Raw genomic sequence first — 142,949 nt, forward strand, 5'->3', positions numbered from 1 at the left:
CTCGATGGCACAGGTGTGAAAAAAGTGACTACAGGATAAGGGAGATTTTGAATTTCTGCAGACACTTGTGGACACTGGACACTTGGATTGTGTGAGGCCCACTGAATATCACAGTGCTATGTCACAGGCTCGATGGCACAGGTGTGAAAAAAGTGACTACAGGATAAGGGAGATTTTGAATTTCTGCAGACATTTGTGGACACTGGACACTTGGATTGTGTGAGGCCCACTGAATATCACAGTGCTATGTCACAGGCTCGATGGCACAGGTGTGAAAAAAGTGACTACAGGATAAGGGAGATTTTGAATTTCTGGGAGATTTTGAATTTCTGCAGACACTTGTGGACACTGGACACTTGGATTGTGTGAGGCCCACTGAATATCACAGCGCTATGTCACAGGCTCGATGGCACAGGTGTGAAAAAAGTGACTACAGGATAAGGGAGATTTTGAATTTCTGGGAGATTTTGAATTTCTGCAGACACTTGTGGACACTGGACACTTGGATTGTGTGAGGCCCACTGAATATCAAAGTGCTATGTCACAGGCTTGATGGCACAGGTGTGAAAAAAGTGACTACAGGATAAGGGAGATTTTGAATTTCTGCAGACACTTGTGGACACTGGACACTTGGATTGTGTGAGGCCCACTGAATATCACAGTGCTATGTCACAGGCTCGATGGCACAGGTGTGAAAAAAGTGACTACAGGATAAGGGAGATTTTGAATTTCTGCAGACACTTGTGGACACTGGACACTTGGATTGTGTGAGGCCCACTGAATATCACAGTGCTATGTCACAGGCTCGATGGCACAGGTGTGAAAAAAGTGACTACAGGATAAGGGAGATTTTGAATTTCTGCAGACACTTGTGGACACTGGACACTTGGATTGTGTGAGGCCCACTGAATATCACAGTGCTATGTCACAGGCTCGATGGCACAGGTGTGAAAAAAGTGACTACAGGATAAGGGAGATTTTGAATTTCTGGGAGATTTTGAATTTCTGCAGACACTTGTGGACACTGGACACTTGGATTGTGTGAGGCCCACTGAATATCACAGCGCTATGTCACAGGCTCGATGGCACAGGTGTGAAAAAAGTGACTACAGGATAAGGGAGATTTTGAATTTCTGGGAGATTTTGAATTTCTGCAGACACTTGTGGACACTGGACACTTGGATTGTGTGAGGCCCACTGAATATCACAGCGCTATGTCACAGGCTCGATGGCACAGGTATGAAAAAAGTGACTACAGGATAAGGGAGATTTTGAATTTCTGGGAGATTTTGAATTTCTGCAGACACTTGTGGACACTGGACACTTGGATTGTGTGAGGCCCACTGAATATCACAGTGCTATGTCACAGGCTCGATGGCACAGGTGTGAAAAAAGTGACTACAGGATAAGGGAGATTTTGAATTTCTGCAGACACTTGTGGACACTGGACACTTGGATTGTGTGAGGCCCACTGAATATCACAGTGCTATGTCACAGGCTCGATGGCACAGGTGTGAAAAAAGTGACTACAGGATAAGGGAGATTTTGAATTTCTGCAGACACTTGTGGACACTGGACACTTGGATTGTGTGAGGCCCACTGAATATCACAGTGCTATGTCACAGGCTCGATGGCACAGGTGTGAAAAAAGTGACTACAGGATAAGGGAGATTTTGAATTTCTGGGAGATTTTGAATTTCTGCAGACACTTGTGGACACTGGACACTTGGATTGTGTGAGGCCCACTGAATATCACAGCGCTATGTCACAGGCTCGATGGCACAGGTGTGAAAAAAGTGACTACAGGATAAGGGAGATTTTGAATTTCTGGGAGATTTTGAATTTCTGCAGACACTTGTGGACACTGGACACTTGGATTGTGTGAGGCCCACTGAATATCACAGTGCTATGTCACAGGCTCGATGGCACAGGTGTGAAAAAAGTGACTACAGGATAAGGGAGATTTTGAATTTCTGGGAGATTTTGAATTTCTGCAGACAATTGTGGACACTGGACACTTGGATTGTGTGAGGCCCACTGAATATCACAGTGCTATGTCACAGGCTCGATGGCACAGGTGTGAAAAAAGTGACTACAGGATAAGGGAGATTTTGAATTTCTGGGAGATTTTGAATTTCTGCAGACACTTGTGGACACTGGACACTTGGATTGTGTGAGGCCCACTGAATATCACAGCGCTATGTCACAGGCTCGATGGCACAGGTGTGAAAAAAGTGACTACAGGATAAGGGAGATTTTAAATTTCTGCAGGCACTTGTGGACACTGGACACTTGGATTGTGTGAGGCCCACTGAATATCACAGCGCTATGTCACAGGCTCGATGGCACAGGTGTGAAAAAAGTGACTACAGGATAAGGGAGATTTTGAATTTCTGCAGACACTTGTGGACACTGGACACTTTTGGATTGTGTGAGGCCCACTGAATATCAGAGCGCTATGTCACAGGCTCGATGGCACAGGTGTGAAAAAAGTGACTACAGGATAAGGGAGATTTTGAATTTCTGCAGACACTGGACACTTTTGGATTGTGTGAGGCCCAATGAATATCAGAGCGCTATGTCACAGGCTCGATGCATCAGGTGTGAAAAAAGTGACTACAGGATAAGGGAGATTTTGAATTTCTGCAGACACTTGAGGACACTGGACACTTTTGGATTGTGTGAGGCCCACTGAATATCAGAGCGCTATGTCACAGGCTCGATGGCACAGGTGTGAAAAAAGTGAATTGTAGAATTGGGCAGAATAGGAATCTCCCTAGAGTGTAGGTCTGTAAGAACGGAACAAGTCCTCCACTTATCCTTCCACAGTGACACACAGATAGCTTCACTGTGGCTGTGATAACAGCCGTTACACGGTACTGTGTGAGGAGCGTACACCGCTGTATGGTGTGAATAAATGCATGCTCAGTACCTTAGCAGGACAAAAAAAAAATTGGGATTGCTTTTAAAAAAGCAGTTTGCAGAGCAGTGGGCAAACAGCAATGCAGCTGTCAGGAAGCCTTAGAAGGCAGCCTAACAACCAACACCGCTGATCCACCACAATATAGCCTCCCCTTGCACTGCACACACAGTGACTGGTGTGTTGCACAGGCAAAATCGCTAGCAGCAGAAGCAGTTTTTTTGTCTTCTTCCCTGCCTAACGCTCTCCCTACAGAATCAGCAACCTCTCCCTATGCTAAGATCGGCAGAAGTAAGATGGCGGTCGGCGTGCACGCCCTTTTATAACCCCTGTGACGCCCATCAAAGCAAGCCAATCACTTGCATGCCCTTCTGAAAGATGGTGGCGACCCCTGCCTATGTCATCACGTTGCCCACAGTGTCCGTGGATCCTGATTGGCTGAAAAAGAGCGCTAAACAAACTTTTGAAACGCGACTTTGGCACATAAGTCGCCGACCTCGTGGCCGACCTCATCCTAGGGTCGGGTTTCGTTTCATGAAACCCGACTTTGCCAAAAGTCGGCGACTTTTGAAATTGTTCGACCCGTTTCGCTCAACTCTAGTCACCACCATCTTTGGGAAGGGAATGCAAGTGATTGGCTTGCTTTGTGTGGCATCACAGGGGCTATAAAAGGGCGTGCACGCCGACCGCCATCTTACTTCTGCCAATCTTAGCATAGGGAGAGGTTGTTGCTGCTGATTCTGAATAAGGGAGAGCGTTAGGCAGGGAAGAAGGAAAAAAAAACTGCTTCTGCTGGTAGCGATTTCCACTGTACAACACAACAGTTTGTGTGCAGTGACAGGGGAGGATATATTTGTGTGCATCAGCTCTGTTGGTTGTTAGGCTGCCTTATAAGGCTCCCTGATAGCTGCATTGCTGTTTGCACACTGCTGTGCAAACTGCTTTTTTAAAAGCAAAAATACTTTTCTTCCTCTTTTCTGCAGTTACCAAGCGTTCATTTTTCCACACTTTTGTGTGCAGCAGTCCTGCTTATTAGGCTGCCTGTTGCCATACTTGGGCTGAGAGCATCATTGTCAGCCTCCTAAAATCTCTAGGGAGATTCAAATTCTCCCCAATACTATATACACCTGGTACCTTTTCATACACCAGCCAATTTCAGCCTGTTAAATTGAGGTGTAATCTATAGTGGGCCTGAGATAATAGTTCAGCCTCCTAAAATCTCTAGGGAGATTCAAATTCTCCCCAATACTATATACACCTTGTACCTTGTCATACACCAGCCTATATCAGCCTGTTAAATTGAGGTGTAATCTATAGTGGGCCTGAGATAATAGTTCAGCCTCCTAAAATCTCTAGGGAGGTTCCAATTCTCCCCAATACTATATACACCTTGTACCTGGTCATACACCTGCCTATATCAGCCTGTTAAATTGAGGTGTAATCTATAGTGGGCCTGAGATAATAGTTCAGCCTCCTAAAATCTCTAGGGAGATTCAAATTCTCCCCAATACTATATACACCTTGTACCTTGTCATACACCAGCCAATTTCACCCTGTTAAATTGAGGTGTAATCTATAGTGGGCCTGAGATAATAGTTCAGCCTCCTAAAATCTCAAGGGAGATTCAAATTCTCCCCAATACTATTTAAACCTTGTACCTTGTCATACACCAGCCAATTTCAGCCTGTTAAATTGAGGTGTCATCTATAGTGGGCCTGAGATAATTGTTCAGCCTCCTAAAATCTCTTGGGAGATTCAAATTCTCCCCCATACTATATACACCTTGTACCTTGTTTTATAGTACCATATAGCTGGTGGTATTTTGGGTACATTTTCCCAAAAAATGAGGAAGTATGATGGAAGAGACCATGGACGTGGGCGGGGTTTGCCAGCTGGTACTGATGGTGGTGGTGGTGCATCTGCTGGTAGTGGCAAAAGCACAATAGCACCTAAGGCAGGAGGTGTTGAGCCTGCGTTATTGTCTGGCTCCACAAGGCCTCGAAGGCTCCCTTTTCTGGGAGTAGGTAAACCGCTTTTAAAGACGGAGCTTCAGGAACAAGTTTTGGCTTACATTGCTGACACAGCCTCCAGCTCTATCGCCTCCTCTGCTGAAGTTTCAAAAAATAAAAGCACTGAGTCGTCAGTGGAGGCTCCTGGTCAGGAACAACACCTTTGCTTGTGTCCTTCACCCCTACCAAAAGTGAAGGATGCTGCAGGCCACACTACAGATTACTCCATGGAGCTCTTTTCACATACCATGCCTGGGTTATCAAGTCAAATCGTGAATTCCCCAGTCCAAGATGAATCTGACATGGAGTGCATTGATGCACAGCCACTGCTAGATTTTTCTGCTGGTACATTCACTCAGAGCACTACATTGTCCTCGCAGTGTACTGAGCCAGAATCTGACCCTGATGAAACTCAGGTGCCCCTTCTCGCATACTATACCACCTTACACGGTGACACAGAGGAAGGTGCACATGAAATTGAAGAGGAGGTGATGAATGACACAGTTGTTGACCCATATTGGCATCCATTGGGGGAAGAGGGTGCCGCTGCCAATAGCTCAGAAGAGGAGGAGGAGGATCCGCAGCAGGCATCGACATCACAACAGCTGTTATCTGGCAGGCCCGTAGCAGTCCAAAAACAGATTACAAAAACCAAAAGAGTTGCAAGACAGCTTGGCCAGACGGTCAAATTAGCACAGCGTGCAAGGCCTCAAAATGTCTTCCATAGTAGGAAGAGTGCAGTGTGGCACTTTTTTGAACAAAATCCTAATGATCAGGCAAAGGTTATCTGTAAGAAGTGCGCAAAGACCTTTAGCCGAGGGAAAAATTTGAGAAATTTGAATACCAGTTGCATGCTTAGACATTTAACCACCATGCACTTGCAAGTGTGGACGGACTACCAAACCTCACGTACCACATGTGCACCTGCTCTGAATGAAGGTAGTCAGCAATGCTACATCACTTCCCCCACTGTAAGCCCACCGGTTAGCACACCACCACCAGCAAATGTTGAGGTGTCGTCGCAAGGCCAAAGCAGTCAGGGAATCACAATGTTATTGCTCCAAAAGACTGAATCTAGGCCATCAGCAAGACCACCAACACCATCACCAACCCTCTCTCAGTCCGCCATGTCCACCGCTAGTTCCATCATATGCAGCTCTCAAGTCCAGCTCACCCTACCAGAGACTCTGAGTAGGACAAGAAAGTACTCATTCTCTCGTCCACGTACACTGTGTTTGAACGCCCACATTGCCAATCTAATCTCGTTAGAGATGATGCCCTACCGGTTGGTTGAAAGCGAAGCTTTCTGCGAGATCATGGCCTACGCAGTACCACGCTATAACCTACCCAGTCGGCACTTCTTTTCTCAAAAAGCCATCCCAGCCCTCCACCTGCATGTGAAAGACCGCATTGTCCATGCAATCAAGCAATCAGTGAGTGGAAAGGTGTACCTCACAACAGATGCATGGACCAGTAGGCATGGCCAGGGCCGTTACGTGTCCATCACGGCACACTGGGTTAATGTGGTGGATGCAGGGTCCACAGGGGACAGCGGCGGTGGGACAGTGCTACCTAGCCCGCGGTATAGGAAACAGTTGGCTGTAGGCGTTCGACCCTCCTCCTCCAGAAGCGAAAGCTCATCCACAGAGCGCAGTCACACGAGCACTCCATACGCAGCTGCCAGTGTTGCACATGAGGTGTCCCACTATCGAACAGCTAGTGGTAAGCGTCAGCAGGCTGTGTTGAAGATGATGTGTTTGGGCGACAACAGACACACCGCGGAGGTACTGGCCGACTACTTGCAGCGACAAACTGAGTCAAGGCTGGGCAATCTACATCTTGAGGCAGGCAAGGTAGTTAGTGACAATGGCCGGAATTTTGTGTCAGCCATAGCTGTTATGAATGGAAACCGAGGAGAAAAAAAAGACAACAAGCTGAGACTCAGAAAACCAGAGAAGTTGGTAACTATATGCAGATTGCAGATCTCTGAACTTACCCGCACAACTAGCAGCAGTCGTGGAGCGTTCCTACGTTGGTCCTATATGCCTCGTCACAACCGGAGAACTACATAAGCCTAAAGCAGGAAAAGAGGAAAACTAACTGCCCCAGAGCAGACCCCAAAGGAAAGACAGCCCCCCACATGTATTGACGGTGAAACAAGATGAAAATACAAACAAAGGCAGGAAAATAGGCTGAGCAAACGATGGGGCCCGGCTAACTAAAAAGGACAGAAAAGGAAAGACACTGTCTGCAATCTGCCAAAAAAACCTACAAAAATATTGTCCAAGACTTCTGATAGCAAAATTAACCCTGAAGTCACTAGACATCTAAACCTATATCAGCACTCTGAAATATTCTGAGACAGAGCAAAAAAGAGGCCAATCTAATAAGGAACAAAGATCAGATTGGCAAATACTGATTAATAGGAGTGGAATTTCAGCATAGCCCCAGCAGGGGCAGGCTGATTACACAAAAAACTGAATTGACCAACAAGCGCAAGTGTGAACATTAGCAAAAAACAAACTTAACTTGAGAAGACTGGAAGAGAGCTGAAGTCCAGGACCTGAGAAGCAGACTGAATCACCAGCACCCGGCTAGGGCATCGGCTGTCTTATATCCAGTCTGATACTCCAGAGATCCAATCGTTATCTTCCTCATCAGGTGGCAGATTACTACCACTTAAACCAACCGCACTACCTCCTGTCACCACCAGAGGGAGAACAGAAGGGGAACTCAACTGGTGGAGCAGAAAATGAGTTCATGACAGTACCCCCCCCCTTGAGGAGGGGTCACCGAACCCTCATCCATGCCACCACGCCGATCAGGATGGGCCCGGTGAAAAGCACAAACCAATTTATTGGCATGAATATCAGAGGCAGAGACCCAAGAATTATCCTCCTGGCCATAACCCTTCCATTTGACCAAATACTGGAGTCTCCGTCTAACCAAACGAGAATCCAATATTTTCTCTACCTCATATTCCACATTGCCTTTAACCAATACAGGATCAGGAGGTGCCACCACAGGAACTACTGGTTCAACAAACCTCTTCAACAGTGACTTGTGAAATACGTTATGGATTTTGAACGTAACTGGAAGAGCCAATCGAAAAGAAACAGGATTAAGAATTTCCAAAATCTTATAAGGTCCAATAAATCTTGGCTTAAATTTTGGAGATGCAACCTTCATAGGAATATTCTTAGACGACAGCCAAACCATATCACCCACTTTAAACCGGGGACCAATGGTCCTACGCCGGTTGGAAAAACGCTGGGCCTTTTCCTGAGAGAGTGACAACTTATCCACCACTTGGTCCCATATCTGCTGCATTCTCACAACCACAGTGTCCACACCTGGGCAGGATGAAGATTCCACTTGCCCTGAAGAGAATCGAGGATGAAACCCAAAATTACAGAAAAAGGGTGACATCAGAGTGGCAGAACTAGCTCTATTGTTCAGTGCAAATTCAACCAAGGGCAAAAATGAGACCCAATCATCTTGATCAGCAGATATAAAACATCTTAAATAAGACTCCAGGGTCTGGTTTGTTCTCTTAGTCTGCCCATTGGTCTGGGGATAAAACGCGGAGGAGAAGGATAACTGAATTCCCAGATTGGAACAAAAGGCTTTCCAGAATCTGGAAACAAACTGGACCCCTCTATCGGACACAATGTTCTCAGGAATCCCGTGTAACCGAACCACCTGTTGTAAAAACAAGGGCACCAACTCAGCGGAAGATGGCAACTTTGGGAGTGGTACAAGATGGATCATCTTAGAAAATCTATCACAAATCTCCCAGATAACAGTCATTCTCTGAGAGACAGGAAGATCAGAAATAAAATCCATTGAGATATGGTTCCATGGCCTCTTGGGCACCAGCAGGGGCATCAGCAACCCACTAGAACGAGAACAGGGTTTAGACCGAGAACAAGTCCCACAGGACTGTACAAAATTCCTGACATCACGAGATAAGGCAGGCCACCAAAACGACCGACTCACCAAATCTCTGGTATCAAAAATACTCGGATGACCAGCCAATGCAGAGCAATGGACTTCAGACATCACTCTCTTTCTCCACTAGTCAGGAACATACAATCTTCCCATAGGGCAACGCTCAGGTTTATCCTCCTGAAATTCCTCCAGGGCGCGTCTCAAATCGGGCGAAATGGCAGAAAGAACTACCCCCTCACCTAGGATAGTAGAAAGAAAGAAACTCCTAGAAAGGGCGTCTGCCTTAACATTCTTAGTGCCCGGAAGAAAAGAGACCACAAAATTAAAACGCGTGAAAAACAAGGCCCATCTAGCCTGTCTAGGATTCAAGTGTTTGGCCGACTCCAGATAAATCAGATTCTTGTGATCGGTGAGGACCACAAATTGATGTCTAGCTCCCTCCAACCAATGTCTCCACTCCTCAAATGCCCATTTCATGGCCAACAATTCCCGATTCCCCACGTCATAGTTGCGTTCAGATGGGGAAAACTTTCGAGAAAAGAAGGCACAGGGATTCATCTTAGAAGTCACAGGGTCTTTTTGGGACAACACAGCTCCTGCACCAATCTCAGAAGCGTCCACCTCCACTTGAAATGGAAGTGAGACATCATGTTGCGGTAAAACTGGAGCTGAAGTAAATCTCCGCTTAAGCTCTTGAAATGCTGAGACAGCCTCAGGAGACCAATTCAGCACATCAGCTCCCTTCTAGGTCAGATCAGTCAGTGGTTTGACAATACTAGAAAAATTGCCTATAAATTTACGATAGAAATTAGAAAAAAACAAAAACTTCTGGAGAGCCTTCAAAGAAGTAGGCTGAACCCAATCATAAATGGCCTGTACCTTGGCCGGGTCCATTTCAATAGTCGATGGAGACAAGATAAATCCCAAAAATGAAATCCTCTGTACACCACAGAGGCACTTCGATCCCTTAACAAACAGGGAATTCTCCCTCAAAATCCGGAACACAGTCTGGACATGTTCCACATGGGAATCCCAATCACTAGAAAAGATCAAAATATCTTCCAGATAGATGATCAAAAACGTATCCACAAAGTCTCGGAAAATATCATTCATAAAGGATTGGAAGACAGAAGGGGCATTAAAGAGCCCAAAAGGCATCACCAGGTACTCAAAATGTCCCTCCGGAGTATTAAACGCCGTCTTCCATTCATCCCCGTGCTTGATGCGAATAAGATTATTCACCCCCCTGAGGTCAAGCTTAGTAAACCAGCAGGCACTCTTAACTTGGGAGAATATATCAGACATCAGAGGTAATGGGTACTGATATTTAACCGTCATCTTGTTAAGGGAACGATAATCAATACACGGTCTTAATGAACAATCTTTCTTGGCCACAAAAAAAAACCAGCGCCTAACGGTGACGAGGATGGTCTAATATGACCCTTCTCCAACGACTCCTTAATATAGGATCGCATAGCATCATGTTCGGGTACAGATAAGTTGAAAAGCCGACCCTTGGGAAATTTACACCAGGCATCAACTCAATTGCACAGTCATAACTCCTATGAGGAGGCAAAGACGCAGACTTACTCTCACTAAAAACATCAGAGAAATCAGCCAGATAATCAGGAATATCATGAGACTGAGGAGAGGTGGAGAAAACAGGAGCGTCCCTAAGAACACACTGACAACCCCAACTCACCACAGACACAGATTTCCAATCCAAAACTGGGTTATGAGTTTGCAACCAGGGGAACCCCAGAACAATAGTATCATGCAAATTATGCAGCACCAAAAATTTACAATTTTCTTGGTGGTCTGGGGCAACTCGCATTATCACCTGGGTCCAAAACTGAGGTTTATTCTCCGCCAAAGGAGTGGCATCAATACCCCTCAAAGGAATGGGCATCTGCAGAGGCGTCATGGACAAACCACAACGTTTAGCAAAGTCTAAATCCACAAATCCATCAGATTCAGAGCTGCTCCTGAATCCACAAAAGCCTTAGTGGAAAATGCGGACAAGGAGCAGGTCAGAGTAATTGCCAAAAGGAACTTAGGTTGTATACTGCCCACAGCAAATGTGTGTGAAAAACGTTTTTCTCGTTTAAGGCAGACAGAAATAGTATGAGAGGCGTCTCCACAGAAAAAACACAGCTTATTACGCCTTCTAAACTCCCGACGTTGCGCCCCATTTTGAAAAAACCCCATCACATCGCATAGGTTCAGACATTTGTTCAAAAGGTGGCAGCGCCTTCCGTGTAGTTTTACGTTCATTTAAATGCCGATCAACTTGAATGGCTAATAACATAGAGCCATCCAGACCAGAGGGAACAGGAAATCCCACCATAACATCTTTTACGGTCTCTGACATACCTTTCCGAAAGAGAGCTGCCAATGCACTATCATTCCATGTAGTAAGGACTGCCCACTTTCGGAATTTTTGACAGTACAACTCTGCAGGATCCTGACCCTGGTTTAATGCCAACAGTGTTCTCTCAGCTTGATCAACGGCATTAAGTTCATCATACAACAACCCCAAGGCCTGACAAAATGCATCCACATTAGTCAGAATAGGATTTTCAGGTGTCAGAGAAAAAGCCCAATCCTGGGGATCGACGCGTAGCAAGGAGATGACAATTTTAACCTGCTGCACAGAGCTCCCCAATGAGTTAGGCTTCAAAGCAAGAAATAATGTACAATTATTCTTAAAAATCAGAAATTTAGACCAATCCCCAGAAAACACATCAGGAGTAGGAACCTTGGGTTCAGCAGCATGTGACTGAATAAGGTAGGTGGAAATTCCCTGTACTTCAGCAGCAAGCTGCTCCACACGATCAGACAGTTGCTTAATCTCCATTAGGAAAAAAATTATCCTACGGCCCCAGAGAAAAAGAGGAAAACATATATAATAAAAAAAAAAATTCTGACCCTTTTTTTTCTTTTTTCTTTCTCTAACAATTCTTTCCTGCTTTTGAGTACCCTAGAATCTGCGGTATGGCTGGTGATTCTGTTATGAATGGAAACCGAGGAGGAAAAAAAGACAACAAGCTAAGTCTCAGAAAACCAGAGAAGTTGGTAACTAAGCAGATTGCAGATCCCTGAACTTACCCGCACAACTAGCAGCAGTCGTGGAGCGCTCCTACGTTGGTCCTAGACGCCTCGTCACAACCGGAGAACTACATAAGCCTAAAGCAGGAAAAGAGGAAAGCTAACTGCCCCAGAGCAGACCCCAAAGGAAAGACAGCCCCCCACATGTATTGACAGTGAAACAAGATGAAAATACAAACAAAGGCAGGAAAATAGGCTGAGCAAATGATGGGGCCCGGCTAACTAAAAAGGACAGAAAAGGAAGGACACTGTCTGCAATCTGCCAAAAAAACCTACAAAAATATTGTCCAACACTTCTCATAGCAAAATTAACCCTGAAGTCACTAGACTTCTAAACCTATATCAGCACTCTGAAATATTCTGAGACAGAGCAAAAAAGAGGCCAATCTAATAAGGAACAAAAAGCAGATTGGCAAATACTGATTAATAGGAGTGGAATTTCAGCATAGCCCCAGCAGGGGCAGGCTGATTACACAAAAAACTGAATTGACCAACAAGCACAAGTGTGAACATTAGCAAAAAACAAACTTAACTTGAGAAGACTGGAAGAGAGCTGAAGTCCAGGACCTGAGAAGCAGACTGAATCACCAGCACCCGGATAGGGCGTCGGCTGTCTTATATCCAGTCTGATACTCCAGAGATCCAATTGTTATCTTCCTCATCAGGTGGCAGATCACTACCACTTAAACCAACCGCACTACCTCCGGTCACCACCAGAGGGAGAACGGAAGGGGAACTCTCAACTGGTGGAGCAGAAAATGAGTTCATGACACATAGCCCTTTCAAAACTCAGTCACATAGCTTGCCTGGCTCACACCTTGAACCTGGTGAAGCAGTGCTTCCTCAATAATTATCCGGAGTTAACAGCCCTGCTCCATAAGGTGCGAAGACTGTGCTCGCACATCCGCCGGTCGCCCGTACACTCCAGTCGTATGCAGAAGCTAAATATTAAATAGAAGATGTCCTTATAAATGCTAACCCAAGAGCTGGCACTTTTGCTAATCAAGATGGTTCCAGAATATTTAAAATAAGGAAACATATTAACTGCTCCTCACAAGGCGTAATCTATCACGCGCAATGTCCATGTGGTAAGATCTATATAGGTCTTACCACACGTGAACTTAAAGTTAGAACTAGGGAACACGTGAGGGACATCGAGAAGGCCAAAACTAGTAAAGATGACACCATGCTTAAAACCCTACCAAGACATTTTAAACAATATCATGATTGTAATGCCAAAGGTTTGAAGATAAAGGGGATTGACTTGATTTCTTTGGGCATTAGGGGCAGGGATCTTAGTAGAGCCCTTGCCCAAAAAGAAAGTCAATGGATTTATCGTCTGGGTACTATGAGCCCGCAAGGCCTAAACGAAAGTTTAGGCTTTGCTTCTTTTTTGTAGTTTAATATTGATCTGAGTAGCATCCTTTTTTAGGGGTGGGTGGGTTATATATACTGTATATATATTTTTATTTTTTAATGTTTGATTTTAATTACAATTCTGTTATTGCATTTCATTTAGGTATAGCACCTTTTGATCTTCAGGATCTGTTTGACTGCCAACGAGATGTTTTGTTGAATCTTTAGAAGATTACCTTCAAGCATCCTTAGAAAATTGTTAATAAGATCTTTGGACAATTATGAGGATTTGGTTCTGTCTTTAAATAAATGGGGAATGGCTTATATAATGTTTATGTATACCAGTCTGTACTTAGCATAGCACCCTTGCACTTTATATTTATATTGTGAATATGATATATATTTATTATGGTGGTTTTTCTTTTTTATTTTATTTTTTCATAAATAAATCTATTATGGGTAATATATATATTTTTTTTTCTATGTATAATATATGTGGTTCATATACACTATTGACTTTATTATTATTGTATGGTCACTTTAGAACCTTAAAAATTAGTATTACTTAAGGGATATTCCTATTAATATATATTATTAATTCTCTTTCCATAATATCCACTTTGTTATTATCGATTTACTTGCACAATATTGGCCACCTGTTATTTCTAGATTATGCGCCTGTGTGGAGACTGGTAGCACTGTTTACTTCGGTGAGCGCTCTTATATTGTATCGTTTAGCCTCGGCTTGCGATTCAATGTGAGCGCATCACAAGAAGTATTTTTCCATCCAGTTGCCCAGATCTGCTCATGCGCTGCCTGATCTAAGGATTAACATGCGATGAGTCAGACACCCTTGTGACGTGTATGATCCTGATTGGTGCTATGGGGTATTTAACATTCACTGCCCACTGCCTGGACACGCCCCCGGAAGAAGCCCGTGCGAAACGCGCGTAGGGGTGAGGGAGGTCACGCCACACTGCGCCACCAATGTTCTACCTACTTTAAGGTAACTTTACAATTGTCCCATGTCTAATACTTACATTGGAATTACCCAGGCTATTTTTACAAGCGCTTTTCAACTTCATGGCCGTGATTTTTTGATATATATTCCTATGGGTATAGTGATTGCTTTTTTATTATAATGGGTATTGCCTTGATAGTGATACATTTATCACCTTACATTGGGGAACATGTGGCATATGAATTAAGTTTTTTACAGACATTGTTCTCTAATAATTATATTTATATAAGTTATAAAACTTCTATCTTGCATAAATTGGTATATTTATATGCTATAGATTAGAGTGGCGATATCAGTGCTTTGTTGTGTCTTCCACTGGGTATTGCTGTTTATCATGTATTAAAATATTGTAATAATAAAATTAATATTTTTTGTAATATTGCTGGATCTCTTAATTCTCGGGTACCTTTTTGGTGTTATTCCGAATAAGGGTTTGATGTATGCAGAAGCTGCAGCGATTGCTCCACCTTCCCAAGCACCGCCTAATTATCGACGTTGCAACAAGGTAGAACTCCACCCTGCACATGGTTGAGAGGCTGTGCGAACAGAGGCAGGCTGTAATGCATTTGTGGGAGGATACACAGGCAGGCAGTTTGAGGGCAGACATGGAGTTGTCGGGTGTGCAGTGGTCGAAGCTGAAAGACCTCTAAAGTCCTTCAGTGTTTTGAAGAATGCACACGGCTGGTAAGCGCAGACGACGCCATCATAAGCATGAGCATCCCACTTATGCATCTGCTCATGCAAACTTTGACGCACATTAAGGAGCAGGCGTCTGCAGCTGAGGAGGAAGAGGAAGAGGAGGAGGGAAGCCTTGATGACAGTCAGCCATTGTCTGCTCAGGGAACTCTCCTGGATGAGGTGGAGGAAGAAGAGGAAGATGAGGAGGAGGAGGATGATGGGGATGATTATTTAGGGGAGGAGGATGCTTCTCAGGGGGCAAGAGAAAATGTTGGCGGGGCAACATCAGGTACAGGGTTTGTGCGTGACTGGAGGGATGTGGATTTGCCAGAAAGTGCTCCTAAACCCAGTACTCGCAGTGCATCATTGACACCTGGAACATTGGCCCATATGTGTGATTATGCCTTGCAGATCCTAAAAAGGGACCCCCGCATTGCCAAAATGATGAACAATGACGACTACTGGTTGGCCAGCATCCTGGATCCATGCTATAAAGGCAAATTCCAAAACATCATGCCACAGGAGAACCTAGAGCTAATGTTGGCTAACAAACAAGCAACTCTGGTAAACCATTTGTTTGAGGCATTCCCAGCACACAGCAGGGGTGATGGTTCTCCCACGAGCCGTTGGGGGTCAATATGGAAGAGGTGTTCATGGTGCACACATCCGAAGTGGCGTTGGAGATAGGGGTTTCATGACCATGCTGTGGACTGATTTTTCAAGTACCGCTCACACAACTGGTAATACAGCATCGATGGAAAGTGACAGGAGACAGCAGTTGTCAACTATGGTTACAAACTACTTCTCCTCCCATATCGATGTTCTCCCTCACAGGTCATTCCCCTTTGACTATTGGACCTGTAAACTGGACACCTGGCCTGAATTGGCACAATATGCCTTACAGGAGCTTGCTTGCCTTGCTGCTAGTGTGCTATCCGAAAGAGTCTTCAGTGCTGCTGGATGAATCAAAGGACCCGTCTGTCGACCAAAAATTTTGATGATCTAACCTTCATTAAAATGAACCATGCATGGGTTTCAAAGGATTTTGTCCCACCTTCCCCTGCTGACACATAGGTTGCCAGAAAAATGGCTCGCTTTTGTCCTCCTCTTCCTCTGACTTCTCCAATTCCTCCTTTTGCAGCTGCTGAATGTCCAACATCAACATATGCCATTTTTCAACCTCCCTAACTGGGCTGCCTTCCCCCCCAGGGCCAGGTCACCACCTGGTGCACGCACCTGTGCGAGTGCCGTTGCCCTGGACAAGTGGGTGGGCCCACTCTTGGGCGACGGTACTGGCACAGGGTCCCTCATAGTACAATCAAGTGTCTCCGACGGTGGGGGTGCACACCTGCCATCAGACACACCGGCGTACTATGAGGGGCCCTGTGCCAGTACCGCCGCCCACGAGTGAGCCCCCTGCTTGCTCAGGGCCCCAGCACTTGCAATACTTACCTCTCCCTGCTCCACCGCTGTGTAGTCTGGGCTGTTAAATCCTTCACTGGGACTGCCACTACAAATTTGGTGAACTGATAGATGATGGTTAAGACGTAGCTATGCCCTGTCCTGCTGGGCTCTATCTTCAGATGATCAATGGCTTCCATTTGTTATGGACGTCGACTCACAATGAGATGCAGTGGTGGTTTATCATCAGTTTTCACAGTTTTCCTACTTACAGACGTGTGACATTCCTGCCCACATTTTTAAATGTGTCCTCTCATGCCAATCCAATAGAATCGCCTGTGGCTTCTGTCTTTTGCACTCCAAAGTTACCTGACAGATCATGATAGGCAGTGAGGACCATGTCTACATCTCTCCCTGTGATCACAATTTGATGGAGATGAGTAACGGTGATGGGATCCACGGTACTGCGATGCAACCCTTTCTTCACAAAGAACTGTTTTCGCTGTCTCCACAAAGTAATTGAGGGTCAGCATCGCCTCTGAAAATTCTCCTGGGAGTTTTTCCTGTGATTAGTAATTCCAAAATTTCTGCAATCACTCGACTTTCCGTCTGTACTTGTATCCATCTCGTTTCCTCTTGCAGAGAGTCTGGACTGTCTTACTGAGACTGAAATATATATGAAGATTTAAAAATACCCCAACAGTGTATACTGGTGTATGCTTCGAATGCATTACCCTTTTTCTACTTTTTAGATTCTTGTCTAATCCATACTGAGGCTTTGAGTGTCTTTGTCGGACTCCGGAAATATACACGGAGATTTTTAATGTTTAAACTATGCTATATATACCTGTTATCCGGTGATACTGTACCCTTTCTCAACTTTCTACAATCTTGTCGAATCCATACCGGGCCTGAGACCGTCTGAGTCTGCCTCCTGATTAGAGATGAGCAGTGTTCGAGTCGAACTGTTCGCCAAGTTCAAATTCGAGCTGTTTTGGGCGGTGTTCGAGCCGTTTGTCAAACTCGAACACTTTGCTTAAAATTCGGTTGTTCGAGGTTCTGTTCGAGAACGGTTCGTTCACCAAATGCGTAACTTTATTTTCACATTAATAATGGTTTTCAATGTTAATAGACAGTTTCATGGCATAGTAGCGGTGTCTGGTAGCCAGCGGTGTAGTACACCTGTCAAGGAGCTACACCGTGTGTGTTTCTAATAATTTTTTAATGCATCTTGTCCAGAAAATCCTTTTGGGCCTTGTAGCACTGTCTGCTACTCAGCAGAGGAGCCCACCCTTGAACCTAGCTATGCCGCCTGTTTATGAAAGAACCAGTTTTTGACTGCATTTAGCCCAGAAAATACTTTGGGCCTAGTAACTGTGTCTGCTACTCAGCAGAGGAGCCCACCCGTGAACCAAGCTGTGCCGCCTGTTAATGTAAGAACCATTTTTTAACTCCATTTAGCCCAGTGAATACTTAGGGCCTAGTACCTGTGTCTACTGCTCAGCAGAGGAGCCCACCCGTAAACCTAGCTATGCCGCCTGTTTATGTAAGCACTGTCTGCTACTCAGCAGAGTTGCCCACCCATAAACCAAGCTATGCCGCCTGTTTATGTAAGAACTGTGTGCTACTCAGCAGAGGAGCCCAGCTGTTAAGCAAGCTACAGCACCTGTGGTATGGACACTTAATTTTTTCACATTCTTTCTGGAATGCCGGTTAGGCCTAATTCCGGAATTTCAGTTGACCTGCACTTACTGGGAAATCCTCGTTCGTGGGGAAGAATTGGAATCCCAGATCCCCATCACTAACAGGGTTCAGCGGGTTATCCGCACCTGTAAGCGACACACGCTGGTCCTTTCAGTGTAGCGCGCGTGCAGCCCCGGACATGTAAGGGCATGACAGACCTGTTATTGCTCGATCTCACGTGCCAGAGCATCGCGTGTCCCTCTAGTAAGCTGGACACGGACCGCGGGGGCATGCCGGAGTCTCGTTCATTAACGGAATTAAGCTGACAAATCGCTAGCACAACTAAAAACGGCCATGCACCACCAACCACAGAATCGAGAAAGCTTGCAATCTGTCCATCCATCCCGTGGCTGGCATGGTTGAGGCTGCCCGTGTTGAGTCCAATTAAGCCGCAGGCTACACTCCTGGTGGTGCCCTTCTGGACATTCCTTTAAGGTTCAGCTTTGCAACCATACTGCCCCCGGAAACCAAAAACTTTCCCTTCATGGACGCTGTTCGGAGGGTCGTGGGAATAACTCCACCCGATCGGCAGTTGGCATAATTTATGGTGGGAAGTCCGACGGTATATGATCGTCTTCGATTTTAGAATTTTTTTATTTTAGATTTTTATTCCTGCCTTTCTTGACTTTATAAGAGCATGACACGCCTATATCTGTGTCTCCTCCTCCTCCTCCTTTTACTCCTCCACCTCTTTTTTATATGTATTTGCCCTTTTCCGTATGTTATTTGTGTCTTCTGAGCATTTTGTCTGGTTTGGGACACCTTTTAAGGTTTTTTGTATGTGTTTTCTATGTGTTTGTATGTGTTTGTGTTTGCCTGCCATTGTTTTCAATGGGGTTCGACGAACATTCGATGAACTTGACTCCTGTTCGACTAACCGAACTCGAACACTATCGGGGTGGCTCAACACTACTCCTGATATATAGACGTACATTTTTAATGTTTAAACTATGCTATATATACCTGGTATCTGGTGATACTGTACCCTTTCTGCAAGAAAGTCCTCCTCCACCCACCACTCTAAGTGTATCATTGACACCTGGAACATTGGCCCACATGTGTGATTATTTCTTGCGGATCTTCTTTTTATATTGTGGTGTGATCCACCCTGAGCATGTGAGAGTCTGTGGGTTACTCCTGCAATTTATATGTAGATTTAAAAATTACCCCAACACTGTATACAGCTCTACGCTTGTGATATATTACCCAATTACTGCTTTTTATATTCTGGTCTAATACAAACTGACCAAGTGAGAGTCTGTTTCTGACTCTGGAAATAAATACTGAGATTGACAATGACCCCTACACTGTATACAGCTGTACGCTTCAGATCCATTACCGTTTTATGGCTTTTTATATTGTGTTGTAATCCATACTGAGTCTGAGAGCGTCTGTCTGCCTCCTGAAATATATACGGAGATTTAGAATGTTTAAACTATACTATATATACCTGCTATCTGATGATACTGTACCCTTTTCTACTTTTTATATTCTTGTCTAATCCATACTGAGCCTGTGAGCGTCTCTGTGTGACTCATGAAATATATACGGAGATTTACAATTATCCATTGACTGTATACAGCTGTGCGCTTCTGATACAGTACCATATATCTGATGTTATTTTGGGTACATTTTCTCCAAAATTTGGAAGTATGGTGGAAGAGGCCGCGGACGTGGGCGTTGGGGGGCCAGCTGGTACTGATGGTGGTGGTGCATCTGCTGGTAGTGGCAAAAGCACAATAGCAGCTAAGGCAGGAGGTGTTGAGCCTGCGTCATGGTCTGGCTCCGGAAGGCCTGGAAGGCTACCTTTTCTGGGAGTAGGTTAACCGCTTTTAAAGCCGGAGCATCAGGAACTGGTTTTGGCTTACATTGCCGAAACAGACTCCAGCTAATATGCCCTCCTCTTCTGAAGTTTCAAAAAATGCAAGCACTGAGTCGTCAAGTGCTGGCTCCTGGTCAGGAAGAACCCCTTTCCTTGTGTCCTTCACCCCCACCAAAAGTGAATGATGCAGCAGGCCACACTTCACATTAGTCCATGTAGCTCTTTCTCACATAACATGCCTGGGTTATCAAGTCAAATCGTGAATTCCACAGTCCAAGATGAATCTGACATGGAGTGTGGGTCACCAGCCAGGGCAGTGGGGTTAATTGGTACCGGGCCGGTGTCTCAAAGGGATGTGTCATGGTGGTGGTGACCCGGTCCGTGGCCCTGGGCGTCCATGCAAAGGGGTGAATAATGTCTATAGGTGAATGATACGTGACGCCACCTGTGGTTTCTGATCAGATTGACCAGCGCTGCAGTGTCGCTTCTCTGGGACAGATGTTGTGGTGCAGCTAAGATGTAGAAGCCCTGCACAGGTAGGGCTGTAGTCGCAGGGCAGATGAAAGAGTTGGTAGATGGTGTTCAGTGCAGGATGTAGCAGAGCCGTGCGCCAGGCACAGGAGAAAGATGACAGACACAGTCGTGCAGTTCCTTTACCTGTACTTGGTAAGTGCCGTCCAGGACCCAGAGTACAGATGGAGAAAGAGTTGGTCAGCCTGGAAGCAAATTAGGAATTCTCTCTGCAGATAGGTAGTGTGGCCTCCGTTCTAGCGCTTATCTGAGGTACTCGCAGTACTGAGTTCACTGAAGTTCCCCCTGTTGACTCTCTTTTGGAACTTTCTTGTATGGCAGGCAGCCATAGCCTTTTCCTTCTGGCTCACACACGTCGCTGCTGGGGCCTCCGAGCCTTAGTTGGGAACAGAGCATTTTCAGCTGCTACTTCCTCCGGTTTCTGCTGCAGGACAGTCAGTGTCCCTACAAACTCGAAGACCGGAATCCGGACCATGCGCTCCAGCTAGGAGTGAGCCTTAACTCTGCTCATCCTCCAGCTCCCCTTCTGACGTCCACACACTTCCCCTTCCCTTCACAGACTGGCCTAACTTCCGTCCTCCTGACAACAGAGAGCAGCTCTTCAGCAGTCAGGTTCAGAGCTCTCCCTGCTGGCCTGGAGTGGGAACTGTGTTGTGTGTTGGTTTAACTGCTAGAGAGATCCTTCGTTGCTCCCAAACATGACATCACACTCCCTAGGAGGAAGGTAATGCCACTGTGGCGACCTTACTCCTGGGGGCGCCACAAGTGCACTGATGCCCAGCCACTGCTAGATGATTCTGCTGGTACATTGACCCAGACCACTACATTCCCCTCACACTCTACACAGCCAGAATCTGACCCTGATGAAACTCAGGTTCCCCTTCCCGCATACTATACCACCTTACACGGTGACAAAGAGGAAGGTGCAGATGAAAGTGCAGGTTCCTTGAGCAGGTGGGGGGGGCATACTCATGGGCGACGGCACTGGCACAGGGCTCCTTATAGCACGCAAAAGTGTCTCTGCCGGTGAGAGGGCCCACCCGCCGTCAGACACACCGCCGTACTATGAGGGGCCCTGTGCCAGTGCCGTCGCCAACGAGTGGGCCCCCCCCGCTTGCTCAGGATCACAGCACTTGCAAAGTTGAAATACTTACCTCTCCCTGCTCCACCGCCGTGACGTCTTCCACATTTCCTGACAGTGACATGCTGGTCAGAGAGCACGATGACATTACATCTGTACGCCCTCTGCCTAAACAGTCCAAGTGTAGAGAGATGGAAGATGGGGACGACGAGGAGTCCAGAGTACAGGGATTCCGTAGCGAGGAGACGTATTTAATTGTTTTAAAGGTTGGGAGCAATTTTTGGGGAGAACTATACTCTGGAGAATGATATATGGGGCCCACCATACATTGGAGCATTCCAAAGGTGGACATCAGACACTGGAGCAGCATTTACAGGGCCCATTATACACTGGAGCATTAGAAATGGGGCCCATTATATATGGAGCATTATTTGGGCCCATAAGACACTGGAGCATCATCCATGGGGCCCATCATATACTGGAGCATTGTAAATGGGGCAGATTATATATGAAACATTATTTGGACCAATCGTACACTAGAGCATCATCCGTGACACCCATCATATGCTGGAGCTTTCCAAATGGGGGACATCAGACACTGGAGCAGCACAAATGGGGCCCATTATATATGGAGCATTATTAGGGCCCTTAAGACAGTGGAGCTTCATCCATGGGGACCAACACATACTGTATCGAACATTATATGGGACCAATGATTCTGTATGGAGAAATATATGGGCTTCATTACTCTGTATGGCACACTATGCAGTGGCCATTGTTAGGCATCGGATTTCTGTCGCTGCACAGTGAGAATCCCAAGCCTTACTTCCAGTGGTCTCCCATTCCTCTCCAGCCGCAGAGGAGGTTGCTCAGCAAACTTGTCGGTCCAGGCACTCTGCCCAGCCCAGCTCCATGGGTTTGCTTGCTGCTGCCACCTCTGGTGCAGCTATGACAATACATGCTGCTCAGCAGCGAGATTCTCCAGGGACTAAGTCCCCAGGTCGGGCCACTGAGCAAGCCCGTGGAGTGATCTCCCATTGGAAATCGAAGGTCACGTGCTCAGGTCCTGCTCCTGTTCGGATTGGCCCATCCGAGAAGCCAGGAAGGTCCCGGACACCGCTCGGCCATGCGCTAGGATAAGACTGTATTTACAGACTATGTGGAGTGAGTGATGTATGCACGCATGAATATCTCTGGTGAATGACTCATTAAGAAACCCCTACCCCTTGGTACGCATGTGTTGTGCAGCCTAGCCTGCTAGCGCCCAGGCTTAGGCGTAGGTAGGACAGAGGTTGAGTCAGGCATCAGTCCTCACCAGGGACTCGGCACGCCTCAGTGCGCGTGCTCCATAGCCAGCGTCTATATTGGCGTTCGCAGCAGCGACGGCGCGCGTTCAGTGGGCCAAGAAGGACTCTAACCCCGTGTCCTTGGGGTAGAGTTCTGTGGCCGTGCACTGTGCGCTCTTTTGGCCGGGCTCTGTGAGCTTATCAGTCTCCGGCATTTACGTTCAGCGGTTGTGCGGCTCTGTGCATTAACAGAGTTCGCCCCTGTTCACATTGGGTGACGTAACCCACGTGTGACTGGTTTCACGTCGCTTAAGTCTTCCGCCATTACTTAGCAGCAGTGTACCACCTCTGCACGGTGGACCCCAGGCTGCGAACGCACCTACTATTATTTTATAATTTGGTGCGTTCTGCCAGCCCTAACATTATCCTAGTGCCAGGGTCTGGCTAGTAATGGCGGATGAACAGCGACTGCTGCAGTACATCCGGCAGCTGCAGGGCAGGTTGGCGGCTCTCGAGCGTTCAGCCTCAGCTGCGGATGTTACTGCGGTCGCTGTCCAGGCAGCCACAGAAGCTGTCTCCCATGTGACCACAGCCATCCCTGCCCCGACTTTGTCCCGCCTCCCGCTACCCGAGAAGTTCTCGGGTGATAGTGCTTCTTGTAGCGGTTTCGTAAGCCAGTGCTCTATACAGCTGGAGCTGCTGGCCGCACGATTCCCCTCTGAGCGGGCTAAAGTGTGATTTATTATTTCCCTCTTGTCGGGCAGGGCTTTGGAGTGGGCCACACCGCTGTGGGAGCGTGATGATCATGTGGTGCAGAGTGTCTTGCAGTTCTTGGGCACTCTGAGGCAGGTCTTCCTGGGACGACGAGTCACCCATGACACCGCGCTCCGGCTGCTGGCATTGTCACAGGGCTCATCCATGGTCAGCCACTTTGCCATCCAATTCCGGATGCTGGCCTCAGAGTTAGAGTGGCCAGATAAGGTCCTCATTCCGGTATTCTGGAGAGTTTTGGCTGGCCATGTGAAGGACGCTCTGGCCACCAGGGAGATTCCCGCTACACTGGAGGAGCTTATCACTGTCTCCACCCGTATAGATCTTTGCTTCGCCGAGCGAAGGTTGGAGCAGGACCAGTGTAGGCAGAGGTTTAGGTTGGCAACTAGTTTTACTAAATCGCTGGAATCTTCCAATCGGGTGTCCGAGCATCAGGGGGCTTCCCGTGAGGGATCCAGGCCCTGGTCCGCTCGAGCACCTGTGAGCTGTCATGTTTGCCGGCAGTCCGGTCACCTTGCCAACCGGTGCCCACAGCAGCTGGGAGAACGCTCGTGCCTACTGGCCGTAGGAGGCGGCGCACTAGAATCAGCGACGTTTTCCTCCAAGCTGTCCTTTAAGGGGACACTTGAGTTTGATTCTTCCACTCTGGCGGTGGAGGTTTGCGTGGATTCCGGGGCAGAGGGCAATTTTTTGTCGTCAGCCTTCGCTCAACGGCACGCTATACCCCTAGTTATGATGTCTACACCAGTCACCGTCAGAGTGGTGAACGGCGCCACTCTACCGTCACAGATAACCCACCAGACTGTCCCCTTGTTACTCTCAGTGGCACCATCTCATCAGGAGACAATATCCCTCCTCGTCATGCCCGAGGGTATTGACCAGGTACTTCTAGGGGTCCCCTGGCTGCGGTTCCACTCCCCCCATATAGCGTGGTCCTCAGGGAGGATTATTGGGTGGAGTAAATCATGTGAGGGTAGATGTCTGAGGAAGTGCGTTCAGGTTGCCTCCACCGAGGTTCCCGCTGATCTCTCCTCGCTCCCCAAACACTATCGACAGTATGTGGACGTGTTCTCCAAAAAGGCGGCGGAGACCCTTCCACCGCATCGCCCCCATGACTGTCCTATTGACCTCTTGCCTGGTGCTGAGCCTCCCCAAGGTCGAGTCTATCCCCTATCTCTCCCGGAGACAGAGGTCATGACTCAATACATCAGGGAGAATCTGGCAAGAGGATTCATTAGGAAGTCAGTGTCACCAGCTGGGGCGGAATTCTTCTTCGTCCAGAAGAAGAGTGGGGAACTACGTCCTTGCATTGATTACAGGGGTCTTAACGCCATCACCGTTAAGAATAAGTATCCTCTGCCCCTGATATCAGAGCTGTTTGATAGGCTATAGGGAGCGAGGGTGTTCTCCAAACTTGATCTGCGGGGAGCTTACAACCTGATTCGCATCCGTGATGGGGACAAATGGAAGACGGCATTTAACACCAGGGATGGGCACTATGAATACCTGGTGATGCCCTTCGGCCTCTGTAATGCCCCGGCCGTCTTCCAAAACTTTGTGAACGATATCTTCCGGGATATGCTTACCACCTCGGTTGTAGTCTATCTGAATGATATTCTCATCTACTCTCCAGATATTGATTCCCACTGGAGAGATGTTTGCAGAGTTTTCGATCGCCTGCGGGCAAACTCCCTCTATGCCAAGTTGGAGAAGTGTGTGTTTGAGCAGGAGTCCTTGCCTTTCCTGGGCTATATCATCTCCGCCCGGGGATTGGCCATGGATCCTGCCAAGCTACAGGCGGTGATGGATTGGCAGGAAAATAATTCTTTCAAAGCGGTGGAGCGCTTTATGAGGTTCATAAATTATTATCGCCAATTCATCCCCCACTTCTCGACTTTGGTAGCACCCTTGGTAGCCCTCACCAAGAAGGGTGCAAATCCCAAGTTGTGATCGGAACCGGTCTCCAAGGCCTTCTCCTCCATTAAGTCCCATTTCGCTAGCGCTCCCATTCTACATCGCCCCGATGTAGATAAGCCCTTCATTCTGGAAGTGGATGCCTCTTCCGTCGGTGCTGGAGCGGTCCTGTTTCAAAAGGATACGCAAGGTCGGAAGCACCCATGCTTCTTTTTCTCCAAGCCCTTCACACCGGCGGAGAGGAATTATGCCATCAGGGACAGGGAGCTGCTAGCGATGAAGTTGGCCTTCTCGGAGTGGAGACACCTCCTGGAGGGGGCTCGCCACCCTTTCCAGGTGTTCACCGACCACAAAAACTTGGTCTATTTGCAAACAGCCCAGCGGCTAAACTCTCGCTGGGCCAGATGGTCTTTGTTCTTTTCCCGGTTCCACTTCACCCTCCATTTTCTCTCCGGGGAGAAGAACGTCCGAGCCGATGCTCTCTCCCGCTCCGTGGTGCCATCAGAGGAAGAGGAGGAGGAGCCTCGGCTGATCGTCCCATCCGAGAGCCTGAGGACTGTGGCTCCGGTTGCCCTTGAGTCAGTACCTCCGGGCAAGACATTTGTCCCTGCCCGTCTGCGACTGGAGATCCTCTCTTGGGCTCATTCGTCCAGGGTGGGTGGACTTTTCGGGACAAAACGGACCTCTGAGCTTTTAGCAAGGACATACTGGTGGCCGCATATGGCCCGTGACGTCAGGGATTATATTCAGGCATGCATCTCTTGCGCCCAGAATAGGTCATCTCGGCAGCGGCCCACTGGGCTTCTTTTTCCTCTGCCGGTAGCGGACAGGCCCTGGGAGATGGTCGGTATAGACTTTGTGGTGGGGCTACCCAAGTCCAGTGGCAGCACGGTCATTTGGGTTGTCACCGACCATTTCTCTAAGATGGTGCACTTGGTACCTCTCTCCCGGTTACCTTCTGCGCGGGGCCTGGCAGTGTTGTTCATTAAGCACGTTTTCCGCCTGCATGGCATGCCGGACAAGATTGTCAGTGACCGGGGTCCTCAGTTTGCGTCACGGTTTTGGAGAGAGCTTTGTTCCCTGCTCAGCATTGAGCTGAATCTCTCCTCGGCCTATAATCCCGAGATGAACGGGTTGGTAGAGAGAGCCAACCAGACCCTGATCACATATCTTCGACATTTTGTCTCGGCCAGGCAGGACGACTGGGCATCCTTGCTGCCGTGGGCAGAGTTCGCTTTGAACAATGCTGTGGCCGACCCCACCGGTCAGACCCCATTCCTCCTAAATTACGGTCAGCATCCGCGCATCCCGGTGCCCATGCCCGTGTCATCCACCGACTCCAGGGTGGCAGACTGGGCGGTGGAGGCACGCAACATTTGGGATCGCACCCAGGATGCTATCCGTGCTTCCAAGAGTGAGGACCTCCGCTGACGCACACCGGCGCCCTGCTCCGACTTTTGCCCCTGGCGACTTGGTGTGGCTCTCCGCCTGAAACATCAGGCTGCGGGTAGAGTCCGCTAAGTTCGCAACATGCTACATTGGCCCCTTCAAGGTCCTCGAGCAGATCAGCTCTGTGGTCTACCGTCTGGCCCTTCCACCACACTTGGCTATCTCTGATACATTCCACGTGTCCCTCCTTAAGCCTGTTCACTTGTCCCGGTTCTCCGAGTCATCTGCCAGGACATCAGACTTGTCTTCGGACGAGTTTGAGGTCAATGCCATCGTGGGATGCAAGGTGATGCGGGGCAAAAAGTTTTATTTGGTGGATTGGAAGGGTCATGGTTCAGAGGCTTGGACCTGGGAGCCAGTGGAGAAAATCCACACTCCTCTTCTCATTGCGAAGTTTGAGCGCAGCGAGGCTCAGAGGAAAGGGGGCCCTAGGAGGGGGGGTAATGTTAGGCGTCGGATTTCTGTCGCTGCACAGCGAGAATCCCGAGCCTTACTTCCAGCGGTCTCCCATTCCTCTCCAGCCACAGAGGAGGTTGCTCAGCTCTGCCCAGACCAGCTCCGTGGGCACCTCTGGCGCAGCTATGACAATACAGTACATGCTGCTCAGCAGCGAGATTCTCCAGGGACTTAGTCCCCAGGTCGGGCCACTGAGCATGCCCGTGGAGTGATCTCCCATTGGAGATCGAAGGTCACGTGCTCAGGTCCTGCTCCTGTTCTGATTGGCCCATCCGAGAAGCCAGGAAGGTCCCGGACGCTCGCGGCTATAAAAGGTCTGAATGGCCGCTCAGCCATGCGCTAGGATAAGACTGTATTTACAGACTATGTGGAGTGAGTGATGTATGCACGCATGAATGTCTCTGGTGAATGACTCATTAAGAAACCCCTACCCTTGGTACGCATGTGTTGTGCAGCCTAGCCTGCTAGCGCCCAGGCTTAGGCGTAGGTAGGACAGAGGTTGAGTCAGGCATCAGTCCTCACCAGGGACTCGGCACGCCTCAGTGCATGTGCTCCATAGCCAGTGTCTATAGCGGCGTTTGCGGCAGCGACGTCACGCGTTCAGTGGGCCTAGAAGGACTCTAACCCCGTGTCCTTGGGGTAGAGTTCTGTGGCCGTACACTGTGCGCTCTTTTGGCCGGGCTCTGTGAGCTTAACAGGCTCCGGCATTTACGTTCAGCGGTTGTGCGGCTCTGTGCATTAACAGAGTTCGCCCCTGTTCACATTGGGTTACGCAACCCACGTGTGACTGGTTTCACACCGCTTAAGTCTTCCACCATTACTTAGCAGCAGTGTACCACCTCTGCACGGTGGACCCCGGGCTGCGAACGCACCTACTATTATTTTATAATTTGGTGCGTTCCGCCAGCCCTAACAGCCACAATACTGTCTGGAGTAATATACTGTCCATTTTTGGAGCTATTGGAGAATTTAAAATGGATATCAGTCATATGATGTAAGAAGTGAAGTATTTTTCATTGTACTATACAGCTATTTCTCTGCCGTATCAGAGGATCATGAATTGTGGCATGTGTTAAAGGAGCCCAGTGACACTCTTTGGCCCTGGGCCCACGAAAATCTGGAGCCAGCCCTACCGCCCCCCTACAACTTTAGCCAAATAACCCCCAGTTTTCAATGCCTAACTATTATTATAAAGTAAATTAAGGTTGACAAGCTTAAGTAATAAGAATTGATGTTTTTGGCATTAAAATGGGCACTGTAGGTGTGTTTCCTGTCCTCTACTCACTGCCGACTTTTCTTCCCCATTGACTTGCATTGGGTTTCGTGTTTCAGTCGGCCTTCGACTTTTCACGATAATCGGCCGATTGCGTTCGACTCAACTTTTGCGAAAGTCGGGTGTTCCGAACCCGACTCGACCCGAAAAAAGGGAAAGTCGCTCATCTCTAGTCTTGACCATATTTGACTACATGTCGACCTGATTATGCCAGAAATGGTAGATCTTCCAATGAGAAACTCATGGTGGAGGGCGGCATAAGACAGGCCAGTGGAAAGGAAGCTGAAGAACAACAGAAATGGAACATTTTAGAATGCACAAATTAACAAAATACCAGGAACATACATACCAAACTTATTAGTGATTCATATCTACTAACACACATATATTTGGTCGCACAATCACTACGTGATATTCAGTACATATTACATATAACATTCTGGTCTGTAAGTTTAAAAATATCTGGAATAAGATATATCCTGGTGCGTAAGCCGCCGAACTCTGGCTCCCAATTCTTCAATTATAAACAATACTTTTCTGTTGTATTGTTGGCTCTGGCCGACCCTCAATACAAGTTTATAATTGTTGACATTGGGGCCTATAGAAGGGGGGGAGACTCTAGAGTCTTCAATACTTCCATTATGTCTCGGCGGCTACGCACCAACCAGTTGGATCTACCACCACCACGCCAGCTACCAGGCTCAACTCAAGAATCAGTCCCTTATGCCCTTGTCGCAGATGAGGCGTTTCAGTTACCGCGCAATGTCATGAGGCCATATCCCCGACGCAACCTGGACCACCGGGGCAGAATTTTTAACTTGCGCCTATCACGTGCTCGGCGACTGGTGGAGTGTTCCTTTGGCATTCTTTGTGCCAAATGGCGGGTACTCCAGTCTGCCAGTCAGCTGAGTGAACAAAATGTAAATGAAGTAATTAAAGCATGTGGCGTTGGCCATAACTTCACCAGGATACCTGATTGTTCCTTCTCTGCTGGTGTTGTGCGTGGGTCAGACAATGTACGTAGGGCGAGACCACCTATCAACCCTCAACGTAGACCGCTCTCTGGGCTCAAAGTGCGTGATATTTTCACAAATTACTTTACGTCACCTGAGGGGGAAACTTCTTGGCAAGAGCATGCTGTGTCTATGTTATAATTTTTTGGTTTATGTCTGTCTAAATATATATATATATTTAAACCCCTTCTGATTCTATGACTGTTGAATTGCATTGGTAAGCGTATGTTAGCATGCTGACACCTTTTTTTATAATTGAGACAGAGACGTAAAATGTAGTAGACAAAAGATTACTTTTGCCTTATTTTTTTTTTTTTTTTTTGAAAAACACATTATTGCCGTATGATAAATGTGGCAATGGGCCAAATTGGCCTTTGTGCAGATGCGAAAAATGGGAACAGAAAACATTTTCTGACAAACAAAACAACCACAAAACCATTAGGCAATACCAAAATGGCAACATTATAAATTTTGGTAGGTCGGGGGAGGAGAAGGCGGAAGACCAGCCTGTGTTTGCTGCTGGCTACTTTGCCCAGCTTGGCCATCGCCCTGTGTGGGGGCATACTGTTGCCCATGATGTGGGTAGTGTACTGCCTCCTGTGATTGTGGTTGGTACTGGGCAGACTGATACTGGAGAGGGGCCTCTTGTTGGGGCTGGTAGGCCAGTGGCTCATAACCACCAAAATAGCCATGTCATCCCCAACCAGGTTGGGACCCGCCTCCAACACTGGGTGGGAACAAGTGGCCATATTGGTGAGGTTGGCTAGAGCCAGACATAGGTGGCTGGTGTTGGAAAGGTTGGGTAGGGGGAGGAAGGGGGTGAGGTGTAGGCCCACGTATTTGAGGATCCTCAGAGCCTGCTTGAGCAAGCATGTGTGTGGGGTGTCTAAGGCGCATCAGATTCCTGGAGGAAATCTGCCACCTCTCCAGATATTCAAATAACTCATATGGGGTATTGGCGTGTGTGCTTGCATCAAGCAGGATCTGAAAACATCCTCGAATACGTAGCCTCACCTCACGGGAAAGGGCCCGAAGATAACGGGCCAGGCTGCGTGAGTATGCCTCCTCGCCATCATCATTATAGACTCTAGCCAGATAGTTCAGTACCCCTGTGTCAACATTGGTACGGGTATCTTGGGCAGGGATCTGGCGCCTTCTCCTTCCTCGCCGGGATGGTCCAGCAGGCTGTGGGGAGCCCTGGATCTGGCCAGTTGGGCTGCTGCTGATGTTGCCCTGCTCCTCCTGTATGGATGATGGTGCAGCAGCAGACGGTCCTGCTTGTGGATGTGGTCCTGGTGGTGGGGTTTGTGGTACAGGCACTGGGTTTTACCGAGAGGAATCTTCACCCATGCTTCTTGGAGGGGGAGAATATGGGCCAAACACCTCTTCCCCTACAGACCCAGGATCTATGATGGGCTCTGTATCTGAGCCAGTTCCTCTCTCCGTAAGGTTAGACTGAGTTCTGTAATGAAATAGAACAGAGCCAAAAAGAAATCAATTTTTTTGGCCCGGTAAAGTATCGGTGTAATGTGGTGTGAGGTATTTACTTACGGTCTCAGATCCAGAATTGGAGCGAGGAAGGAGAGGCGGTCATAATAGATATATTTCCTCTTTATGTAGCTCGCATCACCACTCCTGGCACGCTGCTGACGTTCCCGCCTGTATTGGTCGCGGATACTGCGCCACCGTCTCATCACATCTTCCACTGCAATGTGACAGGAAATATTCTCAATTTTACATTTTTGCTAGGTCAAATTTGTTACCAGTAGTCTAGGCATGTGGCCTTCTGGGGTGTGCTTTCTACCCAGGGTGGCATATCTAATTGGGGCATCCAGGCCAGATACACAGGGTCACAATAGTTCAGGTATCAAGTAACTACACTTAATAACTTGGTTGGCTAGGAGGATGAGGAGCTTGTGGCCTGGGCAAAATTATTGCAGTGTCAAACCATGTGTCACATAAAAATCTACCCGCCTCATGAGGCAAAAAGTCCAAGCACAGGAAGGGGAGGGGGGGCTGATTCTAAATGCCTTTTTTGATGTGAGGTAATTTTAAACAGTTTTTGGGTTGTACTTACTCAGTTGCTGCTGCTCCTCACGTGGCCGATCACCAAAATCATGGAACATCTGGCGACATATGCGGCCCATGGCGCCTCCTTTCTTGCCCGGTTGGCATAATGGGCATCACGTTGGTCCCAGATTTCCGGGCGCTGCTGCACTAATACAATAAGCATCTCCACATTGAGGAAATATGGCGCCATGACGCTGCTGTACTCCGTGGAGGCGTACTTCCTGGATGTCTGGAGCGCTTTTTGAACTCATTTGCATGTCTAAGCTTCCTGATGATGGATTGGCCCATTTCCTGTTACCAGCCAAAAGACCTGCGTAATTCTCGCAAGTCACATGTGTGGTCCGTGTGTAATCCGTATTTTTTGTGCACCCATAGACTTGCATTGGCGTACTACGGCATGCTGCGATTGGCACGGACCGTAGAATACAGACGAGAAATATACGGCTGGTGCGAGGTACCCCATAGAGAATCATTGGTCCATGTGTAATGCGTGCTTTTAACGCCTCTCACTCGTCCGTATTCCTCTCTAGTGTGACCCCGGCCTTAGGGGAACAATAGCGTTTACTGCTGAGATCTTTTATTTATGGTGTGATTCATTAGGCATTGTGGTATGAAACTTGTAGATACCTTCGTGGCTATAATAGTGTCCATCAGAAATACTCTCTGGTTGCCGGTTCACATGGGTAGGCATTACTGATGAGCGAGCGTGCTCGGACAAGGTGTCATCTCAGCATGTGTTAACTGAGTGTCTCTTTAGCATGCTCGAATAATATGTTTGAGTCCCCGCGCCTCCATGTCTCGCGGATGTTACACAGCCGAAACACATGGAGGGATTACCTAACGGTGGTAGACATGCAGGGATTACCTAAGGCCAGTTTCACATTTGCGCTTCAGGGCGCAGCGACGGCCTGCGCACGGCCGCCACTAAGCCCCGCCCCCTGCCGCGCCTCTGCCGGTAGCTCCGCCTCTGGGCGCATGACGCTGCATGCGTCCCCTATGTTTATCACTGAGGACGCATGCCGTGCGCAGTATGCGTTTGGCGGCGCCTGCGTCCTTTTGACTGTGCGCCGAGCGCAACCAAATTGCAACAGGTTGCATTTGGCGCTGGTCGGCGCACTGTCAAAAGGATGCAGGCACCGCAAAAACGCATACTGCGCACTGCCTGCGTCCTCAGTGATAGATAGGGGACGCATGACGCATGTAGCGTCATGCGCCCGGAGGCGCGGCTTAGCAGCGGCCGTGCGCAGGCCGTCACTGCGCCCTGAAGCGCAAATGTGAAATCAGCCTGTCAGCAGTGAGACATGCAGGGATGGCATAACAGCCGCGAGACAAGCTGGGATTGCCTAACAGCTGCGAGACATGCAGGGACTGCCTAACAGTTGCGAGACATGCAGGGATTGCCTAACAGCTGCGAGACATGCAGGGATTGCCTAACAGCTGCGAGACATGCAGGGATTGCCTAACAGCTGCGAGATATGCAGGGATTACCTAACAGCTGTGAGACATGCAGGGATTGCCTAACAGCTGCGAGACATGCAGGGATTGCCTAACAGCTGCGAGACAAGCAGGGATTGCCTAACAGCTGCGAGACAAGCAGGGATTGCCTAACAGCTGCGAGACATGCAGGGATTGCCTAACAGCTGCGAGACATGCAGGGATTGCCTAACAGCTGCGAGATATGCAGGGATTACCTAACAGCTGTGAGATATGCAGGGATTACCTAACAGCTGCGAGACATGCAGGGATTGCCTAACAGCTGCGAGACATGCAGGGATTACCTAACAGCTGCGAGACAAGCAGGGATTGCCTAACAGCTGCGAGACAAGCAGGGATTGCCTAACAGCTGCGAGACATGCAGGGATTGCCTAACAGCTGCGAGACATGCAGGGATTGCCTAACAGCTGCGAGACATGCAGGGATTGCCTAACAGCTGCGAGACATGCAGGGATTGCCTAACAGCTGCGAGACATGCAGGGATTGCCTAACAGCTGCGAGACATGCAGGGATTGCCTAACAGCTGCGAGACATGCAGGGATTGCCTAACAGCTGCGAGACATGCAGGGATTGCCAAAGGCTATGTGCAAACGTAGCAGAAAATTTCTGCTTAAAAACCTGACTCCCTTCCCAGAAACCGCGGGGTTTTTTCTGCGTTTTTTCCCGTGCAGTTCCTGACACATAGAACTAGCCAGAAATGCCGAAAAATCTTGCCAATAAATCCCCTATAAAAAACGCTAAAAACAAGCTTCCCATTCATTTTTATGCATTTTGCACTTTTTGTGCATATAAAAAAACGCTTTGCGGTAAAAAACGCAGCATGTTCTTTAATTTTGCGGATTTTTCCACATTTCTTGCTATTTCTATTTGTCAGGAACCGTGTGGAAAAAAACGCATAAAAACTGTGCATTTTTTGTGCAGAAAAAAATCTGCGGTTTCTGGGAAGGGAGTCAGGTTTTTAAGCAGAAATTTTCTGCTATGTGTGCACATAGCCTAACAGCCGGGAGACATGCAGCAGTGGGGATTCGAACATACAACATATTCTTCAAGCATGCCGGAGACATTTGGCTAGCACACGAGCATGCTCATATAACACTTTATCTGAGCACACTCGCTCATCATTAGTGGTGAGGTGTTACTATTCTACTTTTCCTCTGACTGCTCCGCTCCTGGTTTTGTCTTACAAATACTGAGGTAAAAAACTGACCAAATCCTGACCGTGTGACCGCGGCCTACATGGCCACACTAGGCACCAACTTCAGGGAATGGGCTTTGCTCAAGCAGCTTTTTCAGTGTAAAGTTTGGCAGAAATATTCCTATTAGGTTGGTAAAGGTGGTCCTGAGCATGGTGCCCCCCATTCCTGCCCCTTAGTAATCCTCCCCTTTTTTTACCTCAGTGTTTTGCATGTGAAATTGTAATAAGAAAAGAAAGAAATGTGGATTGTAGAGGAGGAGGAGGGAGATGTGAGGAGGAGGAGGAGGAGGAATGTCACTTCCTGCGCTGCTGCTCATTCTCCCGGGTTTTAGCTAGGAGTCGCACTTCTCCATCTGTACAGATCGCTGAGGAGACTGAGGGAGGAACAGACGGAAGGGGGGAGAGGAGCGCACGGAGCCGGAGCCTCACTCTGCAGCCGCACAGTCCGGGGGAGAGCGGGAGAAGTGCGCTGTGATATCCGAGTCCTGTCACCGGCGGCGGTGCGCTGTGCTCTGCTGCAGCGCCCGGGCACACAGGAGGCAGACATTGCCGGGGAGTCCTACAGCAACAAGTGAGGAGAGCGGCACAACTTTCCCCTGTGTCTCTGGAGTCACCCGCAGCCGGGAATCATGAGGAATATGTGGCTACTACTAAGCTTCGCCGCGCTGGTGTCTGCGGAGACGGTGAGCTGCTGCGTGGGCTTCATACCCAATAGTGTACATAGTAACAGTGTCGGGTCTGCACACTACAAGTCCCAGGATGCAGGCTGTCAGGGCGTGCTGGGAGTTGTAGTTCCTTAGATGAAGTCTCGGTGGGCTAATGTGTAGCCGAGAAGCAGATGCTGCGGGAAGCTTCTGCTGCTTTTCTCTACAATTCTTGAAGCATTTTGTAGACTCCTTATTACAAAAAAAGTTGTTTTTCTGGGTCCCATAGAAAAGGGGGGAAAGTGCAAAACCTTAAAGAGTCATTCACAACATTGATGATGTCTGTAGAGGGCTTAATGGCGGAGTCTAATAACGAGGTGTCTGGGGTCAGGCAGCAGAGTTCTGGCTGCTTGTATCTGGTCACTTTAGGATCATGTCATAGGATTTCAATTTCTGATATTTTGGTTTTTTAATTAATAGGATTTTACTTTTTCCCCACATCAAATCATTTTAATAGGGTTTTGATTGCACGTTTTTATTAGTTTTTAGGTTTGTTTTACTGAATTTCACTTACATCCAATCTGTTTAGGATTATTAGGCTTGTCCCTGGACGTGTCTGATCGGTGTGGGATTTTTAGGCTATCTCCTGCTTGGGTTCAATTGGTATAAAATTATTAGGGCTGCTCCCGGTCGGATACGATTGGTTTGGATTATTAGGATTGCTCCTGGTTTTATGCAATTGGTTGGAATCATATTGTGTTTTTTTTTTTTTTTTTTTTTTTTTGGTTTTTCTTTTCAGTTTGTATCTAATCATTTGGGGATCATATACGTAGCAGGGATTAATTTGATCCCATCAGTAAAATCTCACCGATCAGAGTCCGAAATGCAACAAACGTCATCTTGGCTCGTTACGTGTGACGGGTAATAACCCAACCCTAATGATGGATGAAAGTGGTTATGTGACACCATCAGATTCCAAACGGCGGATTGGATCTCGTCTGCGTGGCTGTGGGATTGGATCTCGTCTGCGTGGCTGTGGGATTGGATCTCGTCTGCGTGGCTGTGGGATTGGATCTCGTCTGCGTGGCTGTGGGATTGGATCTCGTCTGCGTGGCTGTGGGATTGGATCTCGTCTGCGTGGCTGTGGGATTGGATCTCGTCTGCGGGATTGGATCTCGTCTGCGGGATTGGATCTCGTCTGCGGGATTGGATCTCGTCTGCGGGATTGGATCTCGTCTGCGGGATTGGATCTCGTCTGCGTGGCTGTGGGATTGGATCTCGTCTGCGGGATTGGATCTCGTCTGCGTGTCTGTGGGATTGTCTTCTGATCGTAGGAGATGGATTCTCCTATCCATTCCCCAACCGAAGTGATCGGTATTAATGTAAAGTACATGGTGTGGACTGGAGACCCCGGTGCCCCCTGTGGCGTACGTACCCCAGAAGGGTGCACCCCATGTCTCTAGGGGCTCTGCGGCACATTGTATGGTCGTAGCACTGAGTCGGGGGCACTTGATATGTTACATTTAGCGACTGTCATTCTGTTGTGATCTATAACCTGCGTCCATATAAAAAGTTGTTTCTTGCGGAGTTGATCGTTTCCATGGAACGCCATCATCAGTCATGGAATTGTAAAAGACTGATGTTACAAAATGCCATTAGGCTGAAAATATTCTGGACTGGGCTGATGACTGATCCTGTACACAAGCTTTTTGTGGTATTTGAGGGGGGGGGGGGGGGGGGTCCCTTTAAGAGCTGCTTAAGTTTCAGTAACTTATTAATTGATGGCTGGAAGAATTAAGCCCCCCTAGTGCTTCAGCTGTGTTTAGGATATCCAGCGCCCCTCCCCCGCTTCCTACCCTCCAGATTCCCCCCTTTTGTTGACAGAGCCTGCAGACCAGCGCTCTCTGGAAACTTGTTTGGAGAGTCCCAGTTTGTAATGGGAGGGGGCATTGGCTGCAGCTTTTTGTGCTGTTTTGGGTGTTTTTTTTTGTTTTTTTTTGTTTTTTTTTATTCATGCAGATTTGGTTATAGATGCCCTGGATAGCCTGACATTGCGTGTGCTTACCAGTAGGAAATCAGATTAATTTTATTTATTTTATTTTTTTTGCTGTTTTTAGTGAATGTCATCCAAGACCTCAGGGCAGTTGTGAAAATTTTCCGACATCTCGTGGTGTTCGTTTTTTTTTTTTTGTTTTTTTTTTTCTCGTTTAAACCCATTAGTTTATAGGAAAGAACAACACAGATTGCAATCAGAATGTTGACTGCAGGGTCCTGCCCTGGAGTGCAGACTGTCTAGACTGCCGAGAGCTTGTGAAATCCCGACAAACTGCAGCTCTGGAGGAAAGTGCGCCTATTCCATGCTTATTCTCCTAATCTGTCCTATAGAACATACTGGATCCTGGACTATGTTCTTATATGGCTGCACCGCTGCTCCCGGGTTACTGCAGCAACGTATTCTGCAGTGTCGTTCCTGTTCCCAGTTGGACCTGATATAAAGGTCCCGTACGTATTAGATTAGTAGCGTTCCATGACAGCCGTTTGTGTATGGGGCAGTGACTGGGGGAGCATTACATTCAACCCTTTTAATCCTGTGGGAAATGATCCTCAATCAGAGGTCCCTGGCAGCTGCTTGCACCCCTTTCGATATTGGAAGCACGTGCACAATCATCCAAACTGAGCGTTCATGTGTTCTCAGCAAGGACAGCTACCTGTCCGTTTTGGCTGGACTGGGTGATGTAAAGTGTATTAGGGACCTGGGACCTCACGACTCTCCAGGTGGATCATGTTGGAGATGAGAAGGGTTGGACATATTGGATTTCAACTCCAAATCATTGGGAATTTCCTCTTGGGAGAGAAGCCACAGCCGGTCAGGTGTGACCATTATTTCCCTCCCCCACCCCTATGCAGACCACATATGCCAAGCATGCATGTCTATGTGGTATCAGAAGAAGTTGTCGTGAGATGTTGGTGTCGACAGCCACCTGCCAGATATCGACAGGTCTCGCGCATGTCCGGTGTGTTCTTTCACCAGTTCTGCTACCTAGTCTGCCAGATGGGCACAAGACCTGGCAAGTTGCCATTGGAACCAGATCAGGAGATGCCAATGCGCAAGTGAGAGGTGCTGCATAATTCCTTTAATTTCAGAGTATTGTAGTAGAAATCATGGAATAAACCAACTCCTTTTTGTGTAGATCCTTATCTTCTCCTGTTGCCCAGCCACAAATATTGGTATTTTACACTACAGCAGGCCTGGACAAATCGTGGGAAATTCTCTGAGACAGCCGCACACTTTAGAAGCCAACGCCTGATTGTGCTCCTCTAACCTAAGACCTCTTTCAGACACCGGTGATTTTTGTCTTGTCACTTTTCACCATTAGTAATTTAAAGGTATGGGAAGAAGACCTTAGACGCGCACTCTGCTCTTTAGGCCACAACAACAAATACAGTATAATTCTAGAAGACCATATAGCTGGGAAGAACTAGGGTCCCATGCCCCCCTGTCTGTAAAAATGGCGACGCGTGATTGTTTGGACCCCCAGAGATCACATTATTTCCAGGACTGGTGATTAGTGTTTTATAAATTACTTTTGTCCATAACTTCATAAAAGTAGATAGCTGTCAAGGTTTAATTTTCTTGATTAAAGAAAACCAGAAAGAGAAAAAAAAAAAATCTGACAACCCCCCCCGAAACTGTAGTGATAAACCCTATAGGGTCTGACAGTCTTTCAGTCGAAATTAATTTTTCTGCTAGCGATGGTTCATGTGAAACTTCTTTTGTAGCTTCTCACTGTATCCGCTTTCAGGCCTTTAATCATGGGGTATCGATGTTGGACTCTTAGGGGGGCTTTTACACTTTGCATGAGACTCGCCCATAGAATTCAATGGATCCGGTCAAAAAACCCCATATACTTTATAAACTGCATTTTTTTTTTTGGGTGGTTGTGGAGTGAACGCCTCCTTACTATGCGTAGAACAGAAATTCAGCTCAACGTCTGTGGAATTTTAGTAAATGTTAGATATTTTTCAATCTATAAGAGAAATTATGTAGAAAATCAATCTGATTAACAAGTCTCCATGTTCAACAATATGAAGGGGGGGTTGCGTTTTGTTTTTGTTTGTTTTTTTAATTCATATTTTGTTTTAACAAAGGTTCTGGAAGCAATTGAGGGAAAATGAGATTCCTGAACAAAACCAGCTGCGCTCTTGGCTCCCATTGCTAAAACCGTCTATTGTATCATCCACTGTGGAGACTTTTGGCTTCTCATATAGTATGAAGCTGTGGTTGGGGTACTGCCAAAGCTCTGCCCACCGTGATGGCCAATTCCCAAGCAACTTTGTTTCACAATCTTGTGGCCATTGGCCCCCATCGCTGGTGGGCGGGGATTCTGTTGTACTCTTGTTTACCTATCTTGCCTAAAATTCTCAATTTCACCTAAAGGTGTTGTGAGCTCATTTTCGGGTTTGCTTCTGGTGAGGGTTATGGAGCTGGCTGTGCTGACAAAGGAGTAGTGAGTTCTCTATGTGAACTCCCTCTGTTGGTGAAGGGAGGTAATGAAGCTGATCTAAATGGCAGAGACCGGCCATCTGAGGAAGAGGACTGCGATTGGACATCAGGAGTTTCTGATTGGATTTAAGGCAGCCGACTCCCTAGTTTCTTGCTGGTGATTTTTCCTGACTGTGGCTCCTGGTTTCCAGTTTGGTTCCTGCCTTCCTAAAGCTAAGTTTTCTCTGCTATTGTTCATATGAGTTTTTGACTGGTTTACTTAGTTTTTGTGTTCAGCCAGCCCTGGCTGGGACTGGGCTGAATCCCCATTTTTGTCTCTGATCAGTTGATCTCTTTTGCTCTGTCTTCAGAATATACCTGAGTGCTGATATAGTGATTTGAAGTCTAGCGACTTCAGGGCCTTTTTCTATCAGACGTGTTGGACATTTTTTTTTCCTGTCCTTTCTAGTTAGCGAGGGCTCCATCGTTTGCTCAGCCTATCTTTCTACCTGTGTCTGTGTTTTCATCTTGTTTCACCGACAATGCATGTTGGGGGCTGTCTATTGCTTTGGGGTCTGCTCTGGGGCAGTTTAGATTTTCCCTTTCTTTCTTTAGGCTTATTTAGTTCTCTGGCTGTGACGAGGCGTCTAGGACCACCGTAGGCACGCTCCACGGCTACTGCTAGTTGTTGTGGATAGGATCAGGGGTCTGCAATCCGCTAGTTACGTCTCCGGTTTTCAGGGCTTAGCTTGCTTTTTTTTTTTTTTTTTTTCCTTCTTGGTGACTCATTCATAACATAAAGGTCTCCATACACAATGGACTAAAGTTGGCTCAACCGGCCGATTCCGTCAGGTTATGCCAACCATCTGATATGTGAACTGTTCCCTAGCGGAGGATGATGGGGAGAGACAAATCGGACAGTTTATATTTAACCTAATTTGTGCTCAGGCAGGATAAGCCGATGTCGTCATGGGCCAATGGAGGGGTCATGAGAACTTTCATTCCTGATCGTTGACCTGTGTAACCGTGGCAGCAATCGGATCACATGGGGGAGTTCGTGGTGTGTGTATATGTAGATGTCAGTGGTTTATCTGCTCAAAAACTACTCCACCCTTGTACACGATCTATATCTAGAATTGAAGTCCATCCCTGTTCAAGTGAGCAGAATTGTGCTCTGTGGAACGGACCGTGAATTCCCAGAATGACCACGGGTCTCCTGACTCCACAGCCGCTGCCGGTCTGGGAACTCGCCCAGGGTGTGATACTCGGATGTCTGAACTCGGCACAAGGCTTCACTTACGTGGTTATATTAGAGATTGATGGGAAACTGGAGATTTTTCTTGATTTTTAAAAAGGGATCCGATCCTACTAGAGAATTGCCTTTAACCTTTTCAAAACTGGCGCATTTTTGGTACTATGTCTTATGGTGCTATACTCTGGTATAGTCGTTTATATCTCCACCGCACGGTGTAATGGGACCAACTATTCCAGCTTGGGACAAGCGTCAAGTGGGATAAATACAGCCAGGAACTCCACAAAGTACGGTATGTCTCCTCCCGCCAGCATCATCCGTTTGTGGGTAGCTACAAAATGCCGATGACACCGCGCAGTTTTATTTTTCCAGCTACAGCCAAGAATTAATTCTAAAAATAGGCGGTTTAGGCTAGGAAAGAAAAACTGCACCGAAGTGTCCGTGTGAACCAGGCCATCTACCTTTGTGTGAATGACATTAGTGGATCTTTGGATAAGCTGCTTTTTGTTTTTTTTTCTAATCTGTAGAGTTTAGGATTAATGGCCTTTTAAGGTTAGTGCTACTGTCTGACTTCTTTTTTTTTTTTTTTTTTCTTTATATTGATTTTTAAAGCACTTGACTTCTATTTTCAGTTTTTCTTGTGGTTTTAATATTTTACAATTTTTAATACTTCTGATGAATGAAGAAACAATGCTCCCATTATTATTGGCTTCAGCTTGTAAAATTCCGGGGACTTTGACATCTGTTCAGTCGCAGTGCAGTCGTCCCAGGCCAGATAAGTATAACCGGTCCTCTCGGTCAACATTGCCTGACAGTTTCCATGATGTGCAGTTTGTTTTGCGGCAGTAGTTGCCTGTGACCAGTCTGAGGAAGCAGTGATGGTGGCGATCGCAATGTATCCTTCATGACCAAAACCTAAATCTTTAATGCCTAATCGTGGTGGGCCCTGAAGAAGTAGTGAAAAGTATGTCAGTCTGGAACATGTGGATATTTTCCCATCATGGTAGTCTTTTAAGGTGGTGTACATGTGTGGTAGCTCCAGGCATAGCAGCTTGGTCAGGTCACTTGGTTCCATGCCTCCAAGACAAGGGCCTCTCAACAGGACGCCAGCACAGACTCTCTACACCCGTGCCGTAGTAGTTCATTGGCAAAATCGCCTTTTGGGGGCAAATCTACAAAACAGAGCAGAGAGAGCGCGGACCACTGGAGTTCGGGGAGTTTAGTTTTCGTCAAAAAATTGAAAGGATCAACACGCCCTGTTGAGACCAGGGATAATCAACAAGTAGGAGGAGTCAAAGGCGCGCCAGCCACAGGGAGTAATCGGCAGCCAGGCTACTAAGTAGGGAGTTTCATCTTGCTTGGTCAGCTATTTTTAACATGTTTGCGGGTAAGGAGATGAAATGGGACAACCCCTATTAATGTTAACGTGATATTCTTTTCTAAATAGAAGTTTTAGACCAGGCTATGGGAACACGGGAATAGTTTTCAGGGAGGTAATGCCACCATCTCTCTCGCCCTGCCATTCTCTGTGCAGACATCTGCAGTGTGGTCCCATTCGAGTGAATGAGGCGGCCTACAGGCTAAAACTCTACTGTGCCTGGTAAACCAGCATTGTGGACCTTTGCCGATCCCTCGGGAATCATTGCGGCAACTAGAGGACAGACCACCACTGATCTTGGGCCGTTACTTTACAAAATGTGATATCCTGTAGTCAGTTTATCAGGGACCCCTTATAGCAAAAGATTAATGGACAACCACTTTTGAGGGTCCCCCCCTCAAAATAACCTCATTGCACCTTAAGCCGTGAGTACAGGACACCATCCTTTGTGGAATCATTTCTCGCTTTGCACCCTACAATTTCTTTTGTGTCCCGTTCACACGGCCTTAATCCCCGAGATTTGCCCTATGATTGCGTGTCCGTCCTTTTCCCTATTTTGTCCTTCAGGGCTTCAAAGCGTCCCTGGTCCTCCAGGTCTCCACGTAATCCAGATGTCAGTGATCTCGCTGGGGAGGGATGGGTGGCCTAATGTCTTTCTGTAAGTCACAGAATGAATCCAGTAAAAAAAAAAAAAAAGCGGAGTCTTATTTTCTTAGGTGTCTGCCTAATGGGAGGTGGTAAATTCCAGCTTACTATAAAGCCATGATGGATGGAAAGAAAACTCCTGCAGGCGATGGGGGGCTGTTTATGAGACGCGATTACCTCAATTTAGGTCTCCCGTATGTTTTGGAACCTTTCTTTGCCTGCCTCTCCCTTCTCCACTTTGAGGAAAAAAATATTTTCTCTTTTTTTTTTTTTTTTTTTTTTTTTCCTCCTAGGTTTCAGGGGATGAAAATTAGATCTGTCTGTTTGGTCTAAGAATGTTTATACTCAAAGGGGATGTGTGCGAAAAAACATTACTGCCGCCTTTTAGAAACAGCACCACTCCTGTTTAAAGGATGAGTGCATTATTGCAATGCGATTGCAGTCGCTTAAATAATCTGCAATACCACTGACAGCCCATGGGCTAGAGAGGCGCTGTTTCTTAAGACACATACCATATTTTTGTTATTTCACTTTAAGTGTATCTGTTATCAGGTATTTTGCTATTTAATTTGAGAGCAGCGTAATGTAGAGCAAGAAAGCCTGATTAGTGATGTCACTTATCAGGCTGCATGTTTTAGTTTCAATACAATCAGTGTTTTATCAGCAGGAGATGAACACTGCTGGACTAGGTCTCATATGCACAGCAGTCCAGCTAATCTATGTAACCCCGCCACTGATTGGCAGCTTCCTGTGTACAATCAGAGGTTTGGGCGGGATTACACACAGCTCAGGATTCTGACCACTCCTACATCTACAGTAGAGAAAACGAATTCTAACAAAACTGCACCAAGCAGCCCAGTAAGTGATACATCCCTGGAATCAGGCTTTCTTGCTCTATATAATGCTGCTTTCAAATTACATAGCAAAATACAGCTGACAGACTCCCTTTAAATCTCACTGAAAAATGAGATCTTAATTCCTCAATTCTAGAACAATTAGACCTAATATTTTGGACACACTTAAGATTTGAACCTAGAAAATCCCTTAATCTTCCATAAGGTAACAAGCTGAGCATTGCCAGCACAGTACTTTGCACTATAGCCTTATAGTGTTGAGGCCCTGGGTTTGAATCCCAAGGAGTTTGTATGTTCTCCCCATGTTTGTGTGGGTTTCTTCCGGGTTCTCCGGTTTCCTCCCACATTCCAAAGACATACTGATAGGGAATGTAGATGGGGACAGTGATGATGTCTGTAAATCGTTGCGGAATATGTCGGCACTATAGACGCAAATAAAAATAAGTTTTTATTATGCTTTTTATCTCACAGATTCTACCATGGAAACTTGTCCTATTGTAGATGACTAATGGAAATTTTCTTCTGTTTTGGACACTTTAGCAGCTTTGAATATGAGCGCCATGTGTTTTATTTTTATGCTTCTCTTTTACATTTCGTTACCCTCCTTCTATGGCTGAATACAAGCGGCCAATTATTTTAGCACATCCTGGAAGGCTTTTCAGAAGAAACCTTTGTCATGATGAATGATGTCGGCTATGGTACATAATCCTCCAAACGTCTCACCTGTAGTCACATTCTTGGTGGACAAAGCTCCTCTATTTAAGAAAAGCAGAAGAGCAGTGCGTCCTCAGCTTCCTGACACAGTATTCATGCTGTGTTATTGCAGCAGTTCATCAAAACAGCTAAAAAAAACAAGACGCACCTCCTACCATTTCATTTCTGCAAAATGGGTTCACAGATACAAAATCCCCCATGCATCCATTGTGGCATCATGGCATAATCACCAACTTTTCAGGACTCGGAAGGGAAGTCTCCTGAAACAATCCGGAAACGTTGAAACTTTCTTGTTTCCCGGTGTCCATTTGTAAATGTAGACGGTAAAAGGATTTTGAATTGCGATATGTGGGGCACAGCATCCAAAAGTGGATTTTTTTTTATTTATGTATTTTTTTTTTTTTTTACAGGCGGATTTTAGCCTGAAATATCGTCACAAAAAAAAAGCAACCTAGCGCACAGCAATGTAAAAACAACATTGCTGTGTACATGTTAATTTAGGGGATGGGGAACTGTGAAGTGGTTAAAAGTGACATCCTTATTGTTGGGGGCAACTTCCGCTAGAAGGCCACGCATTAGTTATAGGTCAATCTGTAGGGAAAAGGATGCCATAAAAATGACAGCAAAACTTCCTGCGAAGCTGCTTAAAGAAAAAGACCGACAGTTTTTTCCTGAAACTGCTCTGTTCATAGACCCTTGGAGGGAAGTTTAAAGAAACGTTTTTTTTTTTTTTTTTTTTTTTTCCCTAAAGCACTTCCTGAAGCTCACGAACCCATAAAGAAAGTGGATTTTACTTTAAAATGAACTGCAAGATTTTTCCATGCGAATCTTTAGGAGGAATTTTAGAGCTGCAGCAACAACAAAAAAAACTCTTCAGAAAACTGTGTGAACATAGTCTTAATGAGGTATTCCCATTTCTAAGATTCTATCCTTCTATCCCAATATGTAGATGTAAACATATTAGCAAATACGTCCAAATAGAAATGTAGCATCTAATTCCCTATGTCTCGCTCCTCAGTGCAGGCATTGCAGGACCTCGGGTATCAATGGTTACGACCACTAGCAAACTAACTGTCACTAGATCAGTGGTCAGGTTTCCATGGTTATAAGGTCCTGCAATGCCTGCACATGAGGAAAGAGACATGGCGAAAAAGAAAAACTAGACTACATTTTATAATTGGAGGTATTTGCGAATATTATTATTACACCTACTATTGGGATGGGATCTTGGCGATGGGAAGACCCCTTTAAATGGCAAAAACAAAACACTAGCTTATTTTAGGAAACAGGTTGTGGGTGACCTTCTCTCCGTTGTAGCGCTGCGATTTGTTACTGTGACATTTGGGCAAGCAAAGGTCGACATGTAACCCTTTCCTATATTTAAAGCATTCCTCATAGGAATTTTAAGCTTTGACGTGTGCATGTCGCACCTGACGGAGTAATAATGGGGGTAGGTTACAAGGAGTGTCCTTTGGATCACCTTGACCTAAACATTCCCCACCCTCCTGCTATCCAAGCTTAGTAATGTGGGGAGGGAGAGGTTGGACGTGACCCTCTGGATCAAGTCAGGTGCCACTGTAACTTGCATTTTTTTTTAACTGATTTTTATTTTCTTTTTTTTTTTTTGGGGGGGGGGGGGGCACTTAGGGACCTGTAACACCTAATTGGAAACTGAAAGGAACCTGATCAGAAAACTGCTAATGGGAAGCAGAAAGCATGAGTGCATTATAGATTCATGGGGATGATGTGACCGCTGACAGTATTGGGGCGTTACGCAATCTGCACTTTATAAATGTTTCATTTGGTTGGAAATGAAAATTCTAATTTGACTTTGGCAGCGACTAAATGTTTATTTCCTCCGAAAGGCAGAATGTCACTAATTAAAGTTTTATTGCATGTAAGCGCAATCATTGCGATGGATCTACTGATATAAATATTAGATCAGTTCCGTCTGTTTTATCTTTGCAGATGGGATAATTGCAGTTTTGTTTTTTGTTTGTTAGGCCTCTTCTTGGATTCCCACCTACATACTATATTCTAACTTTTCTATTGAGTTTGGAAACTAAAGCCCCCGCCATATATGAGTTGGCTGTCTGCCAAACGGTGCTTCGGGCAATCGTTCAGCTGGCAGCCATCTTTACCGGCTTTTTTTTTTTTTTTTCAAAATGTCCCTCTCCTCTATTTCAAACCATGGTAACTTTAATGGATGAACACTCTGTAGGAAGACTTGTGCAAGCCTAGATAGATCCACCAGGGTCTTGATAGTATCATGCCATCGGGTTGCTGGTCTTCCACTTCACCTTGTCCCTTCTATTCTTCCAACCAGTGATTGCTCTCTTCGTATGATGTGTCCAAAGTAGACAAGTCGTAGCTTAGTGATCCTTGTTTCGAGCAACATGAGTTGCTCGATTTGTTCCAAAACAGATTTTTGTTCTTCTTGCCATCCATGGTATGGATTATCTTTTTCTCCGGCGCGTTTCAAAGGTGTCTATTCTTCTGTCTTGTTTCTTGTTGTTGTCCATGTTTCGCATCTGCATGGCACAGATGCAAAAAGACCAAACCATGCACGAGCTGTGTCTTTGCCGCCAGTGAAATGTCTCTTGATTTGAAGACCTTGTCCAGTCACTTCATTGTTGATTTGCCCATAGCTATTCTATTGACTTGCGGTGGTGTTGGTGCATCTTGAATACAAGCCTTTAGGTCGGTTGTAGGAATTCTTTTTTGCCTTACCCTTTTAATTGTGACCGTCTTGCTCCAAGATCCTACCTGCAGTTGGGTTTTTGTGTTTTCAATTCTCTTTTGAAGGAGTTAGAACATCAACATCCGATCGGTGGGGTTTTTACACCTGGCACCACCAATTGATTGATAACTGGTCTCGAGACAGCTGTACACAGTTGTACCACTCTTCTGTACTGCAGCTTAGCTACTATTCACTTTAATTAGACCCAAGCTGCTCTTCCTGACATTGGCCACGACGTAGTCTTTAATGTAGTTCTGTGGTGATCTGGCTGTTTATTTAAGCCCCCGTTACACACTGCGATATCGCTGGCAATATTGCTGTAAAGTCACCGATTTTGTGACGTAGCAGCAATATTGCTAGCGATATCGTCACATGTGATACTTGCCTTCGACCGCTCCCCTGCTGGTCGCGCGAGAAGGTCCTGGACCATTTCTCCTCGGGCGCTTCCTGTGGCACCGACGGGAGGACATCAGGATCGCTGCGTCTGACAGGTAAGTAGTGACCCCCGACCCCTGCTATGTCGCTGGTGAGATCTGCCTGTGTAGCAGCTCACTAGCGACCACTTAGCGATGCACCAGCGATCCATATCGTTGTCGGGATCGCTGGTGCATCGCTAAGTGTAATGGTACCCTTACGGCCACAGCAAGAACTGCCAGCAGCTGATCGGTGCCAGTGCCGGTTATCAAATCTCCGATTCATGACCAATCAGGATCTGTTATCCGTATCATAGTCCTTGGTATTTCCCATAAAAAAAAAATAATCGTCAATAGTCCTTGAGACCACAAATTTAAATAACATCCACAGGGAATTGTCAATTCTAGGAGGGGGGGTGCAAAGTTTCTCTTGTATTAGGTTCATACTATAATAATTTTTATTTCTATAGCGCCGACATATTCCGCAGCACTTTACATTTCAGAGGGGACTTGTAGATCATAACAGATACCAAGAGGAATGAGGGCCCTGCTCGCAAGCCTACAATCTATGAGGAAAAAAAGGGGAGACACGAAAGGTGGGTGGTAACAGTTGCCCTGATTGTATGGACCAGCCACAATGTTAAGTGTGTAACAGTACAGATACAGAGGGCTATTGGATGCATAAAGCATGTGGGAACATGATGCGGGGAACCTGGTTATGGTAAAAACTTTTGACTGTGCCACGCAGGGATAGATTAGGTTAATGTGTTGAGGCGATAGGCCAGTCTGAATAAATGCGTTTTCAGGGCACGCTTAAAATTGTGGGGATTGGGGACTAATCGTATTGACCTGGGAAGTGCATTCCAAAGAATTGGCGCAGCATGTGTAAAGTCTTGGAGACGGGAGTGGGAGGTTCTGATTATTGAGGATGCTAACCTCAGGTCATCAGCAGAGCGAAGGGTGCGAGTAGGGTGGTATACTGAAACAAGGGAGGAGATGTAAGGTGGTGCTGAGCTATGGAGGGCTTTGTGGGTGAGGGTAATAAGTTTGTACTGGATTCTGGAGTGGATGGGTAGCCAGTGTAATGACTGGCACAAGGTAGAGGCATCGGTGTAACGATTGGTGAGGAATATGATCCTGGCAGCTGCATTCAAGACAGATTGGAGGGGGGAGAGTTTGGTAAGAGGGAGACCGATTAGAAGAGTTACAATAGTCGAGACGAGAATGAAGAATAAGAGAAACAGTTGGAGTTTTTGCGGAGTCAAAAGTAAGAAAAGGTCGAATTCTAGAAATGTTTTTGAGGTGCAGATGACAAGAGCGAGCCAGTGATCGTATGTGGGGGGCAAAGGAAAGCTCAGAGTCAAGTATGACCCAAAGACTGCGGGCCTGTTGCTGGGGAGTAATAGTGGAACCACACATGGAAATGGCAGTGTCGGGTATAGGTACATTAGTAGAGGGAGGAAACACAAGGAGTTCAGTCTTTGACAGGTTCAGTTTCAGATATAGTGAGGACATGATGTTAGACACAGCGTTTAGACAATTGCCGGTGTTTTCTTGAAAGGCTGGCGTGATGTCAGGAGAAGAAGCGTATAATTGGGTGTCATCAGCATAGAGATGGTACTGGAAACCAAATCTACTGATTGTTTGACCAATAGGGGCAGTGTACAAAGAGAAGAGGAGGGGGCCTAGAACCGATCCTTGAGGAACCCCAACAGTAAGGGGAAGGTGAGAGGAGGAGCAGCCGGCAAAAGATACAGTAAAGGAGCGGTCAGAGAGATAGGGGGAGAACCAGGAGAGAACGGTGTCCTTGAGGCCAATGGAACGGAGCATAGTGAGGAGGAGCTGATGATCCACAGTGTCGAATGCTGCAGAGAGATCCAAGAGAATTAGCATGGAGTAATGAACCAAGTCCGACATTGGCAATAAATACATAATATGTGAACTTGGGCTAAGGGGCCCCAAAAGTTCCCTCTGTCCTTTTGAAGATATGAGTATTTAAATGGCAGTGAATTATCTGAGGGTTCCCGATTACATATTTCAGTGGCTGGATCCATGATGTGACCGGGCGGCGCACACAGAGGCCGTCGTCGCTGCATCCTGTGCTGTTACAAATACGAGAGAATTGGTCCATGCACGCTATGCTAAATCTGGTTTTGTGCCCTCCCCACACCCCCGCCCTGCTTTTACGGAGATGCGTTTGTCGCCAGCATTCATTATGAAGTTATTACGTTGCTCAAGGCTTTCCATTCATCACCGACGTGCCTGGTGTATCGTGTGCTTTATGTCTCGCAGTAAGCTATAATGTACCTCTAATGCAGTGTCTCTCTGCGTCCTCGTGCCTGCAGGTTCCAGTAGATGTAGTTTTACGCCTCTAAGTTATCTTCCTCGTCATCTCCCGGTGATGGTGATCACAGTCTTAACAGCCTGTGGATTACCATGTAAAAAGATCTCATGAATGTATCCAGATGGGTGGCCAGACTGTGATTTAGGATCCGAATAGCTCCGCATGCACCCATACTGGGAACCCATACTGCATGGCTCACGAATATGGCTTTTAAAGGGGTTGTCCTATGTCGTAGGTTTATGGTATATTCACCATTTATTTTTGGATCCCCCATGCACATGAATGGAGAGAGCCAAACATTTGCTAAAACGTCTCTACACACAGCAGCATGTGGCCCCCCGATCGGGAGCGTGGCGCTACTCATCGTGCTTGGCCACACATCTTTCATATACTCCTGCCTTATACAATGGATATGCCATAGATGGGAATACAGTGTATAGTAATGAGGCTAAGAAACCAACGTATGAAACTATGGCGGCATACTGCACATAATGCACCGTCCATAAAGTGTGCTCCTACAAGCTGCTGTACACCAGAGTTCTCCCATAGAAATCATGCTTTCCATTTTTTTTGGACACACTCACATAGGCATCGATAAGGCTGCGTGCACGAGACCTAAGGATATACTTACACGTATGTTCTTTTCTATGTGGGAGGTGGATTGTGTTTTGTCGGTTCAATGTGAGATATTTTGGGCTTTTTTTTTTTTTTTTGCATCCTTAACTGATGTCCCTGGGACTTCACCTTTCTGCCGTTTCCGTGTGGTTGTGTATGAAGATCTAACCTTTTGGCTCAATGAGTGGATCAGGCTGCCATAAGAGGTGGTGCGTTCTCTTTCAATGGAAGTCTTCAAACAGAAGCTGGACAGACATCTGTCTGAGGTGGTTTAGTGGATCCTGCATTGACCAGGGGGTTGGACATGATGACCCTGGAGGTCCCCTCCAACTCTAACATTATATGAATGGAGGTGTCAGAAGTGGGGCGCTCCATTTCTTTTCTCCAGTCTAACACACTGGAGAATACATCTTTTTTTTTATTTTTTTAATCTTCCTCCATTTACCTGGAAGTGAGCGGATACTCCTAAGTTTACTCTATTGTTTGGCTTCATAGTTGCTCATAACAACCCGATTTGTTTGTTCTAGTCATTATCTGTTGTGTATCTGGATACAAGGTCTTCTGTGTGCTGACTGCTTTACATAGGATTCAATGGTTAATCATTTGCTCAGGTATCCGTGTTTATACTGTACAGAGAAATCCGCTCACATATGACAGCAGCCGTAAAGGGAATTTGTTATAAAAAATGACCTATTGTTTCTTGGGTTTTTGTTGAAGGTATTTTTTTTTTTTTTTTTCTACATTACATTCTTTATTAAAGGAAAATAAAGTGCAACCCTCACTCTGGCCACTAGGGCCATTTTAGACTTATGCTTCCTTTCCTTTCTGAAAGAGTTTCCAGTAGGCTCCTTATCAGCAGAGGCAGGATGACAGGTAACCCTTCTATACCCAGCTAATAACACAGGATCCACCAATCACAATAGGTGATGTCACAGCTCCCCCTCCCTTTCTCAATGACATTTGCGCTTGCTCATTAGATGCTTCAATGCAGAACATGGGGTCAGGGTGTGACCATTGTGTCTAATGTGCATGTGGATTTCTTGAAACTGGAAGGTAGTGTAAAAAAAAAATAAAGCCCCAGTGACCAGTGTGAAGATTGCAAGATTTTGTAATTAAAATTATAATATGGAAAAAATGAACATTTCTTTAAGCAAAAAAAAAAAATTTTTTTAAATGTAAACAATAGGTTATTTTTATGATTCCACATTCCCTTAGAAGGTAATTCCAACACTGAAAGCTCCACTGCATTCAGTCTCTATAGAGCTGTCGGAGATGGCCAAATACAACACCCCCCTATCTCCGGCAGTCCCACATACTGACTGGAATGGTGGCGCAAGTGTGTAGTCACTGCTCCATTTCGATGGGGCATGCAAGAGCCTTAATCCGTGCCAGCGGTCACAATCACCACTGATTTAAAAAAAAAAAAAAAAAAAAAAAAAAAAGTGTGACCTTTCCTATGAATCGGTGATGACTTTTAATGCTTAAGATAACCCTTATCCAGCCTTTAAAAAAAAAAAAGGTTTAAAAATTGCAGCCGATGGGATAAAATACACTCTGTGCCTATTCTTAATGTATGATCGGGAGCTCCCTGACATTGTCGACAAGCAGCTAGTATGCGACTCCTGTCATAAATCCTTCCCCTCAGTGGTCATGACTGTTTTTCTAGGATTAAAGGGGTATTCCCATCTCCAAGATCTTATCCCAGTATACAGTAGGTGTAAAAATAATCATATTAGCAAATACCTCCAATAAGAACTGTAGTATAGTTCTGATTTGCTATGTCTCTTACCTCATGTGCAGGCATTGCAGGACCTTAGGTATCCATGGTTACAACCACTCATATAGTGGCAGTTAGTTGATTAATATTCATAACCATGGATACCTTAGCTTCTGCAATGCCCTGCACATGTGGTAAGTGACATAGCTAATCGGGAGAACGATGATACATTTCTAATAGGAGGTATATTATTAACTAGCTGAAGAGCCCGGCGCTGCCCGGGCATAGTAACTAACTGTGGTTAGTTATAACAAATTATAATTATCCTCCATCCCATAGTCCAGTGCCCATATACCCATCATACATATCCGCCATCCCATAGTCCCATGCCCATATACCCATCATACATATCCTCCATCCCATAGTCCCATGCCCATATACCCATCATACATATCCGCCATCCCATAGTCCCGTGCCCATATACCCATCATACATATCCGCCATCCCATAGTCCCGTGCCCATATACCCATAACACTTCCTTCATCTCATAGTCCAGTGCCCATATACCCATCATACATATCCGCCATCCCATAGTCCCGTGCCCATATACCCATCATACATATCCGCCATCCCATAGTCCCGTGCCCATATACCCATCACACATCCTCCATCCCATAGTCCCGTGCCCATATACCCATTATGACATCATCACCATGGCAACCGTTATGACATAACCGTCACCATTGCAACCTATTAAGACATCGTCACCATGGCAACCATTGTGACAGCATCTTCGTCATTGCAACCTATGATGACATCAGTGTCGCCATGGCAACCATTATGACATCATAATGAGGGGCGGGGCTTGATACACACTTTTTTTCCCCCATTATGTAGATAGGGGCAAAATTGTTTGGTGAATTGAAACGCGTGGGGTTAAAATTTCGCCTCACAACATAGCCTATGACGCTCTCGGGGTCCAGACGTGTGACACTACCAAATTTTGTGGCTGTAGCTGCGACGGTACACACACACTCTCTCATACATACCCACATTGAGCTTTATATATTAGACAATAATAGTTAATAAAAATAATATATCGGCTACACATTGGGATAGGATTTTGGAGATGGGAATACACCTTTTCATTCATTTTCATCACCTTATTGTCCATACAGAGCTGTCACTATCTCGGGCCGCTCACTTGGCTCCTAATCACGGAAAGGACGAGGTTTTTAATAAAATACAAGTTACAGTGACTTTTTTTTTTTATCGCTCTGCTCTTTCTGCCCTATACCATGTCGCCCGTGGATCAGACTATATACACACAATGTGACATGTTCCCTTTAAGGCCAGAGCCTGCGCTAATCTACCCTGCATCATGATAGCTATCACTTATTGCCATCCGATCAGGACTTTGCGGTGAGAGGGCTCCTTCCCGAATCATTCTGTCAGTGATGGGGTATCCGGGGATTATGGTGAATCGATGAGTGATCTCCCCACCTGCTGCTTCAGCTCAGCGTTTCCGTGCCACATTGTGACTTTAAGCGCATCCCTGCTTTCTGTTCTGTCGCCTCTAGCTGAGTCATACAGAAAATTATAATTCCCTCTTGGACACGTTAATTAAGCCACACAAGATAAAATGTGCCGCAGCTTGTATCAGGGGATCCAGATTGGGCACGCTCGCCCTGCGCTGTACGGTGGCCTTTACTCCATGTGTTCCCGCTCATGTCTGACTTTCACGTAGGTCACATTCATGCTCCCTTAGTACAGTGAATTTTCTAAATATAACCCTGCTATTTTAAGGTTCAGGACCACTCACTAAGCACCTCTTTATCTGAAGGCACAGTCACCAGTAATGCGCAGATGAAAGCCTCCAAGCTGGGTCAAGATCAAACCGTAACCGAATCCAGCCCGAGCGCTCGTATATCGCCAGCCACGGTGGAAGCGGCGAGCATGTGTTATGGAGGGATAGATATAAACCATAGGAATCTGCGCCACAAACACATTTTGAGAGGTTATCTGAGTGCGGGAGTTTTAATTTCTCCAAAAAGTGGAATTTGTATGTTTTGAAACGTGTTTTTTTTTTTTTTTTTTGTTTTGTCATTTCTGGGGTTTTTTTTGCTTTATTGCCTTTTTCCTTCTAGGATTTCATTACTTTGCCAGATCAGATTCCAAAGTTATTCTATGGTTTGAGTTCTTTCCCAGATATCCAGCGCATCATTTGGCGTCTAGGTAAAATAAAAAATGCCTCAAGAATATATGGTGTTTGTGTGTGTGCGCATATATGTGTGTGTGTAATATATATATATACACTCACTGGCCACTTTATTAGGTACACCATGCTAGTAAGGGGTTGGACCCCCTTTTTGCCTTCAGAACTGCCTCAATTCTTCGTGGCAGAGATTCAACAAGGTGCTGGAAGCATTCCTCAGAGATTTTGGACCATATTGACATGATGGCATCACACAGTTGGCGCAGATTTGTCGGCTGCACATCCCTGATGCGAATCTCCCGTTCCACCACATCCCAAAGATGCTCTATTGGATTGAGATCTGGTGACTGAGGAGGCCATTTGAGTACAGTAAACTCATTGTCATGTTCAAGAAACCAATCTGAGATGATTCGAGCTTTATGACATGGCGCATTATCCTGCTGAAAGTAGCCATCAGATGTTGGGTACATTGTGGTCATAAAGGGATGGACATGGTCAGCAACAATACTCAGGTAGGCTGTGGCGTTGCAACGATGCTCAATTGGTACCAAGGGGCCCAAAGAGTGCCAAGAAAAAATTCCCCACACCATGACACCACCACCACCAGCCTGAACCGTTGATACAAGGCAGGATGGATCCATGCTTTCATGTTGTTTACGCCAAATTCTGACCCTACCATCCGAATGTCGCAGCAGAAATCGAGACTCATCAGACCAGGCAACGTTTTTCCAATCTTCTACTGTCCAATTTCGATGAGCTTGTGCAAATTGTAGCCTCAGTTTCCTGTTCTTAGCTGAGAGGAGTGGTACCCGGTGTGGTCTTCTGCTGCTGTAGCCCATCTGCCTCAAAGTTCGACGCACTGTGCGTTCAGAGATGCTCTTCTGCCTACCTTGGTTGTAACGGGTGGCAATTTGAGTCACTGTTGCCTTTCTATCAGCTCGAACCAGTATGCCCATTCTCCTCTGACCTCTGGCATCAACATGGCATTTCCGGCCACAGAACTGCCGCTCCCTGGATTTTTTTTCTTTTTCGGACCATTCTCTGTAAACCCTAGAGATGGTTGTGCGTGAAAATCCCAGTAGATCAGCAGTTTCTGAAATTCTCAGACCAGCCCTTCTGGCACCAACAATCATGCCACGTTCAAAGGCACTCAAATCACCTTTCTTCCCCATACTGATGCTCGGTTTGAACTGCAGGAGATTGTCTTGACCATGTCTACATGCCTAAATGCACTGAGTTGCCGCCATGTGATTGGCTGATTAGAAATTAAGTCTTAACACACAGTTGGACAGGTGTACCTAATAAAGTGGCCAGTGAGTGTATATTAGTGTGTATTCTGGACCGTGAAGAAGGCGGGTTCTACCGCTGAAACGCGTAGTCCTATCTGCACGACTTTCCTGCGTTATTGCTGTTTTGAACTGCTTGGACCATTGCATTTTAATGGATTTATGAATAAAAAGAAAAAAAAAAAATTTTTTAACAGCATCCTGGATTGCTCACGTTATTGCTGGACTTTGCTTTGTCGTTGTGTGTGTGTATGTGTATATATATGTGTGTGTGTGTGTATATATATATATATATATATATATATATATATATATATATATATAGTGTGTGTATATATTATATTTTTTTTTTTGTTCGCTTAGAGTCTCCAAAATGGTGCATCACTTTGTGTCCGCCTCACAGTCTGACTGGATAGCAATAAACAGAACTAATATTCTGGAACCCAGCATTACTTGTAGGAGATCTTTTTTTTTTTTTTTTTTTTTCTTTTCTTTCCTTTACTGTTTAAGTGGGCAGATTTGTTATTTAAAGACTACTGACACAAAACAAATTAATTTTATCCATGTTTGTTACGTTTAGTTAATAAAATGGCACTAAATTAATTCCTTTTCTTTCATAACCTCGTGTAATGCAGTTTCATCCAAGTTTCAGATTTTTCTGTCATAGGAGTGTCCTCTCCCAGTAATACAGGCTGGATGTGAGGTCTGTGTGTATCCGGGGTGCTGCGGTCTTCATCAGCTCATATATCAGCACAATCTCCTCCAATCTCATTTTCATGTTTGTTCCTCCTTTTGTTCAACACTATTTTCTTTGCCCTTCTTGATAGTTTCCCACCACCACCTGTCCATTCTGTGGCGACCTGCGTATAACTCCATCCTAAGAGCCCATCCAGATGTCAGCTTTTCATTTACAAGTTCCATCCATGTTTTTCATTGATAGACTATAATGGGCGCCCATTCTAAGTGAGTGTTCAGACTGAGCAGTACGGACAAAAACGTGAAGTCCAGTTTTGATCGGAATCATGGCTCATACTCTCCTATGGAAGTCTGTAGGTCTGTGGAAAAAAACGGATAGCGCCTAAATCCATCCTGTTTGACTGAGAAGACTTTGAGAACTTTTGATGCGCATACAAAAACGTATGAATCACTGATTGTGGAAACGGACAGACTGAGCAAACGCTGATGAAAATCATTAATTATTAATTAATTTATTTATTTTTTTTTTTGCGTACAAGAAAAATCAGACACCTGAGCGAAGCCTTAAAGAGAATGTCTTTAGGTATTTGTTACCCCTCATTTGAAAGCAGCATGATTTAGAAGCAGAGTCCCTGATTCCATCGATGTGTTACTTACAAGGCTGTTTGCTGCAGTTTTTATTAAAAGCGGTTTTATCTGCTGCAGCTCTAGCAGAGCTCTGAATGCTGAGCTCTGTATACACCCTCTTTCAGACTTGTAAGTAAACACGAGGGAATTCAGAGCTGCGGCCGCTCTCACCGCCTTTTGATTACTTATACGTCTGAAGGCGGGGGGAGTGACGACAGCGCTGATTCGGGCACAGGTCTCGCTTGACGTGACATAACCAACCTCGCGTGAGCTGCGGGAACTCTAGTGCCAGCACTGCTGGAAAGGCGTGGGCACGGGATGAGTATACATGGTTTTATTTTAATGGGGTCAAACCTTCAGATTGAGAAGGGGTTGTACTAGTAGTGGGCAATCCTTACATGGATCATGAAAAGCTGAGAAAGTAGATCCTTAAATTCTCTTGGAAAAAAAAGAGGGGTGGGGGGGGTGGGAAGCATATGCACCAAAACCATTTAAGTGATAGTCGACTCCAACAAACCAAAAAAGATAGTGATCCAGCAGAGCCATATAGATTGGACCACAATGCATGGACTGGCTGCGGCTCTCCCGACCAGAGTGTGACAGCTGCATATTGAAATATATGAAGCTCGGGGCGGGAGAGCCGCCGGCCAGTCCAAGCACTGCATTCCGATCTCAGTCCGATTTTATACTGCCATTTGCCTGCCTCCTAATATCGTACAACTGCTGCCAGAATCCTCTGTCCGTTGTAGGTTGCCCATACTTCCTCAACTTCTGCAAATCTTACCCTTTCAGCTGTGATTTTGGCTGGGTCCTCGCAGCAGCACAGATCTATTTTTGTCACGTTCTTATCAGGGTTGTGGAGTCTCACTCAGTGTCCATTTTTTGCTGGAGTCGGTATAAAATGGGCCAACTCTGACTCCTAATGTAAGTATAGAATACATTGGGCACAGTAGTACAATACTGTACATTTTCATAAGAATTTGGGAAAGTTATGAAATATCCTAATTTCTGTTCCTGATCTAAGGATCTGGGCTTTTAGTTGAGATGAATCTGTGCTGCACTTTATGGGCGTGCTCGTGAATCTGCGCTGCGCTTTATGGGCGTGCTCGTGAATCTGCGCTGCCCTTTATGGGCGTGCTCAGTAGCGAGGCAGTGCTGTGGAGTCGGAAGGAGGTTTGGCTTACAGACTCCACAGCCATTGTTCATGTGTTTTTTTTTGTTTTTTTTTTGTTTTTTTTTTTGCAACTTCCCTTTATGTTTCTTAAAAGACACCCCTTTTGCCCTCCTTGTTCACATGCTGCTGCCTTTAATCTTTAACCCATTCTCATCCTGCCGCTGCAGAAGGGGCTTATATGGGACAGTGCGGGCCAGACGGTTTACATTGCTGCATTCGCCTTATGATACATAATGGACTGGTTTTTATTACCATCCTACAAGATATAAAGCCTCGGGGAGAGTCACAGCTCACACAGTAAGACAGAATCCGGCCATATTTGGAGCTGATGTGCGGGGGTGATGTAACCGGCGTGTCCGTGCATGCAGCCTCCGAGCCGATGGCTGGGGAGCATTGTTCTGTAAGCGCAGAGGATGGCGTGCTACCAGCCAGGTATAAATGGAGTATTGTGCAATGTCGCCCCACCTGCACGTGAAATCGGCTTTTGCATGTTACGAGATACCAGCGATTGGGGAACAATACGAATTACTGTGCGCGCATTTGGACATCGACGTCCCGTAACCCGGTGTATCTGCGCTTTCTATCTTCTGACCTTTTGCTTTCTACTAGCTGACGTACAGCTCAATAGATGCTATTTTAGACCCCGTTGACTTGGTCTGCAAAGTCGGTCACTTCTGAGACACAGATATTCTGGCAGAGGCTGGCTGGACTCCTTGTTTTAGCAGAGGGGCATCTTGTGTCCTCGGCGCTGACGTATTTCTTTTGCATCCTCCTTGTTACAGCCATCGCCTCAACATGTCCTGTGTATTCAAGACTGCAGGACGTCGCTGTCCGGACGTGTGCATGACTTATATAGTGCCTTACTCCAGTCTCTCTGCTGAGCTCTGAATTGCCTTTTGTGCCTCATGAGTGGCAAATATGATGGAATTCCAGGTGCCTCTGCGTATAACGGCAGACGACTGAACCTGTCCATTTCAGCAGGTCCAGTCCGAATTTTTTTTCTTTTACAAGCAACAGGAAAAATTGTTACATTTCTGCATGTCCCATTCTTTATTCTCACGGGAGATGAAATCTTTCCAGAAGTGTCAGCCAGATATATTTACGGTATTATTTTTTTTTTTTTTTTTTTTCCTATTGATAAATCGTGCATGTTCCTCAGAGCGGAGCATGCATGTCAGTGGAAAGGTTTGGGAGGAACAGATCGGAGCCCACAGCTAGTGAAGGCGTACTCTAATCTTTACTGTGAACTTTAAAATGCATGTGGCAATTTTTTTTTCTTTCCTACACAAGCACTAGGCGGGAACCCCTGCTTTATTTTAATTTTAATTTTTTTTTTTTTTAGTCATTAATGGGAATTTTACAAGTTGTTGGCGATCCTGGTAGGTGATTGGGTCTAAGAATCCAATGTACATTAAGTTTGGCCAAAACCACTCATTTTTGGCAGAGCCGAATTGTCTGATCTGATAATTTCCCCCCCCCTGACAGATGCTGCTGGGGGGGGGGGGGGGGAATCCTTCAGTGTCTGGCGGTGCATTTCTCCCCATTGAAAATACATAAAAGCTTAATGAGATGAAAGTTCACATGTATGGGGGAGTCTGAAGAGCGCTGCTGGATGGTGTATTGGGCACCTTTTAAAAGCATTGGTAAGGTTTACCCTCTGTAATCTGACTGATGTAGGGACAGGGATTCTGATTCCAGCAATTTATCACTTAGTTAATTGCTGCAGCAGTTGTGAAACAATCCATTTTTTTTTTTTTTTTCTGCTGCAGAACTCAAATGCTGAGCTGTGCATAACTCCGCCCACACCAGTGATTGGCTGCTTACTGTACATAGACAGCTGCTAATCAGTGCAGGGGGTGTGGCTGGACTAGGAGACACCTAGTCCTGTAGTGATAAAACGCTGATTTTTATTGAAATGGCAAAGCCCAGTAAGTGACACTTGGCTGGGATCGGTGTCTCTGCCCCTGCATCAGAAAGGAAACCTATGAGCAAGTTTTAATTAGCAGCCACTGCTTTATGATGCCCACATGTCCTACCTGGACAGAGGCTGTCGACAATCCCTTTTAAGTTACTGGGTGGCAAAAAAAAAAAAGGTAGCGGTGCCAATCCAAAATTACATTGGCACAATACACTATGACCTCTAGGGTGTCTGCTTCTGTGCAAAATGCTGTTGAGTGTGTCAGGACCTGGTCTATAGATGGAAACTGACATGTCAGCTTTTGGGAAGAATCCTAGCACGGGAGCTTGATATCTTCCAGATTTCCCCCGTGTCCCATCCGTACCTGTATTTATCGCTCTGCCGGCGCAGTGTAACGTCCGGAGCCGTGTGTCTGACTCTGGGTTTTCCTGGACTTGAAATGAAATTTTGTGTGCAGAGATTTATGGAGGCCGCGGATTACCGTGTGTCAGACTTATAAATGACCGCCGCTCGCCTGATCCCAGGTGCGATGGGCCGCCGACTCCATTGTGTAAGGATATTGCTTAATGTATCACTGCCACGGCCGCAGATTGGCCTCTTGCGCCGCCGTCTTATTGCCCATTTATACACTTCAGCTTTGGCTTGCACCAAGTTAATAATATCCCGTCCACATGTCTATCCAAGCTGCTGAAGCAAATCTCCATCGCCCCAGTTGGTGTAATATTATGACCGGCATAATCGATCGCATAGATTCTGTTACCAGCAATGATAAGCCCCCTCGCAACACATTGCAAATGAACTATCCAGGGGTGAGAACAGGTGTCCGCACCAGACCTGGGATATTGACGGGTGTCAGACGCCGCGGGATACCATTTCTGCCGAAAAATTACCGGCTTCGCCCCGCAGCTGCTTCTGCCACCAGTCTGTGGCTGCATGCTTGTGTTGCATTGTGTATTGATGCCTGCAGAATGAGCTAACTGAGAACCCATCAGTGAGTTTTTTTCTCAAGTCTCAGGTGAGCGTAAAATGAAGGTTATTTTTATTAGCGTATGGTGATTGTATCGGGCTCATTCAGTGGCTGGTGCTGTCTCGATCCGAACTCATGTATTTCTATGCAGCGGTCACGCTCGGGTCCGGAGAGCTGCAGCCAGTCTGTGCATTGCGGTCTAATCTCAGACCAATTTGCGCATATGTCTGAATGAACCTTAAGATGTAAAGCACACCTTTTTTTTTTTTTTTTTTTTTTTTTTTTTTTTCTCTGTAAGTACTACTTTTTAGCTTAGAATTTCTTTTTTATTTTTTCATTTTGCATCTAAGGCTTAAAAAAAAATTAATGGAAAAGCCTTCAGATGCCAATTATTAGCAAATTGCGTATCTCCAATGAGACGTCTAAGAAGAATACGGCCTGTAGTGGCCGGCTAAGTGCACCACCGTGGATTCAGTGTTCACTTTACAAAGTGAAAATGTTAAAAAAAACAAACAAGAAATTTTGAATTTTTCTTCGCCTTTTGAATAATAATTGCTTAGATGTGATTTAAAGAGGCACTTACATGGCGTCCTGTCAAGGATCCGCAAATCTGTGTTTTGAAGAGTTTTTCATTTTTTTCCTTTGAACAGGAGACAGGCTCCTGCAGAATATTTTTTGTGAAGTCTCTTGTATTTGAGATGTCCTAATATTTTGGCCAGACTTTCCACTACCTTTGAAAATAAAATTGTGCCCATGCTCCATATTGACCACCCCTGATGTTTCCTCTGGCTATTACTCAGTGGAAATGGTAGCGACCATAAGGGCCCCATACACATAGCTGACTGACCATCCGGCCTGACAGCTAGGGGCTCCTGTGCTCACTGCGTGAGCGCTGCGGACAGTCGCCTCTAGCATCGACTGTTGGCCGATGCTGCTTATATCGACAGGTATGGCTGTAAAGTGTAACACTAGTTTTAATATTTGTCATACATTTACTAGTATACTTGGAAAGAAGAAACTTTGTAATATATTTGATCAGAGATATCTGCTCCTGTCACCTCCTGGACTCGCCTTTAACTCTCAATGTATAAAATCTGTATTCGGCGAAGACAGATTTAGAGAGAATTTTAAAAGCACCAGCTATCATCATCTCCTCTGGAAGGAGGCGCAGAAGGCAGCACCCAGACATTCTAATGCAAGTTCTCCTGAAAGTTAGAACTCCATAGAGCGTTATGAGCACCAACTGTTACCTCAACATTTTAGAAAAGGGAAAATATCTAGTCACTGGAATCGATCATTTTGAAAATAAATAAATTCACTTCATAGCTCCCTTTGGACATGAAAAATCAGTGTGCCAGTCATGTACCCTCGGAGGTGTGCTGTGATGTATATTGTAGAACCTAGCACAGTAAGAAATGTCAGTTTCATATAAAAAATGGCCATAAAACTTGTGTGTCAGTGACCAAATATCCAGAATCCAGCTGTTTGTCTAGGTCGGCCAAGGGTTACTGATACAGAAAGGACTTCTCCATTTATTTCCAGACTGACTGTATTCTTGGGGCAGTTCTCAGTGTTTGTGCTGGTATAGAAGAGTCATCATGGGGTTATGTTGTAGAATACCAGCTCTGATTTCTGAGCTGTTTTTTTTTATTTGCCAAGTTGAGATGCAGAGTTTTGTAACTTAAGTAGGCTCTGTGGAGCTTAAAGGGAATCGGTCAGCAAGTTTTTGCTACTTCATCTGAGATTGGCATAATGTAGGCAAAGAGAAGCTGAATACAATGATGTATCACTTAGTTTACTGGGTCCAGCAGTTGTGACAGAGTTTTTGGATTTAGCATGCAGCAGAGCTAAAAAGTTAACCCCGCCCACCCCAAGCTCTGCATGCATAGTCTATAGACAGTGCGCTACTTATCACAGCAGGGGGTGTGATTGGACTAGCATGCATGTGCTGCTGTAGTCCGGGCTATGATAATCACCAGTTGATAAAACCTGCAGTGTAAGTAAACCGCACGCAGCCTCACATGTGATACATCATTGAAATCTGTGTTTTCAACCCTGCTGTCCTCGGATTACAAAGCAAAAACCTGCTTTCAGATTCCCTTTTTAAAGGGGTTCTCCAGGCATTTTGTATTTATGACCTACCCTTAGGTCCTCAATAACAGCTGATTAGTGAGGGTGTCGGACCACCACCAACCTAATAATGACCTATCCTAGCAATAGGGTTTTCAATATCCTTAACTAGGAGGACCCCCTTTGAATCTGGAGTGTTTTAGTAAGCGCTTGCATTTACCATAGAACTAAAGTGCTGGTGCATCTTTGGCAGCATTGTGACTTTTTTGTTATTCCTCGTCGTGTTATTGGGTTGTGTCCTCCCAGGGTCTGACACTATCGGCACAGATGTGACAGATTCACTAACAAAAGTAACGGTAAAGCTCAGTCATCAATTTATACGATTATCTTTTCGGGAGGAATAACGGGAACGCAGCGTTCCAGTCTATGATCCAGAATCATTTCATAGACCATGCAAGTAAATACTAAGGCGGCCATGACGGGCAGTGCAGACGGATCAGGTCAGTAGTAGGGACGGACCCTCTTGTTTTGGCCCATAGGAAGGATAAACTTGTGATTTGCATTGGGGTCACTTCCTCCTAAACTAATTACCGTGTGGAATTTGCCCCCTCCATGGAATAAAATGTGTTGCATGCCTGCTTCATTGACGCTTATTAAGTGGCCCTTCGGCTGCTATTCATAGAGCGAAGCCAGGCTCGAGATTCATCTCGCCATTAGATTGACAGATCCAGCTGACGCCGTCCTTGAAAGCACATTGGGTACAACCCGTGGTGGTCACATACCGCCGGGAGGGAAGTATGGAAACTTTCCACAGGTAAACGACACTGACTCTTAGACTGGCCGACAGGTACCTAAACTTTTCTCGGTTTCCTCAGTCACCTCCTTGTGCCCAGATTTGGATGAAGTTGGATATGGATATAGGTGGAAAACCGCACAAAAGAAGTAACATGCTGCGGATTTTGTACCGCAGGAAAACCGCGCGGAAAAATCCACAGCGTCTGCACAGCGTTTTTTTTTTCCCCATTGATTTTAAGGCTACTGTACATCACAATGCGGATATGCAACGTTTCTGCGCGGTAAAATCCGCTGCGAATCCGCTGCAAATCTGCATCGTGTGCACACAGCCTAAGGGTGCACACCAAACACTAGTACTCAATGCCGCTCAGTTTGGACAGTCATTTTGTGCTGACTAGCTCCCTCGTTACAGATTTTAATGACAAAGCCACAATCATTTAGGTTACCATTTTATTAAGTGGTTTAATATCGCTAAAAAAGCACAAAATGACTGTCCAAACTGAGCGGCATTGAGTACTAGTGTTTGGTGTGCACCCTTAGGCTGTGTGCACACGATGCAGATTTGCAGCGGATCCGCAGCGGATTTTACCGCGCAGAAACGTTGCATATCCGCATTGTGATGTACAGTAGCCTTAAAATCAATGGGGAAAAAAAAAACGCTGTGCAGACGCTGTGGATTTTTCCGCGCGGTTTTCCCGCGGTACAAAATCCGCAGCATGTTACTTCTTTTGTGCGGTTTTCCACCTCCCCTGTCTCCAAATCCGCAGGGGGAAAACCGCATGAAAAATGCAGGTCATTTGACCTGCGGATTTCTTCCATTCTGCGCGGAAAAATCCGAGAGGATGCGCTGATCTATCTCTACCCTCTTCAAGTTCCTATAAAGCCAGAGCTGTCAATCCAAGAAGGAGGCAGAAATAGAAGGAAAATACCGTAGGTGGGAAGGTGCACTGAACGGTTTGGTTACACCGAGCGCGTGTGCTTGGTTGGAACAGTCGTTTTGTGCTGACAGATTCCCTTTTAGGCTAGGTGCAGGCGACCGTACATTCGCTCATCCGAGAGAATCAGGGGCCGTCTATGCTAATCACATACTGATCCGAGTTTGCTCGGAGTGTGAGCACGGTGTGATATGAGTGTTCTATTCTGTAACCATGGAGACGCACAGGTCTCCAGTAGAGCTGCATACGCTGGTTAGGAAGAGGTTTGATTGACTTTTTTTTTTTTTTTTTTTTTTTTTTTTTTTCCCAATTACTGTAGTCATTTTAGTTGCATTAGAGCAAAAAGTGCAAATGTTTGGATGTTTTCTTTAACATTTAAAGTAATTTCCGGCCAAAATCGGTTTCCCACCGAGTAGCGGCAGGTTTTTCTTTTTAGTTCTTTTGTTCGTCATCGTTCCTAGAGATTAATGGCCAGAGGAAAAATGCTTTTGGTTCCTGCAATCTGCGAGGCACATGTTCAAATAAGAATATTGGTGATTCACCGATGTACAGATCCAGACGCTGCGTGAGCGAGGGGCCGGGGCTTACAGATTGGGGGGGGGGGGAAGAGTCAGAGGTTGGTGATCATAACAATGCTCCTGTGTATTGTGTATTCCTAATTGCCATTACATAAATACATTGCTGTAAAACGTTTCATTATTTGCCATTATCATAGCTAGAGGGATAAAAGATGACAATTAAAATGCTCCATGTAATGACTGATTCATCCTTTTTTAAAATATGGTTACAGGGACTCTGTTGGCACAGACTGACTGTCCAAACCAAGCACACACACTTGATTCCTCACGGTGCACCCTTCCACTTATTCGTGCTCCCTCTATCTATTCTCTCCCCACCTCCTCTTCTTTGACAGCACTGGCGTCATAGCGCCAGAGGAAGGCCAAAGATAGATTTGAAACATGTAGGTTGGTAAAGTAAAGCTAAAATATTTGGCCTGCCCAAAGTGCACCTTGTTTTGAACAGTCATTCAGTTTTAACAACGACAATTGACTGGAACATCCGAGCACAGCGGGAAATTGAGGACCAGTCACCATCTTTCAGTGTGATGAACTGTGGTCGGGTACCTATCGGCAAGCTTCTCCTGAATCAGTAAAAGAACAACACTCGGATGACCTTTGAGTGCTGCTTGCTTTTTAGCGAACCCATCCACTTGAGTAAGCGATATGTTTCGCATTAAAAACGGACTTTTTTTTTTTTTTCTGGACTGGAAAAAAAATAGATTTGTGTTGTTGTCATAAAAAACCTGTAAATGGAAGTTTGAATGAGACATAAGATACAAGTTAGATGACCCTGCAGCATTTGGCTGGAGATCTGTAGGGGGTGTCCTGGCTCTCCCTCGACAGATGAGGATCAGACGCAGAGTTTATATTGTACAATCCTTTTGTCCTGCAGGCAGATGAACCACTGCAAATAAGTCTGACCTCCCCTCCACTGACTCTGCTCTCCCCATAGAGAACACCTGAACGCTCAACCGACATGGTTCTGCTGATGTATGGTCTCATCCAGACTGCACCTTCTAATGCTAATTCTTAATGTTGATGCATCCCGTTTTAAAGATCTGAGAATTGGCGACTGCAGTGCCACTCCTGAATGGAGAGGAGGAGGATGAGCATGTGCACCACAGCTCAAGTCATTGCCTATTGGACTGCCAGAGAGCCTAGCGCTAAACTCTCCCCGCCAGTCCCATAGGGAATGAATGGCGTAGCACTGGGAGTCCCTCAACGGTTGGACCGTCGGCGATCAGCAAGTTATCACCCTCCTCCCATTGGTGGTAACTTGGTACAACCCAAACCCAACATTACTTCAGAATTTGAGGCCATATTGCTGCCAAGCTATTGTCACAACGTGAGACATTGATCGCCTGGTGACATTGCTGAATCCTCACTCTTCTGTATACGCTCAGCAATAAGTCTGGGGAAGGTGTAGGGCCAAATATTCCACAGGCTACCAGTACTTATGTTACACACCAGAGCGAGGAGTGCGGCCCCCAGCCCAGCACCATGCTTATCGACCCTCATTTTGACCTTGGTGTCATCATACTGTTTAGATAACGCAGTCTCATCCTGCATATGTTGTCATATTACTCTGTTTAGTAAAATCTTTTGCCGTCTGATTCTGTGAAGAACTTTTGTAATGTGATTACATGACTGATTAGAGGTGAGGGATTCGTGCGTGGACTCTCGTGCTCCTAATAATGGTGGATCTCGAGGTAAACTGTTTATCTGACAGGAACAGATTGAAGTAGAAGCTAAGCAAGGATGACTCTAGTAATCTTACTGCACAGTATGGCTGCCGGCCCAGGTACAGCTTTATGGTATATATTGTATTAGTGTGATTGGTGTGTCCCTTGTATACTACAGTGCACCCAATGCCATTTTATGAAATTTGCTGTTGAATTGCTTTTTATCTACTTTTAGGTGCTGTTGAAGTACACAATGTGTGGCTTCTGGTGCTTTATACCCCTTATAAAAAATTTCAGGGGTAGTAAACAGACAGACCCCCCCCCCCTACTCATCTGATGTTACTATACTATCTAAAAGGATGGGTCATCGATGTAATCCCTTTTAAATAGTCTCTGTAAATGTCTCATGATTATAACTTAAGCAATTCTCACCCCTGACAAAGCCGTGTGTGAAACACGCTTCAGATTGGGAGGCTAAACCAGGACCAGATACTGCGTCCTTTCCCTGTTTTCAGAACAGTTATTTTAGGGGAAATCACCCTCCGTTTCCCTATATGGCCAATGCATAATATGGTTTCTTGGTGTTTCAGCCCAATAACATATTTGACTTCTATTCAATATATCTGTCGCTTATGGCTTTTTAGAGACGTTCCTATTTGGTACAACCACTTGGCTTGGCTGTGTACTTCGTGTTTTTTTTTTTTTTTTTTTTAAATCCATACTTTAATGGATTGGTTATACAAATAACATTATTTTATTTTTTTAATTTTTGATCCCACTTATCAGTGTATTTTGATCGTAATTCTCAACACTTGCTGAAGTATAGCTTTGCAAGTTAACCTTTTGAGAATTAGGAAAGTCGCGTCTACCCATGTTACCAAGGTTGTGGCATATGGGGCCTTCGTAATGTTTCCCAAATTAATTTTATGGCCTTTGAACTCAAGCTCACAAACCTTTACATACATGAGCCCGATATTTCTTTCTAGGGAAAAAAAAGAAAACCTTGAGGAAAGACTTTGCCAAGCTGACGAGCAAGAATCTCATCGGCTTATCGGCCTAGGGTCCCCAGGGTGTCCGTGCTGCCATATAATGCTCTGTAAGGTGCCCTATACCTGTGATATTGCCCCCTAGAATCTAGGCGTGAACTCCTCAGTATTTTGGCATACGATGGTGCCTACCACTATATAACCGCAGTTCCTCGTACATTTCTATGGGTCCACTACTATGGCTCTCTACAAAACATGAGATGTAGCTACCATATATCATATTTGTGCTGAATTGTGAGAACTGGCCCAAATCTGAGTGTGCGCAATCCTCCAATATATGGTGTGTGCATGTCGGAGGTGCCGAGCCTATAAGGATCAGAGAGATGCACCCTCTTCGATCCTGATACTCAAAGTCAGTCTGCTGACGTAAAGCCGATGTAATAAGTAGATAATAGTAGATCATCTCATCCCTGACCGGTGGCAAAGCTGAATTTGTTTTGCGTTCTCCTCCCCCCCCCCCCCCCCCCCCCAAAAAAAAAAAAAAATCTACTTCCTCAGTAGAAATGCAAGAATGAAATGAGGGCTCATTAACACTTTATCAGAGCACAGAATGTGTTGCGGAAAAAAAAAATGGCAGCTGTAAGGTGTAGAACCATTGGGGATTGTGACCCAAATGTGTACATTATTCTTGTTTTATGAAAAATCTTTACTGAAAGGAGTGAAAGAAACTGCATCTAAGTCATCTACTAACTGGTGAGGAAACTTTCGGGAATAATATTCCAGCATCACTCATGGAGTCAGGACATTGATCAGGAGGCGGCGAGGAGGAGTTGTCTGGAACCATAATATAGTGCACATCTGCTTCTGTGGGTGTCTTTATAGGCTTTAGATTTTGATGTGAAAATCTCCATGTGCCACACAAAGTAAGTTGGAAAAAATATGAACAATTTAATTATTTTTTTTTTTTTGGAACTTGCCGTTACTTTGCGGGCCGCAACACAAGCCATTTATACTTGTGCTATGTTGCGATGTAGCGGTGGCATGCAGCGCTCACCAGAATGTTAATGTCCGGGGTGTGAATATATTATAAACCCTTTATGATTTACGCCCATTATTAAATGCTCTTTCCCCCTTCCTGAATGTGCATTTGGATGATGGTGCTCTGTCGGGTGCCATAGTATCCATGACATTGGCACATTCTGAGAAGCGTTGGTGGCACCAAGGAGATTTGCCAAGTCTTTCAGGAGTTTGTTTCCTTTTTTTTTTTTTCCTGGAACCTCCCAGACACTTCAGGATAATTGGCAAATAAGGGATACCAAGGTACTTTACAGCGCCACAAAGTGCCTATATCTGTGTTTTAGCTGCATGCACACAGATTTACTCTCTCCCGAAATGAGACAATGACCCTTGCTGGGGGACCCAAGAGAACTGTTATATCATCAACTTTGTAGTGATTTTAATCTTTGATCAAAACAGAAGGGGAAAATTTAATAAATAGGATGTAGCTGAAAAAGGAGAGTAACTGGAAAGAGCTTTGTGGGGGGGGGGGAATCTTTTTCTTTACTGTACCATTATCCCTTCCAAATCGGTCAATGCTTTGTGATGTGTCAATCCAACTGGTCAACTTGTGATGTGCAGTACTAGTGCATATTGTATTGATAAGCGGTGTGCCCAAATGATACCCTTACATTCCTTTTTTTTTTTTTTTTATATGGTGGCGCACACAGGTTGGCATGATAACATATTCCATTGTTTGCTGTTTTGATGGAGGTTTCCTCCCCTCTTTTAATTATTCAGGGCCTCCATGCACACAGGGAAACATGGTGGCATCTGAACGAGCTGATAGTTTCAACTCTTTGCTACTTCTGTAGATTGTCCCAGCATTCTTGCTACCTAGATGTTTATACATGAATGTGACAACAATTAATGTCAATTATTATATAGTACAGCTCATGGCAGGACCATTAGGCGCAGTTGCACTATTCGCTGGCGTCCAATATGTATTTGTTTTTCTTCTCGCTGTACAAGCTCGGCACTTGTAATCCATGCGAAGGATTGGTGTTGCTTGTTGCTCTTCCCATGGGAATCTGCCACAAACGCTTCAGTTCTGCTCCTGTTTGTAGCCGTCTATTTTTATGACCTAGTTTCTCTGTCAACTCCTATTGTTCACCATTTCCTGAATCACCTGAGGCCTGGGCTGCGAGGAAGCCAGACACGGCGATATTTATAGAACATTTATGTTTCTTCACCTAATGCCAAGCAACAAGCTGAATAAATATTCTTTTTACGCTCTTCTATGATATTTGCTCACGGACACAAGTCACATTACTGGTCCCTGTGACTAGAAAAGTCCAGACTTGGAGGATCTGTCAGCTCTCGTGGCTGTATGCCTAAACACCGCCCTCATTCATGTAATAACCATCCTGAATGAAGCAGCTTTTCTTACATCTTTGTATTGCTCCGTTCCTCTTATTCTTCCTAGAAATATATTGTTAAATTGACAACTGGGCTTTACCAATTAGGGGGTGTGTCACTACACAATCTGACATTGTCCAATCACGATTGACCATTCCAGACAATGTATGTTCACACTTTTTTTTTTTTTTTTTTGGCAAATATTCAGGAGGAAGAGCACAATGTAGTATTATCAGAAAAAACTTATAGAATTATTATTCATAAGACCTGGGGAGAGGAGTGACTGTCCTCTTATTCTACAGCTGACGTCTGGCGGTCTTCTCTTCCGACGTGGCTGCAGCGGTCATTTTGCTGACCACGGTGGAAGAGGACGGGAGACTATGGCTGGACACTGCCAGCCAATGGAGGAGGAATGGGGTATTGATAGGGGGAGTAAGAGCCTCTTTAGTTTTCTAGAGCCAGAGAATGGTGGCGATAGATGAAATGTATGGCCGCACAGTGTGCACCGAGCGCCTGTGCTTGGTTTGGACAGTCGGTCTATACTCAGACTTCCTTTAAGACACAGAAGCCAGCTCAGTACAGATGTTACTTACTCCGAGCAGCCTCTGGCTTTATGGGTGTGGGCTGGCGGAGCTTCACCACTAAATACATAGTGAGCGACGGCTTTAACCAAGCCCCAGCCCTGACTGACAGCTGGCTCGCCATTTTTGCAGGCTGTCAGTCAGTGCCGGGGGTGCAGTTGCAGCCGCTCTCACAATGCACCGAGCATTAACTGAAGTTGCGGCTGCCTACACCCACGACTGAAAGCCCGAGGCAGCCAGGATAAACCAAGTTGTTTTCCTTCAGGCACTGGCAGCGGTGCTTTCAGTTTGGGCATCGGGCAGCTTCAGAACACTATTAACCTGCAGTTTAACCCTATTTGTGAAGGTTACCATAATAGTGCTTTTTTTACCTGGCCTGTTCCCTTTAAAAGGTCACTGTTGCAGCTAACTCTGCATAAATCAATAGCGCAAGCTAATAAAAGAAACCTCAGAATCTATAATAATTCATAATATGGATTCACAGCCACACCGTTCAATACCTTCTGATTAATGTACTCCATGATTCTGCTTCTATCTGTGTGCAATAAAGAATAGCCGGAGTCTCTCATGTCTGTTTACGGTGTATGGGAAACATGATAGCAGCTACTCTTCACTCACTAGCTCAGAGACTACTGAAACTTAGGCAAAACTGATGAAAAATGCAGTATACTAGTGATAGAATGGCCTAAAATGACAGGTGCGCTTTAACATTAATGGCATAAGTTTAAAAAGGGTCAACCACGGAGACCCTCACTGATGCTTGGAATATACATGATACATCACTTGGGAAAGAGCTGTTAAAGGGGTTTTCCAGTTGCATTTTTTTTTTTTTTCAATCTGTGCTTTACTCCTCACCCTCCCCTTGGTCCAACGCGAAGTCTTTCCCGGTACCTGTTACCGTCTGCAGCGCTGGCATATCCACAGTAGCCAATCTGTTAGATCCATGACTCTGAGCAGAGCCGCTGAGATCATAGATTGGCTGCAGTGCTGACGTCATGTTGACAACGCTGGGAGAAGCGGATGGCACTCTGTGCCTGACCTAGTGAGTGTGGAAAAGGGTGCTTTTAATGTTTCTATAAAAATAAACATCGGGGGACAGTGGTTTCTGGAGAACTACTCCTTTTTCAGTCTTTCCCCCCCCCCCAAGTAAGTAATTATCCTCTGAATAGGTGATCACTGGTGGGCCCCAATTACAAAAACAAGGGTCCAGGCTCCTCTAACTGTTGTAGGGCAGCAATTAGAATCTTTGGTTGGCGATCGAGCTGTGACCCCCATTTTGTATGGGGACTGATGAGCCATGATCTCTGTACACCTCCGCAGTATGTGTTGTCGCTATGATCCTAAAGGAAAACACAAACTGACTGATTCACAAGCAGATGAGCTATAGCACGGTCACTATTTTTCATTTTCAGCTGTTTTATTGAGTCTTTTCCCTCTTTTTTTCCATCCCATCATGGTGTTGGCACTCTTGAGTGTTGTCTGGAGGAATGTGCGCACATGTAGAGGAGCGCAGCGCTCTCGGGCCCCGCTCACTACAGCCAAAGTGGAGGGGAATGTCTGCCAAGCACTTTATGACCTTGTCATTGTTCTCCCAGAAGAAATCCATTCTCATTTGTTCTCCCCTTCATCCTACATGCGGCCCCCTCCCCCCATATCTCACACACGTGCGTGGGTTAATCCTGCCCTGCTCTGGTTGTTATCACTGTCTATGTAATGTTCTGTGTATCTTCGCTTTACCAAACTCGCTGCTCACAGCTGGTGCAACCATCTGTTAGGTGCAAAGCAGATTTCGCTCATGTTTGACTAACAAATCTGAGAGTGAGGCGCCCCGGACCTGTAACACACCCTGGATATCTGTGAAGCCATGGATGTTGGGGTAGAACTAGAGCCTGGAGTGTGGTTGCACCCCCCGACCTTTAATTTGGGGCAAAGCTTTATCCAAAACCTAATAAATCCATCCGAGATCCAATTACGACTATGATGTCGTCCGTTACTTCAGATCTTTAAGGCTTCATTCGTTCCCGTGAGCTTTTGGCGACTGTGTAAGATTAGAACACCAAAAATTCATCGTGGGAACGTAGCCCTAAAGTTTGTACTTGGGGGTCTATTCTCGACACGCGGTCATATGGTGGGTTTGCTGGATTTTCCAACTTTACACAATCTCAAATCTGATTACCAAAAAAAAAAACGTAGTATCTAGCTGCTTAAATAAAATCAGCATCAAAATGCCACACACTGAGCTGTGCCAAAAGTTGGTAAAAGCTCAGTTTACTCATTGGGTGGTGAAAAACTCCAATGACTTCTCCTACTATGGTGGTTAGCCGGGTCTCTGTGGGGCGTCCTAACTTAAAAGAGAAAAATTAAAGAGCTTTATAGAAATTGGGGGGGAATAATTTAAAAAATCATTAATGATGAGCGAAAGTGCTGGGATAAGGTGTTCTCAGATCACGCTCGTGTGCTCACAGAGGGTCTTCGGCGTGCTCAAAAAATAGTTGTCCACGTCCTGTGTCTGCATGTTAGACAATCCCTCCATGTGTTGCGGCGGTCTAACAGCCGTGAGACTCGGGGATTCAAACATATTTTTCTAGCGCGCTGAAGACCCTCTGTTAGTACTCGAGCATGCTCATATAACACCTTATCAAAGCACATTCGCTCATCACTAGTTATATCAAGACAGCCCTTTCCAATAGCTATTCAGACCTCATGGATGGTGGGTTCCTCATCAAAGAGCCTGACTGGAGGATTACTAACCAGAATCTGACCATTTGTTAACGGAGTATTCCACCTCGGCTCCTAGGAGGACATGTACTATATACCCATGCCCAAACCCCATAACCTCACTCTCCAACATCACTGAAGGGGAGCTTAATCGTCTCATCTCCAAATTGCACCTCACAACCTGTGCACTCGATCCCATCCCACCTCCTCTCCAACCTCACCACCGCACTTATCCCATCCCTAACCCACCTCTTCAACCTATCACTAACGTCCGGTACCTTCACTTCTTCTTTCAAGCATGCCACAATCACGCCTATACTTAAAAAGCCAACCCTCGACCCAACCGCTATGTCCCGCTATCGCCCAATATAATTGCTTCCATTCACTTCCAAACTCCTGGAACAGCATGTCCACGCTGAACTTTCCTCCCACCTATCACCTAACTTGCTCTTTGACAATCTACAATCTGGTTTCCGCCCCCATCACTCCACTGAGACAGCCCTGACCAAAATTGCTAACGACCTACTTACAGCCAAATCAAATGGACAATACTCTATACTCCTGCTTCTAGACCTGTCCTCTGCATTTGACACAGTTGACCACTGCCTCCTACTACAGATCCTCTCCTCCTTCGGCATCATAGGCCTTGCCCTATCCTGGATCTCCTCATACCTTTCCAACCGCACATTCAGCGTCTCCCACACCACCTCCTCATCCCACCCTCTCTCTGTTGGAGTCCCCCAAGGCTCTGTTTTGGGACCCCTACTCTTCTCAATCTATACACTTGGTCTGGGGCAGCTCATAAAGTCCCACGGATTCCACTACCACCTTTATGCTGATGACACTCAGATCTACCTCTCTGGCCCAGACGTCACCTCTCTGCTGTCCAGAATCCCAGAGTGTCTATCAGCCATATCCTCCTTCTTCTCCTCTCGCTTCCTCAAGCTCAATGTGGACAAATCTGAACTCATCTTTCCTCCATCTCTCAGATCTTCCTTACCCGACCTAGCTATAACAATTAATGGCATCACACTTCCCCCGTACCAGAAGTCCGCTGCCTCGGAGTAACCTTTGACTCTGCCCTGTCCTTCAAACAGCACATCCAAGCTCTTTCTACCTCCTGTCGCCTCCAGCTCAAAAATATTTCCAGAATCCGTCCTTTCCTCAGCCCTCAATCTACTAAAATGCTTGTGCATGCCCTCATCATCTCCCACCTCGGCTACTGCAACATCCTTTTCTGTAGTCTCCCTGCTAACACCCTCGCACCTCTCCAGTCCATCCTTAACTCTGCCGCCCAACTAATTCATCTCTCTTCTCGCTACTCCTCCGCTTCTCCCCTCTGCAAATCTCTTCGCTGGTTCCCATTCCCTCAGCGTATCCAGTTCAAATTACTAATACTGACCTACAACGCCATCTATAACCTGTCTCCTCCATCTGTCTCTGAACTAATCTCCCGATACCTTCCCTCACGTAATCTCCGGTCCTCCCAAGACCTCCATCTCTCCTCCACACTTATTCGCTCCTCACCCAACCGCCTCCAAGACTTCTCCCGAACTGCCCCTATTCTCTGGAATTCTTTGCCCCAACAAGTCCGACTATCAACCACATTTGGATCCTTCAGACGGAACCTGAAAACCCACCTCTTCAAGAAAGCCTACAGCCTGCAATGACCCCGCTACCTCCTCTCTCACCACTACCGGTGATATCACCACAACCAACACCAGAACTGCTGCAACCCACCAACCTACTGTCTCCTTCCCCACCATCCTGTAGCATGTAAGCCCGAAAGGGCAGGGTCCTCTCTCCACTCTGTATCAGTCTGTCATTGTTAGTTTGTTTACTGTAAGTGATATCTGTAATTTGTATGTAACCCCTTCTTATGTACAGCACCATGGAATCAATGGTGCTATATAAATAAATAATACCTGCTGATTGGCCATTTTTTGATTTTGATTGAATTTACTACACCCCAGATTGGATAGTGTGTGAATGGGGGGACCTTGTCATGGTACACTGTAAATCAAAGAACTAGGCATTCGTGTAGGTATGTGATACTAGGAAATGTTATTTGCCATCCAAAAGTGAGCGCACAACGTTTCGGTCATTGAAGAAGACCTTCATCAGGAAGACAGATGTTTGTTGTTTTCTCAGTCGAGTACTATAAGGGTGTGTACACACGCTGCGGATCCGCAGCGGTTTTGACCCTGGGGAACCGCAGCAGGTTCTGCTGCGTTGTACAGTACCATTATAGTCGATGCAAAACAAAAAACGCTGTGCACATGCTGCAGATTTCTCTGCACGGATTTGCTGCGGGTTCAAATCCGCAGCATGTCAATTCTTTGTGCGGAATCTGCAGCGGTTTCACACCTTCTCCATTGTAGAGGTATGAAACCGCAGGCTAATCCACAGATAAACCGCAGGTCTTTTGTCCTGCGGATTTTGCCAAATCCGCAGACCATTCCGCAGCGTGTGCACATAGCCTAACGTGTGCTCCCTTTTGGATGGTAAGTACATCTCTCGCTATCTATCTAGTAAGTGCCTAGTTATTTGAATTTACTATCTTATGCGATAGTACATGTTAAGTTCCTGTTTTCCGTTGGTTTTCCGTCTGTGTGTTTTTTGTTTGTTTTTTTTTGTTACCTTTTTGATTACTTACTCTGTTTTTCTTGGCTGACGTGTCATGGACTTGAGGTTCTGAGTTTCTGCATATTTTCCCTTTAACCTTGGAACCTTTTTTTTTTTTTTTTTTTTTTTTGTTGAAATGCTTCCAATCTTTGGCATCTGGAAAAAAAAAATGTATTGTCTTGTTCAACAAAACCTGCAGTGTTCCTTCAGTTAGAGCCCGAGGGCTAACAATCTGCGGTGCGGGGAAACGTATCTGTGCCTTAAATAACGAATGTAGCTCAGGCTGACGCGGGGCTTAACGCCTTCAATGCCAGACTTGGTGCCGATCTGTGCACATTAATATAATTCTATATATCAATTATGTTTTAGCTTCTTTAAAAAAAAAAAAAAAATGGGGGACAGATGCAAATCAGTCGGAAGTTCCTGTTTGGGTTTCTTTTGTTTCGCTCCATGGTGGGTTCTCATTGGTCGCACCTTTCATATATGCACGTTAATTATTAATCTCCTTGTCAAGCTTTATTACAGCCGTTAGGAGGAAAAACAGCCAGACAAGTACAGGAGGCCACACTACATGCTCTGCTCACACAGGTTCATGGTGCAGAAGTACAACATGGCGTCTCTAGCAACAAACACATATATAGTATTTATGTTCCTTTATAAAGCGACAACACATGTAGTAGTGCTGTACGGAGATGTCGACCTCCCAGCGAGCGTGGATCGCAGCTTCTTTCAACACACCATTCCTTTTTCCTTAATCCATCCAATCTCAGACGCTCGGAGGTGCGGCACAGGCGGATAACCTGCGTGGATTCTCACACTTCCACCCACGCTTAAAAAAAAAAAAAACACAGGAAAAAAGCAACACAATGAGGAGAACCTACACGTCACATAAACGTGGTGTCCTTGGTCACATTCACACTCAAGGCTCCGCTGCTGCAGAGCAACCGTGCTAACTACTGTGTGTGGCTCTGCTTCCCTGCTGCAGAGCAACCGTGCTAATTACTGTGTGTGGCTGTGCTCCGCTGCTGCAGAGCAGCCATGCTAACCACTGTGTGGCTGTGCTCCACTGCTGCAGATCAGCTGTGCTAATTACTGTGTGTGGCTGTGCTCCACTGCTGGAGAGCAACTGTGCTAACCACTGTGAGGCTTTGCTCCACTGCTGCAGAGCAACCATGCTAATTACTGTGTGTGGCTGTGCTCCGCTGCTGCAGAGCAGCCATGCTAACCACTGTGTGGCTGTGCTCCACTGCTGCAGATCAGCTGTGCTAATTACTGTGTATGGCTGCGCTCCACTGCTGCAGATCAGCTGTGCTAATTACTGTGTATGGCTGCGCTCCACTGCTGCAGATCAGCTGTGCTAATTACTGTGTGTGGCTGTGCTCTGCTGCTGCAGAGCAACTGTGCTAACCACTGTGTGTCTGGGCTCTGCTGCTGCAGAGCAACCGTGCTAATTACCGCCTGTAGCTGAGCTCCGCTGCTGCAGAGCAACCGTGCTAATTACTGTGTGTGGCTGTGCTCCGCTGCTGCAGAGCAAATTGTTGAAAATCATATGTGCAAGTGTGATGGATCATTTCTATTTTTCTTTCATTCAAAGGAATTTGTGTTCCTGGGTACAATGCTGTGCAATACCTGCATCATATTTCATGGGAATCAGTCATCAGGTTAACACTATTGAGGGAGGGTAAAGAGTTACGACACTCTGTAGGCCTCATTCAGATGTTGGTGATTTTTTTCATGTACACAAAACGTTAAGTGTTATTCATGTTTTGGATCCCATTTTCATCAGTGTTTGGTCAGTGTCCGTTTTCACCATCCGTGTTTCATCAGTGCAAAAAAATAAATTGCAAAGCTTTTCCGGTTCATTGCAGTGTTTAGTCATGGACCGCACACGGATCACAGACTTGTATGGGTAACCTTTAATCTGTGTCAAATCATAAACTGATATGTCTTCTTTGCGGTGACTCTGACGCCACCGTCTTTGCCTTTATACTTTTCAAGTATACAAAGTGGGCGGCTTCCAAAACTAATCGCCTATAGAAGGAACATGTTATTTCTGTTAACTGCTCCAAGGTTTCCAAACTCCAAAGTGGTTAAAAGTATAAAAACACTCAACATGTGCATGGCCATATCACTTTGCCATTGCTATGCATTAACTTCATGTTTCGCTGTGCTTTTTCAGGTGGTTTCCAGGTGGAAATCACTGCAAAAAAATGTGAATACCTTCAGGCTGATTATATATATATATATATATATATATATATATATATATATTATATTATATTATATTATATTAATTATTATTTACACAGTATGTTAATTTGTTCTTGTGCCATTTGTTAAAAAAAGCTGTTTGTTTCCCCCCCCCCCCCCCCCCAGGTCTAATGGAAATTATCAAATGGTCTATGTGCACATTTTTATTTAGTGTTCTGGTGCCTATTGTGTTTTTTTTTTTTTTTTTTTTTTTTTGTAGATTTCTTGTGTAGGACTTAAGAACCCACAATAAAACCTTTCCATGTAACATAGTAAAAACCTTATTCATAATACATACAATGTGTAATAAAAAAAAGTAAAAGCATAACACATACCAATAATAAGTCACCAAGAAAGCTGATGATAAAAGCCATGATTTTTTTAATACTTTTTTTTTTTTTTTTTTTTTTTTTTTTACACAAGAACGTAGAAAACCTGTGTGTGCGGACATTAGAATGATTTTTATGCAAGAAAAGGTGGAATAAGATGTCCTACTTAAGGATTAACCTGTCGAGCCCCGGCTAATGCGGCGTCTGATGAATCGGCACTTCGTGTAATGCGGCGTCTGATGAATCGGCACTTCTTGTAATGCAGCGTCTGAATCGGCACTTCTGGTGCAGTATCAGTTTTTAATGGAGCCATTTGTAAATTAGCGTGAAGAATCTCGTTTAGTTGTAGCGGTTGTTAATTTACCTAAAAAATAAATGTTTGTCGTGATTACTGTATTGTTGCCGCATGGAGGAAACAGATAATCTGCCGGTCTGTGATCCATCTTTGTATCCGACTACTTTGCTTAAGCCGGGATAAAGCAAATGAAAATTCCTCGTGCTTCTTGAAGCATCCTTGCCTTTTGTGAAGATCTAGTGTTTCTTCAATTCATTAAGCCGCTGAGTTCCTTTTGCTCCTGAATAAAAAGAATTGCTGGCATTTTAGGAATCTATGAATAGCAATATTGGCAATAAAAGGCCTGATCGGGAAGCGGCTTAGCCGCCGCGGAGAACGTGTGTTCCTTCAGACAGACAGTCTTATTGTTGTCTTCCTGGTGGCTGGGTTATACTCGATTATCTGGTGCTGCAAGTTTTCTTTATGAAGAGGAAAGGCCTTTAAATTAAGTTTTCAGAAAAGCTAAAGTCACTGATGCCTCATCTGGCTTTAAAGGATACGATATTAATCCGCTAAAGACTGGGAGTTATTGGCGGCAGCGCTTAAGTGCTAATCCTGAAATCAAAACTTCACTCAAGGAGGCACGGAGTGGGCTAAATTTGGTAGCGACGTCGAACGAAACGCATAGATTTGATGTAGTCCGTGCAGGATTCCTTCTAATTGGCGATTTTTGTGTATTGTTTCTTCTCCCTCTGGACTCCTGCTTACTGGGGGCGGGTGCGGGGGACGGTGGCTTCACAATGATGGACAAATCAGGCTGGTGGCATTGGTGACCTGTTGACCCAAGCTAAATCCATGCGTGTCTGCTCCTCTGATGCTGCGGAGGCAGCCAGCCTTTAGAGCAAGTGATTGCAAGCTGTATGGGTGCAGTCAGACTGCCATATAAATCATACTGAGGTTGGAACGCAATGCATGGACTGGCCGGCAGCTCTACCCACCTGAGCATGACAGCTGCATTGAAATGAATAAAGCCGTCGCGCTTGGGTCAGGTGAGCCGCCGGCCAGTCTGTGCAACATGTTCCAATCTGTTCGAATTATGCGGCTGTCTGACTGCAACCCAAAAGATTGTTTGCTGTTCAAGGTGATGATATGCCTTCCAAACAGTTGGATTAAGGAGTTGGAACAACTTGGCTGCTTCCCTTTGCAAACAGTGGCACCCCCCACCCAATCCCGGACCATGGGTTGTGTGGTATTGCAGCCCAGCTCCACTCACTTCCATGGAAACGAGCTGCAATATCCTACACTTTTGGCCACGTAGGAAAAATACATAACGGAACCAAACGGACCAGAAAATTTAATTTGAAAAATTCAGTGGTTCTAAGGAAGGTTGTGATGGCTAGGACTCTTCATGCGTATTGTAGTATAGTACATGCTCCACTGTCTATTGGAGGAAATGGTGGACTAAAACCAATGTCTGATGACTGAGTGGGGAATATCCCAGCATTCTAATGATGCCTCTGCAGCACAATGTAATTTTTTTTTTTTACCGTGCATGAATAACCTGCTCCTTATAGTCATTGATGGTACCGGAACAAAGTCTTTAGTGTTGTGAGTTCATTCTCCCCTTCACCTTTGATGTCTGATGAACTCCCTCTGCTGGTGAAGAGAGGTAGTGAAATTGATTGGGATGGGAAGAACCTGTCATCTGAACAGGCGGAGTGTGATTGGACATCTGGAATTTGAGTGGATATAAGGCAGCCGACGCCCTGCAGAGCTGCTGGTGATCCTTTCTGCTCTGAGCTCTTGCATACAGCTTAGTTCCTGTCTACTAAAAGCTAAGTTTTGCCCTGCTATTATTCCATGAGATTTTGTCTGGTTTCCTTAGTGTTTGTATTTAGCCAGTCCTGGTTGGGACTGGCTGAATTCCATTTTTGTCTCTGATCAGTTGATCTCTTTGCTCTGTTTTCAGAATATACCTGAGTGCTGATATAGTGATTTTGAAGTCTAGCAACTTCAGGGCCTTTTTCCCTATCAGACGGTTGGGACATTTTTGGTAGGGTTTTTTGCGGATTGCAGCCAGCATCTTTTCTGTCGTGTCCTATCTAGTTAGTTGGGCCCCATCGTTTGCTCAGCCTGTCTTTCTGTCTGTGTTTGTGTTTTCATCTGTTTTTCACCGACAATACATGTTGGGGGCTGTCTATTGCTTTGGGGTCTGCTCTGGGGCAGTTTAGATTTCCCCTTTCCTTCTTTAGGCTTATGTAGTTCTCCGGCTTTGACGAGGGGTCTAGGGCACCGTAGAAACCCCCCACGGCTACTGTTAGTTGTGGTGTATAGGATCAGGGGTCTGCAATCCGATAGCTACCAACCTCTCCGGTTTTCTGGACTTAGCTTGTATTTTTGTTTTCTCCTCCGGTGACTCATTCATAACACTTTAGTGTTTAGTTCGTGATTGATTTTGCACATTTGCTGTATGATATTCATTTTACATTAGAAATGGCATGATGTGATGACTTGAGTATTCATAAATTCTTCCAATTTCTCCATATATAGACTCAAAGAAGAATCATGAACGCCATCTGCACACATACCTGACAGGTGGAGCAGATCATGTGTCATCACTTTCCCCGATGTTGTACAAGCCTCTCCGGGAAGTAGACATTGTGTGATTGTGATTCTATTTCCATCAAGCTAGAGAACCATGTCGAAGGGGACAATGCACCCAGGACAAATCCTTGATTTTTGTAAATCGGGACTTGTAGATTTTTTTTTTGTTCTTTTAATTCATTTTTTTTTTTTATAGGCCAGTAACCGACATAAGCAGTTTCAGTAAAGGCCTGGTTAGCTGTCTTTCAATGCACACCCGTAGTTTTACCTTTATGATGGCTGTGATGCAGTGACCCCTGTAACAGCTAGGGGGCGCTGTATGGGTCTCCCAGGACATGCATGCAGCCTTCCTTTAGGCCGAGTTCACACGTGGCGTTTTTTTGCGTTTCCGCGGCGGTTTTAACCGCGCGATTTTGCCGCGAAAAATAAGCATCCCATGCATTCCTATGGGATTCCGCAATGCTGTGCTAATGCTGCGGTTTTTACCGCGGTGGAATCGCTTCACGGTAAAAAAACGCAGCATGCTCATTAACTTTGCGGAACCGCGGCGATCCCGCACCCATAGGAATGCATTGTTCCGCTTACTTCCCGCACGTGGCTGTGCACACCATGCGGAAAGTAAGCAGAACATTTGCGGATGGTACCCACGGTCCGGAGGAGAGGAGACTGTCCTCCGGGCTTTGGGTACCATATCCCTGTAAAAAATAGAATTTAAAAATAAAAAATATTGTATTCTCACCTTCCGGCGTTCCGCACAGCCTTCCCGCTTCTCTCCACGCTCTCGTTCCCAGTAATCCTTTGCGAAAATGCCCGCGATGACGTCCGTTCTCGCGGGTTCGCGAAGTCGCGACGTCATCGCGAATTACCGCGAGACATCGCTATCCCGCGAGAACGGACGTCATCGCTGGCATTTTCGCAAAGGATTACTGGGAACGGCTGCGCGGGACGTCGGAAGGTAACAATAACACCATTTTTTATTTATTTTTTTTTTTACATTCTATCTTTTACTACTGATGCTGCATAGGCGGCCTCAGTAGTAAAAAGTTGGTCACACTTGTCAAACACTATGTTTGACGAGTGTGACCAACCTGTCAATCAGTTCTCCAAGCGATGCTCCAGATCGCTTGGAAAACGTTAGCATTCTGCAAGCTAAATACGCTTGGAAAATGCTATTTTTTCAGCGGGAAAATCGCGGGAATTTAAAATGCGATTTTCCCGCGGAATAGAATTCCGGAATTCTCGCGGTAATTTCCGCGAGAGTTCCGGTATGTGTGCACATAGCCTTATTGTGACAGGGAAATGGTGATCAGCAAGATTGTAAATGACCGATATGTATCACAAGGGTGGGTGCCTTGTGATGGAAGCTGAACGTGTATTGATCAGCAGAGGTACTGCTGAAGGTTTGTTACTGTGTACAATGGGCGGCTTCCAGGTGACTTGGTGAGATGGGTGGGACCAGTCACCTACAAACCCACCCAGGGGCATGTGTCTGAACGCCCAATGTAAAGCCAGTATGTGTGTGGAATAGGACCTGTACTGAGATCATGACCATGTGATCCATACCTCACCTGTGGGTGTGGTTATGTACCATATAATGTGCCTGAGGTCTGGTCACATGGAGAGAGTGTGTACCTGAATGGTTCAGGGTACAAGGTCCTGGAGGGTCAGTGTTGGGAGATTCTGGGAGAAGAATCGGATCCCTGGAGCACGTGCTGCAACCTTGGACCTGGTGAGGCGTGAGTGTTGGGCGGTCTCAGGAGGGGACGGACGTCCTTAATAGCACCCGCTGAGGCACTGGACCTGGTGGCCGGTGTGTTGGGAGACCCTGGGAGGAGGGTTGGATCCCTGAATAGCACCCGGTGAGGCCTGTGTGTTGGACTGTTCCAAAGTGGGGACGGATGTCCTGAATAGCACACAGACAGGCCATGTGTGTTTGCAGAGTCAGTGACAGCACTGTATTGGGGGAGCTACTGGCCGTATGTGGATTTGGACTGTCAGGTGGTCTGGTGAGCAAGGCATTGTCCGGGATGGCGATCCCAGTTCGGCAGCTTCCCTAAGAGAGAACTACCAAAGAGTCAACATCTGGAGCAGGAGCTCCTGCGAGGTAACCCCGGACATGGATATAACTGTTGGTGCCTGTGATATTCTAATGAACTGTCGGCGTGCGGTCGCCCACGGTAACTGGACAAACAGGTCCAGCATGTTCAGTGACAGCGTATTGAAGCCGTGTACCAAGGATTGTGATGGACTATGTGTAAGCATGTGACGTGTAACATGTTCCTCAGCGGTTTATGAAGGCATAATAAACTGCACTAAACTGTTTAAGTGAAAGTGTTCCTGTTTGCATCAATATTGCAGCCAAGTGAGTGTCCCCCAACACTAACAATAAGCGCTACCTTACATGGCTTATATGGTCTCTGAATCTGTGAGTAGGGTCAACCCTCCCTAAGCCGTCTATATGGTCCCACCGGTCATAAAAAGTTGAATAAAATGGCACATTGATCTTTGCAATCTGATGTCTTGTTCCCGAAAAATTCACATTTTTCTTAGATCTTAAAATCTCATTTACATATTACTTGCTGGACATAAGATCTATGGGCCTCAGTTTATTTTAAATGAAAGGGAGAGAGATACCAGTGTGAGTCATGTAGATCAGGAGAGCAGACTGTCAGTCATTACATGTCTCACACTGGTAACTCCCCTTTCATTTAAAAGATCTTAGCAGCTAATTTACATATTAAGAAAAATGTGGATTTCTCTGGAATAAAAAAAATACGTTGATATCTGCAATCCTATCACTTCATTCAACTTTATATGGGCATGTAGGTCATAGAGATGGTTTTAGAAGGTTGGTTTTGCAGACATTCTCTTTAAGTGTTTAGGGGCCTGGTGAAAAACTTTTTTTTTTTTTTTTCCCCCGTTTTGTACAACTGGACATTCTTATACTTTACAACATCAGCGCCAACAGATTGCGCCAAAAGTGACCCAACCTCTTGTGCAGCAATTCTGCCTTGATTTACTCTCCTTTAAAACATCCCTAAACTTCAGTCGGGAGAACATCTGGAGCGGAGTTCCTCATTGGTTTTCCTCCTTTGGGATCTGTACTGTTTTTTAGATAGAGCCCAACTATTCTGTATCTGTCAGCATTAGACCTGAGATAATGGAATGAGGCCCCTTGCATTTAATGTGTGTGTATGTTCAGAAAAAAATGTTTTCTCCTAACTAAACAGAAAATATTGGTAAATCAGTTACTAGTTCCTAGGCAGTCAGTCACTTACTTGCCTCTTCTATGATCCCATCGATCTGGCCTTGCACATAGAAGATGCCTTTTTTTCTGGTCGGCACTTTATCCTTTAGTGGATCTACCAGCCTTTTAAGAAAGATAAACATTCTTACAGATCATTGGATCCATGAGTCAAAACTCCCGCAGGCAAAAGCAATTCTTTATCTTTCGGGTCGGTCGGGAAAGTGGATTTTTGCCTTATTGTTAACATTCGTGTGCCGTTTGTACAATGTAATGTATGAAGCTTTCTCCAGTCCTCCATGCTCTCACCCTCAGGTGAACTCTTAATAGCTTTTTCTATTGCCAGGCGGGGTCCACCGTGACTTTTATGTATTATATTATTTTTTATTTTTTTTTTTTTTTCCTCTAAAGGATTTGTGCAGCTTATTAACAAATTTGGAAACAAAAGCGGAGCCCCGTCTGCATGTTGTAGATCAAGCATTATCTTGACAGGCTTTCCTTTCAGGAAGTAATTCTGCCAGGAGACTGTTGAACTTAAAACATTGGGGAACATATCAAATCCCATTCTCAGCCCTGCAGCTTGAACATTTTGGCAGCCAATCTAGTTCTTTGGTTTATTAATTTATTTTTCAGTGATTTAGTAATGGCCTTTTTGCTCTTCAAGAACTTGATTTGTGGGAGTGTTGTACACTTTTTTTTTTACATAGCTAGGAAGCTTGGAGGAGGAACTCCTTGGACAAGACTGATCAAGATAAGTTACATGGTCAATTGCTAGGAGGATGTATGAGCTTAGAGAAGGAAACCCCTTCTTTCAGAGTCTCTATCCCCCTCTCCTCCACCTCTCCAAAGAAATTATCCAAAATCTATGTTCTTACCAATGTCCTTTCAGGCGAGCACAAGAAGCACAAATGGAGCCTAAAGTTTCATGCTTTGAACTACTTTGGTCTTGTACAACGCAGTGCTTTTGACAAAGGCATGTCCAAACCTCATTTTTCAGTCATTGACCACGGGCCGCAGAAACAAGGCACAGCAAAACATAGCGTGAACAGCTCTCTTCTGTGATATTGGACTAGACAAGTTAGCTTCTGCTCCTCACGTGCATCAACAAGCCTCTGGTGTCCATAACCTCGTTGCCAATTCATGGGTTGATCTTCCTTGAACTACTTCTTCTAGAAACCAACCACTGAACACCAGGAACACCCCAGAGGACCTGCTGTTTTGGAAATATTCTGATCCAGGATCCTCACGATTAAGCAAACACCACGAATGCACCAACGGACCTTCTGTTTTTTTGAGATGGTCTAAATCATAATCATGTGAGCAAGTACTCGTTGACACCATGATCGGTTTTGTCAACAGACCAAACCGTGCATGGTGACTAGATGGTCAGTAATTCTTGTGGCCTGTGTAAACTAACTGAAGTACTTGTTCCTTGATTCTAGTTTTCCTGCCATTTCAGTGGGTTTTTTTTTGTTTTTGTTTTTTTTAAAGAAAACCTTAAAAGAATTTTTCCCCAAAATATTAGTTTTCGAAAGGTCTAGTGATTCTCATATAGCGCTACATAACCGGACAAATGTACTGTTCCGGCGCTGGGGGAATCTAGCTGAGGAGCCCTGTGAGAGCTGTAAAAGTGGCAATTTTGCTATCCACACATCGTTCCCTAAAATAGATGTGGTCAACGAAACATCCTCTGAGGTCCTCACAGTTAGGAATGAGGGCTGTCTGTTGCTCCTAGGATCTAAAGAGTAATCTAGATGCTGTGTTTGTGATTTTGCTTGAAAATGCTATTAATATTTTGACCTCCTTTCAGTCCTACATGAGCTTTTTTTTTTTTTCCCTTCTGCATAATACACAGAGGTTGTTTGTATAGCACCGTGATTAATTGCATTACCCAAATCTCAGAACACCGCGGTTGTTGATCTGTTGCGCGTCCATTTATACACACTGACTTTCCTTTCAAGGGACAGAAGAGGTGAAAGCAAATCTAAGCTACAGTGTCATTGCTTCTCGGAGTTTACACCCAGGTGGTGATTGATTGGTATTTTGTTCTAGCCATGGATTCACAGCAGATGTGCTATGATCTAAGCACGTCCGTTTTCTCCCACCACAAAATATGTTGAGTTAAATCGATGAGATCCTTTTTGTAAGAGGTGTTCTCATAAGTCTCTCCCAGACCACAGTCTGGTGAAGTGAGCCGCCAGTTAATGCCAATGGTATGAGAAGCATTGGGCCGTATGAACAAATGCCCTTCTGGTGAACATACCCGTGCCTTTTGGTCTGTTTACTGATTTTTGAAGGGAAAAACACTACTCTTGTGCCCCTCTCCTTACAGTGCTTGACTGTTTTTATATTTGATGAGGAGGGCTGAATGGCGGAGGTTCGATACTTTGGAGCTCGGTGTTGAACAAAAATGTCTTCTACAGATATCCTCCTCTGTATCAAAAGAAGGCCTAATTGGGCTTTGCATACGAAATAAAAACATATTATTTTGTTTTTTACCTTACAGACTAATGTTAACGCTGCGTTTCTTATCCACTCATTAGTGTCTCCTTGGGAGTTTGTGTCTGAAGCCTTGAAAAATATGATTCGGACGTTGGCGCTGACTGGGCCATTGACTTTAATGATGGAGAAGAAGACACTTGGTGTTGGAAATAATTTTTGGCAATGAGTTGGTGTATGCACCGAACCTGATGTCCGACTGAGCACAAAGTGACTTAAAGAGTATATGTCCCCCATCAACGCAAACGTATGAATTCCACTTTTTAGGGCTTGTGACATAAGCCCCAGCAGAGCCACTTATTTGTGGCTAAAATGTGGTGTGAAACCGGCCTGAGGCTACTTTCACACTTGCCTTTTTTTTGCGCTGCGCACCGTGTGCAGCGCAAACGCACATAAAAAACGCATCATGCGTTTGTGTGCGTTTTTTGCGGGTTTTGGTGCGTTTTTTTGTGCATACCTGCGCATTACCATGCGCAGGTATGCACACCCATAGACTATATCGGGTGTTTGGCTGTAAAAAAAATAAAAAAGCATTGCGTGCTCATGCGTTTTTTTGGGGCAAGTCGGACGCACAAAAAATGCAACCGGATGCATTTTGTGCGCCCGAGCGGACACTACAAAAAAACCGCATGCGCATACAAACGCGTACAAAAGATTAGGGGGGAAAAAAGCATGCTTTTTTTGCGCCAAAAAAAACGCAAGTGTGAAACCAGCCTAAGGCCTCTTTCACACATCAGTTTTTCGCCGTCAGTCTCGATCCGGCTTTTTTTTTTTTTTTTGTAAAACCGGATCCGGCGAAATGCAATGCCGGATCCAGTTTTTCCCCATTGACTTGCATTAGCGCCGGATGGCATTGCGTTTCATCCGTTTTTTGCCGGACCCGGCTACTTGTCTCATTCCGGCGTCTGGAAAAAACGGCTACTGTAACGTTTTTTGTCTCCTGCGAAAAAGCCGGAAGCGCCGGATCCGACGCTTCCGGCTTTTTGCCACAATGAAAGTCTATGGGCGCCAGAATGCGCCGGATCCCGAAAAAGACGGATTCAGCCACCGGATCCGTTTTTTTAAGTCTGTGCATGCTCAGATCCAATTGGCCAGCCCCCAGGAAACAGATATAACCTGCTAGACGGATCCGGCAGAAAAACTGATCTGTTTCTTCAGTTCTCCAAAATTTATACCGGATCCGTTTTTTCTAAAAATAGCCGGATCCTGCCTGACGGCAAAAAACTGATGTGTGAAAGCAGCCTAAGACCAATTTAATTTGTAATAAGGATATGGTTATCATGCCGTATGAACCAGACCTTGTGCAGTTTGGCTTTCAGACGAACCACTTTTGCCTTTGTCCTTGATTGGGGCGCAAAAAATACTCGTACTGCTTTCGTAAAGTTGTTTTCATTATGGTTGTATATTAACATTTGGTTGTATATGGTTGTATATTAACATGTGCACTATGGCTTAAAAACTTGAACCCCCCCAAAATTCTATTAAATTGACCTTCTATCTCCATAGAACCCTAGTGGCAAAGAATTATGGAAATATTCTACTCTAGGGCTATACTCAAAACTATTACTAGAGAATGCCTTCATGTTGTGGTGTCCAGTGAAGCATGCCAAAATAAGGAGTCTTATTAAGGTACAGCAGATCATTGTAGACTTCTATGGGTGCTTTATTGAGTCTACATATTACGGTACTTGTAGATGGTACAGAGTCTTAGTCAGCTGTGTGCATGAGACCTAATGCTTGATTCACACAAAATTGGAGAATCGGAAAACACTTTCCTTTTTAGCTAAATGTTTTTTTTTTCCATTTTGGTGGAAGGTCTGAGGAAAGAAGGGTTGGACATGCCCGATTCTTCTGTCCAGCGCATCTGGGAGCCGTTTATTCTCTTCTTCCTATTGAGGACACATGCACAATCTGGTGACCCGGCCCGTGTATGGAGGAAGGGATGGCTAATCTAATGTGCCTGACCAGTTTTAATCCAGTATTCCTTTGAGACAAAGATCTGGTATGTTCTGCCACATTAGGGAAAGTGAAAACGCGTGCCTGATGCTTTTCATTTTTTCTGATTGACTAAATGTGTTGTAGCGACTCCATAAAAGCTTCCATTAACCGGCCTAACCACTTCCAGGAGTGTGCATGTTTATTACTGCTTAAAACCTGCGGTTGGTTTAATTTGATGGATTGCAAGGATATATTATATATATATATATATATATATATATATATATATATATATATATATATATATATATATATATATATATATATATATATATATATATAATTTATTTATACATACACTCACTGGCCACTTTATTAGGTACACCTGTCCAACTGTGTGTTAAGACTTAATTTCTAATCAGCCAATCACATGGCGGCAACTCAGTGCATTTAGGCATGCAGACATGGTCAAGACAATCTCCTGCAGTTCAAACCGAGCATCAGTATGGGGAAGAAAGGTGATTTGAGTGCCTTTGAACGTGGCATGATTGTTGGTGCCAGAAGGGCTGGTCTGAGAATTTCAGAAACTGCTGATCTACTGGGATTTTCACGCACAACCATCTCTAGGGTTTACAGAGAATGGTCCGAAAAAGAAAAAAAATCCAGTGAGCGGCAGTTCTGTGGCCGGAAATGCCATGTTGATGCCAGAGGTCAGAGGAGAATGGGCAGACTGGTTCGAGCTGATAGAAAGGCAACAGTGACTCAAATTGCCACCCGTTACAACCAAGGTAGGCAGAAGAGCATCTCTGAACGCACAGTGCGTCGAACTTTGAGGCAGATGGGCTACAGCAGCAGAAGACCACACTGGGTACCACTCCTCTCAGCTAAGAACAGGAAACTGAGGCTACAATTTGCACAAGCTCATCGAAATTGGACAGTAGAAGATTGGAAAAACGTTGCCTGGTCTGATGAGTCTCGATTTCTGCTGCGACATTCGGATGGTAGGGTCAGAATTTGGCGTAAACAACATGAAAGCATGGATCCATCCTGCCTTGTATCAACGGTTCAGGCTGGTGGTGGTGGTGTCATGGTGTGGGGAATTTTTTCTGGGCACTCTTTGGGCCCCTTGGTACCAATTGAGCATCGTTGCAACGCCACAGCCTACCTGAGTATTGTTGCTGACCATGTCCATCCCTTTATGACCACAATGTACCCAACATCTGATGGCTACTTTCAGCAGGATAATGTGCCATGTCATAAAGCTCGAATCATCTCAGATTGGTTTCTTGAACATGACAATGAGTTTACTGTACTCAAATGGCCTCCTCAGTCACCAGATCTCAATCCAATAGAGCATCTTTGGGATGTGGTGGAACGGGAGATTCGCATCAGGGATGTGCAGCCGACAAATCTGCGCCAACTGTGTGATGCCATCATGTCAATATGGTCCAAAATCTCTGAGGAATGCTTCCAGCACCTTGTTGAATCTCTGCCACGAAGAATTGAGGCAGTTCTGAAGGCAAAAGGGGGTCCAACCCCTTACTAGCATGGTGTACCTAATAAAGTGGCCAGTGTGTGTGTGTGTGTGTGTGTGTGTGTGTGTGTGTGTGTGTGTGTGTGTGTGTGTATATATATATATATATATATATATATATATATATATATACACATACATACATACATACATACGCCCGGGCTGGACTTTAAACATTAAAACACAAGGGGCCTTTTCAAGTTGGGTTTGAGTTTAAAAAAAAAATTGTATTCGTCGCTGAGCATCATTTTACGGCAACCCGTCCTGTTCAACTAGATCAGACCAAAGAGGACAGAGTGGCTTGAGGGGGAGCAGATGATGGGACTTTTTACCCCTTGCGTGTCTTTGTCAAACGATTTTCTCTAAAATTCCATAGTGTTCCTGAGCAAAACCTACTTCATTGCTGCTCAACGGAATTGTATGCCGCCCATGGTTAGGGTAACATGACATTGAGATGGTAGTTGAAATGATGTCTGTGTTCTGATCTTTAGTTCAAATTCATGTAAGGATTGATGCCACCACCACATGTGGTGTTCAAAATATTATTTTATCTCCATGCCCTTACGCTACAGTTTCCTGCTTGATGGTCTTTGTAAGGATGCTTCAATGGTGACCACTCTCCACCAGCTTGGATATTGCCCATTATATGATGGTCTCTTATGAGAAAACTTACCACATACTTCTTACATAGCTTCCTGTGGTCTCCTAAATGGAGCAGTATGAATTGTATGAGAGCCGCATGCTTTGTACCAGAAACTGGAACCAGTCCCATTAGAAAAGAGCACGGAAGCCATTCCCAAAGGATCAGGTTCCCTGCCTTGTTCTGATGGGATCTGATTACTATTTCTGTAATAAAACGTACAGCTGTCACGAGGACGTATAAATGAGGCCATAAAAGGTGAATCCGTGATTCCCAGTAAGGACTTGGCCTACAGTATACATCGGGAGGTTTTCCATAAAGTAATGTTGGCTGTAGACCTAGTCTAAAGGACTGTGCCAAGAATCTCCAACATTCCTACAAACTAGGGTGTGAGGAATTAACCTAGTGCAATGTATGGAACAACCAGTAGACTGCCTTATTAAATGTATTCTGGTCACATGATGTAGCCGAACATTAGGAATAGCGTCAATATCGGCCGGTATCCATGTGCCCGGCTTTTGTTATAAGGACACGTTCCTCTAACGCTGTGGGAAGACATCCACACGCAAGTTGACATTCATTGCAAATTTTAATTCCTCTGCTTGTCAATTCTTCCCCCATACGGTATTTCCCTTTTTTGCCATGCATAAGGTAAAACGCACACGTAAACTTTGCTTCTTAATTCAATGTGAAATTATTATTATTTATTTATTTTTTTTTTTATTTTTTTTTTTTTTTTTTACAACCCACTCCCTACAGGTTACATCACCTATTTAAATCACACATGAAAATAATTTGTGTGAAGTGTCCAGTGTGATGTTTTCATGGAGCACAGAGGTCACGTTTATCCAGCTCCACATGAAGAGAGCCACAGTGCGTGGTGATGGGAAATGGCCGTTTTACAATCTTTCCAGTACTTGGGGTCATAGGAAACGCAGCATAGTAATAAAGCAGTGATTATCCGAACATTGTGAGACCACCCACCGACAGCAACACTTGTGTGTACACAAACCGGAAAACACTGAGCGCCTGTATCACGGTGGATTCTGGCTGGTTTTCCTAAGTTTCCATGTTAAAAGAAGATTGCAGGAGAGGGATGTCTGACTTTGTAATGTATCATGTAAATTTTTTAAATTAATTTTAGGCCATTGATTTTGCCAACATTCATTACTGTCCCCAATAGGGATCACAATCTAAATTGCCTATCACCATGTCTTTACAATGTGGGAGGAAGCCCACGCAAACACGGGAGAACATACAAATTCCGTGCAGATGTGGGATTTGAACTCGAAACCCCAGTACTGCAAACTAACAGTGCTAACCACTGAGCCACCATGCTGTGTTTGGCTGCATAACTACGCCTCTGTAGGAGCCCTATCTAATTCTCTGGGTCATACTTAGCCTGTATCTCTGATTTCATTATTGAATGTGAAGGCACATTTACTTTTTTCTATAGTATGAATGTATTCTTTCATCAGATCCACATTATGATGGTATATTCCATGAAGGAGTTACGGTATGTCATAAGATATTGATGACCTGTAGTCAAGATGCGTCCTCAATCTCACCCGACGCTCCCACCGATCATCTGTTAGCTCCAGTGGCAGATGGATGTAAATGCACTGTACAGAAGTGCAATGTCCAGCTCCATTTATCATGTAGCAGCCGCTGCCAGGTACTGCAGAACAGCTCCAGCTGTACACACCAATCCACAAAGACTGGTGAGTTGCACATCTGTCTTTAGAAAGAGTACGCCAGATTAAGATATGTAAAATTGAAAAAATAGATGTGCACCACTTAATTGGTCACGCTCTTCAATTGCTGTGCACCGCCACATGTACTCTATAGTCAGAAACTGGAGCACATTTATGGCGTAAATTTTGAAGAACTTGCTGACCGCACTTGGCCCATCGACTGGAGCTACAAGTTGTGGGAAAAAAATTTGTGCTATCTCACAGTTGTCAAAAAAAATGCAGCAATGGGCAGCTTTAATGCATTGTGTAGTGCCCACTGCAGGTCACTGCAGAACAGTTTGTATTCTACTGAAGGATGGGTCAATATTTTGCAGCTGGACAATCCTTTTATTATGGTGCCGTACAAAGGCGCCCTACGTGGCAGCACATGGCTCCTTGGTACTGTGCTGCCTTGTGTATGAAGCTCTGCTCTACAGTATGCACATGGCAATCTTAGTTGGAAAAGTTGAAAGAAAACCTCTAGGGACCGTTCATGGCAGCCATACAGACATAACTAACAAATGACAGACTAGAATTGTACTGACGATGGCTGTTGTAATTCTGATTTGTTTTTTTTAACTCCATGGGGCGCATCGGGACTTCAGTTTTGGGAGCAAAGCTGCTCGTGTTCTTGGACACATTTAGACCAAAGTCTCTATTTAGAGTGAAGACTTGGTCTTTACTGGTGAGCAGATGTTGCATGTACAGTGTTTGCTATAGCCGGTGGATGATACAGAGGTCGATCTTCACAAGTTACAACATTGCCCATAACGTGATAAACACAACTTTTGGCTGTCCAGAGAATGATGATACTTTTTGTCCATCCAAAGCTTAACACACTGGACATATGGGTCGCCTAACCAGGGCTATGGGGTACTCGGTACTGGGCCGGTGTCAGGGGAATGTGTCACAGCAGCGGTGACCCGGTCCGTGGCCCTGGGCGCCCAAGTAATGGGGGAATGTAGTTAATGGAATGGAATAGTTTGTGACGCCACCTGTGGTGCTCGGAAAGGGAGGTGTTAAGCCGACGCTGTATGCAGATCCGCTGGGACTGATGGTAGGGAGCAGCAAGGGTGTAAAAGCTCCTCACAGGTGAAGCTGTAGTCCCAGGGCAGTGTAGAGGTGGTTGGCACGGGGATGTAGCAGTGCCGTAAGGGTAGGAAGCAGACCAGACACAGCGGGGTGCAATTTCTGTACCTTTACTTGATAACTGCAGTCCAGGGTCCTGATTACAGATGGTATTGGAGCAGGCTAGCCTGGAAGCAACTCAGGCGTTCTCTCTCATCAGACGGGCTGTGCAGTCTCCTTCCTAGCGCTTGTTTGAATGAAGTACTCCTAGTACCGAGTTACACTGAAGTTCCTCCTGTCAGATGTTCCCAAGAACCTTAATTGCACGGCAGACAGCTGTAGCCTCTATCGGGGGCTCCTTTCTCCTGAGTCCCGGCTCTCTATCCAAGCTGCTGTTGTGCCCTCAAGTCTTAGATGGGAGTAGGGCATTTACAGCCTCCTACTCCTCTGGTATCTGTTGTAGGACCGTTATTATGTGGAGACCAGGCTCCAGTTAATGCACTCACTGTGAGGGAGCTCTCCTTTCCCAGCTCAACCTCCAGCTTCACCCTCCGCAGACTACCCACTCCTTCCTCTTGGCCCTCAGGGAGCACTCCTCCCCTTAATTCCGGTTCAGAGCTCCCCCTGCTGGCCTGGAGTGGAACTGTGTTGCATGTATGGATTGACTGCGAGAGAGACCCATCATTGCCTCCAAGCCTGGCATTACCCTCCCCTGGAGGAAGGCAAAGCCACTGTGGCGCCCATACTCCTGGGGGCGCCACACATAGACCATGATCACTGTGCCAATAACGTTGCTATAAAGATTGGCATTGATATCATGCTGTAGTAGGGAGTGATACCTGGCCGGTTGGGTTTTGCCTAGAAACGTCACCTTCTAAAACTCGGCTTGTTGATTGTAGATCAGCGTTTCCTCAACACAAAACTGTTCCCGTGTGTTTGAGAATGCATGATCTATTGCTTTTGGGGTGGAATTTTTTTTCTTCCTTGCAATCATTGTATGATACACCATTTGTTCATGATCAGGAGAAAAGTCCTTTTTTTTACTAGAAACAGAGCCACTTTTATGTATAGGTTGTATGCCATTGTTTTCATCTTATCCACTAACAAGAAGCGGCTAGTATTGAAAATCATACAGATTTTTTTTTTAACCCTTAAATCCTTATGTTAGCTGACTTACCTTAGCAACTTTTCTCCCCTGAACACAAGGTTTGGGCATGGAAAATCCCACAGCCCAATAAGCTGTGATGCCGATATTCGGGAGCCTTTACTCGCTGCAGATCTTTGCTGAAATGTCTGCAATGCATAGGGTGACTTGTGCAACCTATCACACCATCTCCTCAACCATACAAAGGAGGAAAATCCGTGTGATATCGACAGCATAAATTTTGATGAGGATTTAAAATGTGCAATGGCGGCCAGTGTGCGCTGAGGATATACCCTACCGAATGCACAATCCTGGTATTATCATACGTGGTGGACTTTCCTTCCGGGGCACCTTGTGCGCTCTCTGTGGCTCCACACTACTGTAAGGATTCCAGGCACCATGGTACGATACGGTCTGGATACCACTTATGGTGTCCTTTACACATCCATGTAAAACGCCTACGATAGAAACTGGTCCTGGTGTCCTCAGTGTTTTCCATCTGGGTGTCCTTTTTTTTTTACCATTGGTGTTTTTCCGGTATGGGTAAAAGAATTAAATGACAGTTTCTTCTATATTTTTGCAATGTTAAACTTGTACAGCACACGGACTGTATACAGAGGCCTTACTTGTGCTTTACATGTTTTTCATGGACCCACAGACTCTTTTTGGCCCTTGTCATTCGTGCTGGTGGGGAAAAAAGGACGTCTCCATGTGGTTTGCACAGACAGACCATGAAAAACACGGCCATGTGCATTGTCATAGGTTATATTGGTTACGTGTGGTATCTGTGGGGGGAAAAAAAAACACGTAATAGAAACACGGACATGTGAAGGAGGCCTAGAAGTAATGGCTCCGCATATTTGGCGTTCAGTGGAGCACTGTTTTTTTTCACTGTTGGTTCCTGAAGAACATCTTGAACCCATTGGTTGTCAACAAGATCTGTGTTGTCCTGTGTCAGTGATTGTATGTTTTTGTTTTTTTTTTTCTTCTCCACCAGGATAATCAAGTGGAAACTTTTACATTTGAGACTTTTAGTTTTGGGATGCCAAAAGCAGATGTTTAGGAAGTGATGGCCAAAACAGACCATCTACGTTTAGTCGGAAGTCATATATTCTATGACATCGAAGATCTCCATCTGCCTTTTGTACACTTAGTTTGGGCACTGGAGATAGTAGTACAGTTAAGACCCATCACCATCTCACCAAAACTTATGGCATGATGTTTTGGCCAACATTTTACTTTTTCAAAAAGTTGACATGCTTGTTTTTCTACTTTGTCAATTGTAGACTATGGGGAATCAGCAAAAGTAGGGTGGTGAGTGGCACACTGGTCAAATATGCCATGGGTCCAGGTTTCCTGGAATGACATGTTGGGCAAAGGTAGTGAAAATGCCACATATACAGTATACACTATATGGCATGTGCAACAACTTGGGGTCCCCTCTGCCATGTTGGGGGCTTAATCTAATGTTTTCTTTTTAGCTATTGGATGTAAATTCAACAAGCGTTTGTGCCAAAAATGAGAGATCTTTCTCTTCGCCGCTTCTTCTGATTTTGCTTTTATCTGGTTAAATACGATGTTCACATTAGGAGCAGCGGGAACATCAGGATGTATGAAGCCGCTCCAGGAGCCGGCACTCATGCTTGCTTTTATAAAAGGCCGTCCGCCATTATTTTGTTAGTATTGATCTGTGTTACGCGGAACACGATCGGTAAAAAGATTACCCCTTTTTATGAAGGCATTTAACTTGCATGGGCTCAGTGGCAAAACATTATGATGTTATTTCCTGGAGCAAATGAAAACATTTAGCCAGTTGTCAGATTAGATTTATGGATTTTTTTCCTACTGGTGTTAGTGCTTGTGTAGTACGTTTTTAAATGGATTTGTTTGTCCTTGTCACAATTTTGAAAGAATTTTTTTTTAATGTATTAAAAACATCTCCCATCTTTTAAATGTTTTTTATTTAAAATATTTTTATTTTAAGATTTTTAATATTTTTGCTACTGTCTTCATAATGGTTTCCCCATGATAGTAAAAGCCCTAGTAAATTTTCTCTGGTCTCTTCCTCTACACACTTTCTAGCTATTTTTTTGACATGTAAATAACTGGGGGCCCAAGCAGCGCCCCACACTGGCCACCAGGCCCGGTGGCCAAGATCAAGCTAATCCTCAACAGAAGAGCATGGTCACTGGTCACACCTGGCTTCAGCCCAGTAGGCTTCCTCAAGTGTCAATTGCAGCTACTTACGGTAGAGGTCCTTGGCCGATCTTAGAAACCGTCAATCGTTATCAGTCGTTGCCCTGTGATCAACCAACAAGAAGACAAACTCTTGATTGACAGCTGATATACTTAGAAGGGTAGTCCAAAACTGAGTGCACTGTCAGTGCACATTCTAAAGGGAAAACCCAACGAGCAGGAAAAGGGACTTCACTTGCGAGTGCGGCTCTGGTCTCTGCGTTTTCTACCTATCATACGCACTGACGGTTCGTCACTTTTCATCAAAGACTGTGAGCTAGCGCACTGTCACTGTGCCTATTCCACTCGTCCAAGAAAATCAGTTGTGTGCATGAGCCCAAAGATGAATATTTTGACACTGATTCTTATTGGAAAGAGTATGACTTATGGCCCCATTTATAAAACTTTCTCTGAGTAGCTTTTTTTTTTTTTTTTTTTTTAATGTTAAGTTTTAGTTGTATGAATTTTATTTTGCACTTTGTACTGTGAGCTTACTCATTGTAGAACTATCTTGCTGCGACCAGTAGTTATATGGATGACCGAGCGGGACCACAGTCTCAGAAGTGTACATCCTCGAGAAAAAAACAAAAAAACAAATCACATCGCACCATCATCAATATTACACAGCACTAAGGAAAGAAGTGACAAAAGCAACTTCAAAACAGGAGAACAGCGGCTCAGCTGCAGCCGGCAGACGATGCGGAGATGAGAGGGATATTTCTTCATCGTGTTCCTGGTTGGAGTCCTCTCTCCAGCAGTGAGAAGATAAAGAAAATAACGGGTTTCACATCAGAGCGGATTATTTTTGTAGATGAAATGCAACAGATTGAAGAAAACCTAGATGTTCACCCTCAGATTGTCGGGTGATTTTTCAGCATTTTACATCTTTTTGTAATTTGTATGATTTTTTTTTTTTTTTTAATTCCTTAAGACAGAATAAGTGTGGGGCTTTTTTTTTTTTTTTTTTTTTTTTTTTTTTTATGCATATAGGTAGCATTTTTCAGCGCTGTGCCAGGAAGAAACCTGTGGGCCGATATCCTTATCTCTAGAGCACCTGCCATGGGCGCCAGTTTCATGCCAATTCCCATAGCACCAAACACTGACTCCTCACTTTTATTCCAGCAGTAGGACTCATTCACACGTCCATTTTTTTTCCCCACATATGAGAAAAAGAGCGATTTATTTTGATCAGAATGTGGTCCAAGTGTCATCAGTTTTTCAGATCAGATATCATGATATGAAGAAAAAATTAATTTTAGGAATTTTGAAAGGATTTTTTTCCCGGCGTTCTAATATTGTTGACCTATCCACCGGCTTTAGGTCATCGTTATCCGATAGTTCGGTGGGGATCCAACACCTGTTACCCCTATCTGCTCTTTCCAGTTCCGCCACTCGGTGCTGAGGCGAGGTCACTATGCCGTGACCGGTGACTGAAGCCGCTCTGGCCACACCTCTGTGACTGAAAGCATGAGTTCTTTTCCTCCAGGCAGCGGGGCTCTCGGTACCGGCTCTTGGCTGCTTCAGAACACTATTAAAATGCAGATTAACACCCTATCTGAAGGATATTATTATTTTTTTTACATGGCATGTTCTCATTTAATATTTAAAATTTTACCTATTCGATTTTTGTGCACCTTTTCTTCATTCGATGATGTACTACAATTGTTGCTCGTTTTATCAGCCCCTGTTGATAAAATACAGCGGACTGAGTCCAAATAATTATGGCCTGCCCAGTAACTCCTTTCCAAATGACCTGTAGTAGAGATCAGTTGGCTCGCAGTAATCGAGCGTAACATCCGGTTAAACGTAAAGGGAGTTTGTCACCAGGTTTTCGCCATTTAATCTGAGAGCAGCATTTTGTAGGGGCAGAGACCCTGATTCTTGCAACGTGTCCCTTTCTGCTTGCTGTAGTTTTATCAGCAGGAGATAATCACTAGTAAACCTGTTGCCATGTAGTCCTCCATATTTATGTGCTCTGTGTAATATCCCGCCCCTACCACGGATTGGCTGCTGTGTTCACTGTGCATTGGCAGAAAGCTGCCAATCAGTAGTTTGGGCGGGGTTATACAGAGCTGCTAAATCTGGGATTTTATCAAAAATGGAATAAGCAGTCTACTAAATGATACATCGCTGGAATCAGAATGTCTGCCCTAACATTATCAGATGAGGTAGCAAAAACCTGGTGACAGATTCTCTTGCTCTAAAGAAACAAATGTCCCCATAAAGTTCCCCTCTGCATTTTGCTGGCAGCCCTGGAGCTTGGAGAGTCCACTGATCAGGCTGCATGTCAGGGCCACCTGCTGGTGGAGCAGTGTACTGCAGGTGACTCTCCGCTGTCACCTGTGCAAGAATGTCACATAGAAAGTGAAGCCCTATACTTGGCTATGTGGGCTGATTGCTGATATTTTTAGGAATTGCCTTGAAAAGTGTCGATCTCCAATTTCTTTGAAACCATTAGGATATGTGCAGCACAAAACTCTACTACAAATCCTGATATTTTGGCAGGAAAAACACTGCGTAAATCAATTGCGTATTTTGCATGCAATTTTGTTGCAGATTTTTATTTCTCGTTAGTATGGGTGAAATTTGCAGCAAAAAAAAAAAGCGTGCACGAAGCTTCTGGATTCTCACTCACTTGGCTGGTACTAGGAAATCTTTCAGGTTTTGTACCAAAACTGCACAAAAAAACCTGCAACGTGTGCACATGCACTTAGATTTTCTTTAAATCTTAGTGGTGCAGATCTGTTCTCCATAGCCACGTATGTCATGGAAAACTCTGTTGTGCAGTGATTATTGGGTTAAAAGCTAATTTACAGGGTTTCTTGGACTAGACTATTTTTTTTTTTTTTTTTTTTAACCCTCAAACAGCGCCTCTGTTGTACAAAGGATGCATCTGGTATTGCAGTTTTACAACAGTCGCTTCATTTAGGATGGGTTGCAATACCAGACACGGAACATGGACAAGAGTGGCGCTATTACGCTGAAAACGGAGGGCGGGCGCTAGACGGGAGTCATACTCAGGGAAAAGCTGAGTTTAGAAGGAATTGTAAGTCCCCGTGCTGCTAACAATGTGGAAATTGGTCTATAAGTAGCTTTGAAGAGTGAAGGATACGACAAAACGAGCACCATTCATTACGGCCGCCGCTGTGTGCTGCAAAAAAAGGAAAAAATAATAATAATCGGCATGGGGCTGGATCAGTTGCAAACTGGTTTCCATGGGGCTGCCCTGAAATGTGATCACTAGAGGATAGAGCCGGGGACGGAGGACAATGGCTGGAGGTGAGCGGCTTTTATTCTGCGTGCCGGAGTTGTTGTCTCAGTAGCTCTAATCATGTGTCCGCAGAGCTCCATGCCAGTGAATGCCTACTGAAAAGCTCAGGGTGCGGGGACATTGTGGCACGTTTGTCTGGCGCTCTACAAAACATTAACGCTATAAACCACAATAACCTTGGCAAAAATAAATAATTTCAGGCTAATAGATTTTTTTGTGTGGTTTGATAACGTAATTTCATCTAATCGTTACAAATACTTAATCTGTCCTCAGATTTTTGCTATATCATCTGAAAGCAGCATCATGTAGAGGCAGAGACCCTGATTCCAACGATGTATCACTTATTGGGCTACTTTCTGTAGTTTTGTCAGCAGTTCTCCAGTGCTGAGCTCTATATATCCCTGCACACAGCTCTGATTGGCAGCTTTCTGTGCAGACTGTGCATAGGCAGAAAAAATGCCAATCGGGTAGGGGCAGTGTTATACAGAGCTCATGAATATGGAGGACTACATGGCAGCAGGTTTACTAGTTCTCTAGTGATAATCTCCTGCTGATAAAACTGATTTTATCAAAACTACAGCAAGCAGAGTCTCTGGCTCTGTTATTCTACTCTCCAATTAGGTGGTGAAAACCTGACAGATTTCCTGTAATTCATCCCAGTTTATATCTGTTTTTGGTGAATAAATTGAAAAGGCTAAAAAGAAAAAGTTGCTAAAAGTTCCACTTTCTGCAATGTTTTCCCTTTCTGTAACAAGCTTACCAAAGTTGATAAAGTGTGACGTGTGGACAGTATGGTCTCTTTAGGGTATGCGCATGCAATGTTTTTTTGCTGCTCGGCCGCTGTGGGTCGCCCTCCCAGGACTGTGGGCTACTCGGTACCGGGCTGGTGTCAGCGGGATGTGTCACAGCAGCAGTGACCCGGTCCGTGGCCCTGGGCGCCCAAGTCAATGGCGGAATGTATATGTAGTTAATGGAATGGAATAGTTTGTGACGCCACAGCTGCAACAAATGAACAATTGTGCACAGCAAAATGACATTGCTGTGTACTGTTCCATCTTGTTCTACTGCTTCAGCTTCAGGTTTCCTGAAACCATGAAGTGGTCAAAAGAAGTCATTTGCCCGTTCTTCAGGCAGCTGTGTGAACATACACTTATATTCAAACTTTAATGAGATTAAATGCAAAGTTCACGATGATGACATCAATTGAGTTCATTCTGTTGGTGCAAGTGGGCTTTTGGCTTCTGCCGACCGCAGATGATAGGTCTTAGAACGGCATGATGACCTGGCGGAGGATTCCCTATTGGCTCTCGATAAGCTAAAGCTGACACCTCCTTCCAGCACAGTTCTTGGGACTTTATCACTAAAGACTCCCCTTCCAATCCAATAAGTCTCAATTTGCACCCCATAAATACTCCCCTGTTGGAGCACCGATGGTTGTAGCATCACAAATGGCGAAGAACCTTAAAAATTAGGAATCCAAGCTATGAGAAGCCTAGTCAGGTAGATTGTGTTAGTCAAGACATTAGAGGTTGAATGTCTACTGATGGACGTGAATAAATCCTCTATTGATGGTTGAAGGAGCAGCTGCCTGGCCCAGAGACCGCTCCATGGTTTCATTTTCTGTGATAAAGTACTCCTGCAGGCACTTTGTAAGGTGCATTTTATCATTTTCAGAATTTATTGGCCTGCGTGATGTTTAATCACAAAATGATGGCATCTTGAGCTCTCGGAACAAACCTCTGATTTATAGCCTTAACACTTGGCAGAGATCTCCTGGTTAGCACCCAACTTATTCAATTACAGGAGTCAAACACCTCCTCTGTGGGGACGGGCTTATAAATACAAGATGTCTGGGAAATTAAAATCACACGTGAACATGAGAGAAGGGAGAGGTAAAAAAGGGAAACCATTGGCTAAATCGTACACTATCTGCTTCAGAGGGGGGGAGCCAGTAGGTCCAGATATGAGGACACAGTTGTCCTCTCTCTAGAAGAGACCCCTTCTGGTTCTTCTTTCTCAAGTTCTGTCATCAATGTACATTTGGGAGGCCCCTTAACACTTAACATGGTCGACCAACATTTTTTTAATATGCCATATTCAGGAAGTATAAGTTGTGAGGACTGGCCAGTGGCCACCTTAAACATTCACAGATTCCACCTAAGTTGGCTGGATCTCCAATACATGTCTCCAGATCATGGCCAGAACAGATGCTGACAAAATTCTTTCTACTGTTGTGCAGCAGACAATGAAAAGAGGTATTTATATTGGGGACAAGATGGAGCAAATAGTTTTTAGCCAGATAACAATGTTGGACATATAAGCAACTATGCTCACCTGATGTGATTGTGTGAATCAGAACCCTAAACTGGCATGGATATTGGTGATCCCAGCTGTGGAGGCACCTCAGGTTGAAGGATCCATCATAATAATAGATCAGTAGTGGAAAACTTGTTTTCTGCACTGCTGGGATCTATCCAAGCAAAAATTCATTTAGCCTATAGTTTTATTTTCTACACTTCTCTAAGTTCTCCAACTTCAGGAAAAAAATGGCTTGTTAGTGTTTGCTTCCTGAAGATGTTGGATTACTTCAAAACGCATAGAAAATAAAACCATTGGCTAACTGGATTTATCGTTAGTTTGATACCAGCAGCGCGGGATATTTAGTTTTCCACACGTAGAAAATAAAACCGAATTATCAATGGCTAATTGAATTTTTGATCGGAGCCAGGGCCGAATGGCCATCTGGCAATTCTGGCAAATGCCAGAAGGGCCTGTCTGGTCGTGGGCCGCCTTGTCTGCTCTATTGTTAACAGAATCGGTGTTCTCAAGACACTCATACAGTTAAGAGTTGTGATGGAGCACAAAGTCGCTGACTCCGTCACTTACCCCAGCAGGAATCATTAGAAATATTGGTCTTGTAGTAAATCCTTACTTTTCTCCATCCAGGGTGACACTAGTAATGTATCCCATCTGGTGCTTGGGGACGGGGACAGCATGGGCCTGTATGAATTTCAGTCCCGGTCCCTACCTGATTGGAGCAATACCATGAGCGCAGGGAAAATGTTTTCCACTGCTAAGCTGCAGACAATAAGACACCGATTTATAAAAACTAGCAATTCATACACCAGTCAAAAAAAAAAAAAAAAAAAAATGTTGGCGTACGCTTGCCTTGAGCAGGATTGAATGTCCATGATTTTCTGGTTTTGGGGGGAAAAAAAATCCTTTTAAGGTGAGGCGCAAGGTGATGTGTAGTCGGCGAATTGTGATGTAAGGAATGACACGCTCATCATGAATTTGATACATGGGCGTCTCTCTGCCTCCCGTCCTGCCCCAGTACTTTGTCAGAATAGGATGAAAATGACGTGAAACTGACGAGTCCATCAAAATGCACAAAAATTTTGGGAATTTTCTAAGCTTTTTACTCCAGTTGTCTAGCATAAAATCTCTGATGAATCAGGTGAATCAGGGCCCACTCTTCGAATGATTAAGTTTTCTTTTTTTTTTTTTTTATCATTCCAAATATATATATATATATATATATATATATATATATATATATATATATATATATATATATATATATATATATATATATATATATATATATATATGAATTTTGCAGCAGTATCTGCTACAAAATCCATGTAAGAAATTAAGTGTGAGCATATGTTACTGATATATATGTTAATATATCTGCAACTTCACATCTATTCTATGCATACCTCATATTTAATAAAGCTGAAACCTAGGCATCCTACGCGAGTACAGGCAGTGCCGTAGACAATATGTGGCATTTGGCCCCGTTCCACAGTTTGTATTGGCTCGGAACAAGTCGAATCCTTGATAATGATCTCTTTGAAAAGTCAGGCTGGGTATGATGCCAACTACACAGACTGCCATGAAGCCGGAGTTGAGCTCTCCACATCTTCTCCTAGATGCAGTGCACATGTACGACAGTAAATTGTTCCCAAGCTGTATAATAATTCTGGCCAAAGGATTCACTTAGAGCTCCTGGGCCCCAATACAAAATCTTACCTACCATGTCCCCTTACCATGTGCCATTTATATTTTTTGTGCCCTTTTTTATATGGCTGAAGAGATTTTGGGTCCCCTCACGCAGCGGGGCCTGGGAGGAACAGCCGTCTCTGTACTTCTATAGCTTTGCACCTGAGCCAAGATCACCTGTGATAAGTGATGGGGCTCGTTCGGACATTGTTTTTTCTCGTATGAGGTCTATCAGCGGTTTTCACGGATGTATCTCGTACCTATTCTAGTCATTGGGGCTGCTCCATGTATATTTACGGGCCGAATGATCCTCACATAATCACGGAGACTTTTCCCATCTTGATCCAAATTATCTATGGGTACGTGATAAATTTAAAAAAAAAATCGAACAGCATTGTGATCCCATCTGTGTGGTCCATTTTTCACGGACTGTGATAAGAGAAGCTCCAGAAACCTCCATTTGTTGTTTTTTCATGCTGGAAAAACTGATGAAACTGACACGGACCAAACGCTTTATTTTTTGCGTATGATAAAAATCACCGATTTTCTGAGGCTATAGTCGCGTACGGCAGTGCTACACTGATGTCCTTTATTGTCTTTGCTCACCGCCTTTAATCTCTGCTGTTCTGAAGAAAAATTACGTAAGTTGCTTTTTTTTTTTAATTGCATCAACTAGGCGTAATTGTTATACGCTCACAGCACTATAAGCAATGAATTAGCTGTTTGGTGTGAGATCACAAGATTACATGAAGCTGTAAATCACAGAATGTCAGGGGAATTAATTGTGTAACATGTGAAACTACATGGGTCAAACAAATATTGTTTTGTCGGCAAAGACAGTCATGAAATATTGATCCACGTATTAAAGTTTCAGGGAAGACCCAGTGACGTGAGAGCAGAAGGGGATTAGATGATGACATTGTGTCCTGACGGATTATGTGGGATGTACGGTATATTCTCATCATACATATCTCTGCTTTTATCATGGAGCTGCGGAAAAATGGTCTCCACCGATGGCAGCATCCTTGTACACCACTGTCGGTAGTCTTCTGCTCCAGTGCAGGGGTCCAATACTTGGGGGTTGTCTAAAAGTACTTCTATATTGTTCCAAGAAACGAAATGTCCTGTGTAATAGACGGCAGACATAATCCGCTGTGTCTCGGGGGTAATGGTCCAGGCGGTCCACTTTTCTTAATATTCTTGGTCTTCACAAAAGCCAATAAATCTAGCATCTCGCCTACTGTCTCTGCAGGACTTATAATTCTGCAACACACATTTATTTGGACACTTTTTGGAGTCCTAGGGGTATAAGATTTAAAAGCTTTGAGCTTGTTCGGCCAAATACTATAAGGGATAGGTAGATGACACATTACCTTTTTTTAGTCTGTTGACCCCCTATACGGGAAGGGGGGGGAAATCAGCAGATTCTGACACTTCCAACGTTGTGAGATGAAGAGCTCCCCATCAGTACACGTGTGTGTATAGTTTTAGTTGATGATTTGGACATTACCAAGTGGGCATTTGTATTCACCGTCCCGCCAGGCTTTGTTAGGTGGAGGATCAGGAATGTTGAAGTTAACCATGCCACGATCCTTTGTTCCCAAGGTGTTTTTCAGTGGCTTATGGCCTTTATACATTGGCCAAAAAATCTGTCCAACCAAACTTGGAAAAATGTTCATTCCCAAATACTGACCCAGTTAATCATGGCAAATGGCCTCTTTTTTTTAACTTTTGTTGCTGTCAGTAGCTCATCTCTCTGTGAGCGGTGGATGTGCTGCTGACAGTATGCAAATGGTATAAGGACTGAATAGTTTAAAGTATAGCTAAACTTTGCTGTTTCCTTTTACGCTTTGTAGCCCTTATATTTCTTGTTAATCTGTGGGGGTCAAGGTTCTGAGACTCCCACCGATCAGAACAGCGAAGCTCAGGAGGCAGAAATGCTCCCCAGCTGCCTGAGCTGTGCACAGAGCGCAGTACGGACCCGATGGCAAGCCTCATCGGATATGCAATTTTGAGGTTGAAACGGCTGCATACTGATTCTAAATCGAGCAGTTCTACGACCGCCATGGCTTAATCCCATGACCGCTGAGGCTCAGTCCGTGTTTTTTTTTTTTTTTTGGTCACAAGCACAACTGCAGTGTAGGAATAAAGCTTTAATGGATGTAATTATGGGCCAATGAAGATAGTATATTGTCAATCCATGCTTGTTCTGGGCAGAAATGTGCCTTTACACATTCAGAGCTCTTACACATGGCTGGATAGTGCATGCATGTGTATGTGGGGGGCATCGGGAGAGAGGGACGTTCACATCTACCCAATGTGTCACAGCTGCAGATAGCCCATTTTCTTGTGTTGACTGGAATAACTAGTAAAGGCGATGGATTGTTCTAATATTTTCAAAGCCTACCCAGATAAAGGTGTCCTGGTCGGGTCATTTCTGTGGAGTGATGGTTTGAGGGTGAAGTAATGAGATAATTAATGAAGCTAATTAATGCCATTTTGTCAGGTACTATGGTAGCTCTTTACTCCTCCACTGTCTAGTTTCTAGATGAAACGCGAATTCTATTTTTGTTTCTCCTTACCTTGTCTGACGAAGATGGTAATTGTGCCTCGTGTGCTCTGGGGAGTACCGGGAATTGTAGTGAGCAGAACAATTACTAACTTCACAGTAAAAGAATTTGTAGTAATTTAGTGCATACACAAATGTGCAGTTTCTCACTGCCTGGATCTTCTGCTGTAATCCTTCAAAATAACTAAAGTCTTAAAGGCCTTAGTAATATGAGCCGGTGATCCCAACAAGACCAAACAAAACCAAAATTGGTGGTGGTAGTTTTGCTCCAAGTGTTTCGCTGACCGTAAATATTGGATGAAAACCAGGATAGTCTGATGAGGGGAGGTGTCCGACAACGGATCATTCCCTAGTTTTGGCCGCCCACCACTTCGGAGCATGCACATCTATGGGATAATTTAGAAATGGATGACGTTACTTCACATCATAATTAATATGTTGGAGTTGGTGTAAATTTCTTTGAATATCCCAGTCTATTGGCCACGACAGTGGTCTATGGCTGCTGGAACGGCAGAGGGATTTCCGCCTCTTACCTGCTGAGAGCCGCCACTCTTTTTCTGATTAGCCAGACTGGCGTGACGTCATCGTGGTGCAGATGTATCACGCCAGGCTGGCTAATCAAAAGAAGACGATGACACTGGCTCTCCTGTGCAGCGGCCACTGACCATTATCGTGGCCGATGGACTGAGATGTGCAGATCGATTAGGCCCCCGTCACATTGCCAGTTTTCATTACATGTCAGATTTTATGCCTAAGTGAGAACATGGCCATAAAGGGGTTGTCTGGTTTACAAAATCCCTGTGTGAGATTGGGGAGCCGATGGGGAACCTAATTGAGGACCCTGAAATTCAGCTAACAGTGTGCAATGATTTCTATGGTTAAGACAATATTGCTGGAGACCATTCTTTTTGAAAGGTGGCCCCTTGGTTGACCCGGGTTTCTGGCTCTTCTGGTAACCCCCGCTGGCAGCTAATTTTGATGAGGAAGCTGAATTGTAGTATTTACTATATGGTGGCTGTTCAGATGAGTGAATGACCCTGTAGTTCAGGGGCTGAAACATCTGCTAGTAGGGCAGCCGCTCATGCAAAGTGGGGCTCATGGATGACTGTCCCAAAAAGATCCCAGTCTCCGCCCTTTCATTATATCCGTATGCACTCATGGCGCCAGAGCTTTCTTCATTGACTATTAATGCTGTAGGGAACAATTTCTTTACCTCATCATATGGTAGTGGTGGTTTACACAGTGATTTTCTATCCCAGTGGGTATGTAGACATATTAATGGACTGTATGGACATGTGTGTACAGACAGCGGTACAGGATCACAAGTTTATGCACTTTGTCATGGAGGTTCTCGTATGTTAGGCCACGGTCACACTATCAGTATTTGGTCAGTGTTTTACTTCAGTGTTTGTAATCAGGAGTGGGTGATAAATCCAGAAGTGGTGACGAGTTTCTATTCTACTTTTCCCCTGATTGTTCCTCTCCTGGTTTTGGCTTACAAATACTGATGTAAAATACTGACCGTGGCCTTACCAGTCCAAGAGCGAACACCAATTGTCCCGAGGTTTGAATAGCTACGGTATATGGATACACAGACAGATGTTATTTCACCTATTTAACCATATGAAAAAACTCTTTGGATTAACATTTATCTATTAAAACAGATTTGCATATTTGAAAAACTTAAGTGTATAGCAGTCAGCTTTATGGTGCTCCTACAGGACCTATGCCGCGGCACATTAATCCATCGCCGCTCTCCGTGATTTCATTTTAATCTCTGTGATGACCTCAGAGCCAATTTAATAGCAGTATGTAGACCTGGACATGAGCGGTAAATCCCCATGGCCTCAATCCTAGCAATTTTCCAATGATGTAGGTCAGGGTTGTTGTGTTTTTTTTTTTTTTTTTTTTTTTTTGTACACAATTGGGCATCCAACAAACTTGGGCTCCACTGCTTTCCATTTTTAGATATTTCTTGATCATTTAAGCTCGCTGGATAGCTGTGCCGCCTTATAGTCCAAATGCAGTTTTTTTTTTTGTTTGTTTGTTTTTTTTATGCTTAAAGGGATATTCCAGCCTTTACAAGTCCATTGGCTAGGTGATGACTGTCAGATCAATGTCGGTCCACTGGCTGCAAGAACGGAGGACTAGTATCATCTCCTTCTCTGCTGACTGCAAGGTGAGAACGGAGGAGTTGAATATTACGGCAGGTTGCGCGTACACCTCAACCCTCCATTACAGTATTTCATTGATGATACCTAAAGATAGCTGCTCTTTGCCATCTTTGTCTGGGTCATACACTTAAATGAAGTGTCAAAGACAACAAAGAACATTAAAACGCTTAGCTATGGTCAGTGTCCTACTTTAATGGAGCTTCAAGGTGCATGTGCGAGTGGCCGTAATATTCAGCTGCTCCTGGCCATGATATTGCAGTAAAGGAAGAATGAGCAACGCAATCTTCCCGTTCTGGCAGTAAGTGATTGTCCCTGGAGTAGGACCAGGAAATTTGGGTGATAACATTTTTAATGCCTCTTTAAATGGGTTGTCTGGCCTGAGGCCACAATTCTGCAGTCCGTCTGTGTGACTGCAGACTTGTGAATCTTCACATCGTGCTCTCAGATTTCGGGAGCAGGCGGTGATGTGACTGCGAGTATGTCATTTGCATACTACCGGCCATACTCCGGTCTAGATGTGTCCAGCCCCGCCCAATACACTTACTGTGCCCATCTAGTCTGCATGTGACCACGCGTATCAAATCTAGTGATGAGCGAACGTGCTCAGATAATGTGTTATCAGAATATGCTCCTGTGCTAACAGTGTCATCGACGTGCTCGAAAAATATATTTGAGTACCCGCAGCTGCATGTCCCATGGTTGATAGACAACTGCAACAACTGCAGGAATTGTCGATCAGCCACGAGACATGCAGCTGCAGGGACTAACATATTTTTCGAGCACGCCGAAGACACCCGAGCATGCTCGGATACAGGGCTGTGGAGTCGGTAAGCCACAGTTGCGACTCCAACTCCTGGATTTTATCAGGCTCCGACTCCGTCTCCGACTCCTTCATAAATGGCCAATTCATAACAACAAATTTACTGTTGTAAAATATTAAACATCGTGCTTATTCAGTTTCTCACCATCATATAAGTAATCAGACCACTTAGAGCAAAAACGACATTTATTAGAATACAATTAGAATATAGCAAATAACTTTTATAAACTTTTCTAAACTGTAAGTAAATATGCAATAAACACTTTTATACAGTTAATAAGAAGAAATATATAAATTTGTCCTCAGAAAAAGTATTGCCTCTGTCAGATCCTCCTTCATGGATGCCCTCAAATCTGATCTAATTATTTTGAGAGCAGAGAACAACCTCTCTACACTAACTTGTGTTGGTGGCAAAGCAGTAACCACTCGGGCAACATCTCTGACAATGTCAGGATACAGAGGAATCGCTTGTTGCACTGTTATTTTTGATGAACGGTCAAATTTCTCAATTTCTTTTAGTGCACATGAAAAATTCTGCTGAAATGTACTGGCTGTGTTCCTTGATGGGGAGACTCTTCTATGTGGGAACGCTTTGCATGGTCCTTGTGATCCAAATATTTTTCGAAATTAAATTCTTCATCAGTTGATGATGAGGGTGAAGATGTGGCAAGACGACCAAATTCTTCTTGTTCCTCCTGACTGTTCTGCAACCCTTTCATCCTTACTGCTCTTTCAAACAGAGCTTCTTTTCCTTTACATAGCTGTTGATCATCTAGAAGAATCTGATGCATTGGGTCTACATAAACAGCTGCCAAAAGAATGTTATTTTGTAATAGTAGCTCCTCTCTCCGTTTCATTGATGTAGCAATGCCACTTGCAATTAACCCTCCTCTTTGGGACAGGCGAAACATCAGGTTCTTCCACTCCTTTAAGAAAATACCTGGAGTTAAGTCCTCTGCTTGTAATTTTTTAGTCACTGTAAATGGGTGCTCTAGCAATTTTTCCAGCTCAGTCACCTGATTCCACTGACTTTCATTTAGCGTCAGTTGAGGGTTAGCCATGTCTACAAGAAAGGTTTTCAGTTCAACCAAGCGCTGAATCATTAAGTAAGTACTGCCCCATCGTGTGGCTTGATCAATAATTGCCCCTTTTCCAGCACGTCTCTTCAAAATTGAGTCAACTTTAGGGGTTCTGGCAACAGTAGCCAATTTTCTCACCTTGCCAATCAGTGCAGCAGCATGTCCTTCTTGCAGACTGTCTCTTATAGCCAGCTGTAGCGTATGCACAACACAGCGCATGTGATGAATGAAAGAACATATTGACACAGTTTCAACAAGATCATCTAAACTATCATGTTGCTGTTCATCTGAAGCAACTTCAGTTTGCTCCTCAGTTACAATACTGTGTTCCTCTATTTCAAACATTTCTGTGTCTGTGGACCCAGAATGTTCTAGCTGCTGGTCACCATCATTACTCTCATTCATTAGCTTAATAGTACTTATCATATTTGAAGCATTGTCAGTTATGACAGAACTTGCTCTTTTTTAAGTTCATAGTCTTGCAGAACCTTTTCCACCAAGACCTGGAGAAACTCACTGGTGTGATGAGCTTTGGTGTCTTTTACTGCCAATGTCTTGTAACTATTTCATTTTTGTCACAAACAAATCGGACATTGATGGCAAAATAGTTCACTCTGTGACGTGTGCAGGCATCCATTTTAAGAAACAGAAGGCGTCCCTTGAGAGTTTTTTTTAAGTTCTTCCTTTTGTTTAAAAGCTTCTTCGATTACTAATTTTCTAATACTCTCTCTGTCCAGAGAAACACCAAGCTTGCGGGCCATTTCCCCATTCAGACACATAAAAGCTGGTCGTGAAAATAATGAAATAGGCACACTATCCTTTACAACAAGCTCTATGATCTGTTTTTTAAATGTATCTACTGTCATTGTCACAGTAACTTTGTCACTGACAAAATATCTTGCAACTGATGGCTGCAAAGTTCTCTGCTCCTTTGTTTGGCTGGAAGAGCTGGGCACTGGTTCATTGGTTTGGATGCAGTCTTTCTCATCCCCTGCTTTCAGTACTTCTGGATGAAAGCGCTGTAAATGTCTCTTTAGATTAGAAGCTCTGGTAGGAGCATTTTTATCTTTGCCTGAATATGCACTCATCTTGGCTTCACAGCATTTGTTTTCGTCTGGATCATTTGTCATACACTGACAGACATAATGTTTTCTATCTTGAGTGATGGTGAAATGTTCAAATACAGCTGATTTAATGTGATGCTTCTTTGATATTCTCAGGTTTTTAATTCTGCATTCACAATCCATATGACAATTGTTTTTCCTAAAAACAATTGTACAAAATTATTGCCAGGTCGTACAACTGATATAGTGGTCAGTAATACTGTTATTATTCCTCATGTACTCACAGTTAACTGATGCAAAGTTTGTTGAAAGGATAATACTTCTTACAGTCTTCCTCTTCTGAGTAGCAGGCAGCTGTGAGATGCTTGGAAGACGCACACCTAGTATGATCTAGTCTAGAGGAGGAGCTTTACTACTAAGAATTTGCAACACATTTTCACTTTCAGTTTCATACATTGTAAGTAGGGGGGTTGGGGCAGCATGAGGTTAACCAAGTATAAGATTAGATAAGGGCAGTGGAGAACGGTGACACACAAGAAGTAAGAAATGTCTCTATCTCCAGCAGAACTGCTTATCACTGTTTTTCATAGTTTGATAGAACATATATATTTGAGTAACATTTATAAAATTCATATGAAAGTTCAATTATGAAATATTAATACATTTTTTTTAAAGCTGGAGTCGGTACATTTCTACCGACTCCGACTCCAACCAAAACTAACTCCGACTCCACAGCCCTGCTCGGATAACACCTTGTCAGACCACATTTTCTCATCAACAATTAGAGCGCATACTTTCGGTCATGCTCCCGCAATGTGAGTGTTCAGAAGTCAACAGTCACAGAGAGGTTACAAGTCTGCAGTCAAAGACCAGACAACCCTTTTAAGCTAACTTACGGAAACTTGGATAACTTTGGTTAAACAAGACCCCTCCATGGTGTCCCTTACACTGGAAAAGATTTATGCCATCTGTGTTGATCATACTTTCTCTGTAATCGATGTTGCGGAGTACAGTGTCCACGTAGAAGTGTCTTTATGAGTGGTGTACCTCTAAATATATGGTAAGCAGCACCTATACAAGATATACCGCTCCCACTTGTGTGACCTCACACCTGGAAACCTGAATTTGTGGAAAAAAATAGGCGAGTCCCTCTATAGTGTGTGAACTTTACAAGTGTTAACAAGTTTCTGGTGCTCTTGCTTAGGAGTAGCCTGCGTTTTCTCTATAGATTCACTTTTAATTGGCACCTCTGGGCATAGCGCAGCTTTGTTTATATCTTGTTATAGCAGTCAGACCAGAGATTAAGAGGATTCTTAATTGATTCACAACAACATAAATCTGATTTCTTTATATTTTTTTTTATTATTCTTGCTCCTTTTAAATCTGCATAGGTGCTGAGGCTTGTCGGCCTTAATTATTTTCTCGTTGCCGTCACACAGCGTGACATTTATAGATTCGTTTGTTTGATTGTGCCAATAACAAAGCAATTGCTACTTGCCAAAGTACAGCGAAAGATGAATGAAGTATTGTTCTACCTCAGCAATTTCCAAAATGTGTTCATGTAGAAGACAAATGATTATGACTTGTACCTTGGGGCTCAACCAACGCCTTTTTCATTTTTATATCCGACTTCAGTTTTGTTAACGTTTTAAAGGTGTATTGGTCCTACCAGTATCTTAATTGTGTGCGTACAACCACAATACCTACAATATCCATGTCTGATCTTACAGATGGTGGCCACCACATCAGACAAAGACTTGTATATCGACAACACTTCGGTTGAAGAATCCTCTGGAGTATACCCAATTGATGATGATGACTACTCATCTGGTTCAGGATCAGGTACCGTGATGATCAATTATCATTTTTTTAGTGCTAGGGTTAAAGGCCGCTTTACGAATTATGGTGTAGTAAATTTACTTGGGTGCTCTCCTGCAATTCTTCCTCCATTCTGAAGCCACGTTTTCTTCTTCACATCCTGCCCACCACTGTCTTGGGAAGCCTGAGACATACCCCTTCTTCCACAGTGGAGATTAAGGGCCCCGTTACGCACAACGATATTGTGAACGATATCGTTGCAACGTCACCAGTTTGGTGACGTTGCAGCGATGTCGAAACGACATCGTTGTGTGTGACATGTAGCAACGATCAGATGGCTGATCGTTAATTGTTGCCTGATGGTCTGGGCCATTTTTTGATCGTTGGACTCCCGCTGGGCAGCACACATCACTGCGTGTGACAGCGAGAGACCAGCGATAAGCGACGCTGGGAGCTGGTATCTAGGGTAAACAGCGGGTAACTAAGAGCTGCGTGGCTCTTCGTTATCTGCTGTTTACCCTAGATACCAGCTTGCTCGCTGGTCCTGATCGCTGATGAGTCTATGTTCCAACGATCCCATCCACGTCGGATAGTTGGTGGGATCGCTGGGGCATTGAAGCGTGTAACGGTGCCCTTAGTCTGCCCTGGTTCTATCAGAGTGCAGTGGAGGGGTTGAGTCTTGAGACCAATTTCCGTTAGAAATCTGAGAAAGCGGTGGACAGTTTGTTAAGAAAACAGAGCTCCTACTGGGAGGAATGGTGTCCTGGAAGGATACCAGGTATGATACCTGTTCCACTTATAAATTATTTGGTGATGCAGTTCACAAAAACTATCTTTATTTGTTAATTATCAGCATCTACTCTGCCTTATTCTACTGGCTGGTTTCGTTTAGCTTCCCTCTAAGCCAAATCTACTTTGCACTAAACTACACCCACATGATTTATGGCCAAAAAGTCTCTACAACACATAATCAATGTGGTGCATGGAATATACACCAGGTTTTGGCATAAATCGGAGTCTGAATTCTGACACATTTATCTTGTTAAATTTTCCCATTCCCCATAATCTTTTCACAGGAGTTGTAGACGTTGATGACCAAGACATGGCTGTAGAACTTACAACCATTAAAGAACTTCCAGAAGATCTACCAACCAGTCGTGCTCCAGTAGTCGAGATGACCACGCCAAAGATGCAGACAAACTTGGTTGTAAATCCAGAGGTATGTTCGTTCTCCAGCACAATTTTTTTTTTGGCCTTTAGCCCAGTGATCCATCAACATTATCCTCGTATTTTTCATAGAATCGTAGAGTTGGAAGGGACCTCCTGGGCCATCTGGTCCAACCCCCTGCTCAAAGCAGGATTCGCTAAATCATCCCAGACAAATGTCTGTCCAGCCTCTGTTTGAAGACTTCTATTGAAGGAGAACTCACAACCTCTCATGGCAGCCTTTTCCACTCATTGATCACTCTAACTGTCAAAAATGTTTTTTAAATATCTAATCTGTGTCTCCTCCCATTCAGTTTCATCCCATTGCAGTCTCCTCTCAGTCTTCTCTTCTGCAAGCTAAACATGCCCAAATCCTGCAACCTTTCCTCATAAGACAGGGTTTGCAGACCAGTCATCATTCTGGTCGCTCTTTTCTGAAGTTGCTCCAGTTTGATGTCTTTTTTTAAAATGTGACGCCCAAAACTGGACACAATATTCCAGATGAGGTCTGACCAAAGAGGAGTAGAGGGCAATAATGACTTCACATGATCTAGACTGTATGCTACTGTTAATACATCCCAGAATTGCATTTGCCTTTTTTGCTGCTGCATCACACTGTTGACTCTTATTCAGTCTGTGATCTATTAGTATACCCAAGTCATTTTCACATTTGCTGTTGCTTAGCCCTATTCCTCCCATTCTGTATATGCTTTTTTCATTTTTATTGCCCAGATGTAGTACTTTGGTTTTTAACAGCGAAAAATGCATTCTGTTAGTTGCTGCCCACTGCTCCAGTTTATATCTTTTTGAATCTTCTCGCTCTCTTCTCTAGTATTAGCTATCCCTCCTAGTTTTGTATCATCAGCAAATTTAATCAGTTTACCCTCAATTCCTTCATCTAAATCGTTGCTAAAGTTGTTGAACAATAAAGGGCCCAGGAGAGAGCCCTGTGGTACCCCACTTGAGATATTCTTCCAACTGGATGTGCAGCCACTTACGACCACTCTTTGGGTCCGATCACTAAGCCAGTTATGAATCCACCTAACAGTTGCCTTGTCCATTCCATACTTAGCCATTTTTTCAATAAGGATTGTGTGAGATACTTTGTCAAATGCTTTGCTGAAGTCAAGATGTACTATAACTACAGCATTTCCCTGATCCACCCAATCAGTGATTCCGTCATAGAGGGAAATTAAGTTAGTCTGACATGACTTATTAGTTACAAACCCATGCTGACCCTGGTTAATCACTTAATTCTTATCCAGGTACTTACATACATGTTGTTTAATAATTTGTTCAAAAAACTTTCCTGGTATAGAAGTCACTCACCGGCCTATAGTTGCCTGGGTCCACCTTCTTCCCCTTTTTGAAGATAGGAACAACATTTGCTCTTCTCCAGTCTTCTGGGACTTCTGTTCTCCAAGAATTTTCAAAGATTATGGAGAGGGGTTTAAAAATTTCTTCTGCTATCTTCTTCAGTACTCTGGGGTGTAATTCATCTGGACCTGTAGACTTGAATTCATTTAGGTTAGCTAAGTATTTCCTCACTGTCTTTCTGCTTATAGATATCCTGAATTCTTCTATTCCCTTAATAGGACAGTGAAGAACAGTTGATGTTACATTTCCTTTCTGATAGAAAACAGATGCAAAATAGGAATTTAAAAGTTCGGCCTTCTCAACATCCTGTCTTCCCATTTCATCTTGTAAAAATCCTATAGCATCTTTGACTTTTCTTTTACTTTTGACATATCCCCAAAATCCTTTATTATTGCTTTTGATGTCTCTTGCAAGCCTCAATTCATTGTCAGCTTTAGATAATCTGATTTGCAGGTTTTTCTTTTAAAGCATAGAAGTGTTGAAATAAGTGGGTCGTCTAGTCACCTACCTGCCTACATCAGGCTTCCTCTATCACGTATATGAACACTCGCCATTTGGGCCTACTCAGTTTATTTTCCATGATGAGTTAAGGAATGAACTTTTTGGGCTGGCCCCTTACGTCACATTGTTGAATCTGTATGTAATTCTTGTTTAGGAGCCTGTGGAAAAGAGTAATAAAGAACTATTAGAACGTAACTCTGAGGTGGAGGTGTACACCGAGAAGCAGTCAGAGAACCTGTTCCACAGAACAGAAGTACTTGCAGGTGAGCATTGAAGTTGGGTATAAATACGTTGATCACAGAATTTATTTTTTTTTTGCCCCAGTTTTTGATATGAATACAATCAGCACATGTTTATTACTGCTATTTTACTTTGCGAAAGTATATACCTCAAAGACTTATGTCCAGATTAACATGCAAGTAGAAAAGGTAGAGTCCCACAACTGTTTTTGCCTCATCTGAGAAAAACTGTCAAATTTATTCTAATCAGACTTTGATCAATGTGGCACCCGTTTTTCTCAGACATGGAGAGAAAAAAAAATTTCTCCACTGATTCCATTTGTCAGTCCATGAAAATCGGACCGCACTTGGATATCAGCTTTTCTTTTTCAGACTCGAGAGTTGCATTCACAATTTTGATCTGACACTCTGAAGAAAATCAGTCATTAAACCTCCTTTCTACTGATCACCAGATGGTTTCAGTTTGGCTGATCCAGAAGGTCAATCAAGGTTAAAAACTAAAATTTCATCATTGGAGAAAAAACTATGGCGAAATTAACATTTTGAAAGTATGTGTAGCTCCATGACTAATAAAGAAGTCAGACCTAGAATTAAAGAAAATGATTCGCAGGACCCTCATAAGGTGTCCATCTCTGTCCTCCTTGGCAACCGGACAAGGTCATTGAGAACTAGGATGATTGATTACTAGCCCCCTGCAATGTCATGGTGTGTGTAGACCTCTCACGAAATGGGACAATAATCATACGAGATGTTCAGGATGCGACCATTTGAGTGCCGGATCTAAGCAGGTTGACCTGCCCCAACGTCACGAAGCATCTTCAGATTACTCTGTGGGAAACACAAGATATATCTTGTAGTTATGATACAGAGCAGCGGCTACTCGTCTTCTCTGCTCTGTTAATGGGATGAGACTGCTGATGTCATGCAGATTGAAATCCGACTCTCCACTGCCTAGTTGCGGGGAGCCGGCTGTCAAGCAGCATGACATCAGCAGCAACACCCCGTCAACAGAGCAGCCTGAAAGAAGAAGAGCTGCTCTGTCGATGTGGAGCAGCTAAATTGCTGGCTAGAACATTAGAACACTGATTGCACACTCTATCCAGTGTAGGGCAATCTATACATGAAGGATAACCAATCGGTGTAGCACTCGGAGCTCCAACTACTTCTAAGGTAACACTTATCTAATCTTGTTTTGCAGCGGTCATTGCCGGCGGAGGCATCGGTTTCCTTTTTGCCGTTTTCTTAATCTTGCTGCTGGTTTACCGCATGAGAAAGAAGGATGAGGGCAGCTATGACCTTGGAGAACGAAAACCTTCCAGTGCTGTCTACCAAAAGGCACCAACTAAAGAGTTTTATGCATAAAATCTACTATAGTGTCTCGCTTTTATGAGATCACTGAACTTCTTTTTTTTTTTTTTTCTTTTTTTTTTTCCCTTTTAAATAAAGCTTTTGCATAGAATAATGAAGATTTCATTTTTTTTTTTTTTTTTTTTTTTTTTTTTCCATTAAAGAGCCTCGGAGGCAACTTTATAATATGAGAAAAAAAATCCCATTGTATTTAAAGAAAAAAAAAAAAAATGAAAACCCGTTTCATGTATTCCTTAATATAAAAAAAGAAAAACAAAAAAAAAACCCTGAATTTTGAGTTGGGTAGCAGTGGCAGAGTATTATCTTCTAAGACCATTGGTTTTCACCGAGATGTCTCAGACCTTTATGCATAAACATACAAACCAACCCCTGAAAAACACTGTTTCTTTTTCAATGGTCGGGCCAATGGCAGGTTGTTGAATATTTTTAGCATGTCTCGGATCTTTTCAAAATTTAGTTCTATTTCATTAATTTATCTGTTTCCAAATAAATGCCTTTAGTAGTTGTCATGGTGCAATTGTCTTAGAATTCAGATATACAGTATAATAGTGTAAATGTACTTTTTTTTTTTTTCCTTCCTATGTAAACAAAGGAAATCTGTATAAATCTGTGTAATGATATTCATTTTTTTTTTTTTTTTTTTACAATTCTGCTGTTTTTGGTTTTTTTTCAGTGTACTTTATGACCGATTTATGCTGACTAATATGTAAAGAGAAATGGAATAGCTGTATACAAGCGGTTACTTACAGTAGTAAAGCTACTTTTTTAAAGGTGCATTTTCTCTATCGAAATTTGGATTTTGGATATTTTTGGGAACCTCCTGCGGTACGCACGTTCTGAGGTTTACAGGAGACAATTTGTTGCATTTTTCGCCTGTTCAAGTTCACAATACAATTTTTTTTTTTTATATATATATATATATATATATATATATATATATTTATATTATTTTTTTTTTTTTTTTTTTTTTAAAGAAAATTCTATTTTACTTTTGTCTTTTCTTTGCAGGCTTAATAGTTGTTGCTTTTCTCATATTTCCGGATTTTTTTTTTTTCTTCAGTACAGGAGGTGATAAAATGGAAGCCTTAGTTTCTATTCTTTTTGTTTACATTGTTTTATGTAGCAATATTTAGTTGAGGGTTTTTTTTTGTTTTTTTTTTTCCCCCCCCCCCATTTACTTTATGGTTTTCCAAATTAGTCACAGCATGTAAATGTCCAAAGTTGGGACAAAATAATAAAAACAAAAAACACTGTTTGTGGAGGTGCTGGAATTAGAGAGGGGGTGGGGAAAAAGATCTAGCACTTTGACAATTTTCTTTTGGGCGCGATGGTAAATTTTTCTCAAATTCCACTGTATCAAAACTTTGAAAACAGTGTAAGAACATATTCTGGTCGACCCAAAACGTTTGGTTTTTTTTTTTATTTCCTTTTTTTATTGGAATAAATTTAGATTTTTTTGTTAACACTAGCGGCTACCTAACATGTTTTTTTATAACAAGATTTATTTTATTTTTTTTTTTTTTTTTTTTTTCAGCTTGTAAAAAATGAAGATTATAGGTCTAGTTTTCAGAGAGGTACTTTAATTTTGTCGTCTTGATGGCAAAGATTTTATTTTTCGCATATCTACAAAACATTTAGAGTCCGTTCCTTTCACAAGGGCATGTTATCATTTTTAGGTATGATATTGGTGTGAAAATAGAAAAATGGAAACTTATTCTCTCCGATCCAAAGCCAAGCCTTTAGAAAATGCTGTTTAGTTCATTTTTTTTAGGAGTGGATGCACCTTTACCGACTCCTGTGCAGGAGCGGGCCAGGCATACATTGCATACAATGATGTGCGGGTGACTCTGGCTACTATTGTATTACATATGTGATGAACCAGAAAGAGACGATAAGAGGCTCCTCAGGAGTCGGAAAGCCTCAGGATGCTTAATCCTGGTATGGACAATGGGGATGAGCCAAATCCAAAGACTATAACAGTATTCTGACAAAGTTGCAGAAGTCCACGGCCACTGTACAAACTCCTTCCCATTTAGATCTACTTTTTTTTTCTGAAGGTACGACTAGGAGTTTCAAGAGCAATTTTTGTCGTTTTCACCATGCATTTAAGTTGTAAAGTCTTTTTAAGCCTTTAAAGTGCCTATGATTCCATGTAAATTGTCGCAGACTGTGTTACAGAGTGTATGACGGTAAACAAAAAAAAATGTTGGTATTTTATAAGCACAGAAAAAAAAATATTGGTAATTTTGTAGTCTTACATCAATAGACAAAAAAATGTAACTTGGGAACATAAACACTACTAAATAATAATAAAAACAAAACATGTGGCCTAATGGCGGCTGTTACGTGTCATTATTTCTCATCACACGGCTTTGTAATAACTATCTGGAATTGCGTTTCTTTCTTGGTTTACAGGCTTTTATCAAATGCGCGAATGTAAATCAAAGGTTGGAAAAACAAAGCAAGCGCATATATCTTACCAATAAGAGAAGTAAAGATATGAAATGTTCATCAAAGGGATGCGGAAATGGAGAAGAAGCGATCTGGATTTTGAGCAGTTTTTTTTTTTTTTTTGCATATTTTGGAAAATCTAATTTAGTTTATAGGCCTGGCAGGAACACTTTTTTTTTTTTTCAATCATAGTACAGTCATTGCGTTGGTAATAATCATTATTTCCAGGACGTACACCTGACAGCACCATGGAGGACGTCCTCCTCCTCCTTACAGGAACAGGAAAGCACACGAGAGGTTAAAAGGCCCCGTCCCACCCCTTTCCCTCAGTGTTTTCTGTCCCTGCACGGAGGGACATACGAGAGGAGCAGAAGATTACCTGAGGGCGCAGGGGGACTGGGCGACCGGTCCAATCCTTCCCCCTGTCAGGATGCCCAGGGCCGACACTTCCCGGTGGGGAGTCACTCGGCCCCAAGCCAGGAGCAGGACGTCGCTCCTGGAAGAAGCCGATCCTCCCGGTGGGAGGCTCTCGGCTCCAGGCCGCGCGGCAGTCGCCCGGGTCCCTGCAGGCAGTGAGCGATGCCGGCGCGACATACAGACCGCGCGGTGGTTGCGGCTGGAAGCGCTTGCCCCGCACGCAGCCGGCGGTGTGGGCGCCGGCGAGAGAACCCGGGGCGGCTGGAGCCGGGTCCCCGCAGAAAGCCGGATGGGCGCCGCCATTGCAGGATGCTCGGGGGGGCAGGGCTTCAGAACAGGAAGCGTAAGTGGCCGGCGCGCGGCGATGACGTCACGCGCCGAGTTTAAACAGCGCGCCAGCAGCCTGGGCACGCTAGCAGCTCAGTGCACGCCAGCAGCCTGCCGCACTAGCAGCTCTCACCGCACGCCAGCAGCTCACCGCACACCAGGAGTTCACCGCACGCTAGCAGCTCACCGCACGCAACAGCTGCTTCAGTGGTATGGACCCAGAGGCGCCAGCCGACCGGGGTAAGTGCGCCTGGCGCAATCCAACCCCTACACGGCCTTCCCCGCAGTCCAGGAAAATTGACCCGACTATCCCTGTTCTGTAGTTCTGTATTTTACAGAAGGGTACCCCAGCCCCCCGACAGGTTAAGGACCCGGTAAAGGCCACATCTAAGTCTGTCAGATGCCCAGTTTGCAGGGTAAAGCTGCCAAACAACTATACCAAGACTCTCTGCGGACCCTGCACTTCAAGGGTCGTAAGAGACGAGCAGCCGTCCCTCCTGGCCGAGATGCGATCCTTGATTCGGGAGGAAGTACAGGCCTCCAGATCCAGTCTCTCACGGCAGCAGTTCCCTAGTCCGGGGCCAAGCCGGAAGCGGCCGAGGTGTGAGATGGAGCTAGCCTCGGAGACAAGTTCGCCTGAAGGGTCAGACCCCCGGGACTCGGATCCCGTGGAGGGGGAGATCCCGACTGACAGGAGGGACCAAGGCAGGAAATACCTGTTTAAATTAGAGGACACCGAGGACTTGGTGCAGGCGGTAAGGAACACCATGCAGATAGAGGATTTTCCAAAACCGCAGTCCTGACAGGACCTGATGTTTGGGGGACTGGTCGCTCGGAAACAAACTGTTCCCCGTAAGCGAACACATTAAGACAATGGTCCTAGAAGAATGGAAAGAGGCAGAACGGTGACTTGTACGGTCTCGGGACTTTAAGAGCCGACTGCCCTTTGACCCAGAGGAAACACGATTGTGGGAGGAAATTCCTAAAATCGATGTTCCTGTAGCTAGGGTGACCAAAAAAACCGCCATCCCCTTCGAGGACTCATCAAGTCTCAGAGACCCAATGGACCGGAAGGCGGATATTCTGTTAAAGAGAACATGGGAATCGGCACCTGCCCTTACTTAGGTTAACATAGCAGCCACCTCAGTGGCCAGGTCCATGTTCCTATGGGTGGGGCAGTTGGAAGAGCATTTATCCAACAAGACCCCTAGATCTGAGATCCTAGCTTCCCTCCCTCTGATGAAACCAGCCACTGCGTTCCTTTCAGATACATCGGCCGAGTCAGTAAGATTCGCAGCCAGAAACAGCTCCCTTTCCAACGCAGCTAGGCGAGCGGTTTGGCTGAAGTCTTGGTCTGGGGATAACGCTTCAAAGGCAAAGCTTTGCTCCAACCCCTTTTCAGGCTCAAGGGGGTTCGGGCCAGCTCTAGATAGCATCCTAGAGCAGGTGTCTGACAAAAACAAGGGGTTTCCAGAAGAAAAACCCAAGCGTCCCCAGTCCTTTCGTAGAGGGTCCTTTTTCAGGAGACAGACCGATTTTAGGAGCCAGGGTAGATCCAACAGGGGCTCCTTCAGAAACACTCAGAGCCAAGGGGGGAGAAGCAAGGCCCCTCTTTTCGCATCATCCTCCAGGTCTAGAAGGCAATGACGCCATAGGTGTCGGGGGAAGACTGCGACGATTCACAGCAAGGTGGCGCCAGGTAACCCAGAATCGGTGGGTCCTCAGAACCATCACAGAAGGGTACAGCATAGAATGTTATTCCCCTCCCCCCGACAGATACATCGCCCCCACCGTAGTCCCGGAAGACTCTACCATGTGGGCAGATCTACAGGACCTGCTCCTGTCAGAGGTCATAGTGCCAGTTCCGCAGCAGGAGAGGGGAAAAGGTCATTACTCTTCCCTATTCTCAATTACAAAACCATCTGGCGAGGCCAGAACAATTATAAACTTAAAACCCCTAAATGCCTGGGTGGTATACAAAAGGTTTCGAATGGAATCAATACGCTCAGCGATTCAACTTATAGACAGGGATGCTGTCATGTGTACTCTGGACCTGAAGAGTGCATACTATCAGGTCCCCATCCATCCCGCATCTCAAACCCTATTAAGATTCGCAATCAGTCTACCATCCCGGACCTGCCACTTCCAGTTCCAGTGCCTTCCGTTCGGGCTGGCTTCGGCCCCCCGAATATTTACAAAGCTGGTAGCGGAGGTGGTAGCCTACCTGAGAAAGCAGGGAGCCATTATAATACCATATCTAGACGACTTTCTCCTAGTCGCAGGATCAGAAGAAAGGCTCATCCAGGACAGGAGCCAAACGATCAGAACACTGGAGTATCTCGGCTGGCTGATCAACGACCAGAAGTCAGACCTAAAACCAGAAAACAGGAAGATCTTCCTGGGCGTCCTTCTGGATTCAAGAGACAGAATATCCTGGCTACCGAGAAAAAAGCAGCAGACAATTCAAGACGGAGTCAAGGGACTACTGAGACACCGCTCCTCCATAAGAGGTGCAATGGAAGTTCTGGGTCTGATGACGGCTTGCATTCCATGTGTCAGATGGGCCCAGTCCCATTCGAGGCCCCTGCAGAAGGAAGTCCTCGCAGAATGGAACAGGCATCAGGATTCTCTCGACGGGCCCATATCCTTACCAGACACGGTAAGAAGATCCCTGCGGTGGTGGATACAGCCCCAGAACTTACAGGTGGGCGTGCTATGGACAACCTCGCCATACGTAGTAATCACCACAGACGCCAGTACGTGGGGATGGGGAGCCCACGTAGAAGGGAGAATTTTTCAAGGAAGACGGCCGGTCAGCATCAGAAGCAGATCCTCCAACTTCAGGGAGCTCTGTGCGGTCTGGGAAGCCCTGCGTCAGAACCGGTCGGTAGTGAGAAATCGACATGTCCGGATATTGTCCGACAACACAACGGCAGTCTCATTCCCGAAGCACCAGGGAGGTCCGAGACATCGACCACTCCAGGCACTCGCAGGACGAATATTCGCCTGGGCAGAAGAGGTGGTCCTCTCCATAACGGCAATCCACCTAGAGGGTTCTCAGAACGTAGTAGCAGACTATCTAAGCAGACAGCGGGTCAGCCCGACAGAGTGGGAACTAAACGAAGAGATCTTCCATCAGCTTTGTCAGCATTGGGGGACCCCCAGTATAGACCTGTTTGCAAACCGGAAGAACTCAAAGGTCGCCAGATTCTACTCCTTGAACCCAGCAGACCACCCGGACGGAGTAGATGCCCTGAGCCAGGCCTGGACGGAACCCCTCTTGTATGCATTCCCACCACTGGCGCTGATACCGGCGGTACTCAGGAAGATTTGCGAGGACCGCGCGTCGGTGATATTAATAGTGCCATACTGGCCAAAGAGAAGCTGGTTTCCGCTGCTAGGAGCCATGGCAGTAGGAAACCCAGTCGAGCTACCCCTGAAGGGAGATGTTATCCACCAGGGGCCGATTCGCCATCCAGACCCAACAAGGCTACGCCTCTCGGCATGGATCCTGAAAGGGACATCCTGAGAGCAAAGGGCTTATCTGAGCAGGTCATATCCACTCTACTGGCCAGCATTAAACCGGTAACATCCGCAATCTACAGGAAAATATTGAAGAGATTCTGCCTGGAAGGTGGCAGGTACCCCTGACCTCCCTAGTATCCTAGACTTTCTGCAGTCGGGATATAATAAGGGGCTTAAACCCAGCACGTTAAAGGTCCAGATCTCGGCTTTGAGCGCCTTCTTCGACTACCCTTTAGCCTCCCATCCTTTGGTGGTAAGATTCATAAAGGCCACACAGCGTCTTCGCCCCAAAATTAGGCAGCTCACCCCGCCCTGGGACCTCGGCCTGGTACTCAGATCTTTATGTAGGGACCCCTACATGCCTAGTGATAGAGTCGAAATGGACATTCTCGAAAGACTGCTTTCCTCATAGCCATCACCACGGCCAAAAGAATAGGGGAGATCCAGGCCCTGTCCACCAAGGATCCATATCGCCAGATCAGAGACGATCATATAACCTTAAGATTAGATCCGGCTTTTATCCCCAAGGTAGCCTCTTACCAGAATATAAATCGGGAGATAGTGCTACCATCCTTCTGCAGCAATCCCCGCAATGAGAAAGAACAGCGTCTCCACTCCCTAGACGTAAGACAGGCAGTTATAAGCTATCTAGAGGCCACCAATGACTGGTGTATTGACTCAAACCTGTTCATCCTCTTCGGGGGTAAAAATAGAGGGAGAAAAGCCTCTAAGGCGTCCATCGCAAGATGGATCACATCAGTAATTTCAGACGCCTACCAGTCGGAAAGCGCCAACCCACTAGATACCTTAAGGGCCCACTCTACTAGGGCAGTTTCAGCCTCCTGGGCCGAGCGCGCAGGAGCCTCAGTCGAGCAGATTTGTAGAGCGGCAACCTGGGCCAGCCTGAATACATTTTGCAAGCACTACAAACTTGACGTGCTATCAGGCCAACATACCGCATTTGGGAGAAAAGTTCTCCAGGCGGTGATCCCACCCTGAGGAGGTGCTTTGGTACTCTCCATGGTGCTGTCAGGTGGACGTCCTGGAAAATAGGTATTAGACCTACCGGTAATGATGTTTCCAGGAGTCCATCCTGACAGCACGGGTAGTTCCCTCCTGGATACGTTATGTTAAGTTATGTCATATGATGTAATATGATGATACCATTAAAAGTTATAGTATTATCCACGCTGTGGTTCTTAAGTCACTGAGGGAAAGGGGTGGGACGGGGCCTTTTAACCTCTCGTGTGCTTTCCTGTCCCTGTAAGGAGGAGGAGGACGTCCTCCATGGTGCTGTCAGGATGGACTCCTGGAAACATCATTACCGATAGGTCTAATACCTATTTTTGCCATGTTCTCTTCGAAAACCCCATGTTGTAGTGCTGTTTCAGTGCCCTATACAGGTTTCTTTTAGAAGCTGCTTTTAGCTGCTGCTCGCCAGGCATCTTAACGCTATATTCAAAGTCCAGGGTTTCTCCTATTGGACTATGGAGAAGTGAGGCCCAGATGAAGAAAATCCCAGACACAGACTGTTTGCGATGTACAGATCTTGCTGAGTAGCAGCTGAAAGCAGCTGCTAAACGAGCAGGAACTGGGCATTGAAACTGCACTGCAGCATAGTGTTTAGGAAAGAGGCAAAATAAGGTGTAATGGAGTCATTTAAAAAAAGTAATAACTTTGAACTGCCTTGAGGTTAATATAATAAAGTGTAGTTAAAGGAATAAATAAAAATAAAGTTGTAAAGACTACTCTTCACACCTGTGTAGGTATGTGTTCCTGGAGGTTCAATTTTCCACTGCCACAATTTTTTTTTATTTTCAGTTTTAAGTGTCACCATTTAACCCCTTAGTGACGGAGCCAATTTTTAAAATTCTGACCAATATCTCTTTGTGGTGATAACTCTGGAAGGCTTCAATAAATCCCATTGCTTTTGAGATTGTTTTTTCGTGGCACATTATAATTTATGATAATGGTAAATTTAGGTTGATATGTTGTTTATTAAAAAAAAAAAAATATCAGAAACTTGACAAAAATGTAAAAAAAATTGCAATTTTCAACCTTTGAATGATTATCCGTTTAATCCAGAGAGTCATACCACAGAAAATCATTAATAAATAACATTTCTCTCATGTCTGCCTTACATCAGCATCATTTTTAAAACTCATTTTATTTTGTTAGGCTTTTAGGAGGTTTAAAAATGTAGCAGTAATTTTTCATTTTTTCAAGGAAAGATACAAAATTTATTTTTTGAGGGACCTATCCAGGTTTGAAGTGATTTTAGGGATGCTATATATTGGAAAACCCAAAAAAGTGATACCATTTTAAAAACTACACCCCCTGACACATTGAAAACTGCTGTCAGGTAGTTTATTAACCCTTCAGGTGATTTTCAGGAATATGTTTGTTTACCACCTAAATGTCGCTGACTTCAGAACTGACCGCTATAGCCGGCAGACTCTAAGGCCGCTATTTGGCCATGAAATGCTATGCCAAACATCAGGACCACACAATCATAATCACGTTGTGTCAATTAGATCAAAGCGGAAGCCCCCACAATCTATTAACCATTTTCCGATGTAGTCACTTTTGACAGCAGCAACTAAGGGGTTGAACAGATATGGACGGTGCCAACTCCAATCATTTGTGATGCAGCAAGTTGACAGATATAGTGGCCAGCCGACTGCTGCTGGCTTGTCACCTGTATGGGGATGATATTCCCGTATATCTCAGGTCAGTAAAAAGATGTATTGGCTGTCATTAAGGGGTTAATTTACCAAAAGTTAAAAAAAAAAATCTGTATTGTCAAATGATAAAAGAAACCTCAGTTCTGCCTGTTTGCTCGGTTTCATTTTTTATGGTGTCTCTCTTATGGTGTCTGTGTGCTAGAGATGCGCAAAAAAAATTTGCAGGACCCTGGTCAAGCGGCCACATCTGTAAACCTTATCTGCCAGAATTCTTGGCTTTGTCTTCTGATTAGAAGCCCAGGTGTCGTGTCTTGACACTGGGCGTAATAATTAGAAGCCCAGGGGTATGTCGGTAGGCAGAGGTTCAGAAGTGGCCATTTGATCAGGTTCCTGCAGATCTTTTTGCGAAAGTCTAATGTGCAGAAAAATAAAACACCTGGTAACTTTATTCTGTGGGTCAGTACAACTACCAAACTTGGTTTTCTGCCATATATTGAGACCCATGATCTTTTTATCCCTCAATGGAGGTATGCGAGGGATTGGTTTTTGTGAGATTTTATCCTGGTTTCTAAAAAGTTGAATCTACGTCGCATGTTAAAAACAATTTTTGAACAACATTCTTAAATCGCAATCCTGGGATCATCCAGAGATGATTTATCTTGGGCCTCATGCACATGACTGTACGCAAGACCTGTCTTACATGGATGTTAAATATGGAGCCCATAGCCTGCCCATACGGTTCAACACATAGTTCAGTATGCCTCCCAATTTTATATTAAAGGGAACCTATTAGCAGGATTCATCTCTATAAAAGTAAAGGTATTGTCATAATGGCGCTATTACACTGATTAAATCGATACCTTTTTTGAAGGAAGCCGATCAGTGGTTCGTTCTTCCATGTAACTTTTTTTTTAAATTTTAGATAAAATACTGCAGAAAGTTGAATTTTGGTCGTCTGCATGATAACCTTTGTAAGAGTATGATCGATTTCCAGAATTAAAGGCTCTTAATCCACAGTTGTGGACAGTTCACACAAATTTTATCGTCAGTGGTTGAGGCCATCCCAATGAACATGTTGCACCTGTCACTAAAATGAATTGTTGCTGTATGATGATTTTAGTTGATGGACCTCTGTACAATCTGCTCCATCAAACATAGGGCAAAGCAGGCGGCTCAAAAACAAGACGAGCGCCAGACGATCCAGTGAAATTCAAGTGCTCTAATAACACCGAGAAGGAAACTGTTTTATTAAACATTATGCCTTTCTTTCAACCCAAGCATTCTTGATATTGCCAAGACAAAGTCTGCCATGCCCCTGCTAATATTTCATGGGTGATGGTGACAGATGCCTACATTTTTCTCATTCTTTCGCAATGTGAAGATGAAGTTTCCAGTGGAACAAAAATTAAACAGATTAGTGCTGAAAAACATAATCAATGGATTGTGGGGTCTGGAGGAAGATGATTAGCAACAGCTATCACCCTGAATGTGGATGTAGCAAGATGAATTAAAGGAATTTTTCATATTAAAAGGATTATGGTATACACTTGTAAAATTAATTATTGTCTGTTAGTTGGTGCTGAAATGTGTATGATTCTAGTTACATACTACTAAAGCAGGAATTAACTTTTTTTTTATTTTTTCCGCTGGATCCTCATCAACCTGACTCACTAATAAGCGAGTAGTTTCACTAGCTTCTTCAGTCTGAACTGTGGAAAGACCGGGTCATCTGCCACCGAGGCCGTGTCTAACGGGTGCTCGGGATCAGATAGATTGGTGGGTGGGGGGAAACCCTGCAGTCATGGTGCACATTGGTACCAACGACAAAGTCAGAGGGAAATAGAATGTCCTTAAAAAATATTACAGGGAACTAGGAAAGAAGCTGAAGGCCAGGACCTCCAAAAGGGTGTTTTCAGAAGTAAGGCCAGGGCCACGCATGTTACTAGAAGGACATTGGGTACTTAGATAAATAAGAGGCATAGAAATCGGTGCAGGAAGAACGGGTTTGGGTTCATGGAGCCCGTCGGCTACAGGCTCAATGGTACGGATGGGCTACACTTCAATGGGAGGGTAATTGTGCTGGGGAAGAAAATGTTCAGACAGAAGGAAGAGCTTTTAAATTAGGATCTGGTGGAAGGCAGGGTGGTTGTGCAAAAAAGGGAATAGGGAATAGATATTGCAGACAAAGTGAAGGAAATAGAAGTCCATGATGATTATAGGGAGGCTGGGATGTGCAAGGAGAGTAGGAGTAATAAACGTGCTCAACTCAACATGTTGCATGTGCGGTCGCCGCGCTGTCAAAATGATGCATGCTGAGGCATCCGCATACATCGTCATGGCCTGCATACCCAATGCTAAAGATAGGGTACACATGCCGACGTAGGCAGAGCTGAACGGAGGAAGTCTGCATCCCTCCGCTGCTCTGCCATACGCTAGTGTCAAACTAGCCTTAGGTAAATCATAAAAATCAGTGATCACAATGAGGTATAGTCAGACATTGCAATAAAATATTTCATAGAGGAAACCGAAAAACCTGGAACTTTAGAAAAGCTGATTTCAGCAAATTAAGGGAAGAGCTTAATCGTGTAGACTGGGACCATGTCCTGGTAATGGGTATACCGAAAATACATGGGGTATGTTTAAGGATATTCTTATAATAATAATAATCTTTATATAGCGCCAACATATTCTGCAGCTCTTTACAGTTTAACAGTTCCAAACATAAGTCATAAGTAACAACATTAACAATACAATAATTAAAGCAAAATTAGACGACCCTGCTGGTGAGAGCGTACAATCTACAATGAGGTGGGGGAGATACAAAGTACAGGTGTGTATTTACAATGATGTATTTACAATGATGGTCCAGCCATCTTGAGGGAGTGAAGGATGGATGGAGATAGTGAATGGGCTACACCTGCACACTTACACACACATTCTTCTAGAATCCTGCAGAAAACATACCTTCTGGTAATAAAATGTCCAGGAATAAAAAGAAACCATTAAGGATAAATAACACAGTACAGTAAGTATAAAGACAAAAATACATTCAAAACCATGAAGGCCGATATATCAGAGATCTCAAATGGAGATGTAAAAAATAAATCCCCCCTCCAAAAAAAAAATTCTCAAAAAACATTTATGTCACAAAAATTAAACCAATGATGGCATTGATCCCTTAAAATATGATCATGAAAAGATAATTTCAGAGGACAAAGGGAAGGCCGAGATATTAAACTGGCACTTTTCATCTGTGTTCACCACAAACTAACTGTTCCAGGGATAATTCAATAAAGAAAAAAATCTAAGTTCATCACCTGATAAAGCTAATTTTACACAAGATGTACAGCTGTGTCTGAGCGAATTAAATATTAACAAAGTCTCAGGGCCAGATGACATTCATCCACGGATACTGAGGGAGTTGAGTTTAGTAATCGACAGACCAATGTGTCTCATCTTCTTACACTTTTGGTGCGACAAGATTTGAGGATGATTTATGTGGTATCGATATTTAAGATGGGTGAGTAGGTGGAGCCAGACAACTACAATACAGTCTGACCTCATTGGTAAGCAAAGTTTTTGAGGACATTATAAGAGATGACCTGCAGAGATATATTGCAGAGAATAATATAATAACTGACAGCCAGCATGGATTCATGAAAGATAAGTCGTGTCTAATCAACATGTTGGGTTTCTATGAGGAAGGTGAGTGCAAATCTGGATGTTGGTAATGCGGCTGATGCGATTTATCTAGACTTAGCAAAAGCAATTCATAATGTACCACACGACAGCCTTGGACCAGGGTCACACTTGCAAGAAACTCACACGAGTCTCGCGTCTCAATACCCGGCACTGCCGCCGGCACTTGGGACCGGAGTGTGCGGCTGCATGTATTTCTATGTTTCTCAAAAGTGTGACCCCGGCCTTATACTGAAGCAACAGAAGCAAGGACTTGGGGAAACAATACGCAGATGGGAAAGAAAGAGTTGTAAATAGTACATTCTCTAAGTGACATATAGTCAGCAGTGGGGATCACAAGAATCTGTACTGGGAGCAGTGGGGATCACAAGAATCTGTACTGGGAACAGTGGGGATCACAAGAATCTGTACTGGAAGCAGTGGGGATCACAAGAATCTGTACTGGGAGCAGTGGGGATCACAAGAATCTGTACTGGGAGCAGTGGGGATCACAAGAATCTGTACTGGGAGCAGTGGGGATCACAAGGATCTGTTGTAGTGCCAATTATTTTTAATCTCATTGCTAATGACCTTGTGGATGGGATTGAGAGTAAAGTGTTAGTCTTTGCTGATGACACCAAACTATGTAGATTAATAAAAAAAAAATTACTTTGACATTACAAAACGATCTGGATAAGATTACTGAATGGGCAAACACTTGGCAAATGAGAATTAAAGGGAATCTGTCACCTTTTTTTTTGGCCTATCAGCTGCGAGCACCGACATCAGGGGCTTATCGACAGCATTCTGTAATGCTGTAGATAAGCCCCCGGTGTAACCTGAAACATAAGAAAAACACGTTAGATTATACTCACTGAAGGGGGCAGTCCGGTCCGATGGGTATCACGGTCCGGTCCAGCACCACCCATCTTCACACGATGCCGTCCTCTTCTTCCCTTCCTGTCGTGGCTCCGGCGCAGGCTCTGTTGAAGGCAGAGCAGAGTCCTGCAGTGCGCAGGCATCGGGAGACGTCTGGCGCCTGCGCACTGCAGTATTCTGCTCTTCCCTCAACAGGGTAGAGCAGTGCGCCTGCGCCGGAGCCACGACAGGAAGGGAAGAAGAGGACGGCATGGTGTGGAGATGGGAGGCGCCGGACCGCCCCCTCCAGTGAGTATAATCTAACGCTTTTTTCTTATGTTTCAGGTTACATCGGGGGCTTATCTACAGCATTGCAGAATGCTGTAGCTCCTGATGTCAATGCCGGCAGCTGATACTCAAAAAAAAGTGTGACAGATTCCCTTTAATGTAGATCGTAGAGTAATGCACCTGGGACGGAGTGATCCTATTGCTGCATATTCATTAAATGGGACCATACTCGGGACTGGAGAACAGGAGAAGGGCTTGGGTATTCTGGTTACAAGTAAGCTGAGCAGCAGTACTCAATGTCAAGCAGCAGCCGCAAAAGCAAACAAGATTTTAGGGTGTATAAAAAAAAAAAATCCCACAATCCCAACATATTATTCCCCCTTCAGAAATCACTGGTGAAGCCACATCTAGAACATGAGATCCAGTTTTGGGCTCCACATTTTAAAAAGGATATTCAGAAATTAGAGTCAGTTCAAAGGTGGTCAACTAGATGATTACAAGGGATGGAGGCCGCTCATATGAGGAGATGTTGGAAAAGTTGGGATTGTTTAGCTTAGAAAAAAGACGCCTCAGAGGGGATCTCATTACATGTATAAATATATGTGTGGTCAGTACAAAGGACGGCACAGGACTTATTCCTTCCAAAGACTGTACTAAGGACCAGCGGGCCCTCATCACAGGTGGAAGAAAGGCGATTCCAACAGCGAAATAAGAAAGGGTTCTTTACAGTTAGAGCAGCGAGACTGTGGAATGAATACCACAGGAGGTAGTAATGGTAGACACTATAAGGCTATGTGCACACGTTGCAGATCAGTCTGTGGAATTTTCTGCTCAAAATCTGCATCTCTTGGCAGAAAACGCATGGGAAAACACTTGTGGATTGTAATGCATTTTTGTTGTGTGGATTTGGATCTGTGAATTTTGTCCCTTGTGCTTCCGGAGGAGAGAGACAGAGATTTTTTTTTAATATTCCAGACTGGAAAACGCTGCTGCGGATCCGCAAAATGAATTGACATACTGCGGAAAAAAAACGCTGCAAATCTGCGCGGATTTTTCCTCAGCATGTGCACAGCAATTCTTCATTTACCATAGACTAATGTTGCCTGTGCACTACACTGCAGATTTGATGCAAATCCGCGTGGAAAAAAAACGCTGTGGATCCGCATCAAAATCCGCAACGTGTGCACATACTCAGCTTTTAAAAAAGGGCCAGATGCTTTTCTCACAACAAATGACATTGTGGGTTAGGCCACGGTCACACGTTCAGTAATTGGTCAATATTCTACATCAGTATTTGTAGCCAAAATCAGGAGTGGGGAAAAATGAAGAAGCGGTGACGTGTTTCTATTATACTTTTTGTCTGTTTTTTTCCAACCTATATAAGCCTTGGCCCCTCCAATCATTGTAACGGCTTGCTTTCTGACTGTTGTGGGCTCCGTTGGTCCAGTAATAACATTGTTCAGACATACTTGTGGCATGTATAAGGCAGGATCCACACTTCCGTGATTTTCGGGTCGAGTATGGGGCAGCATATATGAGACTGTCAATTTAGGGTTGGGAGATCTACAGTCGTTCTGTGCATTGCAGATGGTAGTTGGACCAGGAAACACCTGATGTGCCTTAATCAGGTTACCAAATTTGACGTTTTAGAATCTATATTGAAAGATTCTGATCTGTTGTTAAAAAAAAAAACCAATGTTGCCACCATTAGTGAGGATTTATGATTTCTTCTGACAAGTCTGTATTCGTAAATACATTTTTCTGTAAAAATAAAAATGGCGTGTCGTAATGTCCTGCGATTTCTCTTGGAAATATATCAATAAATTGAGAACTATACATTACCATTAGGCTAGGATCAAACGGCCATGGATTCTCTCATCCAAGAGACTTGGGTGAATTATGCTAATGACAATCTGATCAGAGTGCGATCTGATGTTTTGTCGGATCACACTCGGACGGAAAATACTGTGGTGTGAGCGAACCCTTACACTTGTCAATGGGGCATGTCCCTGTATGCTCTGATAAAGTCCAATCAATGACAACAGGGTGTGTCCCTACAAAGTCAACAAGCAGAAAGGTAATGTCTAGGAGTAAATATATTTCTGTATATAAAAGAAGAGTATGACAATGCAGAGTATTCAGAAGTCTTACAAAACATACATATCAAGAGATTTTCCATACACCAAGAGGACCAATCTGCTGAATTATACAGGGACGTATCACACCCACCCCAACTAGTAGTAGGCAAATTTGCTTTTCACTAGTCCATGGAATGACGTTCAAAACACCTGCCAAGCCAGCAAGCTTTACCCGGAATATAAATATAGAGGAATGGCTAATAAAAACCGTGTGATTTTAGTAGGAAAATATACAGTGGGTATGGAAAGTATTCAGACCCCTTTAAATTTTTCACTCTGTTTCATTGCAGCCATTTGGTAAATTCAACAAAGTTCTTTTTTTTTCTCATTAATGTACACTCTGCACCCCATCTTGACTGAAAAAAAAAACAGAAATGTAGACATTTTTGAAAATTTATTAAAAAAGAAAAACTGACTCATCACATGGTCATAAGTATTCAGACCCTTTGCTCAGACACTCATATGTAAGTCACATTTCCTTGTGATCCTCCTTGAGATGGTTATACTCTTCATTGGAGTCCAGCTGTGTGTAATTAAACTGATAGGTGTGTGCCTTTACAAATCAAGTCCTGTCTATATAAGAGCTCACAGCTCACAGTGCATGTCAGACCAAATGAGAATCAAGAGGTCAAAAGAACTGGCCAAGGAGCTCAGAGACAGAATTGTGGCAAGGCACAGTTCTGGCCAAGGTTACAAAAGAATTTCTGCAGTAGTCAAGGTTCCTAAGAGCACATTGGCCTCCATTATTCTTAAATGGAAGAAGTTTGGAACCACCAGAAGTCTTCCTAGACCTGGCCATCCAGCCAAACTGAGCAATCGTGGGAGAAGAGACTTGGTGAGAGAGGTAAAGAAGAACCCTAAGATCACTGTGGCTGAGCTCCAGAGATGCAGTAGGGAGATGAGAGAAAGTTCCACAAAGTCAACTATCACTGCAGCCCTCCACCAGTCGGGCCTTTATGGCAGAGTGGCCCGACAGAAGCCTCTCCTCAGTGCCAGACATATGAAAGCACGCATAGAATTTGCTAAAAAAAACACATGAAGGACTCCCAGACTATGAGAAATAAGATTCCCTGGTCTGATGAGAAAAAGATAGAACTTTTTGATGATAATTCCAAGCGATATGTGTGGAGAAAACCAGGCACTGCTCATCACCTGCTCATCGCAATCCCAACAGTGAAACATGGTGGCGGCAGCATCATGCTATGGGGGTGTTTTTCAGCTGCAGAGACAGGACGACTGGTTGCAATTGAAGGAAACATGAATGTGGCCAAGTACAGAGATATCCTGGATGAAAACCTCTTCCAAAGTGTTCTAGAACTCAGACTTGGCCAAAGGTTCGCCTTCCAACAAGACAATGACCCTAAGCACACAGCAAAAATAATAAAGGAGTGGCTTCAGAACAACTCTGTGACCATTCTTGACTGGCCCAGCCAGAGCCCTGACCTAAACCCAATTAAGCATCTCTGGAGAGACCTGAAATTGGCTGTCCACCAACGTTCACCATCAACCTGACGGAACTGGAGAGGATCTGCAAGGAAGAATGACAGAGGATCCCCAAATCCAGGTGTGAAAAAGTTGTTGCATCATTCCCAAGAAGACTCATGGCTGTACTAGCTCAAAAGGGTGCTTCTACTCAATACTGAGCAAAGGGTCTGAATACTTATGACTAGAGTTGAGCGACTTTTGTTTTTTTAGGGTCGAGTTTCGTTTCGTGAAACCCGACTTTTCCAAAAGTCGGGTCGAGCAAGATCGGCCGATTATAGGGAAAAGTCGGGGTCGTCCCGAAACACGAAACCCAATGTAAGTCAATGGGGAATAAAAGTCGGCAGTGAGAGGACGACAGGAAACACACCTACAGTGCCCATTTGAATGCCAAAAGCATCAATTCTTCTTACTTAAGCTTGTCAACCTTAATTAACTTCATAATACAAGTTACGCACTGAAAAATGGGGGCTATTTGGCTAAAGTTGTGGGGGGGTAGGGCTGGCTCCAGGTTTTCATGTGCCCTGGGCGAAAGAGCGCCCCTTAATAATAATAATAATAATAATCTTTATTTTTATATAGCGCTAACGTATTCCGCAGCGCTTTACAGTTTGCACACATTTTCATCACTGTCCCCGATGGGGCTCACAATCTAAATTCCCTATCAGTATGTCTTTAGAATGTGGGAAGAAAACCAGAGTGCCCGGAGGAAACCCACGCAAACACGGGGAGAACATGCCCCTTTAACACATACCACAACTCATCATGCTCCGATACAGCAGAGAAATAGCGGTATAGTACAATGAAAAATACTTCACTTTTTACATCTCATGACGAGGCCCATCTATTTCTCCATACAGAATCATTGGTCCCATATAATGTTTGAAACAGTATATGATGAGCTCCACATAATGCTACAATATATGTTGGTCCCCATGGCTCCACTGTCTTATGGGCCCAAATAATGCTCCAAACATAATGGGCCCCATTTCTAATGCTCTAGTGTATAATGGGCCCTGTAAATGCTGCTCCAGTGTCTGATGTCCACCTTTGGAATGTTCCAGTGTATGGTGGGCCCCATCTATCATTCTCCAGAGTATAGTGCTCCCCAAAAATTGCTGTCCCAACATTGAAAACAATCAAATAAGTCTCCTCCCTAGGGAATCCCTGTACTAGTCTGGACTCCTCGCCGTCCCCATCTTACATCTCACTGCACAGTATTTCAACCTTGCAAGTGCTGTGATCCTGAGCAAGCAGGGGGGGCCCACTCGTTGGCGACGGCACTGGCACAGGGCCCCTGATAGTACGGTGGTGTGTCTGATGGCGGGTGGGCCGAACCTGCACTTTCATCTGCAGCTTCCTCTTTGTCACCGTGTAAGATGGAACTGTATATGGGAAGGGAAACCTGAGTTTCATCAGGGTCAGATTCAGGCCGTGTAGCGTGCGAGGGGAATGTAGTGGTCTGGGTCAATGTACCAGCAGATTCATTGAGCAGTGGCTGGGCATCAGTGCACTTGTGTCGCCCCCAGGAGTACGGTCGCCACAGTGGCATTACCTTCCTCCTAGGGAGTGTGATGTCATGCTTGGGAGCAACGAAGGATCTCTCTGGCAGGTTAACTGATTGGGCGGCGTTATTCCCACGAGTCATGACCCTCCAAACAGCGTTCATGAAGGCAAAGTGTTTGTTTTACGTGGGCAGTATGGTTGCAAAGCTGAACCTTAAAGGAATGTCCAGAAGGGCACCACCAGGAGTGGAGCCTACGGTTAAATTCGACTCCACCTGGGAAACCTCAACCATGCCAGCTACAGAACAGATGCACACATTGCAAGCTTAATTACGTTAATGAACGAGACTCCGTCATGCCCCGCGGTCCGAGTCCGGCTTACTAGAGGGACACGTGAGGCTCTGGCACATGAGATTGGCCAATAACTGGTGTGTCATGCCCTTACATGTCCGTGGCTGCATGTGCGCTACACTGAAAAGGCCAGCGTTTGTCGCTTACAGGTGCAGATAACCCGCTGAACAACGTTAGTGATGGGGATCACTGATTACAATTACTACCCGCGAACGATGATTTCCCAGTAAGTGCAGGTCAACCGCAATTCCGGAATTAGGCCTAACCGTCATTCCTGAAAAAATGAAAAACTTACGTGTGCAATCCACAGGTGCTGTAGCTTGCTTAACAGCTCGCCAGCCGTTCTCACGCCCAGTATGGATTACATGTGATTGCACAAAGGTGAGAAAGGGTACCGTATCCCAGGATAACATGTATGGATAGCGTACACATTCAAAATATATGTCTATACATCAGGAGGCAGGCTCAGACGGTGTTAGGCCCAGTATGGCTTGCACGTGATTGCACAAAGGTGAGAAAGGGTACCATATCCCAGGATAACATGTATGGAAAGCGTACACATTCAAAATATATGTCTATACATCAGGAGGCAGGCTCAGATGGTGTTAGACCCAGTATGGCTTGCACGTGATTGCACAAAGGTGAGAAAGGGTACCGTATCCCCGGATAACATGTATGGATAGCGTACACATTCAAAATATATGTCTATACATCAGGAGGCAGGCTCAGACGGTGTTAGGCCCAGTATGGCTTGCACGTGATTGCACAAAGGTGAGAAAGGGTACCGTATCCCAGGATAACATGTATGGATAGCGTACACATTCAAAATATATGTCTATACATCAGGAGGCAGGCTCAGACGGTGTCAGGCACAGTATGGATTTGACGGCCCAGAATACACAGCGGAGGAGCAGGGAGAGGTAAAGATTGCAAATGCTGGGGCCCTGCTCAAGCAAGGGGGGCCCACTCGTGGGCGTCGGTACTGGCACTGGGCCCCTCATAGTACAGCGGTGTGTCTGACGGCGGGTGTGCACCACCACCATCAGAGACACTTGATTCTACTATGAGGGACCCTGTGCCAGTGCCCGCGCCCAAGAGTCGGCCTACCCACCTGTCCAGGAAAACGGCACTCGCACGGTGTCGTGCGCTAGGTGGTGACCCCGGCCATGGGGGGGGGAAGGCAGCACAGTTAGGGAGTTTTAGAAAGTGGCATATGTTGATGTTGGGCATTCAGCTGATGCAAAAGGCGAAATAGGTCAAGTCCCAGGAAGAGGTGGACCAAAGCAAGCCATTTTTCTGTCACCCTATGTGTCATCAGGGGAAGGTGGGACAAAATCCTTGGAAACCCATGCATGGTTCATTTTAATGAAGGTTAGATCATCCACATTTTGGGTTGACAGACGGGTCCTTTTTTCTGTCAGGATTGATCCAGCTGCACTGAAGACTCTTTCCGATAGCACACTTGCAGCTGGGCAAGTGAGCTCCTGTAAGGCATATTGTGCCAATTCAGGCCAGGTGTCCAGTTTAGCGGCCCAATAGTCAAAGGGGATTGACCTGTGTGGGAGAACATCGATATGGGAGGAAAAGTAGTTTGTAACCATAGTTGACAACTGCTGTCTCCTGTCACTTTCCATCGATGCAGTATTACCAGTTGTGTGAGCGGTCCGTGAAAAATCAGTCCACAACATTGTCATGAAACCCCTGTCTCCAACGCCACTTCTGCTGTGTGCACCATGAACACCTCTGCCAAGCTGCCCCCGGCCCGTACGGCTCGTGTGAGAATCATCACCGCTGCTGTGTGCTGGGAATGCCTCAAGCAACCGATTTACCAGAGTTGCTTGTTTATTAGCCAATATTAGGTCAAGGTTCTCCTGTGGCATGATGTTTTGTAATTTGCCTTTATAGCGTGGATCCAGGATGCTGGCCAACCAGTAGTCGTCATCGTTCATCATTTTGGCAATGCGGGGGTCCCTTTTTAGGATCTGCAAGGCATAATCTGACATGTGGGCCAATGTTCCCGGTGTCAATGATGCACTTCGAGTGCTGGGTGGAGGAGCACTTTCTGGCAAATCCACATCCCTCCAGTCACGCACAAACCCTGTACCAGACCTTGCCACGCCAACATTTTCACTTGCCCCACGAGATGCATCCTCCTCCCCTAAGTAATCATCCCCATCATCATCCTCCTCCTCCTCTTCTTCCTCCACCTCGTCCAGGAGAGGTCCCTGAGCAGACAATGGCTGAATGTCATCAAGGATTCGCTCCTCATCTTCCTCCTCATCAACATTGGCTGCAGACGCCTGCTCCTTAAGGTGCGTCAAAGTTTGCATGAGCAGACGCATAAGTGGGATGCTCATGCTTAGGATGGCGTCATCTGCGCTTACCAGCCGTGTGCATTCCTCAAAACACTGAAGGACTTTACAGAGGTCTTTCAGCTTCGACCACTGCACACCTGTCAACTCCATGTCTGCTCTCAAAGTGCCTGGCCGTGTATCCTCCCACAAATGCATTATGGCCTGCCTCTGCTCGCACAGCCGCTCCACCATGTGCAGGGTGGAGTTCCACCTTGTTGCAATGTCGATAATGAGGCGGTGGTTGGGAAGGTGGAACAAACGCTGCAGCTTCTGCATACGAACGGAGTGTACAGGCGACCGGCGGATGTGCGCGCACAGTCTTCGCACCTTCTGGAGCAGGGCTGTTAACTCCAGATAATTTTTGAGGAAGCACTGCACCACCAGGTTCAAGGTGTGAGCCAAGCTAGATATGTGGCTGAGTTTTGAAAGGGCTATGGCTGCCACAAAATTACGGCCGTTATCACTAACTACCTTGCCTGCCTCAAGATGTACACTGCCCAGCCATGACTCAGTTTGTCGCTGAAAGTACCCGGCCAGCACCTCGGCGATGTGCCTGTCGCCCAAACACATCATCTGCAACACAGCCTGCTGACGCTTTCCACTAGCTGCTCGATAGGGGGACACCTCGTGTGCAACAGTGGCAGCAGCAGATGGAGTGCTCGTACGACTGCGCTCTGTGGACGAGCTTTCGCTTCTGGAGGAGGAGGAGGAGGAGGAGGAGGAGGGTCGAACGCCTACAGCCAACTGTTTCCTATACCATGGGCTAGGCAGCACTGTCCCACCACCGCTGTCCCCTGTGGACCCTACATCCACCACATTAACCCAGTATGCAGTGATGGACACGTAACAGCCCTGGCCATGCCGACTGGACCATGCATCAGTTGTGAGGTGCACCTTTCCACTCACTGACTGCTTGAGTGCATGGACAATGCGGTCTTTTACATGATGGTGGAGGGCTGGGATGGCTTTGCGAGAGAAGTGGCGACTGGGTAGGTCATAGCGTGGTACTGCATAGGCCATGAGTTCGCGGAAAGCTGCGCTTTCCACTAACCGATAGGGCATCATCTCAAACGAGATTAGTTTGGCAATGTGGGCGTTCAAACCCAGTGTACGCGGATGAGAGACTGAGTACTTTCTTGACCTACTCATAGTGTCTGGGAGGGTGAGCTGGACTTGAGAGCTGCATATGGTGGAAGTAGCGGTGGACAGGGCGGACTGAGAGAGGGTTGATGATGGTTATGGAGTTGGTGTTATTTCTGATGGCCTAGATTCAGTATTTCGTTGATATAACAGTGGGATTCCTTGACTGCTGTGCC

At 44.8% G+C, this 142,949-nt stretch overlaps 1 protein-coding gene across 1 annotated transcript; it reads left to right on the top strand.

Moving 5' to 3' along the window:
- The first annotated feature begins 34,800 nt into the window (after positions 1-34,800).
- Positions 34,801-120,082, top strand: SDC2 (syndecan 2). Its single transcript, XM_073550428.1, has 5 exons — positions 34,801-35,225; positions 114,797-114,908; positions 115,961-116,103; positions 118,123-118,231; positions 119,406-120,082. Exons 1-5 carry the CDS (start codon positions 35,172-35,174, stop codon positions 119,567-119,569), a joined length of 582 nt encoding a protein of 193 aa, XP_073406529.1. The 5' UTR covers positions 34,801-35,171; the 3' UTR covers positions 119,570-120,082.
- Positions 120,083-142,949: the final 22,867 nt, after the last annotated feature.

Source organism: Dendrobates tinctorius, unplaced genomic scaffold, assembly GCF_039654945.1.
Source record: "Dendrobates tinctorius isolate UK_male_01 unplaced genomic scaffold, ASM3965494v1 ptg000165l, whole genome shotgun sequence".
NCBI classification, from domain to species: domain Eukaryota; kingdom Metazoa; phylum Chordata; class Amphibia; order Anura; family Dendrobatidae; genus Dendrobates; species Dendrobates tinctorius.

What these genes read in the sequence shown, in the direction of transcription:
- SDC2 (XM_073550428.1), top strand. Translation starts at nt 35,172, where the DNA reads ATGAGGAATATGTGGCTACTACTAAGCTTCGCCGCGCTGGTGTCTGCG. An exon ending in CGCTGGTGTCTGCGGAGACG is followed by an intron (nt 35,226 to 114,796) that starts GTGAGCTGCTGC and finishes CTGATCTTACAG; the next exon opens with ATGGTGGCCACCACATCAGA. An exon ending in ACTTGGTTGTAAATCCAGAG is followed by an intron (nt 116,104 to 118,122) that starts GTATGTTCGTTC and finishes ATTCTTGTTTAG; the next exon opens with GAGCCTGTGGAAAAGAGTAA.